Raw genomic sequence first — 121,896 nt, forward strand, 5'->3', positions numbered from 1 at the left:
CCTGCAGGAACCACAAAGGTGATAAATCTCTCCATTACAAGCACATAGGCAGCCTGAAACTATCATTCAGAGTGGGCAATAGTGTCAGCCGAAGGAGTAACTGGACAAGATTTCTGGAAGTATAAAAAAGTCAGATGAGCGAAGAGAAAGCTGGGACAGTCCGGGGCCCGGAGTAGACAGGATATCGAGCAAAGGGGTAATAGCGATAGCTTATCATCGAGTCGTAAATAAACTCAAATTCTGTGTCCTGGTAAAAACAGGCACTTGGGCTAGGATGGTCTAATGTGCCATTCAGGAAGGTAAGGAAGGTGTCAGGCTTTGTGCAAAGAGAAAGATAGGAAGAGGAAAGAGCTACTGTTTTTTAGAAGGATCGGGTGCTTACTTGCAGATTAGAGGCAGTATTAGAGGATGACTGAAAATGAGTTAGGATGAGTACAGTCTTCTGTTGCTATAATGACCAAAAAAAAAACCCCAACAACAAACCAAACAAAAAACTTGAGTGCTGTTCATGTCCACGACCCAGGAGACAAAACAGCAGGCTTAACACAGCTTGAAGAGCTCACTCGCCATTACAAGGGTTTATAAAAGCTAAGGTAATGCAAGAAACAGCAGAAAGAACAAAGGATTTTCCTTTCTCCAGTACTAAACGCAACAGCTAAACAACTCAAAAAGATGACTCTCGTTGATAACTCTGCTCCCATACCAGCTATCATAAGCACCTATCCATGCCACGGTTAACGCTTCTATTGCTCTAGGAGAAAACATCACGTGAGGACTAGAACTAAGTAACGCCTGACTTTTGCATCTGTCATCCTCACAAGCTGCCTGATTTTAAAACATTAGCAAAAATGGCAAGGTAACAGCTTGTGTTTGTTCTGTCATCCCCCCACTTCAAGACCCCTGACGCATTGAGAGACAGACTGCGGGTCAGGTTCTGCTCTGCCCCGTTCTTTCTGTAGTCATTTACACCTGTACAAACTGAGTGGAAAACATGCAAAATGGTACCATTTTGTTTTGATAGTGTTTTACCCTCACTTCACAGGGGTGAGAATGAATAGACAGGGTGCAAGGCAGTGGAGAATCAGGGATTCTGTATATTAAAAAACAGTGCAGACAGCCACAGAAAGTGTCAAACACCATACAAAAGGATTGTTCATGCATTCATGCTCAGCATCTGTGATCCGGACAGTATAAACAGAAGTTAGTATCTTTGTGCTATGTGGGGCTTATAGGGTTTTGTTTACATAATTTAAAAATCAGCAGACCTGCAAGGCTGAATGTTGCAGGGTGCTTTGCAAACAGCGATCTCACCCGTTCGCAGCATTTCAGAAGCCTCCAGAGCATACGCTGAGGAATTCCCTTATTGTTGGTAGACGGTGAAGGCTATTGTCAGATGACAGATACTGGCTCTCTGCCACATGATGCTGGAGCCTACAGTTTTAATTAAAAGCCCTAAAACAATTTGAAGAATTGCCTGTCTGAAGCTCTGATTAGCCAGGATACCTGCCCCTTCCATTCGCAGCTAGGCAAGTAATACCAACTAGGAAGGAAGCGCTGCTGCCACTCTGAAGGGTGGCTCTGTGGCTCCAAATGCAAGAAAGCCAGCCCCCCAAAACAGACCTTTGATGCTTGGAGCCAAGATGCATCAACACATTCTGAAAGGGTGGACTCTGCACCAGCCCCTCGCAAGGCGAGAGAAATAAATTCGCAGACGTTCAAGAGTCACGAAGAAGGAAAGCAGCATGGTGGCTGAAAGCGAACTGGTACAGTTGTGGCTGAAGGAGAGAGAAGGCAACAACCACCAGAGCTGAGAGCTGCTCTTATCTACGTCAACTTCCAATGACAGCTGGTGATTACTAAAACGGCATTATGGCCTTGTCCTCCCCAGCAGGAAAGGGGTTGATAGTAAAACCACAGTAGAAATCATGTGAGCATGTTTTCACATAGGCTGCCTAGAAAACAATTTAGCTTCCACTCTGCCTAGCTATTATCAGCAATACCCCATAGGCATCAGGGTCGAAGTGCATCGTAAGGAGTGATTTGAAGGAGAACAGCTGGAGAGAATTTTCCAGACCTTTGTTCCACACACGGAGGATAGGACGCAGGAAAGCATGAAGATATCTGGGTGGGAAAAGGACTAACGCATGGTAAAGGCCAGCATCACTGGCAGAGCAAAGGTCATGTGCAGCAATGCGCTAAGTTAATAGAGCTGGAAAGAATGGACAAAGAGAGTCCTAAAAAAGAGCAAGGTTGTTTTTTGCCTGGAGCACAGAGGATGTAATGGGAAGTTAGTGGCTGTAGGTGCAGGTTTTCATCTTTAACTATCTGGTTTGCAAACTGATGGCATTTTTTTGTTGTCTGGAAGAAAATCTTGTGCATCCTGAGATTTTGTTTTGGTCTCCCTCATACTGTAAGTATGCTTGAGAGCTATTAAATTGAACAGCCACTAGTTAAGCAGTTAAAGCTGGGCTCTGACAGGTTTCCCATGCTGCTTCTGAACGTATTTGGCAAATAAATTCCTCCTCATCTGCTAATTTCAGACTTTTAAAATAATTTAGCTCTCAAGTACATAACATAAAGTGATTATCTTGTTCTTTACAGTCTGAGGGCAGAATCTATTTAGAACCCGAGCAGGCTGGCTACGTGCAAGCAGAAAGCTTTGGATAAAATTTACTTGCCAACCCAGAGGAGAGAAAAAAATTCCCTCTCCACTCTCATGGGCAACTGCTATACTAGCCAAATACCAGCTACATCCCTCATATACACTCACAAACACACCTGAAGCTGGATGCGCAGGTGTGAAGCTGATAGAGACAGTCTTCCTGGGTTTCACTGGATTTGCATCAGGCCCCATGCATGTAAAGCATCAAGACTACTGAGTCTCCATCAAAGGAATTTCCATGGACTGTTTCATGTCTTACCCACAGCCACCCCCATAACAGCTGATCCACGCAGACAGCCTGCTTATTCTATACAGGAATGTACATTTGCAGCTTATACACATGCGCTTAACTCCACAAAACACCACCAAAATAGCAGAAAAGAGAGCAATTGGCATACCACAGATTGCTCCCTAAAACAATTCTGCAAGGTGTGTTGCTGCTGTCAGTACAGCATGGAGAGCATCATCTCCCCAAATGGCAATGCCTTTACCAGGTTTAAAAAAGTAACATCTGCATTAGAGCAAAAAACACCAAGACAACAAAAAAAATCCTCAAACTTTCCCATGACATTTTTTTTTCCTTGGTAGAATCTACACAAACACCATAGAAAACAAAGCAGAAGCTCACATTAAAAAAAAAAGACAAAACCATTGAAGCAGAATATGGCCACCCTATACTAAACAATTTCTGCAAATACTATCAAATACCCTCAAATATTCATCAGAATTTTAACATCAGATATGTCTTTAAAGTGATGTTGGATCCTACGGAAAGATCCCGTACCTCAAATGATACTGAAAGGTTACAAGAAGAATGATTTCTCCCATCTTGTGACACTTTTCAGGATTTCAGCAGTCGTGCTTCAGAAGAAAACCAAGAGTATTCTCCTGAATGTTTTCTCAGGAAATTCTCAGAGAAGTGGTCTGTTGAAAACCAAGGCTTCATATCCCGTTCTTCCCAGTTCATACTGCAACTCAGAATTTCCATTGCACCAGGTGAATGTCCCAAATCACCACTTCTGGAGTGTCTCTTATGTGAGGGTTCTAAGGATCTCATCAGATCAGTCTTGAACCTGTATCTCCCATAAGCTAGGGCATGTATCTAGCTACGGCTAAAATCACCACAGGTTACTTCACAAGTTGTCCTGTCTGTAACAGGAGACAGAAATACAGGAAACTTCTTCAGAAGCATTCACTTTCTGGATAGCGGTGCTTACTTTGGCTTCTCATTTCAAATGAAAGAAACCTAAAGCGATGAACAGCGACCTGAAACTTGAATTCTCCCTCTCCCCTGTTCCCTTTTAATCCTTAGACTTCCTTGTTCCGGCTCCAAGTTCTCATCCACCTGTGACTGGTACTTTCCCTGGTCCTCCGACCCCACCAAGCTCAAGCCAACCAACCCAGCACTGGCTTTCTTCTCCCTCTCTCCGTCAGCATCACCTGGTCCCTGACAGTCACCGTACTGGCTCTGCATCACCTTGCGAGCTCCCAGCTGGAGAGCAGGAGCTGAAAGCAATCTATGGGCCCTGAAAAGCTTACTGGAAAGGAAACCGGAATGTCCCTTATTACAATAAACTTCTGCCACGCAGAATCATTTCCCGCACTTACTAGAATATGCTCTGTCCTACCCTCAAAAGGGATATTCCCTTTTCAAGGAAAAAAAAAAAATAAATTATAAGCTGTTAACTTTAAACCAATGGTCATTGGTGAAGCAGCTGACCAGAAAATGTACTGGTTAATAACTCTAGTTCTGGCTGCCAAGCTTCTGATAGATGGGACCTGTTACTTCAGAGTGCTTGGCATTTTCATTACACTGCAGATATTTAAGAACAACTCCCATTGACTTCCCATGTGGTAAACAGTCTCCTGACAAAAGTCTGCTTTAAATGACTTGTCCATCATCTCACAAAAAACTTTGTGGCAAAGGAATGGATTGAATTAAGTCCTCCACAGCAGAATTCAGCTGCTTTATGGGAGCGTCTTGCCTCTTTCACAACCCTTTGCATACCTTCTACAATAACTGAGGCAAGGCTCCCACAGAAAGCGACCTCTCTCACTTTGTAAGTCACATCTATGCCACAAACAAATAAGCAGTTCTGCAATCGAAGATTACCTCAGCTGACAACAGACTGAACTACGGTGCAGAAATGCACAAAGCTTACAACTACGAGCATCTAGCCCGGAGGTTACACACTGTGGCCTGTAAATCCCCAGTACTCCACAAGACCACAGCCAGAGCAGCTTCGTAGTGAAAGTGTATTAGTCACTGCCCGTTTTCTTGCTGCTGTCAAGTGTTTCCATTAAAATGTGTCAAGTCACACACACAAAAAAAATATTTGGAGAATCATCGAGAAAGTCTCAGAACCAACCGTGGCATAGACCATCCACATCAAGACCATGCTGGCTGGGCTAAGGACAGCTGGACTCAGAAGTCAAGGGGGTATCAGGGCAGAGTTAGAATCTTTTAGACTTCTGTACTTAGGAAGAAATAAGTCACCGCAGAAGCAACGATTTTCTCCGCTGTCTGTACAAGGAGTCTTGAAAGACAGGCTTAGATGTAGACATCAACCAGACCCATGTCTTAAGTCAACTAAGATGAATCCCATCTCTAGAGCCAAGACCCGTAGAGCTGTGAAAGTGAATAGGCAGCAAAAAATATTGCTACTGAAGTGAAAACAAAGCAGAGTGAGAAGGCAGGAAATTAAGAAACTGCAAAAAGTCCAAATTCTGACTGTTCAATGGAGAACAACTGAGATCTTCAGCTAGGTATAAACCAGCTGTTTCGTTCTGGCACAAAATATTCTAGCAAGTTTGCACATCCTTTTAATGTTTTCAGACCTCTTGTCTCTGCTGAAAACAATAGCTTGAGGCCTTAAGTAATTTAATTCTGAGTCCATTCCCAATTACTTTTATGTTGCCAAATTTAAACATCTTGGGTGCACATATAGTTTCAGTATTTTGATAAAAGAAGTAGAAGGGTTTCTCAAGCATGTGTTTTGTAATAGTTGGAGGCATTCAGCCTTATGGAGTGATTGACGTGAACAATGTGGTGGAATCATCTCCAACTATATTTGTGGCTAAAAACCCATCAGGACAACATATAGCCTTATTTTGCCAAACTGGACACTTATTGCCCACCTCTGCCTTAACAATCTAAATTTTGCAAAACAACTGGACATAACACATTGATGACCTTTGACAAATATCAAATTATAAAAACGCATAGCTTGTCTTTTCCTGCAATCAACCATTTGCAAAGAATGTATGTGCACCAAACTTAGACTAGCACAAAAAACACTTGCACTCCTGAAATCTGATAAGAAGCTTGGGTGACCTTTTGCTGATCTCTGATGAAACAATGAGGTACATATTTGGGATTTATCCTGCAGTACACTTCAGCATTACTCCACATTATCAAAAATGAAAAACTATAGCTTTTCAAAACTGAAAATTACACTCTCATCTCTTCAGTGCTAGGATTAAAGGTAACATTTTTAAAGGCATCCAACCTCTAGCCTTAGAAGATAGAGACAGATTTTGCTGGGTATGCAAGTGCATAAAACGCAATAGACACTTAGTGATATTTTCCATAGTGCTTAACTTTCTTTGATTTAAATAAGGAGCCTTTCAGCTTTCTGAAAGCCGCAGTTGTAGCCTCTTCAGACATTTTTTACACATATTTTCATGCAACTGGCTCCTCTCTTAAATACAGTAGTGCCTCTAGTCACTTAGACCATCCACAAAAAAGCTTGCACGATGACATTTAAGAGTTCCACACTTAACACCCAGCACCAGGATTCACGAGTGCAAACTAGGGGCACACGTGACCTTTATGCTCTACAAGCTCACGGAAAGACACCCATTATCCAACAATTCACCCCAGCTATCCATCTCCAGCCTCCCAATGGAAGGAATGACCATGGTACAGAGGCAGAACTCAAAGGACTAACTTTGATTACATACCCAATTTTTAAAGGCTAAAATGAATGATGAATGAGAAAAATTACTCATCTACAGTGGAATTCACCTCACTTGGCACCTATAAGTCAGGCTTCTGGTCAAAATTGGTAGTCTAGCTTCTGCCGAAAATTGATGGGGAGCGCCAGCCCCCAGCGAGGAGATTTGTTCCATCTGGAGAGAGGTGTCGAACAGGCACAGAATGAATCACTCTCTGCAGGTGTCTCTTGTTCTCTCTTCCCACTGACTAGAGAGAGACGAGACACCAAACCTCTAAATAGCTAAGTTGAGATGAACTTCACCCTCAAGAATGGGTGAGCCTGCCAGGCCAGGCCCAGAGTTCAGGCTTCTTGCCATCCAGGAGATGCCTTTACCCCTGAGCTACAGTGTCAGGCTCCCTCTTGTTTATAATCCCTCTGGCTCTTTGAAATTTGCATCTGTTTCTTTACAGTGGCAAGCTTGAACAGGATGGGTGGGTATCCTCCACCTTAGCCTTATCTTCACTCTGGTCGTTAGGGGTGCTTTGCGAGCAGGAGGGAGTTTATATCACCTCTGATGAGGAGAACACTGAATCTGAGTCTCTCACTTCCAGGGCAAGTGCTCTCACGAGAAAAATTGCTTATAAAAAAGCAGCAGTTCTTTTCCTTCTCTCCCCCTCAACTCTCCAGCAGCTACAGCTGCTGCGCTTTGCGGTAAGCTCCATGCTGTCAATGTGCATTTAAGCATGATCTGAGCACACCTCCTGGACCAGGCCTCTCAAGAGATTTAGACAGGTACCTATTTTGTGATTCCCAGGTGGGTTTATGCTGGCGACAGTCACTAAGAAAGTCAGCTTAACCTAGATAACACTCTATCTGGGCCAATAAAGAAGCAACGTTTTAAAAGCCTATGAAACTTCACTGGAACTCACGTGGTTCAGCAGGACTTGTGAGGGTGCGCTTGCACTTGGGATGTGCTGCACACGTTTTGCTAAGTTGCATTTCCAGTATCCGAACCCAGAGTGGAATAGGGTCTCCAAACCACAGAAAATTTTGCTCTGTAAGTTAGTTAAAAAGGACTGAGAGTGCTGTGGGTCCTGTCCTAACATAACCAATAACGATAGCTTTGGTAAAGCACTAGATTAGTACTGCCCACTTAATACCAGGCGGCTTTCCATCATGTAACTGAGGTATTCTGCCTCACGCGAACAGGCGAGATTATAGATTCACCAACAACTAGATGACAGTTGCAGTACAGACTCCATTTCTCCTCTGTGTCCACAAAACATTATTGCTGAGCAAGAACACACAGAGCATACTATACAAACATAACTATACTTGAAACTATCATAATTTTACCATTTAAAGGGGGAGGCGGTGTTTAAAACCATACCTGGAACAGATTTTCAAAATCTTCTCCCAGCAATCCAATTCCCAGTCCCTCATTTTTCAGTGGAATTAAGCCAAGCATTTTGCGATCATATTCCCACAGGCCTGTACCTAAAAATCAAAGTTAGGCCAAAGTGAGAGGCGGAAGGGAGCTGGACCAGCCAGCCAGATAACTCACAGAAGAAAGAACAAGCCCATTTTTTATTCCTTGGTTTACTCCTTACCGTATGCGAGGTGCTGTCAGTAACCACCTGCCTGGCCCCCCTCCCTTCTCTATTCTAAATGTATTTTCCAGAGAATTGTTGGGGACTGCAAAATTTGCAACATTTTAGACTTATGCTAATTTAAAGGTATCACTAGAAAAGCTACGGTAGATGAAAACCATCTGCTACATAAGCCACGCACTAAGAAGGGAACTTGTTTGAGCACAGATTTTAGCACAACTGTGTAAGTTAGAGAGCCACCTAACTGGTTCACTATAAGCACTTCTAGCAGACGTGCTACATAACCTAATTAAAACACAGACATTATATTAGTAGGAATTATCCCATGGTTAAAAGATTTTTTAAAAAGTAAAATAAATGTATTTGCATTTGAGTAAAGAGGTAAGTCTGAATATATGGATTCGATACACCTCACACCGGTAACACTATGCCAGAGCGATGCTGCTTTCAGAAAGACTTCATGGCAGTATTCTTCAAGTAGCACCAGGTAAGCAACAGCCCTTTGCAGGTGGCAGTTTACATAGAAATGCCTTCAGGACACTGGTCCTACTTAGAGAAATGAATAACCCTACAAAACAGAAGAAAACATTAGAACTTAAGTGTCTAAATTTGGACTTGACATAAATGTTCAGGCAAAACCACACAATTCGTGTCAAAACACCCCTCTTTGCAGGGTGGTGCTAGAAAATGCAGTTTGAGCAAAAGGCATTCCTGCAGAAAAGCAGAGTTTGAGAGCGTGATCATGAAACAGTAAGCATGTCAAAACTGAATGAGAGCAAAGGTTTGTCCATCCAATAGTCCAACACTTTTGGCCAAAAAGCAAATGTCTAGGAAAAATGAAAAAACATGTACGTTCTATCACACACAATACTTCCCAAACCTCCAACAACGTGCAGCTTGGGAAAGTAACAGCAGCAGATGAGGAGTGTTCAGAAGTGGGGATGAAGGGAATGATACTGTACAAAAGCAACATTATTCAAAAGCATAGTGAGGGGAGAGGAAGAGAAATCTTACAGGTGGCAGATCCGTGCCCAGAAAAGAATGGAGTTTGGAAATGGGACTCAGAGAAGGTGCGTCTGTGCACTCCTTGAAGAACACAGAGGGCTTCAGAGTGGGGTGGGTGGAAGCAACGCACCACGCATCGCCATGCCCAGGTGAGGTAGCTGGAAGCGCAGGGGAGCAGTGATGCCAGCACCACTGCCCTGAGAGGTGCTGCCGGTGGGATGTGAAGAGCCCTGCCACAGGCAGCATCAGGGCGCCAGGAAGCAGGAATCATGCTCCCAGCAGTTCACAAATAGCCCCGGGTGCAGGGAGATGTCACCCTGCTGCTGCTCCGGGGCTGCCCATGCAGATGGGGCACACCAGGACCCTGCTTCCCAGCCAGTGGTGCACAGCAGCTGTGTCCCACCGGCAGCTCCACTCCAACAGGATGGGGCCAAGCCACCGGCAGCGTTCACGCACGGCAGCACACGACAGGCGCGTGGCAGAGGGCTTGTGGCCACAGCCGCGTCCCTGCGAGCCAGTACTGCAGCGCTGGGGACAGGAGGGACAAGGAGGGCCTGCTCCTGGCACGGCATGGAACTGAGCACTGAAGCAGGGAAAAGTAGAAATAAAATTTAAAAAAAAAAAAAACAAACCAAAACTCCCTTCCCCCAGGGCAGCTGTAGGGTGCGATGAAACCCCCTTTTAGGCACAATCAGCCCTGAGCATCTGGGCAAGGATGAGGTGGGTGCAAAGTGCAGGGGGAGGAAATGTGTCAGCTGCAGCATCTGAGAGCAGCGGAGCAAACTCAGACGGGAAATGAGCTTGCAAAGTGCACCCAACGAGATGATCGCGGGGATAAGTTGCTTCTATGGAAACTGCAGCCCGATGAACCAAAAAACAGTTTGATGGCAAAGTTTTAGCAGGAGCCGGCTCTCGCCTGGTTTCAGCTACATTCCCCACCCCTAAAGAGGAAAAAAAAAAAAAAAAGAGAGAGAGAGAAAAAGCAGCACAATGTGTTTCTTGTTATGGACAAAAAAAAAAAAAAAAAAGAAAAGAAAAAAAATGGGGACACAGGTTTTTTCCTGTATGGGCTACATCATATTAAGCTGTAAGTTTAGTTCTGGACAAACAATCTCTTGTTGCATCTCTGGGATGGAGGTTAATGAATTCCCACAGATGATGTTGGCCAAACAGTGGTCGGCTTGTGACTTGATTTCCAGCATCATGATGTGAGGGGATCAGTATAGAAAAGCACTTTGAAGGGAAGAGGCTGCCTACAGCAGGATTGTTTCTACAAGCTAATTGTACTGAGTGCAGCTGCACAAAGCTGGATCAACAGTAATAGAAGGCGGCGCAGACTTCCTGACGCCAGCCCCGCAGAGCTCCCACCAACAGCCTGGCAATTCCAGATTGTTTTCCAGACCTTATCTCTCCCCCCCCACCACCCCCCAAGTTTTTTTTTTTTCTTTCGCCTTTTTTTTTCTCTTTCTCTCTTTTTTTTTTTTTAATTTTGTGACCGGCACAAAAGTAACAGGAAAATCCTTTGTGAAAGGAGAAAATGCTGTTACAGCCCGGTGCCTTTCGCAAAGTTGTAACTAAATATTTTGCATGCGGTACTCTCTCCCTCCCGCTAAAAAGAGGGGAAAAGAGAAAAAAAAAAAAAGCCACCCCACACCCTCCCCCCCGAAAAAAAAAAAAAAAACCAGTTCGAAAACTTCTTTCTTTGAATGAATTGGAAACGTGAGGCGAACAAAAGGCACCGGGAAGTTAAAAGCAGCGAGATATTTCACCCGGTACCTGGAAAACTCCTGTATTTCGGACACCCCGCTGGGATAGGTTGGACGGTGTCAATGACTTGGAAACGGGCCGATTTTAACAGATTTTTAATATATATATTCCCCCCCCAAGTCTGGTTTGATGGCTTAAACGCGCGGCAATTAAACCCATTTACATTATTACTAGATGGTTTAGATAAATAAAATTTCATTAAGAGGCACGGGATAGGGACGCGCGTAGGAACTTGCCGGTCCCCGATCCCCCGGGGATCCCCCCGCCCCCGTTCTCCCCGCCACACACACCGGGACACCCCCCCACGGCTTAAGGGACTGACACCCCCCCGCCCTCTCCCCGGTTCCCGCGTCCGGCGGCGGCCCCCGCTCGCAGGTGCGCCCGGGAGAGGGGGAAGCGTGGCCGGGCCCGTCGCCGCCGCCGCGGGCGCAGCCCCGGTCGTCATGGCAGCCGCCTCAGCGGCGCCGCCGGGCCCGGGCGGGGAGGGGGGGGCGGCGGCGAGGGGCTGATGTCACGGGGTTGGCGCCGCGCAGTCCCGGGAGCGGGGCGGGGCGCGGCGCCCGGGGCGCGGGAGGGGGGGGGGGGGGCGCCCCCGGACGGAGCGCCCCCTCCCCCCCCCCCCCGGGCGCCGCGCCCCGCGTTTTACGTGGTTTAACCAAAAAAGCCCCTTTTTACATTCCCCCACCCTCTTCTGCAAGATGCTGCCACCGAAAAAAAAAAAAAAAAGCAGCGAAAGTTATTCGCCGTTTGTCACCCTGAAAGGATCTGCACGCAATTGACAGGTAATAGGCGCGCGCGCTTAATGAGCGCCCGTTAATAACGGCACCGCGGCCGGCCCGGCTCCTGTCAGGGCGTCCCCGCGCCTGTGTGTGTGTGGTGTGTTTAACCATTTATTTCTCTTTTATTTTCGGTGCTTACACCTACTGCCGACCCCACCGCCCTGCCGTGTTTTTGGGTCGCTACGTGCGGTAAAACCCCTCCGTGCCCCGGTTCACCGGGATTTTGGGGAAGGTTCAACCCGCCCCCCCCCCCGGCGCCGCCGCCGCCACACCATTCTCCGGTTGTCCCGCGCCCCTCACGGCTGCTGCGCGTTCGCTGTCGCTCCGCGCCCTTACGGAGAGGGGAGACGGGAGGGATGAACACCCACCGCCGCCCTCAGGGGAGGAGAACGGGACAGCGACAACGAGAGAACGCCAACCACACTGCTGTGCCCGCACAGCGCTGCCCGCTGCAGCGGGTCGGCCGCGCACTATTTACTCCCTCAGCTGTGCGGTGCGGCCACGCCCCCTCTCACGATTGGCTCTCCAGGCGGAAGGCCCGCTCTGTCCGCCCCACCAGTGAGGGCGCCCCGGGCGTGATGGACGTGTCGGCGGCCGCCAATGGCAGCGAGCGCGGGCCGGGCTCGGCGGCGGCGGTATAAAAGGAGGCCGCGCGGCTTCGCGTCTCAGTGCGAGCTCCAGCAGCGCCCGAAGCAGGAGGGCAGCGGTAGCGCCCCGCAGGTTTCCCTCCGTCCGCATCTCTCCGACCGCCTTCCAGCATGAAAGCCTTCAGCCCTGTGCGGTCCGTCAGGAAAAACGGGCTCTCGGAGCACAACCTGGGCATCTCCCGGAGCAAAACCCCCGTAGATGACCCCATGAGCCTGCTGTACAACATGAACGACTGCTACTCCAAGCTGAAGGAGCTGGTGCCCAGCATCCCGCAGAACAAGAAAGTGAGCAAGATGGAAATTCTGCAGCACGTTATCGACTACATCCTAGACCTGCAGATCGCCCTGGACTCGCATCCCAGCATCGTCAGCCTCCACCATCAGAGACCCGGGCAAAACCCGTCCTCCAGGACTCCGCTCACCACCCTCAACACAGACATCAGCATCCTCTCGCTACAGGTAAGCGCCTTCCCCCGAGCCCCCCGCTGCTCCTCCGCTCTCCGCCCACCGACACTGGGGACTTGAGGGCGGTGTGGGAAGTGTCCGTAAGTCAGAGCGCGGTGGTCACCCAGAGGGGACGGGACGGGGCTGGGCGGTGCGGTCACCGCCGGCTGGCGCGGACTCCGCAGCCAGAGGTGCCGCGGGTGAAGGGTTTCATGATTCGAGACAGTCTGGTTTGTGTTTTTTTTTTTTTTTTCTTGTCCTCCTTACCTTAACCTTGTGGTGTCTTCTCCTCGCAGGCGTCCGAGTTCCCCTCAGAGCTCATGTCAGGCGACAGCAAAGCACTTTGTGGCTGAATCAAACGGTGAGTGCGGTGCATCTCATACTTCTAAACTTCAGGTTTAGGAAAGTGGCTCCCTGGGAAATGGGGAGGCGTGATGGTTATTTCTGAAAACCGGTCCTGAAAGTTGGGTCAGGAGCTGGCTTTATCATAATCTGTAAGAAATTAGAACTAACAACTGAGTCTCGCAGACCAAAGTGTTTTGTTGCTAAGGTTCATTAAGCAGCACGGGCTGCTCTAATGCTACTCGCTGCTTCATGCAAATTCTCTCGTTATCTGTTCTTGGAGTCTCTTAACTTCCTGGGCCGAAGTGACTGATTAAGTTGGGAATCTTGGCACAATTCCTTAAATTCTGTGATGTGGGATTGTCTGCGCTATCACTTAAATAAGTGACTGCTTTTAATCAAGTAATTGCTCTAAGAGGCAGACTGGCGCCTCTGAACGCGGCATTTACAGAGATCTAAATAGAGATTGGACTGAGAATCCTCTTTCTACCCTTTCCCTTGAGTGTGTGTTATTTTAATGTTCAATTTGCGCTCTTGCGAGCGAGTGTGTGAGCGTGTATGTGTTGCATCTGGACGCCAGGGTTTGCCCAATCTCTGAGTGTTTGGTTAAATGTTCAAACTGTGGCTTCCTCTCTGGCGCCAGTCTGTCCGGATCTCTGCCCTGTTAGCATTCTCCTAAATATGCCTCTTTTCAATCTCTTGCAGGTGTTCCACTGATGAGATTTTTTTTTTTTTTTTTGCACAAGAAAATGTCTACAGGATTTTTTTTTTTTTCTAAAGGTGCTGAATTTATTTTTCAGCTGTATCTGGAGGGGAAAATCCACATCTTAACTAAAAGGACCTTTTAAAATTAATAAAGAAGAAAAAAATCAAGATTGATCTTTATCCCCACCCCATTCTTCAACTTGGACTGAACCTAGTTATTTATGAAGAGACTCTTAAATACCCTTTCCCTAGTTGGAAGGCTTCCTTTATATACTATTCCCAACGTGGGGAGCGAAACAAAATCTCACAAGGAGTTGCCCATTTTAAAGCAGACTTTGCCTTTTTTTTCCAAAGGTGGAGCGTGAGTACCAGAAGGATCCAGTGTTCAGTTTTTTAGGAAAGTCTGTGGTCAGAAATTACCTTTTTGACACAAACCTAGGACTGAATGCTGTGTATATATTTATATATAAATATATATATGAGTGAAACCTTGTGAACTCTTTAATTAGAGTTTTCTTGTATAGTGGCAGAAATTTACATTTCTGCAAAAAGTGTAATGATGTACTTAATCATGCTAAACTTTTTATAAAAGTTTAGTTGTAAACTTAACCCTTTTTATACAAAATAAATCAAGTGTGTTTATTGAACTGATTGCTTGCTTTTATTCTTTGGGGACCAATTGTTTGATGGCTTTGATTTGTTGTTTTGTTTTTTATTTTAAATACTTATACACTGTTATGGCTTTACGAAGTAAAAATTCAAATATGTAGATAATATAAAGAATAAAATTACCTGGAGTGAATAATAATTCTTGTAACTTGGAAAATCTTATTTGAGTGTGTATTCCAAACTTGTAAATGATCTGCCTCTGAACAGTGTGAAAGAAAGGAGAAAAGTGATTTATTACAGAGGGGATGCTATTGACAAAGTGTTTGGAAACATAAACAAAAGCAGTTAATCCTGAGACAGTCCCATGGAGTGCTGCTAGGTTGTGTGGGTTTTTTTTTTTTTTTCCCCTCCCACCCCTATGGATGATTCAGGTCTTGGTAGTAATGGCCCGGGTCTGTTAATTTGTGTTTAGAATAATCAGTCAGAATTAAGGGTTGTGGGTGGTTATTAGTCCCCCAACTATTAAATTTCTCTAAAAAGGCTTTGACTGTGAGAGTTGGTGATGCGTTAACACGGGATCTAGAATGATGAAGTGACTGTTGCCTTTCCACACTGGAATTTCATGCTTCCATGCAATATTTCAATGAAATGGGGTTTCTAATCAGTTGCAGCAGCTTCTGCGTATGACTAAGATACTGAGAATTGAGCTAAATCGCTGTTGTGTTACTGATTAAACTTTGGCTGCTCCTAAAGGGACTCTTTCTCCATAAGAATTGAATTAAGTTTGAAATCAGAGTCTAAATTCCTGAAAGCCAGTAACAGTTTCTTCTTTCTCTTTTACCCTCAGAAGCTATGCAATATCCCTTATATATTCAAGGGACGCTTACTGTACCCTGTGCATCCAGTGTAACTCGCTGCTCATTAGAGCTCTTTGGTTGTCATAAGACAGTGGATGCAGGAACTGTGCTTTATCAGATGACATTCTAACTTAAGCTCGCTTACAAACATGCCTAAAATGGGAAGTTAAGATTTGAGTCCTACATATGAATTGAAGAGAATCACTTGCAATAGGAACGAAGGAAACTTCACTGATGCTTGGGGTAAGTACAGCTCCCTGGCAGGCAGTGCGCGTTTGAGCCCGAGGGAGCATGTTTAGGGTTTGTGTGCACTGGGGACTTTGAGAGTGAGAGGCAGGAGCCTCACCTGGGGGCTGGTAATGCTTTCACCAGCAAACAGGTGGGTGGGTGGTGCTGTGGGGCAGCAGCAGCTGCCTTTCCGTGCCCTTGACACCAAATCCATTCACGTAGGCTGGGAGAAAGCCAGCTCTGATCTCTTAATGCAGGAGCTGCCCTGCCCAAGCAGGAGCGCACCCTAGCAGAGGATCAATGGCATCAGAAGACAAGAAGGGTTAGCAAAAGCTGGGAGGCGGGGGGGGACGACACGACACACACACTCAGGACAGAGCTGATGTAGTGCTGCTCAGCGTGCCCCCCCAGTCCAGCAGAGATTAGAGCAATCCCTGCAGGCAGCGCGCACTGGCTGTGCCTCCTGTGGCCAACCCTCGCTACTGTCTCAACACCCGGCGCGCACGGATCAGCTCCTTCCAACTTCATGTGATGAACGTTTAATGCTGACAGCCCAGTAGTAAAATATTTCATCACCGCAAATCAGCACACCTCGGTCCCTAAACTACTTCTTTTCGTGTATATTTTACCTAAGAGAACGGTAGCGGGTTCGGGGCTTTAATCACAGAATTGAGATCTCTGTCCTTCCAAACCGGTAACAACTCAACGTAATCGCCACCCAGCTTCTCCCTCAAAACTAATTTTTTACCCTATTGTTCGTTTTAGATTGAGACCGCAGTAAGCATCACTTTAAACCCATGGTTCAGTTTATGAAATTAAAGAGCCACAACAGTCAGAGCATTGTAATTATTTTAAGATCAACCCCTTTAGAAACTAAAGTGTTTGCACTTTGATATTTTTAAGCTACAGGACGATTAAGACACTTGTAGAATGAAAACAGTTTCCTTATCATGCATAGCCAAAAGAGAAATTCACAATTTACAAGGCGTGGGGAACCGAGCAGGAAAACAAACAAACATGTTTTAAAAAATGTAAATTAAGAAAGGAAGAATTTTTTTTTTTCCCTCTTTCAGAATTAACTAGTTCATCGTCTCAACAATGCATTCCTGTGATCAGAACTAGGGGCTTAAGCTAGGTGCTCTGCTTAGAGAGCCACACTTTGGCTTTGTTCTTAAGATTTTGTTGTGCAAAGATAAACAGCAAGGTCAAAGCTGACTGCCCAAAGCCTTAACATTAATCCTCGCAGTTTCCTTGAAGATGCGGGATTTCTTTATTCTATAGCATTGTCATTGTCTCTCCAGGATACATTAGAAAAATTTGTGAAATTTTCCCTACTTTCCCTGGCTCATTTACTCTGTCTCTGCACACAGCTGTTGCCAATGGTCCTGTTAACCGAGAAGCCAAACAAACTACATCGAGAGGACCCCTACTCAACTACATGATAACAAAATAGTTTCGTCAACAATCATATTTAAACAGTAACATCTTTGCAAGTAGACTGTGCATGAAAGTTGCAAATGCACCTATAGACACTTCCCCACAGGGGAAAAAGAAAAAAGGATCTGACAAGAGACTGAAGAGGACTCCCCCCTCTAGAAGAGAGGTTTCCAAACCTGGCTTTGCTTGTATATTGCCCCTAACAACACACGGACCAGCCCAAGCTGTGAACATGCATTGAAATGTCTCGTTTGGATTTTCAGGGAACATCTTTGTATGATAAAGCATGTAATGTATTGCTGGTGATATACATATTACAGCAGTTCAGAAATTGTCCATCTCACACACACGGGCAGTAGGAGCCCCTCCGGTCCATCACCAGGTAAGGGAAACAGAGAGCAGACCTCTGGGCTTTGTTTACTCTCTCCTGGGAAAACAACATTGTGCCTATTGCACCAAAAATATTCATAAGCCACTTAAAGAACCAGTGTCAATATTTTGACAAAAATACTACGGAGAACGCTGACGCCAAGCTAACAACAGTGGGTACCTCCGAGCTGCCTCCTCTGCGGCCGGTCTCGCTCGGCGGAGCCGGGGCAGCGCGGGCGGGTGGACGGACGGAGGGCTGGACGGATGGATGGATGGCCACTGCCACCCGCCGGCCCGGGCCGGCACAGCAGCCGCCGCTCCCGCTGCCTGCATGTAAAGCAAAGACGGGTTTTTTTAAAGGGTAAAATCGCTCTACTCTTTACATTTTAGGAACAACAATCAGAGCACTGGTCTTCCGTGGATTATTTAAAAATCACATTTTGTAGTTGCATCTGGGAAACGGTGTTCTAACTAATTCAGCTCTGCTAGCTGGGAATTTTATGCCTGAGTAGTAAAGCAGTTTGTAAAAATCTGAAGAAAAAGTTGCATTAAGATAATAAATACTTTGCTCGTGCTGTTATGGGGAAAACATCATTTGATTAGCACTAGTTTGTATTTCACTCTGGAGAGTAAAACATGTTCTCTAAACAATCCTGTATGTGTTAAGGATTCTCTTAGACACCAGTTTGCAGTCTGGATCAATTCATGCAAATATGGAAAAGATATAAAATAATTTACTAATGAGAATTATTGTATTTGTGAGTAAGCATCTCTTCCTGGTTACTACTGTCCTTCCTCACTTACATGCAACAAGAAATTATTTACGCAGCTTTTACTGGAAGCTGTAAGGCAGAGGGAGAACAGAATGCAACTGTTGCAGGATAAAAGATTGAGTAAACTACATAAATTAAATTTTGTTCAGAAAAACGTTTTCACAAATGTACTCTTTAAAACTACTGTTTTGCAAAAGGATCAGTATTTTCTGATTCTACAGAGAAATGAAATTGTTTGATCTTTGAAATCCAATTTGGTTTATCCACATTACAATTTTCCTCTCTAGAACAGCCATCTAAGCTACCACAATTCTAAACTGGAAGAGCCAAATGCAAACACTATTTCAATAAAACAAAGCTTATGTTACACAGCAATAGTCACTGATTGTGTGAGCCACTTGCTAAAGTAAATCAAAGAAGGAAACAAAAGAGGAAACACACAAATGTAATTACTTTTGGAGTCAATCATAGTAACTCAGAGGAATTCATATTTCAGCTGGTTGCTTGCCTTGAAAAAAAACATTAAAAATGAGGGGACACGGGGCAAAGACTGTAAGTAGGGCCAGACCGAGAAAAATGAATTGCACAGAAAATCCTGCAGTGGACTTCGAGCCGCTAGCTGTTCTAGAAGACAGCCCTTTACTTGCTGGCTGTCCTCACAAGAATGTGATGAATGAAGAGATAATATGACATTATATGAAGTTACAGGACCTATCAGGACCTATCCAGATTTGAAAGAATTAAACTACATTACTGGAAATTATAACAACATACTCTTTTTGGCAAGTAAATATCCCCACAAATTACACCATGTCTGTGGCGAACATTTTTATGAATAGAACAGGTATTTCTACTTAAAAGTAAGAGCTTAAGCCAGCTCTTATGTTTCACTACTGATGGCAGAACTTCAAAAGCTCACACAAATATCTTTTTTTTTTTTTTAAACCGAACTAGACTGTAAATCTGTTGTATTTCTCTTTCATTTGGAAAGAACAAGTTATTTTGATACTTGCTGTCTTGCATTTGAGCAGACACAGGACCAGCAGCGTTGCCTCGTTGAAGCCCACCTCGTGGAGGAGCCCTCTCCCTGACATCTGCAGTAGCAGATACCTAGGGAAGGGTGTAAGAAAGACCAGCATTAGGTGATACTTCCTCCATGTACTTTCAGCCTCTCATGTTCTCTGAAAAAAGCCTTCCTGATATTTTTGGCATGTAGATTCACTTTGTTGTACTGTTTGTCAATACAGAACTTGAACAGCCTACCCGAGTTGTGCCTGTCATCTTATTTTTTTCTCATCCTGAGAAGAGGTGTAGCACTCTGAAGGGGGAGCGAGCAGGCAGGAAGAAAAGCAGAGGACAGAAATAACGTAAGACTAAGTATCTCCTGCATATTAGGCTGGGCAAGATCAAAAGCAGCATATCTTGCCTTCAAAAAGCATTGAGGTTGAAGTTTGTGTTTTCAGTCTTGGGCAAGTTTCTTTCACCTGGAGCAGAGAGCCCAGCCGCCTGCCCAGACCGACCATCTCACTCAAGCAGAAAGTTTCTTATGCCCCAGAGAACTGAGTTGGTTTCACTACATCTGATACCAGCACCCCAGGGAAATGCAACGTACTAGACAACCCCTGGAAGTGTCCTTCAGCTGTATTTTCTGTGAGCCTCATCCTCATCCACAAGCTGGGAATGTGGGTGAGAATGTGAGAGGGAATGTGATTAAGTCTACTGGAAACCAACGTAGAGAGCAGAGAATATAGGAGAGCTTGTACTCACAACAGACACTGGTGCTGAGATCTCTGCCATGTTCAGACCAGTAGCTTCATGCCCAGATGTAACATATTAATGCACTCTAGAAAAGACATAAGCTTGTAACAGTACCAGAAAGGCACAGAGACTTAGCTCTTTGGAAATGGGAGAAAATGTTACTCATGGACATCGTTACATTGGAGGTTAACTACAAGAGATGTGGAAGATGGCAGAAGATACTCATCTTCAATCTGTTAAGTGTAGGAGAGATCTGCTCCTAGAGCAAGAGTATGCAAAAAAAAAAAAAAAATATGAACATGTAAATATTTTTCTAAGTTCAGATTGATTTTCAACATGAGTTAATAGACAGGAATAAAGTGATGGTAAGTTTATTTCGAAAAGAAATGGTTAAGCTACATTTCACAACTTCTTGGAAAAGTATCTCACTTGTGCCGCTGTATTTCTGCTCGTAAGTATATGAAAAAACTGTGCCACTGCTAGAGGTTTGCTTTTTTAATTAAAAAGTTTGTGTAAAACAGATTAGGTAAACCTTCCATTAGTACCTTTCAAACAATGTAACAGTTAGAATGCTGAGTAAAATACATGCCAAATCTATAAACTCAGTCTAGCTCTTGTTTAAAAAGCTGTTTTACTGCACATGAATGTTTCCACCCAACAGATAGGAACTGAGGTGCTACACATGTGGACACATGCTGTTTACTAATCCTTATTGATTCGCGTTTTGCTCAGATTATCCCATTGTTGCTTTTACCACTCTTCCAGAAAAAGCTGGAAGTGTTGGTTGGACCTCATCCTCTAAGTATTAAAACTTCACAGTACCTATAAAATTAAATTTCTAAATTCCACTATAAATCTGCTTCTTCAGTCATTCAAAAATTTTAAGAGTTCCTTGGAAATTGAGCTTTTTGCCTCAATTCGTTTGATTCACGCACCTACTAAAGGATCTTTTTATCCCTCTAATCAAAGTCTAATTTATAGAAAATGCCATGCTTAGAGGAAAAAAAAAACCTTAATTGTTTACAAGTTTGGACCTTTCTAATAAAAACTATGTATGTTATGTACATACCACATGCAAAATACAATTAGCGGTTTATTAACCGCATGCTGAAAATTCTCATAATGTGAAAATCTGAACCAGATTGTCACAAATATTGAATGGTATGTTATTTTTTGGCAGCTTTGAGTACTTACTATTATTTTTATTAGTATTTTAGGGGACTCTGAGGTCAGCAATTTCATCCAAAAAAGATAAAAGAAACGTGGATGAACAGGACTTGTGAGGGGAAAGGAGGCACTTACAGAGGGACTTCCAAAGGCACAAACATATCCATGGACTATGACAGACAGCATATCCGTGGACTATGAAAGCAGATTTGTGAGTTATGAGCCTAAAAATAACTGAAATTTTTAAAATGGAAAAAGAAACTCAGAAGCCAGGCGTAAGAGTGAGAAAATGAATTAAATACTTTAAGATTTATTGGAGTTCCACCAGAAAATGCAAAGTGGCAACAACCTGTGACAAAACAATGGAAATGTGACTAGAAGTGGAAGAATGAGACAAGATGAGTAAACAGGACAGAAAGAATGAGTGATATTGTGTTGTCTGTCCATCTGTTCTTGTCCCCTCTGTTGTCCCCCGCCCCCCCCAAGAAAATCACCAGGATTCTGCCAGGGGAAGGGAAAAAAAGCAGGTTTTATGCAAAGAATCACAGGTAATGGAAAAGTGGGGAAAAAATGGGACACAGAAGAACTGTCCAGGTAAGAAAGAGGCAGAACAGAAGAAAGTATTTTTACAATGTAAAAAAGTGACTGCAGTCAAAAATTCTACTAGAAAAGAATCAGAGAGATTAGAACAAAGATATGGAAAACTTACTTGTCCTGTGAAGTAAGGAAGGGGATGGACAGATTTATCTTCCAGCCTCACTGAAGAGTTTTAACAAAGAGCTAAAAAAAACCCGATTGTAATTCCACAGTATTCACAAATATAAAATGATAGTTCCAGCTGGCCTTGAACCTCAATCAGAATGTAAATGATTTTTTTTTCCCCATTTTGTAGATTATTCACAGTGCATAGCCTATGGAAGATAAATTGGGATTTTAGCCCTTGATTCTTATGCCTGCCACAATTGACCAAATTTAACATTTTTTTTCTTTTTAAGGAAAAATAAGATAATTACCTGTAAAAGTATTTTTAAAAACTTCTTTTTGCAGGTTCATTTGCTAGGAAATCTATGAATGAATCATCTTCAGTAACTCAATTCCCACCAAGCATACTGTAACAACAAAATATCATAGGAAGCGTGTAATTAACTTAAATCAGAGAGAGGGGGAAAAAAGTAGGTCAACTTTGACAATGTATTTTTTTTTAGGTTGTGCATTCAGGTTAATTGAATAGTCTTATTTCTGATGAAATCCTACGTATTTATAACAGCCATGACTTCACATATGATTTCAGTGGTTTAGCAATAAATGTGTACATAGATAAGGAATCGGGATTTTTTTATATTGTTTAAATACAGAATAAAAAGTGGTTTCTTTTTCCTTCCAGATCTATATGCAGCAAAGGATAAAAGGGACGATTATATCAAAAAATAACAGACATGATGAGCAGAGTTCGGTAAATGACAAGAGAGGAAAAGAGGACTGACACTAAAACCAAGACTTCTGTGATTTAAATTTCTCTATCAATCAGATTTGCCAACGAAAGTCATTCACTAAGAAACAATAACAGCAGTTTCTTTCGATATATAATTTTCAGCTTTACAAAGGAAAAACAACCCTATTTTGGGGGGCATTAACTCATGCAGCAACCCAAAGGTTAAAGAAGGAGTGGATATGAAGATGCGTCATTTTCCCAAGCCTGAAAAAGTATTCACCTGTAGTACAACCAGGAAGCATGCCTGCGGTATGTGAAGATGAGCCTAAGCAAGCTTTCATCCTCTTAGGTTGGGTACCAACACCAGAGAAGATTGTTCAGTACAGACTTCAGTGTAGGAGACAGCCATGGAAAATATACAAGGCCATATTGACATCTAAATCTTCACAAGCTGACTGCTCTTGGTGCTTCAGACAGCTGGTTCAGTCATACTCATCTGCATGAGCTGACCTAATGCCATCAGACTACAGTATAGACATACCCAAAAAGCAAGTGCTGGAGGGCTTCAGTGGAGGTATACCTGGAACTATTATCTGCCCTTATCTTTGAGACACTGTCACATTGAAATGTAGGACCTAAAGGTAAATGTAAGGTAACTGTGGCAATTTGGTGTGAGTCATAACAGGAAAAGGTCTCAAAAAAGAACACTTGCCTTCAGATAGAGATGCCGCTTTTAAGTAACTAAGTATTTCACTTTAAGTATTTCACCGAGCAGGCATTTATGGACATTCTTCAGTTTCCTGGAGAGGAAAAAAAAAGCTTTATAAATGTAATCAATTTCAAGTTTAAAAAGTACTAGTTTACTATCTCTTAGTCTCTGAACTATTGCTGAAATGTATTTTTAAGTTTTTTTTCATCAACTGATGGCTTCCACACATTTCTTAAGCACTTAATTACAAGTCAGGAAAGAAAGTCCATTTTATTTGATGCCTATAAAGTTGGTGAATGATTTAAGGTGTCCGTGAAAACACTTAAAAGCTACAAACACTTCTTACCTTTCCCTTCAAAGTTCTGGTGTTTAAGCAGCTCAAACAAGTAATTTATCAGCTGTTGAAGGTGATGAAACAGGGCTTCACTGATGCGGGAGAAAATAACGATCTCGTGGTTAAGACTTTGAACTGGGAGTTATGAGACATAGCTCTTAGCCCCAATTTCCCACAGACTTTGTACGTGACCTCTGCAAGTCATTTCATTCCTTCATGTTTCTATGCATCTGTAAAAATGAGAAATTTAGTTTTCTCTCTTGGGAATTCTTATGAACCAGCATTGTCCAAGATGGTATGGTATGATACTGGGCTACCTGGTAATACTAATCAATGGCAGCAACATTCTTGGGCGTTAAAATTGGCCATTTATCATGTGAAATTGCACCTGCCACTCACCCAAACAATTACCAGTCATGAATTGTGAGTTACAAGGCATAGAACCCTCCCAGAGTACCCACTGTTTTTAGTACCATGTTTTAAAGAGAGGATATCAATATCAACAGGAAAGATTCCATCGCAATAGGCCAAAGAATGGTCCTTACCCTGCTGGCAGTGTTAATGTAGATGCAAACCCTAGTTTTGCTTATGTTACTAAGTAAAAAAAAAGCCAGGGAGAAAGTGGAAGCACTGGGCACCCACACAGCTCTGTGTAAGGAAAAGCCATTTCTTCGGGCCTGAATGTAGATCAGATAACATGATTTTATGTAAATTGCATTTTGCTTAAACAAGCACCTTAGATACACATTATCTCCCCTTTCTTACCATCTTACAATAGTATAAAGATGATTTAATTTTAGCAGACCTATGAGGAACTGAACAACATAATGTAACCAGTGAGGAGACAATTAAAACAAGAGTCTGAATGATACTGTGACAAAGGAGAGAAAGGGCACTGAAATGCAAAGTTCCTTAAGAAGTTAAAAAGTAAACATCAAACTATTTTACTTGGATTCTTCCAAGATGCATACATTTAAATATTGATGTCAATAACATTGTAACGTGGAAGCAAAAACGCAACATGAAGATAAGCCGGGTGTAAGGTCACTACGCAAAATAGAGGAATCACACTTGTGACTGGAAGCCTGGCCATCAAGGGCATGAACAAGAAGCTATTAATATGGTATGCAAAATATAAAAATCATAGAATAGTTTAGGTTGGAAGGAACCTTTAAGATCATTGGGTCCAACCATTAACTGCCAAAACCACCACTGCCAAAACCACCACTAAACCATGTCCCACGTCTACACATCTTTTAAATACCTCCAGGGATGGTGATTCAGCCACTTCCCTGGGCAGCTTGTTCCAATGCTCGACAGCTCTTTCAGTGAAAATTTTTTTCATAATATCCAGTCTAAACCTGCACTGGTGCAACTCTTGTCCTGTAGCTTGTTACTTGGGAGAAGAGACCAACCCCCACCTCGCTACAACCTCCTTTCAGGTAGTTGTAGAGAGTAATAAGGTCTCCCCTCAGCCTCTTCTTCTCCAGGCTAAATAACCCCAGTTTCCTCAGCTGCTCCTCATAGGACTTGTGCTCCAGACCCTTCACCAGCTTTGTTGCCCTTCTCTGGACATGCTCCAACACCTCAATGTCCTTCTTGTACTGAGGGGCCCCAAAACCAAACACAGTTTTTGATGTCTGGCCTCACCAGTGCCACGTACAGGGGGACAATCACTTCCCTAGTCCTGCTCATCACACTGTTCCTGATACAGGCCAGGATGCTGTTGGCCTTCTTGGCCACCTGGGCACACTGCTGGCTCATATTCAGCCAACCGTCTACCAACACTCCCAGGTCCTTTTCCACCAGGCAGCTTTCCAGCCACTCTTCCCCAAGCCTGTAGCACTGCATGGGGTTGTTGAGACCCAAGTGGAGGACCCGGCACTTGGTCTTGTGGGACCTCATACCATTGGCCTCAGCCCATCGATGCAGCCTGTCCAGATCCCTCCGTAGACCCTTCCTACCCTCAAGCAGATCAACCCCCCCCCCCCAACTTGGTGTCATCTGCAAACTTATTGAGGGTGCACTCGATCCTCTAATATCTTTATCAATGATCTGGATGAAACAGAACTGGGCCCAGTACTGAGCCCTGGGGAACACCACGGGTTTGCTCCTCTGTTTGAGCTGGCAACCACTGTATCCCATACAACTGGAATGGTCGGGGGTTTCCCCTGGTATTGTTGCCACTCTGTTTGCCTCCAACCAGCTTTGTGTCCCCTCGCACTTTTTATTTCACAGTACAGATTTAAAGTGTGACCTTTTGCATTCGAACTTTTATTTCTGCCTTTCTGAAGGGGAATTCTGCAACTCTTGCTCTTACAGGTATTTACACCCAGGCCTTCTCCATTAGTGAATTTCCCAGGAAAACAAATGGTTTGGGACATGCTTTCTCTTTAAGGAGCCCCATCAGTGGTGAAAGCAGTGACAGCTGCTGCTTGAAACAAATTTCTGGGCATTTTGCTTTGTAAAACCAAAGAGTGCAAACCAGAGTGACAGGTCATCTTATGATTCTTCTCGTTCACTTACATTATTCCAAAGCACTCCCAGTGAATGAAATTCCTCAACTTCCTTGGGTAACACTGATATTAATTTATTAGAAAGTTTTTATTTTCAGAACATTGGGTTTTTTCCACCACAAATTAGAAGCTGATTACTTTGTGCTCCACTGATGGAGCTTCTTATAATCTTTCTGTAACAATACTTTACATATCAAGGGATTATGTCCATTCAGCCTGCCTTCTTTTAAGCTCAGCAAATCCAACTCGTTCAATATTACTTACCTGTAAGTCATGTTTTCTAAATGTTTTTGCCATTCTCCTCCCGTTACTTATTAAAGGTGCTCAGGTCTGAACACAGTACACCTTCAGCAGCAGGGCATACCTCTCCTGGACTGTATGATACTCCTATTAATACACCCCTCAGGGATTTCCTTTTCTTCCCTCTACCTTCAACAGTATCACTTACCTCATTAGCTTAGTACTGGTTTACTAGCGATGCTAAAGCCCCATTACCTTCTGCAGTATTTCAGTGGGTTATACTCCGTTTTATATTTGTGCATTTGATTTCACTTTTGTAAGTGCAATACTTTATACTTGCCTTTACTGAATTAGTGTTGATTTACAGCCCTCTATGTATCAAGTTATTTTGTCCTTATAAGGCAGGTTCAGACAAGCGTAAACTTTGAAATTCCACCAATAAGGTTGCTAATAAAACTACTGAATAAAAATGGACCAGACCCTCACATAACCCTACTTTGACATGAGATAACTGATAACAGAATAACAGAATCACTCCAAGTCTACTTTTTTGTCTCTCACTTCATTGCATGATTTGATTAAGCTTCTTTGATAGAAGTCTCACTGAAATCAAATATACCGCATCTGCTGTATACATCTTCTGCAGGACAGTTACTCAGACGAAGGAGGAAATTAGAGCAATTTGATAAGGATCATTCTTGAAAACTCCATATTGACTTTCATAGTTGAAGTTTTAAACCTGATGAGTAATAAAACCTTGATGAATAAAGTTCTTGCAGATATCAAAGTAAAGACAACTTGGAATTCCCCAGGCCCTCCCTTTTTCCCTTAAATATGGTTCCAGGTAGTCTCCTAATAGCTATATCTCCATGATACAGCTGTCTCTCCTTTTTTCCAAGAAAATCGATCATGGTTTATAGATTGTTTTTACTGGATCCTTAGCAGAGGAAGGAAGCAGAGCAGGAACAGGAAGCAGAGCTAGGCCATACTGATTTGAGCCAGGCATTGAAAGAAAAACAAATACGTTTAAATTACTAACTAAACAAAAAACTGTTGGTGTGCTGGACAGGTCTAAGTGTTCAGAACCTCCTATTTCAGGTCTCAAAAGTTTTCTTTTTTTAGTAATTATCCATTTCTTAGGATTACACAATTCCTTGCATAATTCATCTTTGTAAGATAATTGGAGAGAAGAAAAATGTATTCAGAGGTAATGCCCTGGGCGCTGTCCTTAAGCCAAACACTTACGTGGAGTCAACTGATCTTGAATTATTTTTCTGTTTGTCTGGTTTTCTTCAGAGACCATTAAACAGAAAACCTTACAATAGCTAAATTTGAATGCATTTTGATAATGTTTTCTTAAGAGTATTTTCAAAACTGAATAATTCTAAAATACCTGAATTGCATAAATTTCAGTGCTACATAGCATCAACTTGGAAGATTTTAATGACTACCTTCAGTAATATTTTTCTGAAATCTCTTTTCTTAAGCAGTGAATTACTTTCTTAGAAGTGTTGTCATTTACATATTTCTATTGTAATTGCAGATGTGCCCAGGCAGTTAAGAATTTTCAACCTTTGCACTATCCATGGCATGTGTTCCTACCACATCCTCAGCTCATACCTGAGATAGAGGTGCTGTGTCATCTCAGCCCTGGCTCCACTACAGAACTCCATAGTTTCCAGAAAGACTTACCCTTCAGGATAACCTATGAATTTTTAAATTTTTTTTCCATTTTTAAACGTGTATTTAAACATCTCCATGCATTACTCTTAGTGACCTGGAAAGGGGTGTCCAAGTCCTCATACTAAGACTGACAGATCAATCTTACAAGCTTAGTGTTAACTCCTAGACACATGTGTGATGGCATAACTCTTGCTGAATGTCAGCTCAAAGTTTGTTGGCTTCTGTTCATGGAAGAATGGCCTAAGCATGGGAGGCTACATGAAAATTACATTCCCTAGTTAAAATAGAATCACTTGGGAAGAGGGGAAGCTATAGGACTTCGTGGATGCTTTATCCAAAAAAGTGGAAGTGGCAGAGAGAGCCCTAAGTGTGAATTTCACCTGCTCTCCTGAACAATGTTACAATCTGAAAAGAAATCCGATCACGAATGGCAACCTTGTAAACTCCACCAAGGTTCTGTCCTGCAGTCCTAGCCCTGATCATTACCTGGTTTGTTCCCGTTGGTCTTCCATACTGCAGACAATTTAATTAAACCTAGAGAACCTTTGAGAACATTGAATGAATATGCGCAGCTGGTGCACTAAGATAACTTTGCCAAGTGAATGTGGAGCAAACTATGGGATGGCTGAGCTTTAGCTCCAGTAGAAAGTCCAAAGACTGGACCTTCAGCCAAGAGAGAGAACAGACAGAAGGCTTTGTAGATAACTCTCTCATAGTGCCCTTTATGCTCTTGATAAGGATCTCCCCCATAGAATCAGTACTGACAGACATCCAGTATTCACATTGAAACAGGAAGGCTGAGCAGACTAGGACAGGTAAAGAATTGTTTATCAGACAAGAGATCAAAAAGAGATGTTATTTCAAGCTTTGCTACTGACAGAGCAAAAAGTTCTGGCAATGTGATGTAAGAAATCCCAGGAATGTGTATACTGGATTTCTGATCATAGACCTGGGAACATACTGAACATGGATTAAGGTTAAGGACACCTTAGGAACAGAAAGCTCTGCTTCTTACATTAAAGACAAAAGGTATGTACTGAAATAAATCAGGATATATATATATATGCGCACATAAAATCAGGACAGAAAAATTAAGACTCTGTTCCCAATCATGACTCAAGTCATTCACCTCACGTTAAAGCACTCAGGAGGGGAATGGGCAGATGAATATGGTGCTTAAGACATCAAAACCAAGTACTTCTGGACTGTGAGAAGTAGACCTTGTACTACATTATACATCAATACAACATATCACTTCGGTGTTGTCAGTTGTCACTTGAACATGCCATCTCTGAATGTGAAAGAGAAATGCCCAGAAGGTGTTTCAGACATAAGTTTTGAGATACTGATGAGCAAAATTCTCTCCTCAGTCTGAGCATGTCTCCGAGAAGTGATATGTTATGGTCTTGTAATGAAAATATGTAGAAAGAGACATCTTTGTGCATGAAGTGGCTGAGTTTCACTATCATAGTCGGTGATTTCTCAACTTCTAGAAGTATGCCACAGGATTACACTGTTCATGGCTAGACCTCAAAATAGGTGCTGATAGATATTAAAAAAAAAAAAAAAAAAAAATCAAAAGGTTATTTTCCCAGGTATTACAGAAAGACTAGAAAGGAGCTCATCATAGTAGGATGAGTGTTTAACTACTTTATCCAACTTTTCACAGCCTGAAATGTATCCTGAGGAGAAAAAACTCCAATAGGTTTCCTCCCTCCCCATCTTCCCTTGAACTCCAGGGCTATTTAAGTACAAGTGCGTGTTGTTTTTTTGTGGGTTTTTTGTTTGTTTTTTTTTTTTTTGTTTGTTTTTTTTTTTTTTTTTTTTTTTTTTGTCTACTGGCCCTTAAATTAACACAAAAAAAATAAATGTGAAGAACCATAAAGTAGTTTATAGAACCTAAGCAAACCAGTTTTATGTTTTTAGAAGCCAGTCATTCAGGCAAAGGAGACCCGGTCCATCTCAGATGAGCTATCATCACTGTCAGGTCTTTGCTAAAAGTCAACTAGTCCAAACAAAAGTAATTTTTATTTTTTTTCTGAAAGTCAAAATATTTTCAAGGGCAAGAATAAAATAACAGTCCCCTTCCTATACTGGAAAATAAAAGAAGTGGGACTACTTTCTTGAATTTGAATTTTAAGCAAAAATGCCATCTCTTGCAAGTCTAGGATGAATCACCTTTTTTGGAAGTAAAGTGTGTGTACTCTAAATGCAGAAAAATGAGTTCTATGGGCCCCAGCATTGCAAAGAACCTACGAGGTGCTTAAAGAATTTACTTACTTCTACTTACAGAGAGGCCTAAAAGTTGATGTGAAGACTGTGGGGGGAAAAAAAAAAAAAAACAAAAAACAAAAACGAAAACTATTGAACACTGTAGTCAAGGGCTACAAAATTAAAGACTCTAGTTCATATCAGCATATAAAAAGATCTGATGAAGCTGAGCTAGTCTATCATCAGATGGAAGAGAGGCAGAAGGTAGCACAGATGGTGAAAACAGAGGAAATTATTCATGGTTCCTCATCACACCTTGAAAGGAGCTACTGAAAAGATGATGCTGAAAATTAACACCAGAAGGCATCCAGGAACAACAAAACCTCTAAACCCTCCTTTATATTCCAAAGGTGTAAATATGTCCTGAGGTTAAATAGGCTTATGGTTTGAGGATTTGTCTTTAACAGAAAATGAAAAAATCAAGATTTCTTTTTATCTTTCAGAGTAAAAATACCTGAACACCAAAGGCTGGCTCTTGAGTCTTTAAACAGATGTAGAACTTCATAAATCCTGGCACGCTAGATTGACACTCATGAACATAAGTCTTCAAAATTTGTCTGTCTTCAGATTACTTCAAAGCAAGAGCTAAAATGTCCCGTACATTACGTTATTTGCAACGCCATTCAGACCTGCAGCATCAAACATAACTTAGAGATCCATGAGGAAAACAAAGCCTTCCTGAGTGCAGCCCTGAAGTCCTTCCAGAATCTTAACAGACTACTTACAAAGCAGATAAGCTGAAAACTGTTTTATCTGATCAGCAAGCATTGCCTGATTATTTATCAGGAATACTTGTAAGGAAACCAAGAAGCAGATTTTCCCCCCAATAAATAAAGATTGAAGGTTCTTTCCGTTGGTAGACATAAACTAGTGCACTTTTCCAGACATGTCCATTACCGTCCACAAAAAATATATAGGATAAAATGTATTTTAAAACCAGTTTTGTGGACTGTTGCTATGTATATCCTGTGAATTTTCCAGGACATGAGGAAGAGGATGGAGAGAAGTGAGGGAAAAATTTGTTTGTAAAACCTAGACCCTACCTAGGTGGTAAAACTTTCCTAGGGTAAAACAACACCACCAAACAAAAATCCCCATCCAAGCCAAAAAAAACAACCACCACAGGAGAAGAGCATTTTCTGCCATTGCTGAAGTGGGAAAAATTGCAGTGTACAGCAGTTCTGAGGTTATGATGAAAAAGCTGAAGAGAAGGTAAGCTACACTGTCAGCAAGTACTCTACATGATGTATTCATGCACTAAACATGGTGAGCAGGGACAAAACAGGACATAAGCATAAGAACAAGGGAAGCAAATATACTTAGTCCCAAACGACATGCCAAAGACATTCAAAGTTAGAATTTTTTGCCAAAAGGAGAGCACCACAAACAGGTTGTAAGGTTTACAGTCAAACGGGAAACATAAAGGGGACAGAAAGCAAAAATGCTGAGTGATGACAGAAAGCTAACAATAGTAATCTTCTGTTTAGACTTCAAGGCTTCTCATGGTTTAAATGAACACAAAATAAAGGGGGCCTCCGATATCAATAAAAGTCCAATTCGACTGGCAGATGAAAGCTCAGGACTCAATTCTTGACTCTCCTAGAAAATATGTATAACTCTGTATTCTACCATTGCTGAGGTGGGAAAGGATTTTTCGGGTGTCCAAAATGAGGCTAGTAAAATTTTACTGCCTCTCAAAAGTACTATGACATATACAGAAAGATTTGAAGGTGCTGGGATATGTAAACAGATTCAAGAATATGTATTGCCTTTAGCCAAGCACAAACCATCACATAATTTCAGAAGAGAGAAATATTAAAAAAAAAAAAAAGTTAAATCTCTGCTGATTTCTCCCCTGTAGTTTAATTAGCGAGGAAAGGCAGTAAGGCATCACAGATTTTCCATTTTAGTTTTACTGTTCCCCACAGTCAGTATTTTATGCCTGAGCTTTTATTTCTAGGTTCCAGGGACACATATGAACTAATCAAACTTTGTTCTTTTCTTTTCTGTCATGAGAAATCCTGGACACAAATAATATCTTACAATGGACCACTATTATTCCTCTCCTCCCCTTCTCTTTCAGAAATGATAAACACATGGTACTAAAGGAAGGATATAGAGACACTGGTTTACTTACAAAGATAGTTCTGCAACCCACATTACTTCTGTAAGAAGCAGAGAACCCTGTCCTACGTAGTGGCAACACTAAGAACTCACCTAACAAGAAGTATGCCCTGTTGCTAGAATTCCATCTTTAAAAGAAATACATGCTAATGCTCAAATACAACCTTTTGTTACATAAAATCTCAATAGAGCCTCTAACTTTTTTTTTTTTTTTTTTCTCCAAAAGACCATCTTCTAAAATATTCCAGACTGGTGGTTTTTTCCTTCCACTTCAGAAGAAGGTGATTCTAAGATAGGATAAACTAAGAGAAGGAAATTGGCCAACAGCACTTCTTTTACAAGTTTATCCAGTGTCACTGTCATAACAAAACATGCTTTGGGGAAAAAGAAAACTTTTTAATACTTTTTAAGGCCCAAACTTTTGGTGTTGCAAGTATCAGTCTTACTAAGGAACCAAAATCACTTACGACTGAGGAAACATTGCTGAGAAATCTGCAGCTCTGAGTCTTTCTGGAAGATAAGGCAGAAATTTCTAAAACAAAACTTAACTAAAATACTAAGTGCATCACAGGAGTCAGACCCACAAATGAAAATATAAATGTTAAGAGTCAAAGCTCAATAAAAGAAGAAAACCTCCTCTAACATTAGTCGTATGTTTTACCACAAAAAGAACCACCAGAAGCTGTGCTAAGCTGCAATGAATACACGCCTCTATTAAAGAATTCCATGCAAAGACTTTAACAAAGCAACCAGGAGCAACCTAAGCATAAGGTCAATGAAATAAAACCCAAGAAACACTACAGCCAAAAAACTACCAGCTTTTCATCAGCTTTAAATTGCATTTTGGCTTCTATAATCTGCTTCTACATTTGTTAATCAAAGGGCAGAACACGCTGCATAATCATCTTGCATGACAGACATCTTTAATGAAAGTTATTTGGATGATAAATAGTTAAATAATCTTTGTAACACTTTGATAGGTCTCCATGTGCCATTTATTATCTAGAAAATTCTTGTTATGTTGGAAATATGGTTTTATATTATTTATACTTTGTATTATTAAAATTTTTGATCATCCACTTCCCTGGGTTTTTTTTTTCCTGTTTTGTTGAAATTCAGAAATCAGAAAATGTCACTCATGAAACTGTTCTGTATTCCCACGGAGAAAGATTCTAAGCAAAATTATGCCCACCCCACCCTTATATTGATGAAATGAACAAGAGATAATAAAGATACAAAAAGAACAAAAGATAATAAAGATACGCAAAATCTAGGAAATACAATGCACAAGGCTAACAGAAAACAGTGCATAAGGTTAGCAGTCTTTCCAGTCTTCTCTGCTTAACCAGAATTTGAATTTTGCTCCAAGTTTTCCCCACTACAGCTATCATTTGGCACAGAAAAGACCAAAATCCTAACAGCAGGCTTTATCTTATACTAATTAGCACGTTGTATTTCTCTCACATGTCTGAAAATTCACTACTGGGTATTAACACTTCTGTTTTACCACAACTGTGGCTTTCAGTTAAGAGACCTCAAATATCCAGGTATTTTCTTTGGCAATTTCTTAGTAATGTATTTAGAAAATTAAATAAACCTGCCACAGATGATAAAGCTATGTAGCATCAAGGCCATGGGGTGCAACGTGCTGGACTATGGATAACAGATGCTATTGGGATCCTCTGCCTGTGTGTCTCATGGCCACACAAAGAACTTCCCATATTCTTACCGTGAGGTCCAGAAAGCTTCTCACGAGAGCCGCAAAGGTAAAAAACGGGCTTTGAGGATTCTGTGGACAGAAGTGAATAGCTGAATCCCAGACCACAGAAGAAACCACCTATTTTCAGCGTACGTATAAACCCATGCTAAATGTGTCCCAGGAAAGTTTCGCAAAGACTATATAAAGAAAGAGAAGAAAAAAAAACGAAACAACACAGTATTTGAAAAGAAAACTTAAGAAAGCTAAGAACTGAAAACTTAGTAACACCACATATATATTCTGCTGCATGCATAAAGTCATTCAGGATGATCAGACATCCCACACTGAGCAGGACAGGCACAAAATGGAAACCTGTTTCCAGATTCTCTAAGAACTTTACTAGATGATTATTTTGTTGCAAGTTTTACAGGTGGGATGTAAGAATTTCCCTCTCCCCTTTCCTTATAAACTGCAACCCTGGAAAAAGCTGGCAAATAGCCGCAAGAGTCTCACATAAATCCTGGAATGTTACTTACATCCAATTTTTCTTTCAAAAATGATTTACTTTCACCCTAACCATGCAAACATGCAGGCATCAGAACAAGAGGACAAGCCAAACCGTGCTCTTCAGATTCAGTTAGGCAAAGAAGTCACGGTTTCAAGTTCCTGTAGCGTTCAGTCATCCAAAATTAGAGTGGATACATAAACTATCATTATAAGAGTTCTGGAAAGTGGTGAGTACCAGAAATAAGTTTGCAGTTGTCTTATTGCTTTACACTCTTCATTTATTTCCATTCTCCGTGGAACTCGGGTTCCACGATTCCCACAAGTCACAGAGCTAACATTTAATATTTCAACACTGGAAATTGTTTATGGTTTCTTAACTCCAAGAATGGTGCAACAAACTAAGCAAGCTAGTAACCATAGCAACTGTGGTAGAGAAAAAAACAAGCTTCAGCTATGTAACTGCAGAGTATTTTTAATCCTTGCTAATGCTATTCTTTCATATTCTATGTGTGAAAAATTCATTAAATATGTAGAGTAACCAACGTATATATCTAGTACATACTCAAAGACACTTCTTACTACTATGCTGTATTAAGTACTCCATTTCTCTCTTCCCTCTTTTCCTCTCTCCCTTTATCAGAGTACTACACTTTCTTCTGTTTGCTTATGAACACCTGTATACAAAAAATTAAAAGATGCTTCAATGGAGAAGAAAAATGCACTCTGTCTAGTTACTTTGATGCAAGTAGACTCTAAGTGTCAGTTATATTTACTGTCGTATTAACAAACAGCTTTCGTAGCATACTGGCCTGGCTATGAAGCACTAGTATTTTGCTGATTCTAGGAATTTTGCTAAGGCGGCATTAAATAACAAGTCCATGAACACATCTGATTATATAAACTACAGCATGCATTACTATATAATGCTGTTAAAGGAAGCAGAACTGAACCCCTGTTTGGAACTGAAATGATTTAGGTACCCACATCCCATGCAGGGCACGGATCTACATACCCACAGAAAGTAATACATTAAGCCCCGTCACAGACGCTTTGCTTGTTAACTATTGCTTCCTAGTGATGGTAAGCAATTACACGGGTATAAATGAATACAAGACAGAAATAATGAAAAACTCTCCACCCAACTACCTATTTCATCCCAGTTTTGCTATTTTATGAGGACTTGAGGGATAAAACTTTCAGGAAGAAGAAAATCTCAGAACCATATGAAAATGTGAAGTTCATCCATTTGGATTATTTGAGGGCTTTAACAGACAAAATGATTTGAAATAACTGCTCTCTTTCATCAATACTCTGAACATGCCTAAATGAAGAAGGCTACACTTCTTATCCTCTCTTACAAAACAATTCTTTTAAATATCTTTCTGTAAAAAGCTTTTACAACACAAAAATCTCAAAAAGTAGAGTGATGTACTTTTTTTTAATAGGAAGAACATAAACCAAAAAACTGTTCACAAGGATTCAGTAAAATATCATGAAGCTACATAGGCTTCGGGGGATTCTTATTTTGTTTTGGGAGGCTTTTTGGTTAAACTAATAATCTTTCGAATAGATAAAGATGTGCACAGAAGTCTTCAGTACTTCTGTAACACTCTGATGAGTAAATTTTAATTCAATCAGTAAATTTTAATTCAATCAAATAACAAACCAACTTAACAGAATCCAAAAATGTACAGATCATGTCTCCAGTCCTGTAAGTATAAGACACCCATGGAATGAAAATACGAAGAGCCTAGATAAAGCCAGTTTTTCTCTGTTGATTCTGGTATAGAAACGGATCCTCTGGATTTGGATAACAAAGGCTATGCCCACATGGTCCTGCTGGAGACATCTGGTTGGAGATGCACTAGGACAGAAACAAATCTGTGCAGAACTCCCAGCACATGTTAACTGCCACAAACAGCAGGATTACTGCTTTGGACTAATGGGAGGTGGCCACATCTCTGCAGCTTATGGCACTTCCTTTTGATAAACGGAAGTACCAAAGCAGACATTTCTAATGTGGTTTTATACTTGATGCTTATTTAGTATTGTATTAATAACAATATTGGTTTAATCCATTCTTTTCAATTAAACCCATGAAGTACTTCAATGAAAACAACACAGACGTAACATTTTTATCAAGTGAAAAGCAAAATACCACAATAAATAGAAACTTGGACACAAACCCAACATGCCAATTTATTTTTTATTCTCTTTGTACTACAAGAGCCTACTTTGAACAATTCTTCCTCAAAAACATGCAGATTTCACTGGACAGTACAAGTATTAGCTACAATAATGATGTAAAAATGTAATGATGTAAATGTAATGATGTAAAAATCTTCAAACCCTGCACTGCAGAAATAAAGAAGCTGGCATACAGCTCTGACAAGATTCCAAAAAGTATGCATCATTTTTAAAATGGCAAACACTGCTTATTTTTCTTTCGATAACCAAATGATAAACACTGCACCAAGGAAAGATCACGCACAGCAACAGATACTCCATAAGTTCAGACATCACACTCATACTTTATCCATATTTTAGTGTAGCTCACTCAGGTGGTTGCATCGATTTAGATCGGCAACTGTAAAATTATGTACCTATAATAAATAATAGATCCACTAAATCAATGATAAGGTATTACCTTATAAATAACTGCCAATTCCAATGACGCATCTAGACAATGTTCCTTACAAACCTTATCACCACTCTACCCAAAGTTCACAAAGTCAACAGCAATTACTGAACATACAGAGTAAAAGTGTACATATAGCCAAACAGGTATCTTAACACTCAAATTTCAACATATGTAATATATGTTGCACACATTAATCCACTAATTAACGCAAAGTTTGATAAGGGTGTCAGGTTGTGATATTTAATCTTCTGGCATCTCTTACATCAAATAGCAAAGATGCACAGTCTTTACTTGCAAGTATGCAGATTTAACTGGAATGTTTAGAAGGGATAAGTAATACATATCCCAACAGAAAAGTAAAATCACATCATAATTTTAATAATTAAACCATACTTACTTCTGCAACATCTGCCCCTGACCAAACCTTTGCACAGTGTCTTAACAAAGAATTGGTTTTCCATGCTGACAAGTACTGCTTTTATACATGGGGAAGGTCTGAAGTAATTTGCTTCTTGTAAAAATTATTTCTTCTCTCCAAGAAAATGATTGAAAATAATCTAGACCTTCTATTACAATACTGAAAGCTTAAACTACAGAGTTTAATGTAACCACACACTGACAAAGAATTCCAAGCAAGCTACAATTCATGGGCAAATTCTGTTTTAACCTGGCTGCTTCTACAGGATACTCTCTCTCTCTTCTCCAAACCCAGCCCCTTCTGAGGCCGCAACAGTGTGGAGCTCCGATGAATCTTTTGAAAGCCTGGTATAACTTGAACGCTGGCTCCGCTTGTGAGCAACACTCTTCAGGTTCTCATTCTGAACCGCAGTTGAATTGGAACCCGAGCCAGGGTGCAGCATAATTTGAGGCGAATCTCTGATACCTTGTGTTTCTTCAAAATTTTGATTTGCTCGATTGTTTGGAGCACTGTTATTATTTAAGGTTACTGTACTAGGGGTTCTATTTAAATTATAGACTTTCTGGCAAGCTGGCCAGTTCTCTTCTGGGCTACTTGCTATCAAGCTGCTTTCAGAAGGGCTTTTCTTATCTTCTGAGCAAATAGACATGCGAACCACGGCTGGGTCTTGAAGGCCACTAAGGCTGTGTGGAATTCCTCTCTTTCCACTGTGACTGTCATCTTCAAGCTCAATGAGATTTGCCTTTTCAAGCTGTGAATCATCTGCTCCTTCGTTATGGAGGGAATGATTTGGAGAACTTTCGTTGGATCTTACACCAGAATCAGATGAATCTTTTTTATCCAAAAGGGCATCTGTCAAATACTCCTTTGCTTTGATGAAGGTTCTAATAGGTTCAGATCCATGTTCCGGAGATTTAGGCTGCTTCTCTATTTTGCCATCTGCTTTCTTATCTTTACCTTCCTTAAGAAGTGGAGTATTATCTGACTCCTCAGTTCCTGACTCATCTTCATCACTTGGAAGTTTTTGATACCGGAGAGTAACTCCCTTAAGCTTTAAATCTGCAGCCTGGAAAATACTCGTTCTTTCTGAAGACTTCTTTCCTGGGAGAAGCTTGGAACCAGACTGATCAGATTTTTCATCTTCTTCAGTAATAGGATCCAAAGGAGATGCATCATTAGTAGAAACACCTGAAGTACTGTAATCAACAACATCATTCCTCTTCAGCAAAAAGGACTTTCTTCCATCATCTTGCTTCTGTTCACCATCTTTTCCTTTTTCCTGTTCTGAACTGGAATGCAAGGAACCTCCTGATGTACTCTGCCCCATATAGAAAGCACTTGAGCTATGAGGGGAGGACCTACCGCTTACTGTAGTAGAACTGGCACCTCCTTCTAACTGTGACATTTGAGCAATGTACTCTCTATATGCATCCCTGTATTCTGCCTGTACCTTGTCAGTAAGCTTTGATATTTCAATACTAGAATCTTGAGAGTTAAGACTTGAAAGACTTGGAGTTCTACGAGTTTGTGACTGGAAAAAAAAAAGAAAGAAAAGAGAGAGATAACAGTTAAATGAACAACTCATTTTTACTTTCACTGATCTTTAAAGATCAAACAACTCGAAGCATCAAGTATATGCTTAAATGATTTTTTTGTTGCTGTGAATAGACTACACAAGCAAAATTGTCAATGCTATAATTAAAATATGTTTACTATAATCATATATATTCAATCACACACACATTCACTAAACTCAAAGTATTCTTATTGTTGGTCCCCATAACAGAAGACTTCCACAAAACAAGCATTTTATCCAGTGCATTTAAGGCTAACTCTTGAGTTTATAATTATAAACAGTTGAATTTGTATGTGAAGATTGGCTTTTCTAATACATATTTGTGCATTTATAAAATTAGCATTTTATATTAGAAAGACAGCAAGAGTTCATCTAAATGCTAAATATCTCTCAAAAACATTTTTAAAAGACCCCCATCCTACATATTTCAATATATCCTGGCAAAATTTCATACAGCTGATTTCAGGAAAATCAGTTCTCAGACAAATATATTACTTTTTGCCCCCACGTCTGCTCTCTTTGTGCACACAGAGAACCCCATAGGCACGGGATGCTGGGCGACCTATTAAATGCTAGAACCAAGGTCTAGCACAAAGCTGAACAAAGCAAAGGAGTGGATTGTGGCTGAACACACCCCTTCATGTCATGCATACAACAGGCTGCTCACTACCACCAAGTAAAAGATGTACAGTGTCCAGTGCATTGGAGGTGAGGCATTGACTTAAGCAGTAAATACTTTACAAAACCCACTCAACTTTGCAGTGCACAAGAGATGAGACTTTGGAAGACTGTTGAGGTATTATGCTTTATTTGGGGCAACACTGAAAATGAACCACGTTTCAAAATCCTACCTTAAAACACTATTAAAAAAAAAACTAAAAGGGCTCAGGTAATTTTAACAAGCTAAATGTAAACAGGAAAATTAATGTGTGGATTCGAACACTATGCAAATTAATTCAAGATTTAGAAGAGAATTGCTTAATCATATAGATAGATCCTCTTGGTCCATCCTTCTCTTTCTCACCCTCTGTTTTAATTTTCTCCTTCCCCCCACCTTTTTCCTGCTCTTATATGCATCCTTCTTATCTTTCTTGTTTCTATTCATCATATTTTGTAGTGATAGAACAAGGGGGAACTAGAAGAGGGCAGGTTCAGATTAAACATTAGGAAGAAGTTTTTCCCTTTGAGGGTGGTAAGGCACTGGAACAGGTTGCCCAGAGAGGTTGTTGAGGCCCCATCCCTGGAGGTGTTCAAGGCCAGGCTGGACATGGTCTTGGGCAATCTGGTCTAGTGGGAGGTGTCCCTGCCTATGGCAGGGGGGTTGGAACTCCATGATCTTCAAGGTCCTTTCCAACCTAAACCATTCTATGATTCTATGATTTTCCTTTTTCTTGTTCTGTACTGGAATGCAATGCAAGCCAACATGTATGTTTCCTTCTCAGAAGATGCTCATAATCCCCACAGCAAGCAACACACACATGATTTGCAGGTTACCATTCCATTATTCCTTCTCTATCACTAAAGAAGCATTACTGACAGCTTTTCAGAAGATCAATAATGTTTTATATACACTAGAATAGTGGGGAATAGCTAAACATGATTAACTAAAGGAAAACAGAGTTTAAATGACTTCAATCTGCCATGACTCCTAAGCAATTCAATGCCCAAAGCAAAATGCAAGAACCTCAGAAATATTAACACTTGATTATTTATGCATATTCACTACTATTTATCCATACTCACAGCAGCTATGGTTCCTTGCCAAAATGAGAAATATTTGATTTTGACGTGCATTTCCAGTAGTACTACTCCTTTTTCCAGAGAAGCAGCAATATTCTTTTTTCATCAGTATCAACTTTAAAAATTCCAACAGGCTAATTATAATGTTTTCTTAAGGACAAACTACCTTTCTCATTCTTTTGATTCAAATTCAGTTAACTACACGGGCATCAGAAGCACTATTTATTTAAACTTGCATTTTAAGGAGTTTTAAAAAAACTTCTTATAGTTCTTCCTGTGCTTTTGACACAACGTAACAAATGTGAATCATGCCACTTTGCTTTGGAAAAACATACATCGATACTTTGTTACTGGAAATAAGCAGTAAGGGTCACCAGGATCCTACAAACACACACAAGTGCGGAGGCAAACACACAGAGGTATCCAGGATAGAAATTTATCTCTGGGATATACATCCCAAACCTCTTTTCAGTGACAATTTTAAATATTAAAAATACCACCTATAGCTAGTAATTTGGGGTGTCTTCCTATTTTGATGCACCTTCAAGATTTTCTAATTTAGACCTCCAGAGATTAAAAAGCTGCCAAATGCTTGGGTTTGTGGTTTTTTTTTTTTTTGTTTTGTTTTTTAATTCTACTTAGATACCAATTAATTTGTCTTATTTCTTAAAAAGCACAAACGAAAATCACACACTTTGGGTGATTTCATTAGATACAGGAGAAAACTGACCATAACCTATGGCAGAAACCATAGTTAGAGAAGGATGTCAGCTGTGGAGTCTATGAATAGATCATGCATTGTCAGGACAAGGATCTGATGTCACAGAGCACTATAGTTGTCTGTTTGAAAAAAAAAAACCACTAATAAATGCATTTGTAATCCTTTAAATAGCATAACATCTGGCTAGCACATAGCTAAAACATTTCATACACGAAGTCTGAATACTACAATAAACAGAAATCTCGCAGGATGCCACCCTAAGCTAGATGAGAAAAGCATGGTAGCTTTGATTTTTTCCTCTTGAAGAGTGATTACTGGAACAGATGAAGAGTTTTCAGATGGCAAAGACTAAAGACTTTGACTCAGAGAGTGTGGTTAGAGTTTACATCTCTGCAAAACTGGTCTTTGCTAAGACTGAGAACTAAAAGTACCTGCACTGTCACAGTAGACTTATTTCTTGACCTGTCTGTATCCAAGAGCCCTTGAATAAAAACCCTTTACCATACAGGTAAGCAAACAGAATACGTTTCTCTAATAAATACCTGCCAACTTAAGTTACTATGGCGTGGAGGAGCTTCATCAAGACCAATTGTGTTGAGTTCTTCAAAGCTGAAGTTAAGTGTGTAGGGAGCTTGACCAGAAAGACCTGTAAGCTCAGTGTGAGGCAACTCCGTGTTATGCCCAGGACGACGAGTAAGTTCACTATGAGGAATTGCACTGGTAACATGCTCGGTTGTTCCACGAGGATCTTCCTGAACAGCCTGATTTTCTGAATTTCTCATTTCAAGTATCTTAACACACAAAAAGAGACAGTGTAAACGTAATTATATAAATAGAAGTTCTCAAAATTGTTAAAGAATTCTATTAAAAATAGGAACACAATTCACAACTGTAAAAGTGTAGTCGTGTACATGGTTGTGACCATGGAAAAGTATGAAGAAAAACTTGTTCATAGATCTAATGCATTTATTGTCTTTACTGCAAATTTAAGATTTTTTTTTTGTATTTACAAATCATTCTTATTACTGCTCAGACCCTTAAAAGAACTCATATGCCACAAAACACTTAAGTTCTTGTAAATCTAGAGAAGTGATAAATCACAGATTTAAAAGCAAAATCAAACACGTTTTATAGCTTAATCAATCTGAACCTAACAATAAATCTCATCTGGTAATTCTCAGTGCTTTCAAGATTGATTTAGCAGTTGAGAGACATGCTGTTATTTTCAGAAAGAAAACTGGCAATATACTAAAAACACTTAAGAGAAAACACAGTTCTCTGTGATGCATAACCCTCACTGTAAAACTGTCATTTACTCTCAAACTGGGAGGAGGGAAATGGGGGAAATCAGATACCTATATATATGTTTCAATAATAGCATGCAATGCAGCATTCTCACATTATACAAGTATGTGTCAATTGAATATTGTACATTAATCTCATTGGCTTGATTTTTAGCTTAAGTTTTCTTAAAAATTATGCTTATGCAATTGTGTGCCATGCATCTCTTAACAGCCTGGCTGTCCACTTCCTCGCACTAAAATACTTTGAACTCCCTGACTAACTTTTAACAGAAGGACAGAGGCTTCAAAAAGAATTAAGTTCTGACAATTTCATTAAAATAGGCAAATTTAAAAAGGGAAAAGGGAACCCATACAGGAAAAACAGATCTTACAAAAAGAGGAGGCAAAACTACAGAGTTCACAATCAATTAAGATGCAAATCCATAGGCAACCAGTTCTTCATTAAAGTGCTCATGACAAAAAGACAAAGTAGCAAAATAATAAATGCATTCATGTTTTACGACGATACTTATAATCTTAAAGATGAAGATAAGAAAGCAACAGGAAAGAGAAAAAGTTATGGTTCATAATGAAAAAGAATAATTTATGATGATATGAATATCGAAGAGAAAGTCTTACCATGCTCCTGAACAGGTGCCAGTCACCAAAATTCATATTCATTTCTTTTTTCAGTTCATCAATGTTGCACTGAGCCAAGACACGGCCATTTATATTTGCCTAAAACAATAAAACTAAATAATGTAAATTGCTGATATAAGACTTATGGCACGGCAGTAACAGACTAAAAAGGTAATAATTAAAATTGGATATGTTGACGGTGACTACTAGTGAGATTTCCCAACATCACTCTTAAGTCCAATCCTATATAATAAAAGTGTTTTTATAAAAGACTATTTATTGATGATTGCTGATAGACAAGAACCTACGTGTCATGAAAAAAATGAAAACATTAAACCCATCAAAAATATGTATATGAAAGGCAATATTATTGTGTTCTATAAACAGACATTAGGAAAGAACACATCAGTGGTAGAAAATTTCACAGACAATAAACCACATTCAACCGCCTACATTTCTCAGACTCAGAACACAAATGGACTGCAGCTGCCCAACTATCTGAAGATAAACAATGAAGTCCCAGGCATCATCTGACCCCTGGCTTGAGGCATGTAAGATCAAGTACAACTTCCATCAAGTTCCCTCCCTGCATAAATACAGGCTTACATTCCCTTCATCATCAGAAATACCTGGGGATAGAAGACTAGACTTCTCTGTTGATCTCTGATGATGAAAATAAGAAAGAAGTGCCTAAACACCATCTACATTCCAGGAAGGCAATTCCTTATATTAGGCATGTTTATATAGTGCTTAACTTCCAACAGCACCAAATTCAATATAGAACCATTTTCATTATGTAACAAGGAGCTGTATTTCTCTTTATACCATATCAGTGGATGGACAGAACGTAGAAGAGGAACCATGTCATAGGAGAGTAGCCACAAAATGGAAGTCCCAAGTTGAGAGCTCTGCTTAGTCTGAGGGATCTCAGTGGGTTTGGTCCCATATCCCAGCAGATGGTCTTAATCAAACCAGGAAAAAGACCAGGCTGAACCACTTTCATTCTTCCTTTTTACATTATATCACTTGCAGGAAGAAGTGCAAGAATATAAATAAGAGGAATCTCGTTAAAGATAACCAACGAGCACATTCTTTTAGCACTTGAGCCACTGAAGCAACTGGAATTTTTTGCAGCTACACTCAATGAGCTGCAATCTGACATCCTACTTGTTTTAAGCAACATCGCTGAAGCTTCCTATGATAAACCTGTTTCTTGATCCTTGAATCAACACCATCCCTGTATATTTTAGGATTTGATAGGCATCGGGACAAAGGAAGCTCAGCAAGACCATTCACTAATCACAGCCTTATACTTTTCCCTTCTTTCTTTGTAAAAGGAGCACACAGAATGGTGGGGAAAAAGTAAAGACAAAAATGATTCTGTACTAATGTCTCAGAAAAAAGAGCAATAGCAGAAAAATGTATAGATGTGGAGTGCGATAAAAGAGAAATGGAACCATCTTCACCACCCATTTACAACAGAAGAGATGTGTCAATTTCTCAGGGGAAAAAAAAGGGGGATGTTACTACCTAGATATAGAACACATTTGCAACCCTATTTATCTGCACATGTCAATTTTGAAAACGTTTTTCTTGCTTCTTTTCTCAAAATAACCAGTCTCATCAGCATTTATATTTCTGAGTCTGTTTTTTTCCTTTTTGAGAGAGAGCATTTTCTCTGAAAAGTATATGCTTGTATTAAAATATCCTCCAAACTGAGCACACATAGAAGTTAGGATGTTGTTTTGACATTTGATGTGTTTCCATAAATATTTTCTTGAAAAGAGGCAACAAAATATTTCCTTTCTTCTAATGTATATCCATGTTTAGGTACTAAATACATTAATGAAGTTCAGCTGATACCTTTCTTATAGTTGCAGAATACTGAGATAGCATGCTCTGGTCCAGACCATCTATCTGCTTTAGCTTCTCACACACAGCTTCCACGCTCATTGTGCTTAGAGACACATGTGATACTCCTGCGGTCGATCCTGTGCCCGCTCCTGCTGCCTGTAAAAAGTAAGAAAATGTGCACATAAGATTTGTTCAAATACTCAGTAGGCTCAGTATTTCATAATATACGCTAACACAAAACAAGCTGTGTTCCAGCACATTTTAAAATTAAGAGATGAGAATAAGAATGCACAGGCATGTTTAAATACTATCAGAACATCTCTATATATATTGGGAAACATTTATTATAGGTATTTATATGAGAAAAAACGCAGCATCTTGAGCCCTGCCTATGTGAGAAAATAACTCTCTTAAATAATGTTATTTAAGAAAAGCAATGTAAAAATCAGAAATATTAAGTAATGGTTAATTAACTTCAAATGCACCTTTACTCAATTTCCCCCTGATTTAAGTAGTTAGTTTTCATTTGGGTTTTTTTTTGGGGGGGGAAGTTGTTGGGTTTGGAGTTTTTTTTTGTTTATTTGTTTGATTGATTGATTGTTTATTTTTAAATAATGCAGACACAACTTAGATTTTCCTGTCTTAAAAACTCCTGGTTTAGTATCAGACAAAGATAACCTAAAACATAACTCCTCGGTTACTTGGATTCATTGGGTAATTTTAGCAATGCACATCCATTTTCCAGAAGTTTCCTCTGTTCTATTTATGCAAGATCAGCCAGGGGGCTGTGTACCACAGTACGGAAATACAGAGCAGCATTGCCACTGCCCTCCAAGATACTATGAGGATGCTTCGTATACCTCAAACTTTGGCAAGATTTAGGTAGAAATTATTCAAAACTCGGATCTGTAACACTGAAGTTGTCCTGTTAATGTTGCAGCTTCTGGGAATTTCAAAGAAAGCATGGAAAAACAAAACAAATGCATCCGCAGGTAGTCAGGATACTAAGACAGTATGTTCTCAAAAAAACCCAACATTCTCCCTAGATGGGGACCTGTGCACTAAGTAGGAACAAAGTGCAAAGCTCTGAAAAGTTACACTAGTGATTGCAAATTCCTAAAAGCAAAATCAGATCCAGTTCTATTAGCTATGAAATACTTGAATGCCCTCCTCATGGGAAGGAGGTCGCACCCTTCCCTTTTTCTGAACGTGAAGTTTTGGTTTCAGCACTGCAGACAATGCACCAAATGAAGCTCATTTTGGGAGGATGCAAAAGAGCTTCTACAGCTTCAGAGCACATCATCACATGCATAAACCCTGGGATGTAAAAGCACACTTTAAATACCCAAAGTTCATTTAATCAAGTTTGACTATATTCCTCAAATTACCAATGAAGACTGTTTTTACAGTTGCAATACTTTTTTTTACATTTTTATTTAATTACTCCTAAGTTATTTATCTTTCTGAATTAATATAAATTAATAGATCCAAATACATTGCTTATGAAAACCAAGGATTATCACACAGAATGGCATTAACCATATCTGAATCATCTAAATCAGGATATTTAAGAAGAATTTATTCAACTATTAATTCCAAGGCAGCAATCCAAAAACCCATTATCTACTACCATTTAACCTCAGAGTTATTTCTAATTTGTTATGGGAGATATCCTGATCTGGGGAGGCAGGTACACTCCCCATCCTAGCTACACTGAGTTTTAAAGTTTAGATGCTATTACATGTAATCCCCATTAAGTTTTCTGCCTGATGTGCTTGAAATGGACTTAAAACTGGCAAACAATCAACTTTACTCAAGAACACCATTGGAGGTTGTGGGGAATCTAAGCCTAGCAGTTCACACACTTGCCTGAAATTAGAGCTAGGGCACTGATCTTTGTTCCTTTGACCATTTATATATTTTTTTAATGTGAGGTCAACTGGACACTAAACAAAGAAAAGATATACCCCATTTTCTGGGTAGGTAGTCTACCTAAATTATTGCATAAAAATTAAGCATTATAATTCCACTACAGTCTAGGCATCCAACTTAAGGGCTTGGTACTCCTTCTGAGGACAAGAAAGTCACTTTTCAGATTCTTCAATGTCTCTCTAATTAGGTACCTAGAATATTTAATCAGTTATCATATCAGGCATCTAAAGGAGGAAGTTTAGGTCTTCATCTAGTCTGATTTTTAGCACAGCTAAAATATTTATGATGTTATGGATATAAGCCAACCATCAAATTGATGAAGATGACAGGAAGAAGCTTCATCCGTAAACTATTATATACTTTTTAATGTACATCTCTTATTTTTCCTCTTTAAAAAATCCCTTTAAGTTTTTCTTCAGAATACCAATTTTGTCTGTTATTTCCCCATAAATACACTATTTACTATTGGTATGAGTCAGATAACACATCAATAAAGAAAAGGTATTAAGTTAATTAAAGAAAAGGTATTAAGTTAATTAAAGAAAAGGTATTAAGTTAATTAAAGAAAAGGTATTAAGTTAATTCAAATCTTAATTATTTTTTGAAAGAAAGCTTATCAATTAAACTGTTATAGCCAAAATTACACTGTGGCACTACTAAAATAAATGATCCTTAAGCAATGTGTGTAAGCAATTGCCTTCGTTCCCTGAATCTATTAAATATATTATCTATCATTTATCTAAAAATAAATGAAGGGAAGTTTTAAACACTTCTAATTCAACAGTTCTTCAGATCAAAATATTTTTTTTAACAATCAAGAACAAGCCATTCTTTCTGCATGCATTAAGAGTTAGTTTAGAAACTCTTCTTTCCATGTATAAAAAAACCACAGAAAAGCACTAAAATATTTAGACTATTTTTGTTAAAGTGTGAACTGTTTGAAATAGATGCACATTAATCCAAATCATTCTTTATAAAAAGCACCCTCTGAAGAATAAGTAATGTAATAGCTTTAGGGATATTGTCATCATGTAAGTGAATTAAAACTGTACTTAAACTGACACATTTTTCAGCCTTAGTGGTTTTGTTAGAGATGCTTAGAGAACATTAGTCTGAAAAGTATTTGCCATGCAAAAGCTAAAAGCAGCTTGTCAAAACAAACCTCAAGGCTAGTAATGAGCATTAGTTTACAGAGAGCCCAGCATGAAGCGCCAGTATGATAGCTTCTGAAATGACTCTGAAGGAAGGGAATGATAATTCACAGGAAGTGGCTGTACCTGTCTGTTTTTGTTTAACCCAGACTTACATGGCTTTGAGAAAAGGACAAAACAGAATGAAAAGAAAGAACAGCTTAAAGTGACATCAGAAAGGTTGAACATACAGATGACATGCTTTGAAGTAAACAGAGGAAATCGGCATTAGGACAGAAACGGGATATTTTCATAGTGTGATGAAACTTTTAAGATAGACCTTCAGAACATACATTTAGTATATGCTATACAAATACTATTTTCTATTAACAGACTACTCCATTTTGCATTTGTAAAAAAGCGACACACTATATTTTGTTTGCATAAAGTTTTACATTATGTTTCTGATGAAAAATCCTGCTTTTAACCATTCTCCTGCCATGTCAAGCTCACATTGTACCACCGATGTATCTCAAATAACTGTGAAATCTTCTAAGCACACATCCCCTGCACAGCAGCCCCCCCCTCCAAGCAACCCCACACCCACCCCCGAACTAAAGAAGTACTTTTTTAAAGAACAAATATTCAAAGCTAAAAACACTACATAAAAGCACCTGGAAAATCTAGATAAGAAAACTCCCATGCCACACTTTCATTCATGCTCAAACTTTTGAAAAGCACTTAATGAGTCTTGTATGTTTATCTACACTACATGCTCCGGGCCATGTTAGTTCTCATTTGAAGCACACATACTACAAGTTACAGTATTATACACTCAGTACAATATGAAAAATGTATTTAAACAAAGTAATTATACTGCAACAAGCTGCATCCTAGTAAGTCAAAATTAACAATGCAAACTAAAGCACATGATTTAATTTAGGACAGGCAACCACTGCTAATGCTAGTTTGATTTCTAACATAATAGGGGATACTATGAACAGGTATTGGTAACACTACAGTCTAACAACAAACTCTTCAGAAGAGCAATCTAAAAGTTTTTGCAGTTCCTGTTAGAAATAACCATTGGTATAAGTTAGCAGAAATGCATGTTTGCCTCCATCACAGATGTGCAAAGGCTGACATCTTAAGTCTGTTTTCATTAGTGATTTCAGCTGATACCCTAAAATTTGCAACACCCATTCAAGTTGATACAACTACATGGTACTAGATGGTATTGGTAAACTTACTGGTCTGACATCTATGTTTTGATTCAACACCTATGTTGTGATCCATTCAGTAAAGAACAACAAGCTACAGTCTGAGATAGACAAGTTTTATCATTAGCAACAGTATTCAAATATAGAAGGTGGCAGAAGTCAAATTATTGATATAGGATGACTGCTCTCAAAATACTTCTGATTTCCACCAAGCTAACCTAGACTTACACTGATTTTACAAGACTAAGGATTACAATCTGAAATTTCAGAACTCTGTCAACTCCAATGTCAGACTGAAAACAACGGCAGGGTCTTAACCAGACCACGTAGCATCAACATAGCTCTGCCAACTCAGGCAATGAGTAGCAATGATGATATGTGTAAAAAAAAAAAACCAAACTGATACTCCCAAAGAAAACATCCAAAATAATGATTATTCTCTACTGCACACAGAAGCAAAATTGCAACATTTCCAGCTCTTTGCCAGATTTGCATGAAAGACATTATTGATTCTACACACTCCTCTCGTTTTCAGTCATCAAACCAGTTATACATCTCGGTGTTCATGAACTACTTTGTACAGTTTTTTAGTTTATTTCAATTACTTTGCATGTACCGATCCATTTAATAAGTAAAACCTGTATGATTTATAAAGTGGCAATGACCCATCAATTAAGAGCTACCTAAATAGCTGGATGAAATTATTGCACCCATCACCTTTGGATAATTGCCATACCTAAACCAACTATAATAACGTTTCTTTTCAAAGACATTTCAGTAAAGTCTACAAAAGAAGTGCTTTTAGAATAGATGAAACCCTGACCAGGCATCCTGTCAGGCACACTGAATACCATACTCTGACTAACAACATTCTCATAAACTACCCAATAGTCTTTAAAAAAATGCAAAATTTTAGATTTACACTGTAGGTTAAATATGGCTAAGTCTTAGAGAAGTGTATGATCTGATGTGCTGTACTACACAGATTCACTGTAGTAAAAATTAAACTAAAAAATAGATTTAATAAAATCCTCCGCTATCATTATTTCAAACAAAGTTTCTTTTTAATGTTCTAACTCCTGTATTTTCTTAGCTACAGCCAATAGACTACACAACTTATATGAGTCTTAAATTGCTGCTTGAAACTGGAGCCTACATGTGCTTAAGATATCACACTCAGAGCAGTAAGCAGAAGAGCAACCAGATACAGGTCTGCTGCTGGAGCTCATTTACTACTTTTCCCTGAGAGTAAATCCCACTATTCTGGTCCTGTGTCCCTTCTCACACTCTCGGATATACACATACTTGAGCCATCACTCTACTATTTTCTCAGAAGTGTCTACTTTTTCTCCTTGCACTGACAAGCTGCAAAGGAGTGGGAAGAGAGTGAGATATTGAGATACGGAATCAAACACAGGGAAGGCATCAGCATCTCCAAAAATATACTACCAGAAAAACTTACCCCAAAGTCATCCCTTCACACAAGGTAGCTAATGACCCGGAAGAGAGAACTTTAGGGTACATTTTCCATTGCATTGCCCATACATGGGTGCTCAGTGACAGTTATGTGCAGTTAAATACAGTTCTGGAGTTTGTGTGGGTATTGTTGTGGTTTTTTTTTTTTTTTTTCATTGCACAACAATGGAAAGGTATTTTTGCAATGATTAACTAGAAGAAAAAATAACCGAGATCAAACTATAACTGCTGCCAACAACTATTGGCAGCAACTATTAAGAGAATTGACAATTATATTAACCTCTTTGCTTTGATAATAAATCGTGACTTTCCATCAATTCCCATAGTTAGAGTTAAAACACATACCCATAAAGATGACATCTTTGTGTGAATACTTAAGATAAAACAACAAGTTATGGAAAAGGTAGATGTTAGCATTCTGACTCAAGAATAAGCTTATGATCAGTAATTCATTAATTTTTTTTTTAATTCCATGAACAGTTGCTTTATACTGTATTAACTGCAATAGTTTTATGCCACCAACTAAAGAAGTACAGTTCAGATCAGAGAGCGGGGAAAAACACAGTTCATTCTAAAATTTAAGCACTGAACGACCAGCTGTCATTCTTCACTCTTCACTCTGTTTAGCTACCACAACACTATTTTTACTGAAAGCTCATCATAGCTACTGAGAAAGGTAAGGGAATAACTACAGGGAAAAATATAACACATCTTACAAGTGAAATATTAGCTCTTAAATTCATTCACGAACTACATTAGTTTTCAACTACTCTATTTGCCCCCCAAAGCCACTGATGCAGTGTTAGTGAACTGCAGTTATGATTAATGCAGACTCATTACTGCTGAAAAAGCAATGAGATGCTAAAATTTCCACACCACATGACTACTCATTTACCATTGAGGGGTCTGTGGGTGAAGGAAGCCCCTCATCAGCATCCTCCTTGATAACATCCTAACAACAACAAAATATTACGGTTTGGGTAAAATGGTCAAGGGCTCAACAAAAAATATGAAGTCAACAGTGAATGAGAATGAGCTCGTAATAATAGATAATTCAACAGAAACACATTTCTTTTCCTTAAGTGATTAAAGATTTTACCACCTTTTAATAGCTTAGCTCATTGTATCAATATCCTAGAAACAAACTGATTGATAAGTGAGGCTTTTACTTTTTTAGCTTTCCTTAATTCTTAATTACATTTGAACAGCCATCTGTCAGTAAAATAAACTGTTAATTAAATAGGAATCTTATTATTCTATAGGAAACAAGAAAACTCCTTTTCTATAGGTTAATAACATTGAATGATACACACTTACAAACCCAAGTTATAACTGATGCATACTCAAGATAAAATGTATTTTGTTTTACTTATGTATTTAAATCATTCCTTTTAACTTTTTCCCCATTTCTAGTATTCTCTACAATGCTAAAGAATGGAATTTTATCTAATAAAATTTGAATATAAATTTACAAGTTGCATCCTTTTCTTACAATATTACACCATATGAATTTCTTTACTGTAGTACAGCTGGCACTTTCACTAAAAAATTTTCCTGCCAATATTACAGGTCATACTCCTCTAATTGTGATACCTGGATGTTAGAATTGGTTTTCCTCTCTAATTAATTTCTAAAGTTAAAACAAAATACATTTCACTTTACATGTTAATAACACCGTTGCTTAAACTATTTGTATGAGGGCTGCTATAGGGAAAATTAACTCCATCTCAGCCAGACCCAATATACATATAGAGCTTGTACTTGTCTAATAGTGAATCACCACTAATAACCTTCATTTTCAATACTCACTATATTTATTGTCTAGGTTAGTATTGGAATTATCCTTCAAAATACTTACTAGGCCATTGTTCTGATCTCTGGACAAACTCGTTTTTAGAGGTGGACGTGAGATGAGATGAGAACTGCCAGGGTAATACCTTGGCATGTAAAGATATGGGGCAAAGAATGGCTATGGAAAAAAAAAAATGTAACAAAAAAGGGACAAACAATTACACAAATCAAAATGTAATAATAAAACAAAACTTATTTCAACAAAACACATCTTCTAGTTGAGTTCAATAAAGTGAAAAACAGCAACTACTAATAGCTTTCTTTACTTTTTGCATTGAACAGAATTAAATCAAAAGCTCTGGAGTGAGTTTTTCAAAATCCCTCAGAGCCAATGGGTGCTCTGGCATGACTTTCTGGACGAACAGAGTTGGAGTGGTTTTGGTAGCTACACTCTAACATCTGTTCTGAGTACAGGAAAAGGATCATTTAAGGATAATTATGGTCATTTCACTTTCTCAGACCTGCTAAACTCAAAAGTAGATGCTCAGTAAAACATAGCATTTCATAATACTAAAGACAACTGTAACAAAAGAAAAAGGTGTGATCCATAATAGTATCACCAGAACTTTCCATATTTGTGGTAACCAATCTGAAGGCTTCCACAAATGCTACATTTTATAAAACTATAAATAGATGTTTATAGAAGACAATATTTGAGCTTTGTTTTGTTGGAAATACATCAATGCATATAGTTCAATACAAACACCATTTTAAAGGACAATGTTAATTATTATAAAACAAATATCAAAACCATTTTTTAAAACAGAAATACATTTTCCTCCACAAATATCAGATAACTCTAATCACAATTTTTATAACCGGGTTCCTTTTTATCCCTTTTTACTAATAAATTTCAGGAAAACAAACACTATCCAAATTTCCAAAAGCCTTATCGGCATATCTGTGTAAAGGGTCCAAATAAGAACTCAGGCTTTTAATAAAGTCACTTCTAAAATATATAGAGATCTCAAAATTACAAATATACTTCCATTTGAACAGATCACTCCATATGCTCCAATGCTAAAATCAAGCATATAAACACATTTCCTGCAATTCACATGCTACCCACTAGCATGCAACAAGACGTGTGTGCACATGTGTGTGCATTTGAGAGTTATGAACCTTACAACTGGTAATGCAGTTAAGAATTACAAACTGCTTTTCCATAAGTGAAATTTTGTTTTGACCTATCTGTGAATTTGACTTAAGTTTTAAAAGAAAGATTTCCATTTCTTTATCAATTATCAATTATCTTTTAAGGCAACATAATGGAAAGTAAGAGTCTTTAGACTCAGAATTATAGTGCTCATTGCTTTCAACTCATTATGCAGTTCTCAAAAAAACCCACACCTACAAATCTCAATGTCTGTATTACAGATTTAGGATGTTTTTATACCTAGCATTTTCAAAATTGTATTATCCAGCTATTTAACAAACCAGAACATATTATTTGGTTTGTGTTTCTGCACATGACAAGATTCTGAGTAGTCTACTGCACCAAGTTCAGTAGAGAGTAAATAACTTTATGACTCAAGGGCTAACCTATGAGGGAGGAGTAAAATTTGTTGAAATATTCTGCTTTGGACTTGTCAATAAGGACTAAAAACCCTCTACATTCAGAATCAGCTGTAAATGAACTGAGAAAATCAAGTTTAATTCCTGCATACAGGAATGTTATTTCTAGAAAAATTAAACACCTCAGTTTTCCACTAACAGCTTAAACCACGTGGAAAACCCCCAAGCATGAAATGCTCCGTGATCATATCGCATTCAAGTGCCTGTCCCTCACTACTGCAAAGACTATCCTATGAAACACATAGTGAGCACCTGTTTGTTGGTTGCGAGTCATCAAATGACAAAGCAATGAAAAAAAAATTGTCCAATAAGGCAATTATCCCACAGTTCTTTCATAATTTCTAATTATGACTTGAGCCCACTTCAACTATTCCACTGCTTCCCAATTGTGGGATTAATTCTCCATCATAGGCTTGAACTCTACAGACTCAGTCTTCATTTGAAGTACAGTAATAGAGATAGCGTGAAAACATGAGATCAATATAAATACATTGGGCGCAAACCAGCGTAGAGCTGTTCTCCAAGTTTCCAGATAACCTACAAAGCATAAGCATGATGCTTGTTATTTTCTAAGATACCTAAGAATTTGCTGCTATATTGCAAAAAAAGTTTTCACATACTACAGTTTCTAGTCCCCACCCAGGAAATCCCAATTAGACTTGCCTACTGCTCTGACCTTCCCCGTAAGAAATATGATCTCCACAATGATCCATGGTTAACAATTTTGGATAGTTGAATTTGAATCCAACTTGTAGCCAGGCCATTAGACAGTGGTAAAATGTACAAGTCCAGCATAGTCCTACACTGAGAACCAAAGCAGCAAGTTGAAGAGCTGCTAAATGGGACTATAAAATTTCCTTTACAGCTATGCAGAGAGAGAATGGGGTTCAAAACCAAAAATGAATAACTTGTGTCACTGGAAGTTCACAGTCCATAATATAGGAACATCTATAGAACAAAGCAGAAACAGATAATAAAAAAATTGTATTTCCTAAAAATAAACAACTTGAGTTTTGTTTTCCCCCAACAGCTCTTAAGCACAAATGAATGCTTAAAGACAACAGGACAGGAACTATTTATTGGTCAGAATAAGTCATCCATCCCCAGAACTTAGGGATTTTTGCATAAAATTCAGGTATTTCCATAGAAGCATTTGAACCCATTGTGTTGTCTCATACAGATATTCAAGACCTCTCTCAGAAACTTTTACTAGGGAGAGCCTATTTTTCTACTGCTGTTGTTTTTTTAAACATCATTCTTACAAAAACCTGAGAAGTCAAAAATTATTGAAAATGCTGAAGGAAACAGCCTTTCAGTCTAAATTTTCTACTATTATGAAGTTCTCATCACTTATCTCAGTATGTGGTGTTCATGACAGTACCTTTATGACTCCATAGAGGAAAGTCAGTATTTGAAAATGTGGAACACTAAAAACAATTATACCTTAGAAGATCAGTATAAAATTCCAGCAAGAAAGGCCAAAACAGAAGTATCTTAATCTTCAGTTGGCAAGAAGGAAGAAATAAGCATGCCTGCAAGTCCGTGTATGCACGTAATACAAATGAACAAATAAAATGATTGTTAAGAATAGCTTATGACTCACCAGTAATTGATTTTGTAATGCTTTTTAGAGCCACAAAAACATACAAGTTTCAACTGTGTATCACCCCACACTTAAACCTTGTCATGTACAGTAACACAAGACACAAAAACAGGGCTTCCAATTAAACACTCACTTTAACAAAGCTGAGCTAGCATCAGCATGAAGATTTATGTGACAAGCATTTAACAGTGTTGGATTACTTCAAAGTATATGTCACTTGAAGTTATTTTCAACAAAACAGTATATTGTCACTGTATTGAGGGTATACAAGAATAATTTTAGAACAGATAACTTAAGAAGTTCTGTGCTACATGTACTCTTCTCTACCTTGGTTAAGAAACACCAATTTAGGAATAACTCAATTTTCTCTCCAGCTAAATTAGCTTGAACATTTACCTACTGCCAAATCTACTTAGAGCTGAGGCTGTTTCTTGTATATAGAAGTAAACTACAACATATTGGCTTTCTACCTTTTTTTTATGATAGTACTACAGAAAAACAAAAAGTAAAAAAAAAAGTTTAAAAATACTGAATATATCCCACAAAAATAGAAAGTTTAGACTTGATCCAACTGTAAAGTATTTCACTCAATTGTCAAGTGAGCCACGCCTTAGACTATGTTTTCTGAGGCCCACAAATAGCTTGAAATGTATGTTTTATACCATTTATGTTAATTCCTTTAAACTAGTGCAACACCGGTTTAGGGAAAGGATCCCAGAATAACTGACACAAAGGGGAAGACAGATGTCTACATAGATTCTTGTGATGTAGCTCCTCACTTGAGTTTCTGTATCTTTTAACCAAAGTCACCAAGAAGAAGCCAGGATCCCTTCCAAAGTCTGTAAGCAAGTATGCGAATGATTGTGCACAGTTTACCCCATAATTGAGCAGTGTTTCAAAATTATTTGACCTCTTCCCTCTTATGTAATTTTTTTTTTCCTGATACAATTTACCATATTTCTCTGAGACAACAGTGACTGAACATTGCCGTGAAATTTACCAATTTTTGGACTTTTCTCCATTTCTAAATAAAACTTGCACAGGTCTTTTAATATTTTATAGACGACATCTGCAATATTACCAGACTGAATCAGAAGAATGTTAATTGGTTCTCGATTATTTACCCGATTGTAGAATGGGTGCTGAGGTCCTGTCATACCACTATAGTAACTGCTATGAGGTTGAGGTGATAAAACTCCACTATTGAAAGGTCCATTGAAAGAGGTTGTAGAAGAGCAAGCTGATGAAGGCTGACTGAACAGAGATGTTGCTCTAGCAGGTGCCTCATGCAAAGGCAATGTGGGATAAGGAAGTCCTCCAATATTCATTTGATCTCTTGCAGCACGAACATCTGAAAAATAAAAAGGTAAAAGAGAATGAAATTTTGCTTGAAATATTTGACAAAGTTTTGATTTGTTTGTCAATTCATTACAGTACACTGTTGTGTATTTAACTCCAATCAGAACCCATCAAGTAGAACATCAAATGTTAGTTTCAGCTGCATCGGGCTGATTTCTCTTGAGGATCACATATACACAGGAGTCCTTAGGAGAGTTAGGACAATTTCTTGCATAAATTTACGTAGCATATTAAATACCTCTAAACATTCTCTCTCAGAGAGAACAAGTTACAAATCCCAACCCAAATGGGAAGAAAACCAGCAGTATATCATGCCCAGTACGTTTCTGATGGCAAGTATGTACTGTTTCTGAAGAGATTAATGAGACAGAGTTTATAAACAAAGTTAGGCCATCCCAATACAGCTATCAAGTGCAGAAAAGGAAGTTGGAAAAAAGAAAGAACAAAAAGGATTGCAGTTGAGGACTGAAGAAAAGTGTCATGACAGAAAAGACAGGCAAAGAGAACTATTAATACCTGAATTCAGTTCCCACCTAGAATACTGACTTGTCGTACCAAAGACTCCTAAGGATCCTATTTCAAACTTAAAGTTCTGGTTTTCTTCAAAGCTGTAGCATATCTTAACAGCTGGAAATGTTAGGATGCCTTAGCCTTACTCCAGAGCCAATAGCAATCCCTAAGACTGGACAAGAAGTGCCATACCATGTGTCACATCAATCCACAGTAGTAGTGAGCAGTCAGAACATTTAATGCTGAGCAGTGTTTTTGCAGAACCTAACTGCATCTTTTAAGACTACAAAGAAGTAAAGATAACTGCTTAACAACCACTGCACAATAAACAACAATTGCCCTAGGATGAATTTTAATATCATACTATACTAGATTAAAAAGTAACTTACGGGTACCAGCTGAAAATTATCTAGTGGGGCATACATCAAATGGAGACGTTCCACTTTGTTCCACTGGTTTCCATTCTACAGGATCTTACTCACATTATTCAAAATTGTTAACAAAGATCTGGAAGTCAACTAGCATCTCTACTACTAAAATATCGTTGTGTGCACTGGTTTCCTCCATTTGCTACAGCAGTCTTCAAATCAAAACAGTGGATTCCCCACCCGCTCAAAAGAGACGTTTTAGTCTTGTGTGATCTGGCCTTTACAGCAAAGCTGCTAACTGAAACTGTTACTGAAGTCAAATCAGACAATCTGAAAGCCTGATTTCATGAACAAACACAATTGTGTGTAACATGCAAAACAGTTCTATCTAAAATGAAAAGAAATAATACAATTGTCATTTTCCATTTATTTGAAAGCATACTCACCTGCAATGATTTCTCGTAGCTTGGGATCTAAGTTTACAGTACATGGCAAAAAGGTTCTTACATCACGCGCAACAAGAACAGGTGTTCGCGATGATAAAAATACTTCAAAGTTCCGTATATCTCCATCAATTTCAAGTAGAGGTTCAACATCTTTAGTTGTAGGAATATTCTTTGAAATTCTGGGGGGAAAAAGTTTAGATAAATCATAAGCCATATTTATTAGAGTATGACTTCCGTTATGCATAGTGATATTCTAGGGTGAAATACTAGTACACTTGCATCCATTCTCCCTGTTCTCTGGGAAGTGAAACGAACCCGTAGAGAGCTGCACTGTCTGCGGAAAGAACAATTTAACATTTTCTAATATGTAAAAATTCTTAACTGCTAAGTAATCTGATCTAATTGTATGCTTCAGAGAAATCTCAAAGAAGCCATACAGAAGACAAATCAGATCAGGAATTTACAGATTAGTAACATCAAATCCCAAGTAAGGAAAAGTTAACATTTGTCAACATTAGCCCCAAACATTCATTCAAATTTTGATACCCCAAATCAGAAATTCCATGGTTAAAAATCTCATTTTTAAACTACCATTTCTTTTAACAGGAACACACCTGCATCAGACATTGATCAAAACCCAGCTGGGCATGACTTCATGGTAGGAAGTGGAGAAACTGCCTGCTTTCAAGTAAATCACTCTCTAAGACAAGATGCTACAAACAACAAAGCAATGAGACCTGACCAATGTAAGGGACTGTTGATGCATTATGACTATTGTCAAGCAATGGTGGGGTTTTTCTGTAAGCACTAGGATAAAGGAGAGTTTTAGGAAGGAACAAGGAGAAGGATAAATGTTAGCCTTGTGGAAGATTACCAAATGCAAGCAAGTGATGGAGGCTGACACGATGGGTCAGATAGATTTATCTTATTTGACAGCTCACTTAAAGTATCATGACCGCTATCTCATTTGATATCAAGTGAGAAATGATAATCTAAATTAAAGATTACTAATACAAAAAAATATTTCTCACACCCTGCATAATAAAAACAGGAACATTGAAAGAATGCACTGAGAATTGTTGACGTGGTTATAGTAATCCCTATAAAGTAACTGTGACAGGATTCCATATGAATACCAGTGAAGTAACAACGCTGTATTTAAAGCAAAAATAGAAAAAGTTAAGAAAAAAAAAACACACAAACTTTATATAAGCACAAAATGGATGAACTTTATATAAACACAAAACCTCACGAGTTAATGGCTTTTCCCAAAGACCTATTATGATCGCAGTTCCATGAAAAGGGATGACTTAGCACAGACATGTTGACTGACTGCCCTGTGAGCTGCTGTAACTCGCTGAAAAGAGGTTAGCACAGCACAAAGAAGGCGTAAGAGTTTTCTCTGATTACTGGACAATTAAAGCAGCTAAGGCAACTGCCAGTGCTGTCATGGGGGAAAGGAATGCACTGACGCATGGATGGAAAGAGAGGAAGGAGCCCTCACGTACGCTCAGTAACCTATCAGACTGCAACCAAGAATCCCTTACATTAAATACACACTCATGTGTCTGTGAAAAAGACAAAACATTTAAAAAAAAAAATCTGGTTGTAAGTGAATTGTAATTTTAATACAGCTAAATCTACCATTAGGTGAAATATCTTACCTTATTTCACAATGTGTTAGCTTTTTGAAAGCAACGACCTTCTTTTTATCTTTATTTTTAGATCCTCCATAAAAAGTAGAATTTTATGTACCATGGGATTATTCCAGAGACAACACTGGCAGATTTACATGGAAAATTTAGCATTTAATGTTAAGAGAAACAAAAGAATTGAGGATCAATGCTAGATGCTTGAAGTGCAACTCTTTTACATTAAAAATGTATTTTAAGTGTGTGTTAATCTTTCAATCGGATCGTTTAGGCCAGTCTTGCCCTGTATTAAAAGTAAAATTTAAAAATTCCTATAAATTGTATCAGAAAACATCTGAATGGACCATGTACCTAACAGACGGAGGATACTACCATACCACACTGTCACAAGCAGTATCTACAAATAACTTGATTCACAGAGATGTTACTTCTACAGCATAGGAAAATGTAACAAATACATAGCATAAAAGCAAGTATAACCTATTCTAACAAAGATTCTGATCCTGTAAGTCATCCTGAGCAGTCATCCGGATGGCAGTGGGATTATCCACTTTAGGGAAGTTCAATAAGGCTTCACAGGCTCCAGCTTTAAGAGAATAAAAGGTGGTGCTTCTGTCAGAAGAGAAACTTGACACCCAGAAGTAAGTTACAGTTTCACAGAATGGAAACAGTTAATTCTTCAACAGTGTTTAAGGAAGTCTAATAGGAGCTAAAAATGGTCCTCACCTCAAGGAGTCAACGGTCAAAAGAAAAAACACAACGTTGTCAGTATCAAAGTAAAACTTGTATACTCAACAGAATCTGAGAAGTGTACATTTTACACTGATATTTAGCCACTACCTTAGGTTCTTCTATTTCAACTTATATAAAACTATGACTAAACTGACTGTAAACTTGTACGTTTTTATTAAAACATCAGAAATGTAAAAAACCCAAACCCACTAATGCACATTTTAGTTACATATATTTGCCGTGAGTATTCTAGACAAGAGTTCAACACTGGCAAAATGAAAATTAAGTCACTTTTTAAGTAAGGGACTGAAGAGTTAAAGAGTGGCCTACTTCAACACTTAAATCTACAAAATAAAAAGCCAAAAGAGAATGTGACATAGATTTAAATAAAACACGCAGCTGACGAATCACATGAAACAAATTAGCCGAATTTTAATGCCAGCTCTACTTAAGTCTGAATGCGAACAGTGTTCTGAATATGATGAACAAAGCTACTGTTCAGAAGCCAATAGCCCACTGCTGGTGTGCAGATTGAAGTCTCTATTCTAACCTCCTGAGCTCAATGTCTTAAACTATGCCTTTGAAAGAAATGTTTATGTAAATGATAATCTTTTGGCAAAGAGCCACAAGAATCGCATGTGCCTGTACTTCTCAGATAAAAAAATAAAAGGTTAGCATGTAAAGCACTTTTTCTACAATATAAGCACACAGATCTAAAAATAAAGCACTGTGAACACCCTATTCTCATTTTGGGGCTAGATTTTCCTGAGGCAGAAAAACTATTCTTTAAATCGGAAACATCAAAACCTGTCAGTGTTACAAGTGTCTGTTTCCATGAGAAACTACTTGAATTTAAAAGGAAAGAGCCCAAAACAGAACATTACATTGACAGAGGATAACCTTAAAAATTCATTCCACTATTCTGCACGTGTCCTTTCCACGCACAGCTGAAACTAAAAACTGCTTTCAGTGTGCATTAAGTTATATTCCAACAATGATGAATTATTTCTGGCTTTTTCCTCAAATAAAAATAATTTATTACAAGTATACACAGGTATGTCATCTTCCATTCAAGAGACTACGAATTTGCTCCAAATTTTTTCTAGTCTTTGTTCACCTTGCACTTCCACCACTGACTTGGAAAATAACCACCATGGTCCAACAGTGGGCCCAGCACTGAATGTTGCCAGCATAGGTGAGATGCTAGGCTGTTGGGCTATATGTGACTCAGCCTACCTATTCACCACCTACTGCAGGAGATGGTTGCCACCACAGGATGCAGTCCTTCACCACCTAACCAGGTGGTGGTGAAACAGCAGGCAGCATCAACCACCTTCACGCACACTGAAGACTGTGTTGTGCCCACATTCCCCATTTGGTTGGTTGTCAAGTCCTGGAGTACACGAACAGGCTCTATCACCTTTTCCCCCACCCAGGGGTTTCACTGCCTATGCCCAAGGCCAGCTCTGATACAATGCAGCTAAGTAACCTGGGGTTGGACTGCTGTGATAAGAGCTGCGAGAAGTCTCCCTCATTGGAAGCTTCTCTTGCTTGATTCAAGAACTGCCTTCAAGCTTAGACCTTTGCCCTCGGTCCTTGCCTGAGCTACATCTACATACCTTACTGGTAGTGACCTTGACTCACTGACTTCACTTCCTAGCTTGACCTAAAACATGCCTCGTGGCTACAGACCACCGGGCTGTTTGCTGTCCATGGTTACTGTCACTGAACCTGCTCTGATTTTCCATTTGGCCACTGTGCAACTGCACCTTTTGCTCATGAGAACAATGCCCTGCCTGTCTTGCTGCCCTCCTTGGCTCTAAGCTTGCCTTCTCTCACGGAGCAGCCTGCCCTGCTGCTCCCCGACAGGTGGAAGGTTGACTTCTCTGCAAATCCTCATACCCAGAAGGGCCACTCTCCTGGCTCATTTCCAAACCTCTCTCCCCAAAAGTGAAAACAAAGAAATTCTACAAGCTACTCTTTGAGAACCTAAGTTGTTTTTTTTCCCCTCATGTGTTTTACAGGAGCAAGTAACTGCACGGACAAGAAGCTAACTGCACGGACAAGAGCCATTTAACTTCTGCACTCCATAAAAAGCAACGGGACCAATTAATTGTTATTAAATGATAGAGCTACAGGAGGCATAAGCATGAAAGCATGTCATGTTTTATCTTCCACGTGTCTTTTAATTTTTTCTCTCAATACAGTTTAAGACAAAAATGTTGCTTAAAATAATGAACTAACTTCTAATTAAAAATGACACCAAAATATTTTTTTCTAAAGGTTTGATACCAAGAAACAGAAAACTATAAAGTCTGGGGCACTTTGGAATGCAATATGAAGTTTAGATGCTTAACAGTGCTAATTAGATATCTGATCTCTAATACCTAATAATCAAATACTAATAATATAATGCTTGGCTCCGTATTTATCCTATTCTTCTAATTTGTGGTCAGTATAGTGAGATTGTATCTTTATGCCCATGGGTGCATTTTTTCTGGATTAAAAGCTCTCACACAAAATGCTCCAGAAAATTTGCAGTACTATCAACATATCAAGAATAGGGCTGAAAAAATTGTTTCAAACTGAAATTTGCAACAGGTTATTTGGACACTGAAAACCAGCATTTGCTCATATACACACTCATATAAAGGCAGGAATAAAAAGTTATCACACACTCAATACTAAAATGTAAGGGAATCAATGTTTTATCTTAATAAAGACCAAATAAAGGAAAGCTATAGTATGATATAGCTATCTAGACAAAAATTATAAACCCCTCAGTGCATATTAAGCAGTACAGAAACTTCAATGAACAGATGCAATAGCTATTTAAAAACTCCTCTTACCACAGGTACTCATGAAAGCTTGCTTTGCAAAACTCACTCTATCTAATTCAAGTAGATAAAGCACCTCTTCTGAGTGTTCCTGCTTTTGATCATTTCAGAAAGAAAAAACATTCTGATCATTAAAAGATTGATATTCATTAAACTAATCTCCCACACCTAGTATCATGCATTGTCACTGAGCCATGTAAAAAAAGGTCTATTTTTAATACAACTTTCCAGAATATACCCTACACCAGCATTCTTTATAATTAAGAAAGTGTTAATAGTTAAAAATGTCTGTATTCAGATGAATACAAATGTATTCTTCACAGCTTTGCAGTGCTATTTGAATTACATAAGGCAAAAGAATTTTTAAAAAAATCAATCTATTACACAAATGGAAAAGCAGTGAAACAGAGTAGCACAGCAGAATCTAAGACTGCTCAAAGCTGCTCTGTAAACAAAAAGAGTAATTATGTTTCACTAACCCAACAAGTCCAAAAAGATCACTCACACAAGCAAAATACAAGAATACGGTATTAATCTGGTTTTGGTATTTTCATTACTGAACGTCATTTACAAAGCTACTTTATGGCTTTATGCAGGGATTCTTTTATTCAATACCTCCACCTGTAGGACTTCACAAATTCAGCAAATATTTGCAGGTCCTCTAGCACTAGAAATGGTTATGATTCATCCCAGCCTCCAGCACAAGATTCTCTTCTGGGGCTACGCTACAGTATACAGTTAAATTTCAGGACCAGGCAAAAGGACACTCCTCTTCCAGCAGTCTTTGGCAAACACTTCACTCATTGAAGCCCAAGTTCCACTTCTCAGAATAAGTCAGAGACTAATCCATCAATCTGATGTAAATGCTGTCCAGAAATGGAAGGCAAAAAGCTACAATTGCTATACTACATTAATAGGTTAATAACTAAAATTCAAGTCAAGCAGGACCAAAGATGTATCACGCCCTTTATAGAGCACTTGGATTACCTGATCTGTTCCTTATTTTGCCCTTCTGAAGCAGCTTCTTATGCCAGAGTTGATCTAATGAGGCAAATTCATTGCACGGGCATCTGAGCAAGTTGTTGAAAGGAACACTAGAGCATCAGCTTCCAAAGAACCTGATATTCCATGCTACTGCTCAGTGGTAGGCTCTTAACAGCAATATGAGACACAAGCCCTTTCTGAACATGAAGCAAGTATTTTATCTCCTCCTTTTTCCTGAGAGATAGGTTACATCGCATTTATCGTGGGATAAGAGCCAGGATATGGGCCACTACCAGTATATAGCCAAGAGATGCATTTCCAGCTTATTACCTTCTCTCACAATGTTTTCCCATACTCTCAGGTTTTGAATAAATACTCCACTTTTCACAAAAAAGTTAAGCAGATGCAAAAAGCCATAATCTCCAATTTTGTTTCTCAATTTTATTAATTCCCCCAGAAGTACAGAAGTCTCATGAATTGACTTACACAGCTAAAAAATAAAAGTTTTTTTTCCTGACTTTTTTTATAGTGTTGCTAAAATTAAGGCTTCTGCATTCTACCCTAAACCAGTCTTAATCAGAGGTGGTTGGAGGGATTTGAAATATACACAGGAGCATTTCTGAGAGATGTCATTAATGCACATTAACTATACTGTAGCATTTAAAATTATCTGGAAAGTCTTTTAGAAATATGACTTATTACACTGCATTACAAAGTTAACTAAAAAAAGCTAAAAATACTCCTGTCTTGTTTCAATTAACTTTTTCTCCAATCCTTTTTCTCTCCCTATTACCTTTTGTTGTGGTTTGGCCTCAGCCGGCAACAAAGAACCCCGGGCCGCTCGCTCAACTCCCACAGCCGTAGGCAAAATCGGAAGAAAAAGGCAAAACTCGTGGGTTGAGATAAAGGCAGTTTAACAGAACAGCAAAAGGAAGAGAAAACAATAACACCGGTAAAGGAATATACGAACGCGATTACAGTGCCGCCGCCCACCGACCGGACCCGGCCCGCCGCAGCCCGCTCAGAGCCGCGACTTCCTGCCCCCTCCCCCCATAACCGGGGCATGGGTCACCTGGGATGGAATAGCCGTGTCCCCCGCCGGTTCCTTGGGAGAATTAACCCCATCCCTGCTGGAACCAGGACACCTTTTCACCTGAACTTCCTTCTTACTTGTCATGTCCTCCGGTCCTCTTTTACAGCTTGCCTCATGTAGGTCTATTTAGCAGTCAGTTTGGGCAACAACCACCTACTACTCAACTAGTATGCTGCCTTTTAACTTTGAGACCACACTATTAGCACCGCAAGAAACACAGTAACTTTATGCGCCCTGTGTTTTAAGTAGGAGGCAATACAAGGAAACTGAAAAACAAAAAGCAGGTTAAATATTTAGGAGTAATGAATCACTGTGAGGCCTACAGGAGTATTAAATTGTCTACTTAAAAGAAGTGATTTATTTAAACCTTGTCTGAGCAAAAGATGATTGCCGAGAATATTAGAATCCGAGTGATGAATATGGCAACTTCCATAGCTTTTTCGTTTTTAATTTCTGTAATCACTAAAAAGCTACACTTCTTAAATTAATACATCAATAGATTTTATACAACTCACAAATCCCTCAAAAGTTAATTTCACCCTTTTTATTAAAAGGTATTTAAATAGTGTCAAAACTGGAATTAACATAATAACCTTCCAGAAAAGTTACATTTCAAATGATCTTGCTCAATTTTAACATTGGTAGAGATTTGCTGAAAACATGTAACATACTTTGTTATAAAGAATAATTTAATAGATACTTGTCTACAGCACTGTAATGAAAAAGTAGACAGATAATGCTTATCTTCAGTTTTTATTTTATTTCTTTTCTTCTTACTTATGTATATTAACAAAAAACCCTCAAATGATTTAGACAAAAGCTTTTAGCTCAACACATAATTGCAACAAAATTACAATAATTGTACCAATTAAAATAATCCTGAATGAACAGTTTGTCATCTTAATGTTCCAATGGTTTATAGAAGGATCTACTTAATTAGCTGAAATTGCTTTCCAATGTTAGTATCAAATGTCATTTGTTAAAAGTTGAACGATTTCGAAAATAATTTAACAAAGCAATTTTACAAAACACCAAGAACCAACATTTTCTTTTCAGCTGAATAAAGCAAGCAGATGTGTCATCAAATTGCTATAAAAATAAATGAGCCTTTATATGGGCAAAAATAAATTTTACTACTAGTGCTACAGAATACTATTTTCTGATTTTTTCATGAAATCAATTTCTTTAATAAAATAATTTTATCTCATCTATATCTTGGTGGTATTTTTAGTATGCTGTAAATACACTTTCTTAAATTGAGTAGTAAACAATGAAGTAGAAATATTCAACTGTATGTGAAACAGAAAAATGTTTTAACCTGCCTAAGTGATTTCCTAATTCAATTCACATGGGCGTATCACACAAAAGATCTGAACTTATCAGCAAAACATAGCACCAATGAAACCATCCTGTAGAACTCCAAACCTGCAGCAATCAACTGCTGTTCCACTTATAACTAAATTAGTTTTTACCAGTTTAATCTGAAGAAAAAAAAAGGAAAAAAAGAGAAACAGAGGATGAGTCATCTAGTAACCTGAAATTAAGTATTTCTCTGGTTACTGTTACTAGAGATAACTATTTCTGTGGTTGGTTCCAAAAAGGGGTAAATTCAGTAAAAAGAATGGAAAAAAGCAAAATCACATATCAGTGCTGAAAGTGGAAAGACACCGGCTAGAACTGAAGAAACACCAACACTTTCCATTATTGATAAATCAGACAGAGCAGATGTTTTCAACAAATTACTCCTTGGAATAGTGTAAGAGTTGCAAAAGAGTTAAAAAAAAAAGTAATAAATGAACTATGGCTGGCCTAGATCCTTTAGTACCCCACACAAAAAAGAATCCTGATTAAAAGAATGCTTATTATGTTATTCTTCTAAATTTGGCGTTTTTGTCTTTGGCACACTGTTTTGCCATCCAATTTGATATCCATCATAGGTAGCCATGCATACATATGTGCACAAATACTTTACCACAGAGGTTAAATTAAGCCCAAGTGATGGATGAATTATATGTTGCTAAGTTTTAAATAATGGTTACTTACAACTCTGAGGAAAGCACAACCATTTTCTCATCCTGGAATATGTATCTCTCTTTTTTCAAAATAAAAGATTTAAGATTCTTGATTTCCATAGTTACCTTCAGCTTCCCGAAAAGCACATTTTCAAGGAGATTAAGTAAGGGTGGAGTTCATAACATGAACAGATGGCCCAGAAACTCAGGAACCAGCAACTCTTTAGTGGTATCTTCATACAAAACTGATACGCCCTGTCTTAATATCCCAGTTTAAGCAAAGCCTGGGCAAGGAACGACAGGTAGGGCTGTCACTCATGACATGAAGCACGACAAGCAGAGTAACAGCAAAACCAGCCAGTAGGAAGTGCTTGAATAGAAGGTTGTGTGAATACCCAAATTCTGTATCATTAAGCAAAATGTAAATGCAGTTCTGGGGACAAGCACTCTCCTCTCCCCAGTGCGTATCTTTAGGCACTGAGACAGTGAGTCATGGTGGTCTCTCTTAGGATTATCTCCCTAGATACACCAGCCCTACATTTCTCAGTTTCACCAAGTAATGGCTACAATTCTATTCAAAAAGCTACAGAATCTAGACCCCACCCCCATGAGAGAGGGCAATAGCTACCATGGAACTACTAAATCCTTGGGTGAACACTCTACCCCAATGGTATCGAGATAGCACCACAAGGAAATTCTCATGGATTATTATCAACTTCATACTGACTTTTTTTTTTTTCCAAGGGGCCCTCCATAACAGGTAGGTCATTAAATTGTTCTGGTAGCCTGTGACATGTTCCTTGCCATTTTCTTTTCAAAGGACAACTAGAACTTTACTACAGTGGCCATGCCTGCCTGGACAACTCATCATGTTCACCAGGACCAGAAGGTTCCTGCAACTTGTCATAGAGCCTGCCCTAGCAACTGGTGTAACTAATTTAAACACATCTGTCTTCAAATTTAAAGTAGCTTTGCTGCTGTGTTTTGTGCTGAACCTAACCTTTTCCTCCTGCTGCAAACATACTCAAAACACATTTATTTATCCAGACTTTTTAAGGGCTTCAGCTACTGACTCTCAAGGATCCTGAATAGGCTCTAGATGCAAGGTAAGCACCACAAGACTCAATTAGGCCTCACATTAGCAATTCTGGGCATTCACACTAATAGAACTGTAGATATTGCAGGAACTTCACGGGTAAAAATTCAGGCCATCCATAGTTTTTCAAGTGTTCACAAATTTAGTCATTTTCTGAATTCCATTCTTGAACTCAAGGGGCATATACATGCCTGAAGTTTCACTTTCAACTGTATAAACCTTCACTCATGGAACAGATTTTACCAACAAAGACAGTCCAGCTACTAACAGCTGTAAGAAGTGTCCTGCTGGTAAATCTGCCATATCTAGAAGAGAACTGGTTAGCACGTAGATGCAGAAACTCTCCCTAACACCTTCAGATTTCAGAAGGACAAAGGCCTACAGCCAAAAGGATTACAAAATTACTTTAGTGACTTCTAGGAACATCTTCCAATAGAAAAAGTACTGCAGACTTTGGTTTCTGCTGTGACAAGGAGGACACAAACAGAAAAAATGTGTTCATAGAATAATTTAGATTGGAAAAGACCTTTATGATCATTGAGTCCAACCATTAAACTAACACTGCCAAAACCACCACTAAACCGTGTCCCTGAGCACCACATCTACACATCTTTTCAATACCACCAGGGATGGTGATTCAACAACTTTCCTAGGCAGCCTGTTCCACTGCTTGACAACCCTTTTGGTGAAGAAATTTTTTCTAATATCCAATCTAAACCTCCCCTGGAACAGCTTGAGGACTAAACAACTTGACAACCCCAGTTCCCTCAGCTGTTCCTTGTAAGATTTGTTCTCTAGAACCTTCACCAGTTTCATTGCCCTTCTTTGGACATGCTCCAGTATCTCAGTGTCTTTCTTGTAAAGAGGGGTCCAATCTGTTTAGCAGATTATCTCATTTAGTGAGTAAACTTAATGAGAAAAGCGACCGAGGGTGACATTCTCCCCCATATAATCAGCTTTAATAACATGATTTTTAATCAACAAGGTGGCAATATCAAATCACTGCCATCTACAGCCTTAAGCAGTAGAAAATATCAAGAAACAAAGTAAGATGACTAAAACTCAGAGCCTCAAACTGAAATGAAGAACTAAGGTCTTTGGGGAAAAGAAATAAATGACTCAAACATCTTAGACTGAGGAAGACTTGAGAATCCAAAAAAGAGGAGAAAGTATTCAAGCAACACTAGGAAATCAGACACTGATGATTTTCACAGCAAAATGAGAAGTGAGACTAGGGATTTCCTTATCCTCTTTAATATCTTTTCTACTTGGTACGACCTTTTTGAAATGTGATAACTAGAATCTCACAGCATTCAGAATTTAGATACCCTACAATTTTGTATAATACAATACCTTCCTTCTTTCCATTGTTTCACTAATAACTCCTAAAGACAGTTTCATCTTCTGACTGTTGCTGAGCACTGAACATATTTTTTCAGAGAAAGCAGCAATGATTTGTGAATTTCTTTCCTCATTGCCGTTTAGAGCCCATTACTATGTTACCAGATTATAGATGGGATTATTTTCCCTAGTACGTTATGATACCTATTATCCATAGTGACTTTGATCTGCAATTTACTCATACCTACTTCCATAACCCTCTGTGAAACAGTTGTTCTGGTTGTATCCCCACACTGCATCTTCTACTTCTGCCAGACCATTTACAGGTATGTCAAAGAGCATGAGTATTCTCTTTGGAAACTAACATGCAAGTTTCTCAAAAGACTCTTATTGTTATCTTCCACTTCCTTTGTTTTCCTGAGGCAATCTTGCCTCCTATTACCTTAAATTTTAATACTTTTAAATGTTCTTAGATCAAGATCTTGCTTAAAATTTCTTAAATTCCAAAATATCACATTGCCTTCTTCACATGTTCACTGACTGTTGAGAATTCAGTTTCTTGAAACATATCTTCTCCTTATGAAAGCCACAGTATATTGTTTATTTAGGTCTGGGCACTGACATTCATTCTGGTGTCATGGATGTTTCATTTAGTCTTCACAAGAGAGCACATTCCCATAGCTGGCTAATTTACAAGTCTGTGAAGTATCAGCTGCAAACATTCAACAGAAACTTGCTTTAATCTGACAAATTCATTCTCTTACAACTTCATTTAGAGAAAGCCCATGTATTTTATTCCACTTCAGGGCTTTAAAAATTTGCTTTTTGCAGCTTCTGCAAACCATTTTGGCATTAGACAAAACTGACATTAGAGGACTCTTCACAGCAACATGGAAAGGAACACAGCACAAGATAAATTTAGAGGAGTATTAACTGTATGCCACAATTATAAAAAAGTTAAAAGTAATTAAAGTAGACCAAGATGGAGAGGTGGGTAATGACAACAGTGGGCTTGACCACAGAAAAACCTAAACACATAAGGGGAAGGAGAACACAACAGACAAGAAATCAGAGTTAGGAGCTTAAGCTGGCAAGGAGATAGACTACATGAAAATCCTGCTTATGAGAGATGACTTGAAAAGGCAACACATAAACCCAAAGGAGCAAATACTGGTACTAATAATACTCAGTAAATTTGCAGATGACACTAAGCTAGGCAGGTGTGTTGATCTGCTTGAGGGCAGGATAGCTCTGCAGAGGGATCTGGACAGGCTGGACCGATGGGCTGAGGCCAATGGTATGAGGTTCAACAAGGCCAAGTGCCGGGTCCTCCACTTGGGTCACAACAACCCCACGCAGCGCTACAGGATTGGGGCAGAGTGGCTCAAAAGCTGCCCGGTGGAAAAGGACCTTGGGGGTGTTGGTGGATGGCCATCTGAATATGAGCCGGCAGTGTGCCCAGGTGGCCAAGAAGGCCAACAGCATCCTAGCCTGTATCAGGAATAGTGTGGTGAGCAGGACTAGGGAAGTGATCATCCCCCTGTACTCGGCACTGGTGAGGCCCTCCCTCGAGTACTGTGTTCAGTTTTGGGCCCCTCACTACAAGAAGGACATTGAGGTGCTGGAGCACGTCCAGAGAAGGGCTAAAACCTAGTGAGGGTTCTGGAGGACAAATCTTATGAGGAATGACTGAGGAAACTGGGGTTGTTTAGCCTGGAAAAAAGGAGGCTGAGGGGAGACCTTACCACTCTCTACAACTACCTGAAAGGAGGTTGTAGAGAGGTGGGGGCTGACCTCATCTCCCTGGTGACGAGTGATAGGATGAGAGGAAATGAGTTCAAATTATGTCAGGGGAAGTTTAGATTGGATATTAGGAAACATTTTTTCACTGCAAGGCTGCCCAGGGAGGTGGTCGATTCACCATCCCCAGAGGTGTTTAAAAAAAGGGTAGATGTGGTACTTTGGGATATGGCTTAGAAGTGGTTTTGTCAGGGTAGGTTAATGGTTGGACTTGATGATCTTAAAGGTCCCTTCCAACCTCTGCAATTTCTATGATAAGTATACCAACTGGAAGGCTAAACCAAGCAAAGATCCACACCAGCAAGGAGAGAGGCTGGAAGTGAGAAAAGTGAGATGATACAGCAAGTCAGTTTAAGGAAGTAAAAAGAGTAAAGACATTTTTCTCCAGCATCTGGACTGAACACCAATAATGCAGACTCAGGATTTTTTTAATTTTCAAAATTTGACATAAGCATGGGCTTCTATCCCTCTATGACAGAATTACAACATAGCCTCTCTACCTGTTACTAGGAGACAAGTCTAAGTGACTCCAATCCATAAAGACTGTTCACAGAGGTGTGCCTGTGCCACAAACTGAAGCCTAATTTTGTGGGGTTTTGTTTGGTTTGTTGTTTGTTTTTTTTTTTTTAAGACCCTGTGAAAATGTTGCCAATATAACATTCAGTAGGTTTTCCCATCTCTGCATAGTATGATACAGTAAAGATACACTACTCCTGACAAAACTGGTTTCATACTCATCAGTGTAGTCTTCCACATTCATCATAGTATCTACAGGAAAGAACTTGCAAATTTACTTTCCCTAACAATCCTTCACAATAAGAATATTAGTTAGCTTTTTTAAAAAAAAACCCAAGTTGAAGCACAGAGACATATGTATATTTATTTAGTAACCAAATTGAGATATCCGGGTTTTTTCCAGGGTACTCCACCAACCAAAAGCAGAGCTCCCACTAGCTTCAGATATAGCTTTGAACTGAGTGCTTACTAATATCAGCCTACAGAACCATTAGGTGTATACCATCTCCCAACAGGGGTACAAATCCTGACCAGGCGAAAGGTATGATAAAGGTGACTAGTCCAGCATCATACGAACTCTGACAGATAGTTCTAGAGCACCTTTCAGCTGTCTTAGTTTAGTTTTCCTATTGCATTTTTTCAATTACAACAGATAGCGCTGAGATGTGACAGAAAATGGTCCTCCCCTTTACTACATTGCTTGTCTATACAATTTGCAAAATTAAATTCCGGACATTACAAGTCAATAATCTTATGGGGGCAAAATAGCATATGATCATATAAATCATATACCGTAATGCATACATAGAAGGGAATTAACTGCAGGCTATTTTCATTCTTTTATTTCTTAATGCTTAATTAATTGATTCTTCTTATTTTACTATACTTTTTGTATGTTTTTAAAACATTGCTTATTCTTTGAAATACTGAAAAACAAAGCATCTACTGAAAAAGATCACTAATGTTCAATAGGAATACAGAACATGCTAAGACAAACAAGCAAACAGAAGCTGTCAGAGCTATACTGAACAGACAGCCATTCTGCTAGTGCCACCTGCCGGCACAGCACCACCATACACACAGGTACCACGTTTCACTTGCACTGAAGCACACTTCCTAAAGCATCAGCTGTATTCGTACCAAAGAGCTGGTTATAATCTGTCTCCAAAGATACAGCAGTAAAACTACATAGGCTTCATTACCACTTGTCATATCCTCATTGCACACACAAAATAGGTACTGTAAGTCAGCAGAAGGTACCTGATAGGTAACAGATCAATCTGTTGTGTTAACCCTCTGCCCCGCACAGTCAGGAGCCAAGATGAAGGCAAAGGAGAGTTCTCACTGCAAGGGAATCCTGGTGATTCATAAGCTTTTTAACACATGATATTTTAAAAGTTGGAAAAGTAACTATAATATCAAAGCATTCTCCTTATATGGAGAACATGATCAAGTGTAGAACTCCTATACTTAACACAGAACCTATAAGATTCCTTTCATCCAAGGGAAATGTTCAAGCAGACCCCTCTCCCAACACACTTAAGAGTTCAGAAATGCAGCAAACCCAAAGCAATTGTACTGTTACAATAAAAAGTAGTTTGACACAAACTATTCAATACTAGGAAAATTATATTCTTGCTCCTGTTCTAAACTATGAAAGTATTTTTTAAAAAATCCTTGCAGAATAAAAGGCAGGGAAGAAGTAACACAAACTCAGGACAGGAACAGAAGCTATAAAAGTATCAAAATCTGGTGTCTATTCATGAGAATCCAAATAGGAAAGCTGCTCTATAAACTAGAAAGCCTTAGAAAACAGAAACCGAGGTTTTAAAAGAAGAACTAAAGTAAACACTGATATAGAAACAGATATTCAAGCCAAGTGACTTCAAACAGTCGTAGATAAAAAGAATAACAATGACACAGAAAGGATTATTTTGGATAAAAGAGAATTTTTAGAGTATTAGATAATACCAGAGAAGAGTTCACAGACCTTTTCATATTCAGCAAACGGTAAAGGTGATCACCCAAATCACCAGGCAGATGAGATCTCAGCTTTGTTACTACATCAGTAGAGTTATATATTTAGTTCCTTACAGAGGTTCAAGAAAAGTGGCTGACAGAGACATCAACTCTCTTCCTGAGCATTCATATTATTATGAACCTTTTTTTTTTTTTACGGTTAAGTAGTCAAAGAAACTCAGTCTTGTAGCTTTATCATTTTCATAGCAAATAATCCTGTTGGTATTTTTTGATAAAGAGAGAATCCTGAATGTTGGTACTCTTTTCTTTTTCCTTGTTTTCCTGGTATTACAGGTAGAACACAAACAGCTTTACTCAGATCATCACCTTCCCTTTTCCAATATATGGCACAGGATTCTTCACCATTTCTTCACATTACAGATCCTAGTTTTATACACTATAAATTTATCTATACATATATAACTGTCAATTATGAATAGGAACTCTACTCAACTGGGTATATTACTTCCAAACACAACCTGCATAGCAAGAGGCAAAACAGCATAGGAGTGATGAATATCCTCCCCACCTGAACTAATAAGCCCTGACACACTCCAGCGGGCACTGAATATCAACAGTTCAAGTGTCTGTACTAACAACAAATAATCCAGAACCTAAAGGAAGTCATTTACATTCAATTGTGACTGCCCTTTCCTTCTCCTCATATTGGTTTGCTAAAGATTTAACGTTAGCTTATACTGGAATTACTAGTGCCCATTTATAAGAACAATTCAGGTCTCTAATACCTCCTCTGGTTTATCAGAAAACATAAACATTGTTATGTCTTGAACATAGCTTTGGACTTAGATCGCCCCAAAGTGATTTATTACTGTCGATGCTAATAATCAAAAGACTGTAATGAGTTTCTTGGATAAATACTGAAAATATAAAATTATGAAACATGCCATACCGCAAATCTAAATAAAAGTAAGTTAGAAATATCTACAGCAAGAGTAGATATTTCCCCCGGAAAGCACAACAGGGGAGGGAATCCCTGATCATTCTGAATTACTGTACTTACCTGATCACATAAACATTTGTCACACTAGGCTTGTGAACCCACAACAGAGAGTTGGGTTCCCGTTACTTCATCTATGGTTTTATAGGTTTCTTACACTGGATGCATTCTCTGGAGGATAGCATTTTCTAACCCCGCACTTACTTACCATCAAAGTTTGGTATTTCAGCAACAACCCTCAACTTGAAGTGACTCCAGCCAATCTTCAATCCTCAGCCTCATCATGCCCAGTTCAACCTTGTCCCTCTACCTTCTGGGTTCTCTGTGTTCAGATCTTAATCCCACTTCAACCTTCTTTTCCTAATATAACCCACTCCAATCATCTTTCCCAATCAATCCTAATTCCATTCTCAACACTTCAACCATTTCTAGCCTATCCCAGACCCTCATCCAGTTCATCTTTTCCCGCTCCTTGACTCTTAGTGCAGTGCACCTTCCCAAAATTTTCTGTTCAAGTTCATTCTCCTCTCCATTCTTTCCTGGACCCTGAAAAGTCTCTAGATTTTCTGGCAACTTGTTCAATCAATCCCAGTTTTCTCTCTTTACCTCAGCTGTTCCTTTAATCTGAGTGCAGTTATTTCTTACACAAGTCAAACCCTTCTTTCCTCTTGCTGACTTTGAGTCTCAGATCCTGCTTTTTTCCTATAGGCCCAACTCCCACTCACATTCTTTCTCCTTCATTCCTCCCACTGTCATCAGGTCACTTGTCACAATCCACAATTCCTTTCTTACAAGCAGCCAGGTTCTGGAGAGGCATCTTCACTGGCAACACAGGGACTATTTGCTCTCATTTGCAATACCCAGACAGCTCTGTTGGACCGCAATTTGTACCAGCAATGGAGAAAGTCATGCTTCGCTTTTGTACTCCTCAACTGCAGCACAGGGCACTGACATAGCCTAAAGCACACTTGCTAAGCACCAAACCTTCAGAGATCTTTACTGGTAAAGGCAGTTTTTGCAAAGCTCAGTTCAGATTTCTAACTAGGGAAAAAAGGACTTCTAGCTTGGCCAAAGTAGAGATGAAAATAATATCAAGAGACAGAAGCACAGCTAGCTATCTGTGGAAGAATTCTAGTATTATTCTCTTTGATTTTAATACAAAACACACATTCTTTCATGGTGCACTAAATAGCAATGGAAGCCATTTAAAAGTTTCCAAAAGTTAACAGAAGAGAGTAAGATTGGGGGAGTTTTAGATTGCAACTTGGTAGCTGTTTGAAAGCCACGTTATTCTAATCATCATTAATAATGATCACTACTTTAATCATTGAAAATGCATACCATTACCAGAATAACACATACCTCTCATAGATGGTTTTTAAAGTCAGCTGATCTGGAACACCTTCAGTCTCTTCAAGATGCAGTATGAGCCATGATGTTCTATACGGCCACTGCTCCGTGAGATTGATCCAACTAGCCAGTCTATCCCAATTGAATGTGATCTGATTAGCTCTCAACAAACGACCTAATATAACAGGGAAGGAGGGAAGAAATACAGGGGATTTTTTTTCCCTTTTCAACGTTATCTTTTTTCCCCCTCAAAGTAACAGCTATGTAAGTTCTTTAACCTGATCTGCGAACTTTCTGGTATTGTATTTTCAGCTCTAAGCTCAAAATAATCTCAAGTCTCATCTAATAAAATCATTTATATCATATCATATCATACCTAATAAAAGTTCTTGCAAATACTGGTCAAAACATGAGACACTCCAAAATTGTAAACTTCAGCCCCAGGTTAAACACTAATTACTATCATCCTGTTACAGGTGAATCAAGTTACTTTAATAAAACTCAACAGAGAAGTTCACATAGCATTAGTTTCTCAATCTAAACACAAAACCCATGCTAATACTGTGAAAGATCTTACTTGCATTGGCATATGAAATATGGTCAAAACAAGTTAAGCATACAACTGCCATCTTCAATAGTCACCAAAGTAAAATTCAAAGCTATAAATAAAAGACTGTTTGAAGTTAATAAGGCAAGGTATGAATTACAAATGAAGTTAATTTCAAAAAACAGAAAAAGTTAATGCTACAGTTTATGCATTCCAACTTTTAGCAAGTTTTCCAGAACTGCATTATTAATATTGGTGACAGCATATAATTTACAGCCTGAAGGCTCTGCTCATGGAGCTGTTCATGAAATCATCATATATAACCCAAGATTATAGTACGCTAAAAGTGTTCTTGCAGGGTTTTTTTTTGTTTGTTTGTTTTTACAGTTAACAGTTTGCAATTTTGTTATACTTTCATATCTGCACTATAATTTGCCAAAAACAGACATTTCATGCTATAAATTATAATGACAATGCTACGAGACAGTACATTTACTTAAAAGATTAGCTCAGAACTTTAGGTCTGTTGTCACATATGAATGATCACTAAAAAAGGGAAAAAGCAGGGAAAAATAAGGAAAATGACATATTAACACTCTTCTATTAATTATACTAGCATTAAGTTAATGGAATGGAAAATAAGCCATGGGCTATTTTATTTAATTTAGAAGAGCATTTAGATTTAATTCTTCATAACCTAAGTGAAGGTAAATTAGGACAATCCAAACTATGCAAGCACTGGTAATGGAACGGCAGAGACAGCTGTCCCTCTGTGTTACTCGGGTTGGTTCGACAGAGCTGAACCTCAGCTCAGAGACACACAACTGCGTCCTTGGTATCATACTTCCTACTGGGATGATCACCTTGGCACTGTACCAGACCTGAACCAGTTACACCTACTTGTAACATACTGGAAATAAATACTCACAAACACAATGTGAAGTTGGGCAGTGGATGCAGCATTGATACTGCTGTAGCAGGTTTCTGCAACCAAATGGATCAGCAGGAATCAGTTCAGTTTTGGCCTGTATTACTACCTTGTGCATCTATTGGTAAAGCAAACACCCTAAGTGAGACCTGAGATGGTTGCAGCAGGTTTCTTAGCTCCAGCTACATGCTGTGCAACAGAGACAGGTTGGTTTCTGAGCTGCGCCCAGTGTGGGCAATATGGCTACAATCACCCAATGTGGAACTTAATGCCAAACCTATCCTTGATACGCCTGCAGACAACTGTGATATTTCTGTACCTGTGACAGTTTCCTTCCCAAAATTCTCTCTCTCAAATGATCCAGCTCTCATTAGAAAATTAAGAAGTTTTTCTACTTAAGCATTCAACATTATTGTAGAAAGACATAGGTGATATTTCTAGAAATGACAAGGGTCATTTAACATAATCTTTTATTCCTAGTATTACTGGTAGAATCACACTGTGGTCTTACCAGCAATCAAAAGTTATTAGGTGTACTGAAATCATAAGTTCTAGAGATACTATTTTCATTAACATAACCCAGAGCTTGTGATAATTTGATTAATGTTGACATAACTAAAAAACAAGACCAGAACTCTTTTCCTTCAAAACACAGCAATATTCACTCTGTTCTCCATTTGTACAGTGTTGTACTACTTGTCATTTAGGGAGATCCTTTATCATAAAACCAGGAACTCAGATTAAAAGATTTGAAGTGGCATAAAAAAAAATAGTAATCCATTTTATTCAAGAGAAGAGATCTACACACAGGAGCTGTAAAGAATAGGATTAATGTCATCTTCCAAGACCCTCCTTAAAGTGTAATGTAGGAAGCTGTAAGTAAGAACAATTTGTAAGGGAAGAGCTCAAGGGCGCATCACTTCTTAAAGACACCACTGATATCTAATGGATCAATGGAAAAGCTACAATTACATGCAAGATTACATATAAAGAAAAGAAACAAAACAAAAGCAGAAATAGCTGTACAGTAAATGCAATGTTTTTTCAACTAGCTATCTTAAATTTTAATAGCATTATTTGTCCTTTCCTAAACTCAGCCATAGGTAGAAGAACTGTCTCTTCAATCATTACGCTACTCATTATTTTATGAGCCAATACCTTGCTTACCAGTGGCAAGTTCTCCTGAATTAACCTTCCTGTTTGTATCCTATCTCATATAATGAACCTAACTTAACATACTAAATATGCATGCTAAATACTACTAAAATATTTTACATAGTAAAACCAATACATTTGGCAAATCTGTGAATCCCTTACATTTTCCAGTTAGCCCTAGAAGCTGTTAATATTATTTGTTTCACAGAATCACGGAATGGTTGATGTTAGAAAGGACCTCTGGAGGTCACTTGGTCCAACACACCCCTTGCTCAAGCTGGGCCACCTAGACCAAGCTGTCCAGGACCGTGTCCAGATGACTTCTGAGTATCTGCAAGGATGGAGACTCCATAACCTCCCTGGGCAACCTGTTTCAGTGCTTAGTCTGCCTCATAGTAAAGAAGTGCTTCACTAGCACCTGGTGAATAATGGCAGTTTTCTACAAGGGTCCACATCCTAATCATAAACGTTCAGAATACAAAGCCTGGAACAGAGAAAACATGAAATTTGATCCTTTTGAAAAAGCCAGTATTGGCTTTCATATCAATGCAAAAATTAATTAAGAATACTGAAAATTAAGCTCAAGCTTTTGCCAGGGTATTTTTTTCTGGTTAAAGATCAAGCCAATTCTAAATAAAGGTCCAAGTTGCCCAGAAGTCTCATACTGTACAAATGCTTATGTAAAAGCTTCAGAACCTGGGGAAAAATAATATTCTCTTCTGTTACTCCAGCCCCCGGTGATTTGTGGTTCATTGCTTGCTTTCTAATAAGCACTTGATGAATTTTACTTTTCTGGTATTTTAATTGCTTCTGAATCCATGTAAGCTTCCCCCATCCACATGATACTGTTGCGGAGTTATGCACTTAACTATACACAGTGTGAAAAGTAACTCAATTTGTCTGTTCTGAATCAGTTAGCTGTAAAGCTATTCAGTGTCTTTTAGAGTCTGTAATAGAAAAGACAGTAAGTAATCATTCCCTATTCACTTACTGCATGAAACATGATTTTATGAGATTTCCATAAGTCCTTTTCCAGTTGTTTCCAGTTCTTACACCTCAAAGATACCAATATCTTGATTGTGTTTTGTTGAAGAAAAACAGGTCACAAAATGCTTAAATCAGCCCCAGAAAACCACTTAGGGAAAAAGGACTCCAAATATCCATAGCAAAAATGTAAAGGATACATACCTGGTTTTGTCTTGCAGTTTACCTTTTATAATACCTACAAGCTTTGTTCACATTAGAGTATTAGAAATTGAAAAATATATTTTATTATCCCACTTCAAAATTAAAAAATATAAAACTTCCTAAAAACGTAGACTAGAATCATTTGCCTCCCAACTGAAATCAATGAAACAATTTATTTTTTTTCAATAGTCTATAATTTTTGCTTGCATTCTAGAAGAGTTTGCTTCAGAAGGATTTTCAAAATCAACACACAGAGTGACTTGTTAAATTTAGTTTATACACTAAAAAGTCTGCATCTATAAGCAACCAAAACACAATAATGTTTACTGTACACAAACATGCCACACTTACCTGTCACTGAAACAATATTCAGCAATCTTCTCATGGTCTGAGGACTGATATCACTGAACCAATCCTCTGTAACCAACAGCTTGGTCAAGTCAAAAGACATTTGGCGGGTAATGGTACGTTGCATCTGGCGTCGTCGGTAAGTATCCTGATAACAATATAAAGGAAGCACAGAATACTGATTGTTATCAAAAACTTTCATGTCTTTGAAATACTTCAGTTTTACTTGATTATGAAGTTAGAACCTTTGTAAATAGCTCTGTGAGGCTGACATGAAATACCGTAAAAATATTTACCAGAATTTAATTCTGATTCAGCTGTGTAACAGTTGAACGGGATTTACATACAAGCCAAGAGCTGGCAAGAGTTACACATTTTACTTCCGTGCCAATTCTGAGAGGGCAAAATACTGACACAGTGAGTTATTCTGTAAAAAGGTTACTAATTTCAGCATTGCCATCATTGTTTCCTACTGTCTCTACAAAAAGTTAATGCCATCCATTTATTAGTTACATTTAAAAATTAAAGAGAACATTAGGTTCCTCTGCTACAAAACTCCACAAGTCTCTACCTATGGCAGCTCAAAAACCTCAGGATCCTCAGACTCTGCATTGCTTTTCACTACTTTCTAGATACCTTTTATTCAACCACTTTCTGATTTTATGTAAAGATAGGAAAACAGAACAGAAAGCAGGAAAGAAAGTGTGGTGGGCATGTTGCAGTAAGAGTCTAGTACTGTAATATTCTAAATTCTTTGATTTGCTCAATTACTGCCCTTTGTTGCAATATCTTGTGATCAACTGATACCAGGCTTATACACAAAAATCCAAAATATACACACATACACAGACCATAGCTACTACCAGTATGGTGTATCATCTCAGCATTCACAGAGAGCAAATTTAAGTATTTGTGGAAAAGAACACTTTGGTGAGCAAGCAAACTTCTTCCTCTTTGATAGAGCATCAGTCTACTGATTTAAGAATATACCTTTCCTACATAAGTCATTTATATTAATGTAATAAGAATGGTTTGGTAAGTCTTCCAAGTTGACATCATTAAAAATGTGAAAGAAAAAAGAAAAGAATAGAAAAGGAAGGAAAAAAGGTATTACCAGTATGTCCATTTAGTCTAAAAATCTTTCTCACCCGCCTATTGAGAGCAGTTTTGCTACCAAGCTTGGTCATGTCTCCAAGACTGTTCTGAGAAACCCTCCTGTCAACCTCTTCATGTAATCCTACAAAAAGGAAAAAAAAAAAAAAAAAAAGGCAGGCTTTTTCTCCATTCATATATATTTGACTGATCTAGAAAATAACACTAATTATCTGCCAATTGTTTAAATAGTTTGTTCCAAAACCCAGATTTTTGGATCATTGATTTTGTAACTTTCATATCGTTCTCCTCCATAACCTTACCTGCACTATCTGCACAAGGAATATCCCCATTGGTTGTCGAAGCTACCATCAGTTTTTTTGCATTACTAAGACCTCGGCTATTCAGAAAAACGGGCAAATGGACTATGTTTCGCATGTAATCATGTCCATTTATGTTTGAATCACGTAGAACACTGTTGAGATTCTGGTTAATAGCCTTTATAATAATGTGTGGGTCACTTGCAAAAATAGCAATAAATGGGCCTTTTGAAAACAAGACTCGCACCTGTAAAAAAGCAGACAGTACACCTTGTTAATAATAAGTAATGGTAACTGTGGATCATTTGAACATCTGACTCAGTATTTTATAATCAGTTTGAGTTACAAACTTGGGAGGACAGGAGACATATAGAGATGTCAGTTTCTTCAACATGAGATACCTAAAGTTTGGAACTTGCTCATAATCAGAAATAAGCATACTTGACAAATTAGCAGTAGTAGTTACAGTGGAAGTCATCACAAAGAAGGAATCATGCAGTAATGTCCTAGCTCCCCCAAATATTTAGCATTTAAGTATTTTTCATCTAAAGTACTTCGAAAGTAAGTACGAAAAACTCTCCGAACATTCTAAGTTTGTTTCAACAGGATATTAATTTTCAATAATTCACATCTGATTATTTCAAAACTTTTTACAAGTATTAACATGTACAGTCCCTACTGGGATTTAATTTTCAACTTTAAAACCCATCACTCTTAGTATTACAGTTATGCCAATGTACACAAACATTAAAAGATTACAACACAGAGACTCTGCATATATGCTTTCTTTCTAGAGAAAATACACAGTAACTGTATGTATCTAAGATCATCTATGGAAGAATTAATCCAGATAACCCAGAAATCATTGTTATAAAATGATCCAACTCACAGTATCAAGCATCTGTAAAACTTTGTCCTGTTCACAAGCATCCAATCCATCAATAATTACAACAAGCCTTGTCTGGTTCTGAGTGAAGCTGTCAATGGTTTTTGCCATTTTGGCCATCAGTTCCACTTCACATTTCAAAACCTATAAAAATGAAAAGCAAAGGAAAGACATCTCTATAATACTTAAAAATCACAAAAATGCCTACAATTCCTTTTGCAGATTCCTACTTGTCCCAAAAATACTTCAATAAGATCGCAAAAATAAACACAAATACCCAAAGTGAAAGTCCTAAAATGTCACTTCCAAAATTTTAATTTCCTACTTGCACAAAAACATACAGCAGAACTGTATACTCCACATTAATGTAACAGACTATCCATATTTGAATGCCATTACAATGTTATTTAAAAATCAAGTAATATTTATGCACTGTAAATCAGTATTTCAAGAGTAAACAAGAGTATTTGTAGCTTTAGCTAATCATCAAAAATTGCTTTGCATAAAATATACACTAGCATTTTCTATCTACCTTCCAGACAAGCAAATCACGCTATTACTCTAATGCTCAGTCATTCCTATTCAGGATATGCAATCTGAAGATTTATAATATTTTTCAACATTAAGTTACACATTTAACAACCACCCTTAATATCGAAACAAAGGTGGAATTCAACTGCCCTAATTTCAGCAGCTAACAGGTAGACATTAAAATCTAATCTATTCATCACTGGATTCATCTTGAATGTGCACATTAAGATGACATAAGTCATATGAATAACTCTGCAGAAATACCCACGTCTCCTTTGATTTCAAAGGGTGAACTTAACTCCTAAACAGCTGAAAAAACAACTGTCAAGAAACACAGTAGCAAGACATAGATAAGGTCTTCCGTGCTACAAAAACATTTGCACAACATATTGTTATACAATGCATTAGCCATGATTTACAGAGATAAGCATCACGACACTAAAGTTTATTTCAAATAGGAGCATACAGGATATTTGATGACAGCCTGATGGGTACATTTTTTATCAGTTTAGATACAACCCAGCAAAACTATACTATTTTTTACCACTTTTCATTAAACACTTGAACTGTTTTGCAATGTGCTTTCAGTGCTATCATTCCTTTCTTAGTAAAGAGGTCTCGCAGACAGCCAGTCAGGCTTGTTTTTCACCTTTATAATATTTTAAAGGTTATTCTTTCTAATCTTATGATCTAAAGTAAGCTTTTACTAAATAGTGATAATTTAGAACAATTGTTTTCCTAGTACCTTCCTCCCAACAAAAATAAAATTAGAAACTGAAAACTTAACCCAAATTTAACATTCCTGCTTGGACAGACAGATGTCATACACTACGAGTGGAACAGAAGTGTTCCCTTCAGTAAAAACTCACCAAGGTTCATTCTAATGTTGTGAGACCTGGCCTGATTAAATAAATGGTGCCCCATCTTAAGAAGGCTACAGGTTTGGGGTTTTGTTTCAATTCTTTTAATGGCAAATTCATATAAATGCTTACCTTCATGAACCCCTCGCTTTTCAGCTTGTGAAGCTTGGAGGCAGCATTGTGAAGACGTTTTCTTTGAGAATTCAAAACTGAATCCATTACTTGCCACCATGTGCGACAATTCAAGATAAAGGCCAAACCAACAACACAGGTAACAGATATAAGAATAACGTTCACTGTCATGTTGGCTGGCTCTACATTAAAAATAGCCAGCAGGGCAATTGCAGAAACAACGCAAGACAATATGAACAGGAAAATCACAAAGGATGGGAGACAGCAAGTTTTCTTCCACTTCTTTTTACCTAGGAAACAAGCATTTGCTGTTAAAATGAATGCAAAATGTAATTACAGGCGAGTACAAAACTGATTAACTTGCATACTTCTCATAAAACACTAACTTGCACAAAAGGTTACTGCAGTGGTACCATCTACTCACAAACGTGAAAAAAAATCATCTAAATTTGCCAAAATTCCTGGAAATTATGAAGTGGATATTCCTTAAATCTTTAGTTTATTTCCATTGTTTCAAGAAATCCACACTGAATGGAAATGATCTTTATTAAATAGATTTCACATCAGTGGTATCTTCCCTTTTGTGACATCTCTCAGTGAAGTGTATTTATAAAAGTAAATCCTAGGAAAACAATATGATAACTACTCTGTTTTAAACAAACATGATACTTACATAATCTAATAGTAATGGTGCCATTGGAGAACTAAATCAAAATTTCAGGCTACAACCTGAGACTATCCTTTCTTGCATACATACACAAACAAGGGAGGACTGCAGTATATACAGTTTGGAGAGAAAACAAGGGCTAAAGCAGTGATCAAAGAAATAGCTTTTTTTTCCAAAGTAGCAGCCTTTGCCTTGAGGATCTGTACACATCTAGAGGCATATGCATCCAGAAGATTCACATCTTCTGTACACATTTGTTGATAACAACAGAACATAGTGATAACCTGATGCAAAATGACAGCTAAAAATCAATACTTGAACTGGAACAGAAAAAAAATCAAGTTTAAAATATGCTACATGGAAAGAATAGCCAAGGTTTGTACACAGCACATGTATGATATTCTAGACAGGGATACGGGCTAAAAAGGTCTTTCACATTACTGACATATATGACAGATAGGATTGTGACGCAGGACAAAGCAACAGAAATGCATAATGACAGGAGTGAGGGGCAAGAAGAGAAGAATAACAGCTCAGTTATAATTACATTCAGTTCTAGACATTTTGAAGTAGGCATGTAAGCTTCCTCTAGCTAGAAAGAGATGGAACTGAATTAGACTTAGGAATCATGAACAATGAAATGGCAATAGCATAGGCCCATCTGCGAGTTTACAGACATAGCAAAAATTAAAGATACGGGAGACTAAAGAAACCCACATGAGATATCTATGAACATCTAGAGTCAAGAAACCTATGACCCTAGACTTATAAACATCTGGAGACAATGAGAAGAAGTGCAAGATCATCAGATAGATAAAATTAAAAAAAAATAAATCAATTAGATAATTAGGAAGAGCACAGGAAGGCAACAGAGCCAAGGAATACAAGAGAAATGTAAGATTACAAATGAAAGCAGTACACTGCCATTCTCAAGTCAATTTTGGGAGCAATTACAGCATCATGAAAGCTGTTTCACTGAGGTTAAGGAGAAGAACTGCAGAATGTTTAATATGGAAATAACGATGAAAAACTCCACACATCACTTTCTTAAAGAACATTCAGTGAATTTGAGAAAGAACAGTGAAGAGTAAATTGTGTTCAACACATAGCGTGTTTTTTCCACTCTCTGCAAGACAGGAGAGTCTAAACATTTCACTTTGTAAGAGGAGACAGCATCTAACATATTCATCAATTTGTGGTCAAGGTCAAAATGAATCGAGAAGTAAATGACTGAAACTGAACTCAAAGTAGAAGTAAGTCCTCTATGAATTGAAAGTTAACCTCAAGAACTCCCTTTCTTCACAATATCATACTCTGTTCTGCATATTCTTTTTCAGAAATCTACGGATGGGACAGAAGAAAAAAGTTTGTTCCATTCGGATCAAGTAGGAACATTTCATTCCATCTTATCAGCATTGATCACAGCAATTTATAGCTTTGGACCACACATGTTCTATATGTTTATTATTTCCAAGAATAAGAAATGGTCACTCAAAAGCTTTGAATTAAAATCTAATAAACTAAAGAGAAACTTCTTTAAGCAATACACAAAAGCATACTTTTCCCTTATATGACTCAGAGGCAATGACTCAATTGCTATGGAAAAATACCATGCTGCATCTAAAAGGATTTAAGATAAATATACATTTCCATTGACACGTCTGAAAACTATACTTCATAGAAGATATTCCTTAATGATAGCAAAAAAAAATCCAGATGAGCAAAGAAAATAGGGCATTTTTCTCTCCGAAACAATACAAAGAGTTTCCCCTTTTGTATGAATTTCTGCATGGCTACAACAGTTTCTAAAAAGATCTTATGATGTGAAAGACAGAACCCTGATAACAGTGCATTGAAACGGAATAATCGGAAATGTCATTCAGGTAATAAAAACCTTGTGTATCTTCTGTCTTGAAAACTCGAAATAGCCGTGTTGCTAAGAAACCAAATTCCCTTTCACATGCATCAGAGAGGGTAGCGATCATCTCGGCCAATGACGTTTCTCCACCTACACTGGACAGTCTGTTGTAGTCTGTAAACAAAAATCTGAAAGAGAAAAAACAGGTATTTTGTATACTTCAGAAACCTTTAAATATTTTCTGGCAACCAAAACAAAAATCTTCCTGTATCTCTGCAGCTAAAAGTTTTTTCAAGTGGCACAAAATGTAAATTACTTAAACACTTAATTTTTCTAAACTCTACATGGAATTGAAGTATTTACTTCTTCTCCTGTTATCAACCTCTTCTTTGCCCCACTTCCTATTCTAAAAATTGATTTCTTAAAAAGATGAAAATGATAACATCACTAATGGCACCTCAGACAGCAGTAAAAACAAAAATATCTTTACAATGCAAAATTAATATTGACAAGTATGTCTAAAATTGCATTCTGAGCTGTTTGCAAATATTTATGGAGGATTAAAAAAATACAGAACAAGATTACATAAAAGCACCATGAGGCTAAAATGCGAGTCTCTAAACAATAGGAGTAAACAAAACTATAAAACACATGGCATAAATTTTCTCGCTTCCAGGTAAACTAGAAGCTTTGAGCAGTCTGATGCTCTGCTTGGAAGGGAGGCAAAAAAAAAAAAAAAAAAAAAGACAACCTTAACAGAAGTAATCAGGGGAAACAATCACTAAACGTAATACACAGTAAGCTGTACCAGAAAACTAAATTCTCATTTTGTCTTTTACAATTTTTTATTAGTATGATAATCAAAACCCCTAATACTAAAAAGCAGTAACTTTCACTGACTTTGGCACAGAACTTTTCAAGAAAACACTACTATCTTCTTCACAATGAAAAATTTAACTACATTATCTTCTAGGGCTACTCTTTTTCAAACAGGAATCTCAACAGCTTTTCACAGGAAGATAAACATGCACACTAATACACACAGTTTGAAAAGTATCAGAGCGAACCTGAATTATTCATTCAAGAGTAAACAAATGAAATAACTAACCTGACAGGTAAAGCTTTAGTGGTTTGCTCTGGTAATTCTGGTGGGTTCACAAACATGAGTTTGAGAAGCAACTCTAAATATCCAATATGTCTTGCCAACCTTGCACTTAACACCCAGGCCCAGTTCCAGCTCTCACCTTCTCTTCGGCCACCAAAGTAAATTACAGCTAAAATATTAAAAATTTAAAAAGATGTTACGGATATATTGTGGTCAATGTTCACAACTGAAAGAACCATGAAGTTTGAACAAGTAAGGCATGGAGTTGTGTAAAAGGAGTTGAATGAATTTTTAGTGGTTATGGCTAAAAAGGAGAATGGTAAGAGTAACATAATGAAGTTAATATAAAAAATTCTTCTTCGTTTTCAAGATTGCCCTCTTACAAATTACACACAAAACACAAGGAAAGTGTCCGAAGTGGTCCCATTTTCTGCAAAAACATTTAGTATTTTTTCTGAATCGCAGAGCATGTATACAAAATACTACTGAATTCCAAAAATAGATAAAAACCTTCACAAACTACATATAAAATAAGACTTACTAAAGAAAATGTAGAGAACTGCTAGTAAGCTGAGTGACACTGCTATTCCAAGCTTTGCATCCACTGTGAAAGCAAGTAATAAACCCAAACCTCCGCACAGCAAAAGTGTGAGGAACACAATAAGCCAGGAGAACTGAAACAGAGGTTCAATCTGCTGTCCTGCGAAAGTCTTCATTTCATCTAAAACAAAAAGACAATAACCAGTTAAACATGTTAAATCATTCTAGAACAGAAAGCAAATAAGGTATTGTATTAGAAATGATCATCTTTGAAAAGAAACAGTTTTTCACTAGACTGTATAACTTTTCCCTATTATTGATCCAAAAAAAGACAATGATGCTTGGACGCTTGAAATCTTCAAACAATAGTGCAAAACCTTAAGTTTTCACCCACACAATGAATGAAACCATTTAAATAACAATACTTGCACTATTTGCTGCAGATTTTCTACTTTTAAAGGCAGATTAAAAGCCATGTCACTTTCTATCCTCCTTCAAAAGTTTAAAACAAATTTTATGACACCAAGAAAAATAAATCCACCACATCTGTCAAAAAAGAATCCCAACCCCCCAAACCTCCATCACTGAAATCTGGACCACATTCCTCAAATAGTCAGATAGAACAGTACAATGTAAAGGCTTCAGTATTTATTTCTGTTTGTTGATTCATATTTACTACAATGGGGATTCCTGAAGAAACTTGTTTAGGATCCATTGAATAAGAAACATTAAATACACAATCCAGAGTAAAAAGATGAATGAGGAACAGGAAGAAAATACTGAAAAAGTGTTTTAAAAATTTAACGGCTCATCAACGATAAACATCACAGTCAAAACTGCACACTGCTTTTTGTTCATGACATGGGGCATGATGTGAACAAAATGCAGAGACCCCATTTTGACTAATGTAGAAGCTTTTAAAACACAAAAATCACAGAAAGCAAAAAACATCAGGACTAGTGAAAGTATTTTGAATTATACGGAAACATCTCAGAAAAACATCCTTTGTTAGAAAAAGCTAAAACTGTAATGTCTATTTTCACTGTGAAAAATATCGACTTTCCTCATATACTGCATTTGCTTTCCTCTGTCATTTCAGAAAGTTCAAAAAGCTCAAAGTAAATAAGGGGAAAGGGATAGAAAACTAGGCACAGAGAAAATACACTACAGACAAACAACATTAATAGCCTGGAATTTGTTCTTAAACTTCTTAAAAAAAAAAAAAAAAAAAAGGAAAATATGACACATAGGAGGCACAATAAATAAATACTGCAGCAAAAGAGGTCTGAACTTGATCTGACACACAAACACCCTCAGTAAGACATATTTCAGCAGCCATATTTTCAGCAGTACGTAAAGAGTAGATTCACTGCTGCAAGGAACCCACAGGACAATAGACAGCAATACTTAAACACTGTCTTGACATTGTATAAATGAACAAAGCAACCTACGGGTAAACTGACCACACTAAAATTTAAATCCTTTCATTGCAGAGACTGGATACAACATTAAATGGACCAACAACTGTTGCAAAAACTAGCAACTCCCATGTGATGTTTTTCATAGATAGATTTGAACCTACAGAAAACAATCAACTTTTACCTTCCAGTTTCTTGAGCAGGAAAGATTTTCCACTTCCCCACTGTGCGTATAAGCCTACACAGATAGGTGGCTGCATGGTTGGTTCACTCAGAATATCAGCCAAAGCACTGCTGTACAGATCGTAACCCAGCATGTCACCGTCAGATTCCGTGGGAGACAAGTGTCCTGTAATACGAATACAATGTTACAGAACTTTGCTTTAAGAAATCTCTTCAATATGACAATTTCCATACATAAAATCACAACAGGTTCATCTATATTTGTATATATACTACTCCCATACAATAGCTGTTGTTATTGATTTAAAATTCCTTTGAACAAGAACATACCATTCACATAAATGTTAAATAATTATCAAAACCATTACAGCTTACCCCAAGAGACTCAAACAAAATCCCAAATCACAGCAAGCCAAAGAAAATAATTCCAACACAAACAAGACAAGTTAAAAACCAACAAAACTATCAGCAGAAGTGGCACAGTATCCAATGTTAAAATTCAAAAATAAAAGGTACATTTGACCTTTGTCAGGCTTTTAGAATGATGAACTTTTTGCCAACTGATTTTTAAGCTCTCCCATTAGTCACAATATTAAAAAACCTAAACAGTTTTTTCCACTTTTCCATACAGAATTGAATAAACTTGATTCTCAATATACAAGTGATTAAAAAAATATAAAATTAAATACTTGTACTTACTGGCTCCAAATATCTGTGTTAAAATACTCTTCTGGTGGCTACAGTCAATATTGTAAGGTGTTTCTCCTGTTTTGTTGGGTCTATAAAGCAATCTACCATCTTTTGGATTTCTTAAGAGTAATTCAGCAAGTTTACGGCTTCTTCCACGAATGGCAATATGGAGTGGAGTATCTCCTTTCTGCAATTAAGTGAAAAACTACTAATAACTAACATGAATTCCCAAGATTAAGAACAGACCAGATGTTCCACATTGTTTCAGATGCGTTATTTACTTGAAATACATCTTAAGGTATTCAACAGCATTAACACCTTACAGCAAGCATTTTTTCCCCTTGAAAAAGCATTACAAAAGTTTCAGAAAAGACATGTGAAAAAGCAGTTCTTATAATGCTAAATCTAAGGCACTATCTTCTTTCATAAATGTTTATAACAATATCTTAAAGGTTCATGAAAAATGTAGCCTCTATTTAGAAACAAGTGTCTACTAGCAAATTCAGAGACTAGTTTGGAACAAGAGATACTGCTTGTTAGAATTATTTCAATGTCTGCTCAGACTTCTCTAAAAAGCTTTCCTGTAAAAGATTCCTTATTACATCAAATCAACATTATTACTTACTTGCCCTAAATATAATGCTAAGAGGTTAAAAGAGTAACATATAACTGTTCCTGTATTTAAAAGGTTTACAGTCAAAGTAGGCAATGCATAAGAGGACAGCATTGTATTTCTCCTTGGGATTGCTTAGTTTAATGTCCATTAATCAAAAACAAACATCAGTGACAAATGACAACCATTCTCTATGCGCTTTTTCAAGTGTATTAAGAATTAGTGTTCTTATCTGTGAAATTTTTATTCCTGATGTGGAATTTTTTCTTTTCATATTACTAAAAGCACCCCAATACAAACAAAAAAATCAATATATTAATGGTGGAAATTAATTTAGATTTACGTATTCTGATCTATTTAATTATTAGGCATATGGGAGACTAAGTATTTAAATATTATGGTCTGTTTAAATATTAATATTTAAATATTAAATATTTCTCATATGGGAAGCTTTCTTTCTGCATTAGCATGGACAGCTCGCTACAAAATTCTGCTTCAAAACTAAAATGATTAAATATACTAAAGTAAACAAACAAATATTCTTTACCTTGTCTACAGCAGAGACCTTAGCTCCTTTATCCAGAAGCAGCTCTACTATTTCAATATTTCTCATCTTGGTTGCCTTTATAAGCGGTGTTTCTCCATCCTAAAAGAGAGAAGTAGGCGTACTAAAAAGATCCTCTCTGTATACTCAGTAACAAGCAAAATCTAGTGATAGCATAACAAATTATATCCCAAACTTTTTAAGAGATTTTTTTTAATTAAATATGTTACTGTGCAAGTAACAACATTTCAGTGCATATGTTATTGAAAAAATATCACAGACCCTGTATTCTAGATTGATTAGAATCACAGAACAAAACACATTTCTGTTAATAACAGTGTCAAACAGAGAAAGACAAGATTCAGATATTATACAAGATATTTGAAAAAAGACTCCTGCTGTATATACCACTTCCTCTATTTTTTCATTCCTGCACATCTATTAAATGGTAGTCTGAACTTTTATATTTAGTAATATCAGAAACCTCTTATCCTCAGTTTCCAGTAGCATCTGCTCTCTACTCCTTATTGCTCATCATGTCAATGATGCCAAGGTAAAGTATCCACACTTTCCCTGTTATTGAGTTTTAGTAGTAGGTGATGTTTATCAACAGAGGAGACATCACCACTGCTGAAAATAAATTCTGTATTTCAGAAGATTTTTTTTTTTTTTTTTTTTTTTTTTTTTACAGCATGCAAGGTACCAACACTTCACAAAAACTGAATTTGGTATTATGATCTTAACATCACATAGGAGTTGAGAAATGAACAGATGTTAAACAAAGCAATTCAATTAAAATTCTAATTGTTACCTTTGTACATGTTTCAGTATCAGGGTTGCATTGCAAGATATCCCTCACCATTGTGGCATTTCCTTTCTCAACTGCCCAGTATAAAGCAGTTTTATTATCCTGCAAAAAGAGAGTATTGTGTTAATAGTACATTCATTTAGTTAGATTACCTCTGAAAACTGCATACAAAGTACAACCACTATATTGAAAACAGCACATAACACAGCAAATTTTAGCACAGCTCAGAGCAAAGGGTAACGCCACCAAATCTAACGGGCACACCAATAGAACTTGGGAGAGGGAACAGAAATTTGGCTAAAGAACACAAATCTATTTTAAAAACCTGTGCAAAATATATTAAGAGCTTCAACAATCCAAGCAGATTCAGCCTGCCTTGAAACAGTTTCCAAAACTATGTATGAAAATTTAGTTGTAATTCAGTTTTTTTAAAAAAAGGTTTCTCTCCTGTTAGAACATAGGAGTGCTAACCACTTCCAGGCCTTTAAAAAAATTTTCCATTTTGTTCTCAATTTTACAGTATAGCCTAACAAAAGGTTAACTGGCCTGAAGACAGGCCATGCAAGCTGGAAAGCTGTAAAAGTAGATGGACGTGAAAGTCAACACAAAGTACCAGAACGCAGATCAGCCACACTCTGTATCACTGAAGCAGGGGGAATGGTTGATAGTTGCAAATTTGCTTGTGTCATCTTTTTTTTTTCCCCTGCAATGCGTGCTATCCCAGGAAGTCTCCACGCTGCATCTTTTCATAGCCTAGTGACTGCAACACAACTCTGTTTGATCTACACTTGTGTACAGACATTTAAGAAAAGCCTCTGAACACACACCTGCTTCTAAGCAGGAATGTCAAAGTCCCCCTCGCAGCCTTTCCCCTTGCTTCTTTCATTTGCAGCTCTGCTTCTCCCACTGGTGGGCTTCACAAAACTGAGTTCAAAACCTTTCACAACAGTTTCACGAGCCTGGTCAGTAAGATTTCTTTCCTCTCTGGTCACCTGGGTTTCGCGTCCTCTGTCCTTCAGTCAGGTAGCTTCCAACAAGACACCGGCCTGAGGAAGCTGACTCCTCACTAGCAACATCAGCTGCACAGACAGGGACTGGTCTGCCAGATGCTCCCAGCTGGCTCCTTCCCCCTTACCAGAGGGCTGAGGAAAACACCACCTGAGCCCCTCCACTGCCCCAACACTCACTCCCAGAGCCCTATAGTCACATTTTATCTGCTCAGAGTCTCCCCTGATTAGTGTCTATATGAATGAATGAACAGCAAGGAACACAGCTGCTGGAAGGCTGGACATGACTGAGCAATCTTTCCAGAACATTGTGGATTTGGGCAGGCAGCAGATCTCCCCAGAACAGGTCTGCCTGGCAGACGGGTGCTGCAGTGCCAAATGGCAGGGGAGCTGCTAAAGCCTAGCACTCATCACCAATTTTGATGCTGCTGGTCCTAATCTGGAGATCTGAAATGCACAGCCAGAATCTTCCTCTGATGGTACTCACTCCTGCTGTGTCAACAAGGCCACAAATGCATTCTCTAGATTAACCACTGCAAATGGCTACACAAACAGCCTCCCACTGCCAGAAGTCACAAGCGTCTCCACCTCTGAGAAGGTTGGTTCCTCTTGCAGTTTCTGTATTGCCTGGGTCCTACCAAGATGTTGAAAAGCTCCAGATTTTCAGACACGTCCCTGGTTTCCCATGGCAGGTTAGAGGAAGGGATCCAAACACCACTACTTCTCCAAACTAAAAGCTCCTTGCCTTCTCAAAGAGGCTCTACATCAATAGCAGGCACTGCATCTTTGCAGCTCTCAGTGACTAGTTAAGTTTTGTGTTCAAACTTGGCAGAATGTATGTGCCTGCGAGCTGAGCTATTTGAATAGCTTCTAGCAAAAGAAATCAAGTTGAAGGTAACAATAAAAACAAGTACTGTGCTGAGTAAGAGAGCTTTCGGCAGAAGAATAAAAACAATACCTTAATCAATGGACAGAAAAAGAAAGAAGGGGCAGGTAGAAAACATGGAAATCACTGACAACATTGCTTAATGTGAGAAAGAAGGTTAGCAAAGGAGACAAGAACTGATCCAAGCATAGTGACAGAAATTCACTGACAACACATAATCTAAGGTATATTAGATTTTAATATATTGATATTAAATTTAAAATATTAAGTATTAAAATAATAAGATGTTTTTTAAGCATTTAATTATTTTAAATTTGTTCAGCAGTGCAGATGAAATAAGTTAAATTTACACCTTCTGCTTTTCAACCATTATATAAATTAACTGAAAAAAAGGCTGCTTAACAAGTCATTACAAGTACATATGTCTTCTATCTTAAAAACCACACAGCAACATGATGTATTTTTAATGTTTGTTGGGAATCCGAGTTCCCTACAGAGTAGACTGAGCAAGTTTTTAAGGCGCTGGTTTTGGAAACACAGTATAACTGTTTGGTATTCAAATTCACATACTATTTAAGACCTACTCTAACATTTACATCATTGTACTTACCTGACCTCTGATATCTATATCAGCATATTTATGGAGCAGGGCCCTCACAATTTCAACATGACCTCCTCTAACAGCCCCAATCAGCACTGTATCTCCACTCTAGAAAAATTGTGAAAGAATATTGAAGATGAATTAATACTCTTTAGCAAAAAGAAATGCAACACAGAATAAATTATGGCTTCAAATACACATTATGCCTATTTACATTAAGAAATCTGCACTCATTTAAAAGAAAGATACAAAAAATAGTTATATCTCTGCAAAAAACAGGAATATAGAAGAAAAAATTCTGTACTCCATTTTTTTTTAACTCATCACTCTTTTATTAATATTTATAAATATTATATATCTATGGCAAAACAAACACCCCCAAAATTGGTTCAGCTTACACACCACTACCCCAAAAAATGACAAATTAATAATGAATATGAAAAAATCCAGCTGCTCTCTATGTTCTTAGGAAGACCAACCCCTCACAGTAAGAACCTCTTTACAATCAGACAAGAATGCTGACTGTCTCCTTTAGATGTCTCACAGCTGACAAAAGATCTACAACAATTTAAACAATTTTATCCCTTTTTTTGTGCAGATTTGACTGCTATCCTGTTTACATACACTATGCTGTTATAAATAAAAGAAGCAAAAGGCTGATTTTATCTCAAATTGATCAAAAGAAATAAATATTTTTCTGTGGTCAATGGCGTTGTATATACGTAAAACAGAGTTACAATTCTGCTTAAGGCTTCTGATTTCAACACACTTAAGGATATGTAAGAACTTCAACAAATGAAATCCTGAAATTAAATAATATTTCGTTTATGATGAAACAGGAAAAATAAAAGTTTAGCTAAATCACAGGTGTGGAATTCAGTTAGAAAGCTCAGTTAGAAAGTAGTAGATGCCCTATAAATCACAGTCATTACATGCCTGGCTGTAAACCAAGAAATTCTCCTTATCAAAACCTACTCTAGCGTCTGAAAGTAAGACTACCCATTGTTTGATGTATTTTTGGAATACAGTCAGCTGAACTGAAAGCTGTAATTTATCCTTCCTAAAAGCACAAGAATGCAGACAGTTGTAGAATTTTGTGACAGAAGAGGTAGGAAGAGATATTGTAATGTATTTTTTTTAAATAGTTGAAGTTTTGCTTTGATATGTGCCTGAGATCAAATTTGTTGTCACATACAACACCAGCTCAGTATGTAACCATCTAAGAAATGCACTAAGCTGACACCTGAAATACAGGAAAATGAATCTAAAAATCCTTTTAAAATTATGAGGCAAATATTAGAAAGTCTTCCTCTCTTCTCTGCAACCCCAAGACTTCAATTTAGGCATTGGGAATTCATCCTCAAAACCACATTACTGCTCTGAACTAAAACACTGATCTTAACAGAGGCACCTGTTTAAGTATCTAACCACCTACAGCCCCAAGGGTGCAGTGCTTGGCCTTCCTCTAACACTTCAGAAAAACCTGACTATCACGAGGATGCTGCAGACAGTCCAAGGCACCTATATAAGGAACCAAATAAATCCCTAAGTGACTAGCAAACAGATTCACACTCTGGTCACTGCATGTACTGCATGCCTCTACTGAACAATGCAATCGCAGCTCAGGCGCACAGCACACCTTTCAACAGTTACATTTACGTGTCTTAACTTAGAGCTGAGGTTTTCCTCCAGTATATACAAGTTTCCTAGCAAAAAGTTTCATTGTAAAAGATAAAGGTAGATGCTGAATTTTTTATAATATCCATTGTTTTACAATTTTAACAGCACTTCCACCCATATTAGTACACAAAAACCCCACCCCAAACCTGCAAGTTAGTTCAGTATTAGTCTTACATTACAGATTGGACAAATATACAACCATAAATCATTTCTATGTCCTATGGAAACTCACAATTCAAGAATCTCAAAGAAAAAGAGTAGTTTCTGTGGTTTATCCTTTACCTTCACACAGCAACGTTTGCCACTTAACATACTTGTAAAACAGCAATACATAAAAATACCCCTAGGTGGCAGAAAAATTAGAAAGCCAGAAAAATCACATACCCACAAGTTTGTGTACACTGGTATTTAAATATATGGTATTATTACACATATATAAAACCACAATTACAATGAAAATTTACTCACTCTATCAGGAATGTTCACATAAGTTCCAGCATCAAGAAGATCCTGCACAATTTCAGTATGCCCCTCCTTCGATGCAATCATCAAAGCTGTATTTCCATCTTTATCTGTTAAGTTTACATTTGGGTTCCTCTTCAGTATTTCTTTAACTGAGTCAGTATAGCCACCCTTCACTGCTACAATAAGTGCAGTCATAGAATTCTTTAAACAAAACCAACAGATTTTATTGTACAGTGGATACAGGAATCATCATTATATCAGCAGTTTAAATAATGAAAGAACACTTACTGACATTACTTTCTTAACCATCCAAATGTTACTTCAGTTTTATGTTTTAAAGTGCACTTGCTATGCTTTTTTAAAAGAAGAAATAAAGTACTATAGTAGAGAACACTTCAAATGCAAACAGTAAAGCTAAGATCAGTTTATTCTAAGTCCTAAATGTCACACGGTAAAATAATTTTCTTGTCACATAGGAACATAGCATTATCAGAGCACCCAGGTTTGCCAATACCACTCACAAAGAGGTTTTTTTGGTTTGGGGTTTTTTTTTGTTTTGTTTTGTTTTTTGTTTGTTTGTTTGTTTTGTTTTTGGTTGGGTTTTTTTTTTTTTTTTTAAGAACTTTGGAAATAATCATATGAATACCAAAAGTTGTCCTACTTTTCCACTTAACTTTTACTGATATTTTTTACAAGCATTTTAAGTGTCTTATACAACAAAAAAATAAAATCTGTTTTATTTAAAAACAAAATGCAGCTGAAACCTTGTAAAAATCTCCGACTTCTAAAGAGGCACAACAGCCATTATTATACAAGATGCCTTGTATTTGATTTACTTTTCAAATAGCACTGAGCAATAAGTTGTTTGACATATCAGGCTTGGGTACAGAATTAATTTTGATAGTGTTCACCTTCAGAGAACAATAACCTAAATTCATTTATGTTCATTAAAAATTACACTTTACATAACAGTGTGTCAACTGTCAATCCGACTCCCTAGTTACATAATATCTTTACTAAAAGGCACAAAGAAGTTTAAATAATCTTCACATGTAATTTCAAATAGCTGGAAAGTAATATACTCTAACATCAACATTTTATCTTGTTTCATGTATTTCTTATTTGTATTATAAAATAAAACAGGAAACACAGATGTATGTATGCACACCTTATCACCAGAAAACGAAGTTACTTACAGCTCCTTCTTGATCAACATCAGCTCCCATTTGCAGCAAGTATTTCACACACTCCAAATGACCTTTCCGCGCCGCCCAAACCAGTGGCGTGGTTCCATACTGAAAAAAACATTTATAACATTATTATCATATTGCTTTCTGTATCCCCTACAATCTAGTATTCATTTATTGCTTTAGTTTTTACAAAGATATAATTTGGTCTTGCGAATTAACACAAGCATTTGAAAAGTCATTTTAACTTTTTCTTTGTAGAAGATAGCTGTAAGAAGCTATATTTTTATAAGCTGTATTTTTCTATGCAACCTAAGATAGCAAGGTTTCCAATAGCTCAGAAAAAACAGAATTATGCTCCACTGAAAAAACAGAAATATGCTCCACTGAAATAAATGTTGGCCACCATCTTCAGCATACTATGAAAAAACCTCTGGCAAGTATAATGATTTACTCTAGCATGCTCATTCTAATCTCACGGGCATAATATAACAGTGGATGTTTTCCAATCAAAAACTCAGATTTATTATTTTCAATCAAATTTACTTTTACAAGAAATATATCAAGCATTAAAGAAATTAAGTATTACATAAATATAACTTACTTTGTCAGAGCAGTTCACTTTAGCTCCATGTTGCAGTAAGAGATGTACTATATCTGAGTGGCCCCGTCCTGCTGCCCAAATAATTGGATAAACACTGTATTGCTTAGAATTTAAAAAATAAGAGAAATAAAATCATAGTTTTAATTATTTTTCATTAACAATATAGATCACAATGCTTCAAGAGACAATAAACCCATAGAAGAAGGAACATAAAGAAATAAATCTAACTACCTATCAGTAAGTGTTGCCTAGTACATTGTCTAGGTGATGTCTAGGAAGATGTTTACTGTTTTGAATCAATTTTGGTTTATAACTCCTTAAACAAAGTTTAAAAATTCACATCCTTATCTCAATATAAGCATTTATAATATAAGAGAGAAGCAACAGACAGGTATGCAATATCCCTAAGTAGCCAGGACTGCAGATAGTCATGTCAAGCACGCAGAAGCTGCATATGCAAACCAGATGAAATCCACCATCAGAAAGGTAAGTCACCAGTGTTCTGCAGTGATTGTTCACTGTTGCCTCAAACACCAGAGAGCTGACAGCATAAACAAATTGTTCATTTAAGTTTCAACATGCCTATACTTTTCTAGAAAATGCTTATAAAATAAAATCAGTATCTTTGGTTTTTAATTCTCTCTCACATGTATGGTATATATTTATATAACCTAGTCTACTTGGTAACTATTATGAAAGAATTAAAACAAATTGTTGTTTCCAAATTGCACCATAGCAGTTATTCCATTAATTTACACAGACACAGAAAAACAACTGCTATACAAGTAGCATTAGATACACTACTTATCTTTTCTATTATTTCCTCAAATTAGCAGTAGATAATTTGAATCTTATTGAGCTACACATTCAATTCTTAACTAAAAAAAAATAATTAAAATTAATTAAAAACAGTGGCTGTCATGCAGATTCTTAAAGCAATCCCTTTATTAATAAGTACAGTGATTAATATTATATTGCAAAAAATGCAAAACATTTAACCAAGATAGTAAGACGAGTGTACAATTCAGGCCTTTAAACATTTGGGAGGAGGGGACATTTAAGACTAAAACTTACCATTCCTGTGATGTTCGGATTTGCTCCTTTCTCAAGCAGCAGTTTAGCTACCTCAGTACGGCCTTTATATGATGCCCACATCAGGGCAGTCCACCCTCCCTGGCAAGCACAATTCAAAGAAATGTAAAAACTGAAGAATACTTTTTAGAAACCTAATTAGTGACTTTTATCTCATTTTGGATTTGTCCTAAGACTGTTTTGCAAGTCCATCACATAACAAGGACTGACCACACAACCTTGTAATCATACTTATCTAATAAGCTTATATCATAAGCACACATGTAAAAATATTAATTTCCTGCTGAACGCAAAACTTGGGAGAATATAATGTCCTAAACTTTCCTTAATTTGCAGTAAATGCACAATTCAGACTTCAAGTGCATACAAATCTGATCACTGGACAAAAACGAAAAAGAAAGCACTATCTTAAAACAAAAGTCTAGAATCCAAATCAGTTAACTTTGGGGGTTTCTTTTTTATTTGTGTAACAGACACCTGGCCTCCATAACGTAACTATGTAATGATTTGCTTCTTGAAGAAAAATAAGTTATATGTCCTCTTAAGAGATTAATAAAAGCAATTAACATCAAGGTGCATTGGTGTGTTCATTTAAGTTTGTAAACTAGTAGACAACAAGGTTTCACTAAGGCATTTGATGGGTCAGGTAAGCAAAATTAATTTTAAAATAACAGTACGCCTCTGATAACTGTAAGCAAAATTTTTATTTCTTTACAATACATTTTTTGGGAAGTAAAAGATCACTCTCAGACTGACACAGGCCCAGAAATCAGCCACTGGCCATGTGGATGTTCTCACCATTACACTGTCACTAATAAACTAGATTACTAGGACATGGCAAGACGCCTCAGCCTTCAGAGATAGCGGAACTTCAATTGAAGGGAGCAGTTGAACTCTCCCCTAGTGGCTTTCCATACTTTAAGTTAAGCAGATCAAAATTAGTCCTTGCAATTAGTCCTATTTCCCTCTTCAGTCAATGGAGGAGAGTCTGTAGCTCTTCAGAGGCATCTAACCTTCTTCATTAATCATGTAAGCAACTTCCATAATTCTTTAGGTGGACTGAACTACAGCGCCTACTTTCCACATACAAAATTGGCAAGATGAATGAAAACAAAACATAAAACAAAAACAAACAAAAAAACACCACCACACACACAAAAAAACCCAACCCTCCCTCCCCCCAAAAAACACCCACACAAAACACACCTCAAAAATCAAAACTGGTTTTCAGTTTAGCTTTTTTCCAAAGCAACTTAAGAGGAAAAAAGTACCCCCACAAAACGAGTTGCCTTTATTAACACTAAAGCAACTATTTTACAGGTGTAAAAACAGTATTTAAATGTGTATTATTTTTCATTTTAACAGCACTGAGTACATAATTTAAGAATAAAAGACCTTTGATTTGTTTGAGAGAACTGAAAATGTCCAACTTCCAAAATTGTTAATCTTACTAAAAGTATGGAAACTACTTTATTTTCACACTAGGACAACACATACCAAATCCCGATGCTCCAAACTGACATTATAACTGAGTAGCTCTGCTACAATAGCTGCATGTCCTTCTTTAGCTGCTGAAATTAGAGCTGTCCAGTTATCCTAGAAAAAAGAAAATACTTTCAAGTGATACTCAATATTTCAAGACAATTACCTTGTTTTCCAAGTCTTTAACCCACAATAGGAAATCCACAACTCCTTAAAAAAGCTATACTTTTTTAAAATTAAAAAAAAAAAAAAGTAAAACTCAGACTATCTGCAAGTTCTACACTCAAAAATAGAAACCAACAACTACTCCAAATATCTCCACTCCTACCCAACGTCCACCACTCTCCACTCCTCAGCTCACTGCAGGTCAACTTTTTAAAAATTTTATGGAGGAAGCAACACTGACAAAGGATTAGAGAATTAGGTCAAGACACTGAGACCTACTGGGTGGGGATGAGATGGCAACGAAGACCACAGAAAGTGGTAGTGGTCTGTCTCCCCATACAGTGGGTGACAGCACCTAAGGGGCTAATAGACAGGGGGAATTTGTACTACAGCTTCTTAGAGTTATGATCACTTCAGGAGATACATTTCCTTTTGCATTACACTTATCTTCCAGCCACTGTTCAAATTAAAACAGTAGTCCACACCTGGATGCATGTGCTGTACATATATAAATATAGTAACAGTTTATGATAACTGTTCTTCCAGTAAGTATAGAAACTGTAATATTTACAGCAGATGTAATAAAATATCTCCAAAAATAGAGACATTTGCTTGCTTTCTTTTTTTTTTTTTTTTTTTAATATTTTTAAAAGACAGACTTCATGCCAGACCTTTCCTGGATATCTATACTGCTACACTTAAACTAAGTGCAGAAGAAAAAAAAACAAGCAACATCCTTTACGTGTTTATCACGCTTCATTGGAATATACAGACCTTTCAAAACTTTTTAACAGCACCTCTGTCTTATTTCTGGGCATCTTTCACCTACAGTCAACCTCTTTTGCAAAGGCAGAAAGACAACTGATAAATTTTAAGTCCTTCTCTGTTACTGTCCTGGTTTTCACCCGAAATAAATCTTTTAACCTAAATTCTCCCTCAATATCTATTGAAAAACACCAAAATCAAGAAAAAAACCCAAACCAAATCCAACATACCACAACATGACCTGGAGCCATCTTTGATGCTGTATTTCTCGAGTCCACCTATTTTTTTTATGTCAGCTATTGACAATCCTATTATTATAGCTTCCTAGTACTAATTTCCCAGAGGAAAAAGCAGCAGCATTCAGCAGAGACCGTCAGACATTTAAAACATCTTAAGTATCCCTACTCTTAAGATTCCTCATAAAGAAGAGTGCAGAGCCAAGCAACTTTGAATAAGATTTCTCATATATATCATCATTTTCTACCTTCTTTCCCCCCCCCCCCCCCCAACACTCACCTAAATACGTTTTCTTTGCCTGCCTCTTGAAATTTCTTCTTCCTCTACTGTTAAGTACCATCATATAAAGCACTAATACTTACTGCATCTTCCAAGTTGCAATTAGCTCCCTTCTTGAGAAGCTCCTGGACAATTTCTAAATTTCCTTGCTCAGCAGCCAACATGAGTGGAGTCTGGCCATTCTGAAATTAAAGTGACAGGAAAAGTGATACGTTGGGAAGTGATGCAAAGGATGCACATACACCAAACTACACAGGAACACTGTTTCCAGTTTTTAATTGCCAGTGAGAAGCACTGGTATTCAAACCACGCAGTGATCTTGCAAAAAAAATGGAGAACACGATATTAAACCCTGTCCCACAAGAGATAAAAAAACCCAACCCAAACAAAAATTTCAGACATTAAAAATGGCTACCAAAAAATAAGTTACGTTGTTAAATATCTTTCTTTCTGAATTACTTGCCCACTGAAGAAGGCTCTAATACAGCCTGTTACACCTTTACATCTTGAAGTAACTCAGTCACACTCTATAAATTAATCAATAAATATATCTAGCCCAGGAACCACAATGGTCATTCAAACATAGACACTGATTCAAAGTAACAGTAAGATTTCTTGCTGAAGGCTTGGAAAAAATAGTCAAGTTCTATACCACACTTTTGTCTGACAATATACCAAATACAGACACCATTCCTGCCCCATGCAACACAGGTTATTAACAGGCAGCCTCATCTCAGGGAAGATGAAAGATAGGAAAGCTGGTTTATTTGCCTTCAAAGTTATTTCAAAAGTCAGTTACAATCTGTCACCCTTCCATCAGCCTATTTTTGTGTCAATAAACTTCTCTGCAGAGCTTCATAAACAGAAGAAAACCCTCAGATACAACTGCTCTACATGATGAAAAGCAAAGCTTACTAAATTTGACAGTAAGTTTTTTCGTTTCAATAAGCTTAATAAACAAAGATAATTTTTCCTGACCTCTCTTCTGTCTTTTTTCCGTACTATAGAGAAAACTCAAATTATCTAGTCTATAAATAAAACAAAAGCTACATGTTAGGAGTTATGTACCAGCAATTTTCCTGAAAAGAATAAAAATCAAAGCAGAATCAGAATACATTAAGATCTCTGTTTTATATTAGAAGACAGTTAGCAGTAAGATTAATAAAGACATTTGATGAGTTATTTTTGCTCTTTATGTCAAAAAAAAATATAAAATATCCCAGAAATGGACCAATTATTTCCAAAAAGCTTTCTGGTCCATCAGCTATTCCCTAACTAGTCTTCACAGAATCTTTCCCATGACATTATGGATAACCAAGTGTTACTCATGACAGGATATAACTTAACATCTAACAGTGCAATTTTTTACGGGGAGAAGTCATGTTCTTGTATATATGTTGTTATAACTATACATTTCATACATTTGCTTTTAGATCCTAAAGCATATTTTGTATCAACAAGCAGTAGCATTTATGTCTGGTCATCAGAAAAATTAAAATGCTCAAAAAATCAAGACGAAGGAAAATACTACTTACTAGAAGAGAACATCTCTCTTATGAGAGAGGGAACAAGCATAACTTTTGCACTTTAAGATGTGTTCTTTATATGCACGTTAATAGTTTGGGAATACCCACGCCAAGCAATTTGGGAAATTATGCCTGACCAATCTGACTGCCTTCTGTGATGACATCATTGGTTTGGTGGATGAAGATCTGAGATAGTGTTTATCCCATCTCTAGCCAGGCTTCCGACACCATCTGCTATAACATCCACACAAACTGATGAAGTACAGATTGGTCAAATGGAGAGTGAGGTAGACTGAAACCAGCTGAACTGCTGGCCTCAGAGGGTTGTAATCAGCAACACAATGCCCAGCTGGAGGCCAGTCACTAGTGCAGTACCACAGGGGTCGATACTGGGGCCAGTACTGTTTAACCCCCTCTATTAAGGACTTGGGCAAAGGGACAGAGTGCACTCTCAGCAACTTCTTAGCCAATACAAAATTGGGAGGAGTGGCTGATGCACCAGATGCTTGTGCTGCTGTCCAGAGGGACCTCAACAGGCTGGAGAAACGGGTGGACAGAAATCTCATTGTAATGCATGTAGGTGTTCAGGTTTTTGTACGAGGCAGATGCCCAAGGTCTCTGTGCAGAGAGGCTGGCACTGCCCCATGCCCGACACAGCCAACCTGCCTCAGGACACAGGACTAGACAATCTCCAGAGGTCCCTTCCAAACTGTGCTTTAGCAGTACGTACAAAAACACCTGGTTTAGCATGAGCATTCCTCTTATCTCCTTCTGAACAAGTAACATTGTTATCACTGTGATTGTCTTCCACAGGCAGATAACACAAAAGGATAACATAAACCAAACAAAAACATCTCTAGGCAAGAGGAGGTCATGGATGGGAAAATGATCCCCTCCTGTAAAAAGTGTCCTACAGTTGTAGAGTAGCTCTGGTATTCTTAGATGTAAAACTTTTCTGTTCAGGTACTGAAAACATCCTTCCCTTTTTGCTAGGAGATCCTCAAATACAGCTTCAATTATTTAGCAGATCTCAAAGATTTCACCAACAAAGAAACAAAAGAGAATTACTATGCCTGTGGCAACCAGATTAACTCTCAGAAGTTGTCCAAGAGCCTAGACACTCCACAACAACTAAAAGCTCATACTTCTCACAAGCACATCAAGTACTGTGTATCTGTACATCACAGCTAAGTCTACGTATTAGAATATCTAAATTATAAAGGGGCACACCTGTACCTTTTTAGGGAAGTCATTCAGTGGTGATATTTTACAGATTAGCTCTCTCACAGTCCATGAGAGAACAGAAGATTCTGAATTGAAGATGCAGAAGGCACTTCAGTATCAAGAGCAGAAGGAAACACACATCAAAGGAAACTGCACGTTTTTAGGATCAAAGTGTATTACACATATCAAGCATCTATCATCCACTGTTAAGTAATCAAGGCATCTGGTATAAGAGAGAGAATGCAGACAGGGGAAAGGACACGCAGGGAAAAGGCAGAGAGACTGAGACTTGCTCCACTTAACTGAAACTCCTGGTGCTACTCCAAAGCAGCAATCCATACACAAACTGACTGGAACATCCCAGCTTTTCTGGCAACTGATCACAGTCAAGACATAAAGGGTTGGTAACAGCGTGGGTGATTGCACCACTGGACAAGTTATTGCAGTCTGGGAGGTCCTGGCACTAGCAAACCTCAGCTTGCCAGAAATCTTTTTAGACATACTCTCCTAGTGCTGGCATTCCCATTTTGGTATTTTGTTTTTACCCAAGAAGAAAGGACATCTTGGCAGGTCCAAAACTGGAAACAAAATTGAGCACAATGCCACTGAATTCCAATGAAGAGCTAACACTTAAACAAAAGTCCTTTTATTGATATGTATAAACAGCCTCACCCCACCATGGTTTAAAACTGATACAAACCATATACGTCTCCAGAAATTACCTCCTCCAGTGCAATGTATCAGAAGACTGAAAAAAAAAAAATAGGTATTGGGGAAGTTATCTCTGCAAAAAAAGCAGTTACTGACACCCAGGAGTGCACTTAGTCCCATCAAGAAGAGAAGAAACATTCAGAAAAGAAAGTGAAGGCAGTGACACCATTGATAAAGTTAACACAGACTATCTGTCTGACTTTGGCCAGGTTGTTGAGAAGAATTAACATCAGACAGAACAGATTATTCCTCTTCTCAGATACACTGCATGCCAGGCAGTGAGGTTCATGTGTGTGCTTTGAAACTTAAAAATTCTTCCACCTCAAATACTCAGCATATGCGCATACACAGGATGAAATGAACACGCTGACAATGAAAGAAAACTATCTTAATAGAAACCAGATCTAAAAACTACAGTAAGGCTAAATTCTGTACGTTGTTTTCACATTTGCATGATGTTTTCTGGTTTTGAGTGGGTGCCATTCTTTTTGCCAAAAATACTCTTTTCATCTTATGCAGGCTTAAAGAAATAATGCAGCAGAACATGTGTTTTCTAAGACTTACTTTAAAAAAAATTAAAAAAATTAATTTCAAAGCCAGCCTTCCATACACTGGAAGGTGAGTAATAAATTGCCTGGACTGTCAGACTCAATGGTAACAGTCAACTGTTCACAGTAACTGGTGCCCAATTGAGAGGGTTTGCTTCAGGGCTAACATCATAGCATCTTCATCAACACCCAGAACCAGGAAACAAAATGTGCCTTCAGCAAGCTGACAAGACTGCCCCAAGCTAGGGAGAATGGTCAATACACTGGAGGACAGGGATGCCATTCAGAAGGGATTCAACAGGCTGGAGAAATGGGCTGATAACCCCACTGCAGTTCAACAAAAGCAAACGCTGGAACAGACTGACTCCATGCAACAGCACTGGCTAGGCACTGCCTGCCTGGGGAGCCACGCTGCAGAAACAGGCACGGAGTCCTCACAGACAAAGAGGGCCATGAGTCAGCAGTGCACCCCTGCAGCAATGAAGGTAAATCAAACACTGGGCTGCATTAAGCAAGAGCAGTGCTAGCCCTCAACTCAACATTGGTGAGGCTGAATCCAGTGCCCCATTTTGGACACGCAACAGAGAGACTCCCAACAACAGAGATATTGACAAACTGCAGAGTCCAGCAACAGGGTCACTCAGATGGTTATGAGACTGGAGCATAGGACATGCAAGCAGAAACTGACAGCTGGATTTGTTCAGCCTGGAAAAGAGTAAGAGGGGAATCAACATCAGTCTTGCACTACCTAGAGGGAAGGGGAATCTTAGAATACAAAGGCAGATTCTTCTCAGAGATGCACAACGAAAAGACAAAAAGCAACAGTCACAAGACACAGCAAGGGACAGTCCAATGAAACATATGGAAAATGTTTTGAAACACAGAATGGTTAAGCACTGGAGCATCGCCCAGAGAGGCTGCAGGATCTCCATCCTTGAAGATTTTCAAGTTTTGCTTGGGTAAATCCCTGAGCAACCTGATGCAACTACGAAGGTAGCCCTGCACTTAGGAGATTGAACCCAATGACGTCCAGAGGTCCCTTCTATCCTGAATTTTTCTAGGAATCTGAGTCTCTGAATATATTATGTAAGTCAACAAGGTTCCAGTTCTACAACAGTGTATAAGAAATCAGAACAAACATAAAAATTGATGATACAAGCTGTACGTTCAGATGAAAGAAAAAGTCCATACGCTTACAAAACAGAAAATCTAAAGATATAATAGTGCATCAAGATAACCTGAATTTTAAACACTGTGCAAAACAACGCAGACAGTCACTAGCAACAAACATTTGCATGAGTCAAACTCTCAGGAATCTTTAGTACAGTATAATGAAACTGCAACACATTTAGTTAAATTGCTGGCAGTGATATGCTCAAATCAGACTAAATTAGATGACAAAGCAGCAACTAACAATTATTGCACTACCCCAGGATTCCAAATAATCCACATTCCAACTCCCTACTGTGTAGGCTTCCTGTGTAAAGTCATTTAATACTCCTTGTTACATCTAGACTTACCTTTTGGATACATACATCTTCATCCAGATGAGCATCTGCTCAGAGTAAATGGCAATATACGCTCCTATATGGATTGCATAATAAAGTTTCTCTTGCCTGGAAACCAGTATGTGGGGGAAGAGTTGTCATCATCCCAAGTTTCACCCCAAAATGGACAGGGTAAGAATGCACACGCAGCTGGATCTCTGAACTAAGAAACAATTCCTAACTGCAGAAATATGGGTATAATCTCCATCCACAAAGTAAGAATGGAGCTGCATTTTCCAGCTCAGAACACTGAGAAAATTAATACAGTGAAAGATTCTGAGGTTCTGACAGAGACTGAGTACTGTGTGTTCAGTTTGTGCAAAGGTAAGAAATCAGTTGAAAATAAAACTGGAATTTGTATATTAAATAACCAGTGTGATCTCACTAACTATTTGTTCTGTAACTAATAAGCTGCAATATAAAACTGACCCTTCAAAAAAAACAGCTTACCTCATTTCTCTCATCTACATCCCTGCATTTCTCAAGAAGTGCTTTCAGAGCAGGAACATTTCCTTCTTCTACGTAGGTCAACAGACTCTGACTCATCAGACTTGCCATCTTCACACAGTATTTAAAATGCTTCTATAACAAAGCTTATCTGTATTTCAGGAAAAGAAAAAAAAAAAAAAAAAAAGGAAAGCATAAGTAAAGACTGTGAGAGTTAACTTTGACATTAGAAAGCATGAATTGCACATGCCAGTAAGTTATTGGTTGGGTACAAATACCCTCCATTCTCAGGTTGCCCAGAGAGGTTGTTGTGGCCCCATCCCTGGAGGTGTTCAAGGCCAGGCTGGACGTGGCCTTGGGCAACCTGGTCTAGTGGGAGGTGTCCCTGCCTATGGGAGGGGGGTTGGAACTCGATGATCTTCAAGGTCCTTTCCAACCTAAACCATTCTATGGTTCTCCTCAACAAAACACTGTGGAGTTATATACATTGAAATGCACTACACTTCAATGAAATATCAACTGCTTAATCTTTCTAGTTTTTAGAAAATTACAGAAAATATTCTCATTTTTAGGTATTGTCTAAATATGTATTTTGAACAGAATGTATAAATTTGGCTGCATGTGTAACACGTTACATACTTTATGTATGGTAGTTATTTACAATGTAACCCTTATCCTTTATGTACATAAGCAGAACATTAAGACTATTCAGCATTATGAAATACAGTGATAATATCTAAAACACAGCCATATCAAGCTCTGAGAAACACCGTTTATTAAATCAATTATCACCAACTTTATCTAGACATGCCTGCATGTGATGGCACATTGTTAACTCACTAGTCAAACTTAACATAGCATCTGTTGACTGATTATGTTTTCAGCCTTTAATATGTAAGACACAAAAGGTTTTTTTTTTTGGTTAAGGCAGACCATTAAGAACCATTTAAGACTTTCTAAAAAGATGTGGGCTAGTACCAGTAGTACTACTGCACCAATACAGATCCAGAAGCTTAATTATTCATTGCACCTAAATTAAGTTTCACAGATACAGAACAAGTTGTGGGGCTAAACACAAGAACCACTCACCCCACATCACCTTTCTCCTCACCAGCAGATGACATGATTGCTCTCTTTCTGGATTTTTCTTGCATGATCGCAGTGTAACAGCAGAGGAAAAAACTGCAGTTTTGTGTCAGCTAGAGCCTACTGGTTAGGCTATTCTCTACCACGCAGAAGCCAAAGACCAGTGGCTTTCCAAGGCCAATGTTCTAACTTTTATTCTCACATAAAAGCAGCCAGTGAATTTTTCTGGACTCCCAACTGAAGTGAAACATTAGCCAAAAAGAGACAAAAGGAAGTCAGCAGGAACTGCACTATGCATAGCACCAAGAAGTTAGTTTTGATTTAGAGATTTAAATCAAACAATCTAGCTCCACTTGAAAATGCTTGCACAGACTGTAACACTACTGCACCACCCTTTTTCCTTTATATATAAACAAACACACTGTTGTCAGGATACATTAGACACAACCTGAGCTCACATATAGCACCACAGCCGCCAAAGGACCTAGGCATAGAAATGCCTTATTCATAAAAATTCCAGCAAAGCAGCCAACACACCCAGTTCAGTTAAGATGACAGCAGCTCTGGGTAACCGTAGGAGAACTTTAGGTACACATGAATGTCTAGTGACAAAAGAAACTACAAATTATGTATATTTTAGGTATGTAAACAGAAGAATACCAGAGGGAGAAGAGAGGAAAACAAGGGACTGGGACTCCCACTGTTAAATTTGGTCTTAAAATCCAGGTTGCAGTTTAAAAGACAAATTCTAAAGAGGACTTAGACAGTTGAACTCTCCATACTTCAAATGTCCACATACCATGTAAATATACACAAATCAAATGGTATTGCTCAGACGTTGTTTAAAACCTAAATCTAAAAATCAGTTAAAAAAAAAATAATCTAGATTTGATGTACAAAGCCCAGAAAAAGTTTGACTAGGCACTGCACAAATAGCCAGCCTCTCCCACAAGAAAATTATAAATAAACTAAGAACACAAAAGGTTCATCACGTTTACTGTACAATTAAAGTACCATCACGCAAAGGCGGGTGAACAGTACAACAGTGGTGTCATATAATTGTCTTTATTTTTTTCAGTAGGAGGAACAGCTAATGGAGAGGTTACAAACTTAAAAAAAAAAAAACTAAAAAAAACCCCAAAACAAACAAACAAACAAAAAAAAACACTAAACCACAGCAAAAATTAAAGGTTGAAAAGAAACAGTGATTGTAGGGACGCAGTGCTCCCACGTAGGCTCCTACTGCCATTTTGGATACAAAAAAAAAAATAAACAGACAGAAAAGTCAACATCTTGCCTGGCATCCAGCTGCCAGTCCAGAGCAGTCTGCCTCCCTTCCAGTCTGCACCAGAATCTTACAGCCCTATGCAGATGTCTTGGATATTCTCAGGCACCTAAAATGACATTAGATAGTCACATGAAGGCACCTGAATTCCAGTCTGCACCAGAATCTTACAGCCCTATGCAGATGTCTTGGATATTCTCAGGCACCTAAAATGACATTAGATAGTCACTTGAAGGCACCTGAATTCTTCCCATCATTTTTTATATATTTTGACAGAAATTCATGAAATGTGACTTGCCACTAGCTCCATTGTTACCACAGACATTTTCTGATTTCCCTGTGTAGTGTCCCAGCTTCTCTCCTGGAGCTGTACCTTAAATCCCCATGCTATTTTCCATACCAAATACTAAATGGAAAACTATATTAAAAAATCATCAGCAAAACACGACTACAATTTCTCACCAAGTGAATTATACTCTGCAGCTGCTATCAAAATTTTGCCAATTAATTCTTAGCTAGTGTGAAAAGGAAAAAAATATTCAGCATTGCTTCCTCCTCAAAGTAAGATTCCTCCCTTAATGTTCCCTACTGCCATATTTCAAAAAGGCAAAGGCAGCCCTGCTGCACTGTAGATAAGTATCCCGCTTCAGAAATCATTCCTTGAACTCCCAGTTATTGAGACAGCGCAGCTTCTGCCTTAATGTAGATCTGAATCCTTAGAGGCAACTAAAACCTTTGACTAGCAGCAAAAGACATCTAGAGCTGCATCTACAAACCCCATGTTAATATTACTTTTCTAAAATTATAAAAGCTTTGCAAGGGTGAACCGTCTCCAAGTATATTAATATTCTTTGTCACCTACACTTCACTGTCACATAATATTCTTGTCTAAAAATTAATAATGGTCTATTTTATAAAAATAAAACCAACAAAATCAAATATTATAATTAAGAATTTTATACCCTCATGCTTTCATTTGCCATTTTTCAGGCAAGCTTCTTAGAGTATCCAAAAGATTAACATAACCAGAGGGCTTTAGGAAAGCACTGTTTAGGGAGTCAGTAACAGAAATGTCCATTTAAAATGCAACCTGAATTCACCAGGTTAATCTATGTATTATTCTTCTTATTCTTAAATAAACCCAGCAAAATAAAGCCAAAAAAAAAGGAAAAAAAACAAACAAAAAATGAAAACAAAACAAACCCACCACCCTGCTAACAAATATACCTAAAAAAGGCTGAAGTTAAGATTTTTGGAATCTTTACTTTATGATTCCACACACCACCACCACCCCGCCCCCCGAACAATAAATATGCCTGATGTTAGGCTGAAGTTCATTCATGGTATTTTCACTCATGACAGCAAGCCAATATAAATTGTCACAGTCACAGTCCACCTTTGTATTAAATAAGATTTATACTATTATGTCGTGAAAATTAAGCATTATACTCAAAGTCTGTATGGCTGCTGGACACTAAAGTGCTATTTCTTCCAATGCTAAAGATTTCTTTTAAATTACCATAAATGCTTCAAACCAAGACTCTGAGATACAGTCTCTAGCTAGAAAAGTAACTCTACTCTGGCCCCTCCAATGGAAAAAGCTCCTGAAATATATATTCATACATTTTAAAACCAAACAAACCTAGAACAAAAAAAACCTTAACAGCTTACTCTTTACACAAAAAGCCCTGCCAAATTTCATAAATCTAATGTAAAACCAGTACCATTCAAGAGCATCCAATATACATATGGTCCTTAATTGCTCAGTTAACAGTATTTACTTTGTTCTTTGACACAGCAGAAGTATTTTCACAATCTATAACAAAACTTTCAGTTAAAACCAGAAGCCCATTTGGAAATTGATCCCCTTTCCAATACAGATTAATACTGTTATTTTTTAACCTCCCACCAAATTGAGCTGATTCCCAGTCCACGAACCAGCTCTTCATTCACAATCCAAACTTCTAAGCTTGGAAATCTCACGATGCCCTCGGGCAGCAAATCCCGGTATAAGACTAAGAACACACAAAGAACTAGGAAAAGATACATTAAGAGCACAAATGCTTAGGTGAAGGTAATGTTTGCACAAGGATCAATCTGGTTTTGTAAGGCTCTCGCATCCTGAGCTGAAGCAGATGTTATCACTGTTTTGGAAAGACAGCAAAAATCTGCTGATTTACAAAAATTTAGTTTCCTTCCACTGCACCAATGCTAACTGCAGAGGTCCTGATAACTCAAATCTGCAGATATTTAACGTACTCTCAGAATCCTGTATCAGTTTCTAACTACATAAAAAAATATGACTACAAATTAAATTTTCCAAATATCACCATCATTTTCATAGCTTTCCCCTATTTTTTTTATTATGCGAGATGTGATCATATATGAATAAATACAAAAATCGGTCAACAACACTAGCATTACTGAGAAGACTTTCATTTCTTGTTTTGTTTTCAACATGTAAAGATCATAGTGACTTACATAAAATTCATACTTTTCATCATACAATAAAAAAAATGTCTCCTCCTTTTTAACATGTTTCCTTCTATTTGCAGATACAATAGCTACCTTCCCAACATGCAATACTGTGGCAGATCTTTCAGTTAACTGTAAAAAGAAATAATTACAGTGCTGCTGAAATCTGGGCACGTACAAATCAGACATGGAAACATGCAGTGTTTTGCCCTTAAGAACTGGAAATGTCATCTTGCCAAATTAGAATTTAAAGAAATGCAGAATTTAAAGAAATGTAGAATTTAAAGAAATGCAGAATTTATTACAAAAGTCTAACATAAGTCAGTTTCATATTCTCACGTATTTTTATACTTTATGATTGCACAAAAAAAAAAAAAAAGAAAAACATGTTGGAACATCACCTTTACTCATGCTGCAGAGAATCTTTCTAACACAAGCATTACCCATCCTTTATGACACCTTACTGTAATTACTTGCTAAACGGACATAATTCATAAACATTAAGAGATCACAAGTCAGGCATCACATGAAGTGGTAAATATTTTTAACTGTTCTTTCTCTAGGGACCGAGTCAACCAAGATTCTGTTTAAAGAACAAATTTTCAGAAGAATTGAAATAAGCCTCTAAAATATTAATTTCTGGTATTCAGAGGCGGAAAGAAATAACAAATCTAAGGTTCCATCAGTAATCTACACTCACAACTCTTCTCCAATACCTGAAGTTCCAGCATGACTAATGACCTTATGCTGATTTTCAGCTTTTCCTTATTTATCTGGGAACTTTTATTCTACTTCTCTTAGCCACACAACTGTTATCCAGATGAGAAACACTTTAATAGATTACCTTATTTTTTTTGTTACTTTATATCAAAGAACAAACAGTGTAATTAGAAAATATTAAAAGACATAAAAAGATAACTAGAGACGCAGACATTCTTATTTTGAAACCTATAACCAACAGAGCTAAAAAAAGTTTGCATAAAAGGAGGTCCCTATGGTTGTAACCATTACTACAGTACCCAGCAAGAAATACAGGAAACTGGAGGCACACAAGTTATTCTTTTCCACCTTAGGCACTCAAGCCAATGGCCATTTCCAAATATTGTGGTGATGGAATTTTTTTTTTTCCTTTTTTTTTTTTAATAAAACAGTCGAGACTGGGGATTATATCCAGAAGACTGGAAAGATGCAAAAACTTATTTAAACAAGAAGTCACCATTGTCATCCGATACCAACTATCAGATAGGACTATGTTCTATCCTGGTTAAAAACATCAGTTAAAAGAAAGGGTTTGTGAAGTATCTGATAATGGAATTTAAACCTCGTCAGAGAAACTACTCTACCTTTAAGACAGCATTTAACCATGGTCAATGAGCAATAAGGTATTGCTAAGGACATCTGAATTCAGTCAGAGAGCATCTGTCATTTGTTTCAGTGGCCAGTCTGGCCCAAATCATGACAATTCTAAAAGAAAATTCAATTCCTGTACGAATACAAAATGCTTAGTCCTACAAAACACTATCACAGGTTTTAAATACTTCAAATAAAAGAAAGTAAACAGCTACAGGTACCAATATTAAGTTTTTCAAAAAACTGTAACAACCAATATAAATCAATTCTGTCAAAACCCATATAAAACACATGCAAAGCCAGCAAGAAAGTCTACACCATAATCTTACATGATCTCACAAAGCCAATGCATTTCTCTGTATCATAAAATCAAGGATTTGTTAGTCACAGACACAAGTTCTATGACAAAAAACTAGATTTTTTAAAGATTTTTTAAAAGACTACGGCCACATTTCACAGGCTGTGGTTGCACAGGATTTCAAGCAGATTTTAATTTCTTAATAACAAAGTTAATTTAAACAATCACCGTTGCACAACAAAGAATAAGTGTCTATCCAATAGACAAATATGTGGGTTTTCTTACACAATCTGATCTGATAAAAAAAACTCCTTTTTATCTTTCAATTTCTTTACTATTTCAGGGGAAGGGGGTGTCAGGTAATTAATCCCATAATTCCAACACTCTTCCAGCAAAAGACATATTACTGTATTATTCCCCCCATCAATCCTTTGTCAAAAATTATCGATGGGAAACCACTTTTCCCAACCAATTTTCAGGCATACAGGAGAAGTGGCAAGCCCTTACCCCTAAGAGATTTTGCTACTCAACTTCTTCAGCGGCGCCCAGTGACAGGATCAGAGGCAAGGGGCACAAACTGAAACACGGGAGCTGCTGCCTGAACATCAGGAGACACTTACTCACTGTGAGGGTAACCCAGCAATGGCACAGGTTGCCCAGGGAAGTTGTGGAGTCATCATCCTTAGAGATACACAAAAGCCGTCTGGACACGGTCCAGGGCAATGGGCTCTGGGTGACCCTGCTCGAGCAGAGGCTTTGGACCAGACGACCTGCGGAGGTCCCTCCCAAACTCGGCCGTTCTGTGATTATTTTCTTGGAAATCAGATGCCAGACTGCGCTGACAGGCCGAGCTCCTTCCGAGTTAACAAAAGGAGAGAAAAACGGTACGAAAGGCTTCCCCACCCCCGGTAGCGGAGCTGACAGCGATACCGAGCCAGGCCGTTTTATCTCCGGCGAGATGTCCCCGCCACCCGCCTAGGAGGGCCCTCTCCGCCCGTGGCTGCCGGAGCCCCAGGGGCTGGACAGGGCGGAGCGGCCCGGGCGCCGCCGCTGCTCCGGGCCCCGCGGCCCTCCAGCCTGGTCCGGGGCGGGGAAGGGAAAGGGGCCCGGTCCACGTTAATCCCCTTCCCCAGCCATCCCCTGGGTCCCCGCCGCTGCGAGGGGCGAGAGGGCGCTGGGCGCGGCCCTGAGGAGGGGCGCGGCGCTGAGGAGAGGCCCCGCGGCGCCCTTTGTTTGGCAGCCGGGAGCGCCCCCCTCCCCCGTGCCCTTCCCCTGTCCTTCCGCGCCCGACCCGCGCTGTCCCCACTACCCGCCTCCCTCTCGCCACTTACCCCTGCGGCCGGCGGGACTCGGCCCCTGCGGGCGGCTCCTCGGGCCCAGCCGGAGACTGACAGGGAGGCAGCGGCTCCGATCGCGCCTCACTTCCCCCCGGCAGCAGCGGCCATCTTACCTCCCTCTGCCACCTCCCCCTCACCGGGCTGGTCACGTGGGCGAGGGGGGCGGCACCGCCCACCTCCCTGAGGGAGGGCGGCCACCGCCCGGCTCCTCTCGGAGAGCCCCAGGGGCGAGCGGCGAGAAGGTGTCGGGAGCAGCTCCTCGATGAGCCCGCAGGGCTGCCGCGCTAATAACCGTGTGTAAGCGGCTAATAACGAGGACCCAAAAAAAAAAAAAACCCTGCCCGGGAGGCTTAACGACAGTGAGTCACCCCGCTCCGCGGCGCCCCCCTCCCGGTAAGGGCGGCAAGACTGACGGCGCACCCCTGAGAGGCGCCTGGAGTCCGTCCCCGCCGTAGCGTTCACCCCCGGGCTGCTTTCTGAAAGAAAAGGGGAAAAAATGTTTTTGTTAACAATTGCCGCCCGATAGATAAAGCCAGCGAAAGTGTGGGTTTCGACACGACGGTGAGGACTGCCGCTGGTAAATACGAAAAAAAAAAAAACCCACCGAATTCTTACCTCATCGCACGCCTTGGGTGTTCACCAGCATCTCCCAGAGCTCCCCCGCAGCCCCGGCGCCCGAGCACCTTCGCTGGTATTTTAAACAAAATTCACTTGCCGGGCTGCCAGGCCAGGCCAGGCCAGGCATGGCTGTGGGCTTCCTGGGCCCTTTGGAGGGGCAGTTCTTCAAATTGTAGTTTCTGTGATAAAATGTATCCAGCGACTGTAAAAGATCACTTCCAGCTTCAGCACAGTCCAAATCTGTGATAACGGATGCTTATTTGTTTAGTTCATTTGGACAACTGGATGAGAGATCTCTAGTGACTACAGTAATAACATCTTCCCAAGAGACCACGGAACCCAGCTTAAATGCAGGACAAACCAGCAAGGCAGAGCCTAGCCCCAGTACTCATGCTCATTTCTAAGGTTACTGTTTCCCAGGGGTCAAAGCACTGATTTAAAATCTTACAACACTGAGATCTCCCCTCTCTCTAAAGGCCCATCACTGTTAACTTCTTAAAGAAACATCTGACAGTGCTTCCTGTATATCCCAAATACTTATAACCAGAAAGTGTGCAGCAAGTGCTTTTGCTTACTTTTTAAAGCGTGATTTCTCCTGTTACCTTAAGAAATTCTTCACACTCAGATAAACAACTTCCTTACAGGCTCAAAAATTAATACAAGGCAAAAGAGCAAGCTATGAAAATCAAAAGCTAAATCCACTAAGATTTTGCACAAAAACACTGATTCAGCTGAAAGACTGGGAAAAATTAAGGGCATAAAGCACATTCTTATTTACACAGTAGAAGTGCAATGTAAACAGATGGAGGATGAATGAATCCCTGCAGTTACTGCCGAGCTGAAAAGTGCTCACTCTGTGGTACCTGAATGTACACATATGGGTCACTACTAAAGGATGAGTGGTCCTGATGTTTCCAGCATCCATATAATCTTATGTACATAAGCGAAACTGTAGTCTGATGAGACACTGCTTATGTTAGCCTCCTGAGATTTATGGATTTTCAATTATTTTCACAATATTACTGTGTTTCAGCGTTTATCAAAATGTATATTAATCTGTCACTTCATGACCTTCTCATCACTCAAATTGAGTCGAGTACATGGGCAGCCATGTTACTCACTGTGTCACGACCCAGTGGTAAACCAGGCAATCAAGGGCAAACCAGGAGGATTTGACACAAAGGCCAAGATATTTGCAACGAAATGAAAGCTGGCATGGAATTTTCTCCAATAAAATAAGTTATTAATCACTAAGCAAGTAATTTAGGTGTCCCATCAGGAAATCACTGGGAAAACATTGCTTTGAGCATGTGTAATACACGAGTGTTTTGGTTTTGAGCCCATGCTCGATTTGTATTTAAATGGTTTTCTTCTGACAGCAGAGTAACTAGAATAAAAGTGTGGTGAGTCCTTTTACTGCTATAGCTTATTTAATTTGAAAATTCAATTCATAACTCCCACAGAGAAATAACTCTTTTGCTACTCTGTATGACCATCCTAGGAAGATCTGCAAGATGAATGGGCAGACTTTGCTGAGGGTACAGGTCTCCAACTCTAGCACTAAAGTCGGTTGAAGACATCTTCCCCTAGAACTACTTCTGTATTCTATAAGGAAACATCCTGCATGTTATCAGGAAGTTACTCAGATGGAATTAAGTTAATTATAGGCACCGGAAAATATCTGCTGCCTCCGGGATGTTCATAATCAGGATTCTTTCTATGCAGTACCTTAAAAGACCAGAGTTAAAAAATTTTATCATAAGAATAATCAGATTCACCAACAAGTCTTAGCATCCTGAAGCACAACAGACACTTTTATCTTCAACTGTTCAAGTAAGTTTTTCGGTAAATGCAGTAATAAATGTTTAATTCATGAAGATACTTTTCATACCCCTGACCAATTCCTTTGTGAATGCATATTTGCAAAGGCAATTTCCATTGCAGTCTCAAACTTTTGGCTGCAATGACAAAAATCACCAGAGCTTCTAAAATGTCATCTGTAGTCCTTTATGTTGAAATGGCAAGTATTTTTATCTCCCATGATGCAGCTTGCTAAAAGAGAATTCTAAACACACAGGCTTAAAAATATCATTAATACAGTAGGGCCTTTCAAGAGACCAACACACACATTCTAGTATTCATCTAGGGTGCAACAACATGCAGAAAGAAACCTTTGTAGAGATGTCAAAGAAGTTACACTGGTGTTACAAAGTTTGTACTGAAGCAGAATTAATGCCAGATCCAAGAGAAGAGAGAAAATGATTCAGTATGAGACAAGAAGTGATGGAAACAGCCCTTGTTTAGTAGTGACATATCATATACCTTCTTTTCTATAAGAATTTAAACACACATGGTAAAGAATCTGTAGGTCAAGGAGTCTCAGCCTGCTTTACTGTCAGCAGCCAACAGACCTTATCATAGTGGAGTCCTAGTAGTCATTTCAAAAAGAAAAAAAAAAAGCACACGTATGGTGCACATTTAGTCCTGCCTCTCTGGAATCATCAATTAAATAAGCAGCTTGTTCAAAACATCAATTTTGATTTGTTAATTATGTAGTTTCCATGTATCAAGCTAAAAATACCCATGTTGCCATACTCAGAAGTAGTGCACATGAGGTAGCAATATGCTTTGAGACGGATATTTTAAAGTTGCTTAAGTACCCTTCCCAAGGCTAGACTTGAAATGCTATTTACCAGCTCCACTGGAAAATAATTACATACATATATTGGTATATAAGCTCTAGACAATAAATGGGATAAAAGCAGTTTTGAAACAGAATACTCCAAACAACACAGTGTAAATGCATGAGTTGTAACGTTTAGTAATCTATAAAGGAGAAACTGCATTGAAGTAATTTTGTTCTTCAGTGCTCATTAAAGACAGACAGACACCAAAGAATTTAGAAAAACAAGTTCACTTTTTTAAACTACAGTTTAATCAGATTTAAAGACACAAATTAGAAAAAAACATTTATAGGCAAGTTAAAAACACCTTTAAAACATAACAGCATGCTGCTTCTGCAGCACTGCTGAGACAAATTAGAAATAAGTAATTATTAAAATATCACAATCACAGTGTAACTAACAGTGGTATTTGAATTTTACCATACACCAACACTTTGTTTATGGATCTGTTGAAAAATAACACTTTTTAAAAAATATATATTTTGGAATAATAAAAATGAAATTCACCGACAATGCATTATATTCTGAACCAGGAAAGGCAAATTTAGGAATA

At 38.2% G+C, this 121,896-nt stretch overlaps 2 protein-coding genes and 1 long non-coding RNA gene across 3 annotated transcripts in view; 1 reads left to right on the forward strand and 2 right to left on the reverse strand.

Moving 5' to 3' along the window:
* The window catches only part of LOC309670751, an 11,400-nt gene extending 3,376 nt beyond the window's left edge, over positions 1-8,024 (reverse strand). The window contains exon 1 of the long non-coding RNA XR_014269039.1: positions 7,991-8,024. This is a non-coding gene — a long non-coding RNA (uncharacterized lncRNA). The remainder of the gene's footprint in view (positions 1-7,990) is intronic.
* A 4,417-nt stretch (positions 8,025-12,441) lies between these two features.
* Positions 12,442-14,546, forward strand: ID2 (inhibitor of DNA binding 2). Its single transcript, XM_082481133.1, has 3 exons — positions 12,442-12,867; positions 13,149-13,213; positions 13,900-14,546. The coding sequence occupies exons 1-2, from the start codon at positions 12,520-12,522 to the stop codon at positions 13,203-13,205; spliced, it is 405 nt and encodes a 134-aa protein (XP_082337259.1). The 5' UTR covers positions 12,442-12,519; the 3' UTR covers positions 13,206-13,213; positions 13,900-14,546.
* A 22,251-nt stretch (positions 14,547-36,797) lies between these two features.
* KIDINS220 (kinase D interacting substrate 220) lies at positions 36,798-118,119 on the reverse strand. The gene is made up of 30 exons (XM_082480512.1): positions 118,036-118,119; positions 110,214-110,361; positions 104,291-104,389; positions 102,777-102,875; positions 101,262-101,360; positions 100,188-100,289; positions 99,593-99,691; positions 98,400-98,597; positions 96,261-96,359; positions 93,761-93,859; positions 92,953-93,051; positions 91,802-91,979; positions 91,104-91,268; positions 89,503-89,682; positions 88,965-89,130; positions 87,893-88,044; positions 85,332-85,621; positions 83,812-83,952; positions 82,926-83,169; positions 82,659-82,747; positions 81,514-81,658; positions 77,357-77,519; positions 58,955-59,133; positions 57,396-57,622; positions 53,101-53,211; positions 52,138-52,194; positions 45,494-45,640; positions 43,631-43,729; positions 42,251-42,499; positions 36,798-39,202 (listed from the first exon to the last, which is right to left on the reverse strand). Exons 2-30 carry the CDS (start codon positions 110,319-110,321, stop codon positions 37,931-37,933), a joined length of 5,355 nt encoding a protein of 1,784 aa, XP_082336638.1. The 5' UTR covers positions 110,322-110,361; positions 118,036-118,119; the 3' UTR covers positions 36,798-37,930.
* Between the last annotated feature and the right edge of the window lie 3,777 nt (positions 118,120-121,896).

Source organism: Vanellus vanellus (genome assembly GCF_965231255.1).
Source record: "Vanellus vanellus genome assembly, chromosome: 3".
Taxonomy (NCBI): Eukaryota; Metazoa; Chordata; class Aves; order Charadriiformes; family Charadriidae; genus Vanellus; species Vanellus vanellus.

Coding starts and splice junctions, on each gene's coding strand:
- ID2 (XM_082481133.1), top strand. CDS start 12,520: ATGAAAGCCTTCAGCCCTGTGCGGTCCGTCAGGAAAAACGGGCTCTCG. Junction 12,868..13,148: donor TCAGCATCCTCTCGCTACAG/GTAAGCGCCTTC, acceptor TTCTCCTCGCAG/GCGTCCGAGTTCCCCTCAGA.
- KIDINS220 (XM_082480512.1), bottom strand. CDS start 110,321: ATGGCAAGTCTGATGAGTCAGAGTCTGTTGACCTACGTAGAAGAAGGA. Junction 98,598..99,592: donor ATGTTGATCAAGAAGGAGCT/GTAAGTAACTTC, acceptor TTTTGTTTAAAG/AATTCTATGACTGCACTTAT. Junction 52,195..53,100: donor GAGATCAGAACAATGGCCTA/GTAAGTATTTTG, acceptor TGTTGTTGTTAG/GATGTTATCAAGGAGGATGC.